General features: G+C 46.8%; 1 long non-coding RNA gene across 1 annotated transcript; it reads right to left on the bottom strand.

Annotated features, from left to right (window-relative positions):
* Positions 1 to 58,331: 58,331 nt before the first annotated feature.
* Positions 58,332 to 136,637, bottom strand: LOC129052160 (uncharacterized). The gene is made up of 7 exons (XR_008517033.1): positions 136,502 to 136,637; positions 135,562 to 135,832; positions 129,022 to 129,152; positions 72,641 to 72,817; positions 69,233 to 70,552; positions 59,302 to 60,903; positions 58,332 to 59,204 (listed from the first exon to the last, which is right to left on the bottom strand). It is a non-coding gene; the product is annotated as an uncharacterized LOC129052160 (long non-coding RNA).
* Between the last annotated feature and the right edge of the window lie 7,542 nt (positions 136,638 to 144,179).

Here is a 144,179-nt window from a genome sequence, read left to right as displayed (position 1 = left end):
GTTGGCTGAGGCCTGCCCCGGGTGAGGAGCCCCCGCAACCAGACCTCACATGTTCTCCTACTCCAAAGATGCACTTGCTGGCGTTTCCTTACTCAGACCTCACAGCAACACTGTGACGAAGGGGCTATGATTATTATGATTCCCATTTTACAGAATGGGAAACTGAGGCTTGGAGGGATAAAGGAACTCCTGTAATGTTCTCCAGCCAAGAAGTGATGGAGCCAATATCACGTGCACGTCTGTCTTCTTCCAAACATTTTATAGAATTCCATAAACCAGAAGGAAGCTCTGGGTTGAACAGAAAACCCCCAGATAGGTGTTTGCCTGGAAAACAGGCAAAAATTCTATGACTTGAAGCAAGGGATGCACGGTGTATTTATCTGTAAACCAAAGATCACAGCAGTCAAGTAAAAGATTGCCGTGCCCACTGCCCAGAGTGGGTCCCCAAGGGCCAGAAGCGGGACACAGCTTGACACTGTGGTGGAAGCTGCTGCAGCTACTCTAAACAAGGACAGATTCCACAACCTCACAGATGTCCCCAGCACGTGAAAAGGACCCAACAAGCAAAGAAGGTGGAACAGGCCTCCTCTCCCAGCTTGGGTCAGCCCAGCAAAAAGCTATAAGTCACGAGATTGCAACACGGGAGCTGTCTGAAATGCAGCCCAGTAATAAACAACCACGCAGTCATTTTTGTTATTATTTTTTTCTTTCTGAAACTAACCAGTTCAGTGTGAGTCACTCTGTAGATGCTGAGACCATTCCCCTGGAAGTCACGGTGCACTGAGCAATTGTATCAATGGGCTCATCTCAAAGATGACCCCCAGGTTCCGGAAGATTTCAAGGAAACTAATTTTGTCCAACCAGCCATGCCTTTGCCAGAGCTCACTGGGAGACTCCAAATTCAGTCACTGTGGTAGGACTGCCAGATAAAGTATAACACGTACTCTGAGACATAGTCACACTAAAAATGTATTTGTTGTTTATTTAAACTCAAATTTAACTGGCCTCTTGTTTTTTTATCTGGCAACCCTACCTATAAACAGTGCTTGTTCTTTGAGCAAAAGTGATGCTTACCCAATGAAACTCTTCAAGACAGAAGGGAAACTTTTCCAAAAGTGAATCTGATCCTCTCATTGCTTTGCTTAAAACACTTTAACCATTTCCTATTGCTCGCAGCAGTGTTTTGCAGACTCTGAGGTGCATCAAATGGATGCACTGGAGGGCTCGTTAAAACAGATTTCTGGGCTCCACCCCCCAGAGTTTCTGATTCAGAAAGTCTGGGGTAGGACCTGAGAATCTGCATTTCCAGCAAGTTCCTAGAGGATGGTGGTGATGCCGGGCCTGGCTCCATATTTTGAGAACTGTGTTTTTAAGATGCAGCCCAAACCCTCTACCATCATCCACCATTTAGCCCCATGTGGCTCTTCATGGTCCTGCTCCTGCCAATCGCTCTAGCCAGTCTCACACTGGTCTCCCTCACTCACCAGAAATGCTTCCCAAGTCCCCACAAGGCCTTTGCACATGCAGTCCCTGCCTCACACTGTGACCCACTCCATCCTTATTACCTTAAGAGGGAGTTACTCTCATTTTACACATTTTACAAATGTAGAAACTGACATTTGGAAGACTTATGTCCTGGGCAAGGCCAAATCAGTAATAAGAGACAAAGTCAGGGATTTAAAATCTCATCTGCATGTCTCCAAGCCCATCTCTTTTCTGCCTTACTGTGCTACCTCTCCAAACTGGAAGTATGAACTTCCATTTCAAGGTTCTCTTGAATGCTGGATTTTGTGAGCTTGCCACTTGATAGATATTTATTTGCCCTCAAACTAAGCCCTTGAGGTTTAATACTTTGGAATTTGGAAAACAAGTTCAGCTTCTCCCCTTGACAACACCCTTCAAGATCGAATAGACAGCTCACATCCTGTCTCAATGTCTCAATGTTTGTCTGAACTTAAGAGTGCTAGTCTCCCCACCCCTAAACACACACACACACACACACACACACACATCCAAAGTCTATAGAGAGAGCTCTGATACTTAAAGTTGCTGTGGCAACCAAAAGCCTGTTCTCTGAATCACTCCTTAATGGTAGGATGACATCAACTTCCTGTCTTCTTCTTGAAACTAATCTCAGCTCTTGGCATCTGCCAGTGAAGGTGGAGGAAGAACTTGGGGACTTGGGCTCAGGTTGGGGAATGGAGCACAGGTTGTTGAGTTTAAAAGTCCAAGAGACTTATTCTGTTTCTTGAGTCATCTTTGGACTTTCTTGGTTCTCAGAAGCTTGGGTTTCATATAGGCTCTTTCCAGTCCATTCATCCATCCATCATCCATCCATCCATCATCCACCTAACCATTCATCCATCCAACCAATCATCCATGCATCCATCTATGCATCCATCCATCACCTATCCAATCATCCATCCATCCATCCATCCATCCAACCATCCATGAGTCTAACCAACCATCCATCCATCCATTCATCCATCCATCATCCATCCATCCATCCAACCAATCATCCATCCATCCATCCATTCATCATCCATGCAACCATCCATCCATCCATCCATCTTCCATCCATCATCCATCCATTATCCATCCACTTATTCACCATGTGCTCACTGAGCATGCCAGGCACAGTCTTGAAGCTGTGGCTCCAATGGTGAAGAGATACAGATGTGGGCTCTGGCCCTCTGGCCCCAGCAACATCACCATTCAGTGAGACATAGGAGAACTGCTTGGCATGTGCTCAGGACCCTCAAGGAGAAGAACAGAATACTGTGGGGGTGCTTGTCAGAGCCACCTCCAGGCTGGTGGGTTCCAGAAGAAGCCAGGTTTGAGCTGAAACCAGCAGACACTTGGCACTTAGCCAGGTGAATGAGGGGCAAGTACATTACAGGTAAGCACCCGGAACAAACCAAACCCCCTCCAGCCCTGGAACTAAACACATTCTGCTTTTATAGCCTGGAACACTCTTCCCCCTAGGTCTTTGCACAGTGGCTCATTCTCACTCTTCAGTTGTGAGATTCAGCTGTGAATCTGCCTCCCCAGGAGGAATTTCTCTAACCACCCTATCCAAAGCAGCCCCTTTTGGCAGCTAATGATGGATTATTTCAGGGAATCGTTCATGCAGTATATTCGTATTGGGCACTTGCTCTGTGCTAGGCACTGGGGAAAGCAGTGAGAAGACACTCACGGCACCTGCTCCTGGACCGGATGCACTGTCATCACATCCCAGATGCTCACCACCCTCTGCACTCATCTTGGGCATTTATTTGTTTGCTTGTCTCCCCTGCTCCACTGTAAGCTCTCAAAAGGCAGGGATCTTCCTGTCTTGTTCCCTGCAGCATCCTGAGAGCTTGGCACACAGTAGGAGCTCAGGAATGAATGAATGAATCAATCAGTCAATGAGGTCCACTCTCCAGAATGGTCGTTCTCAACCCGGCATGATTTTGCCCCCTACCCTGGGACATTTGGAAATGTCTGGAGATATTTTTGCTTGTCACTACTGGGGGCTTCTACTGATGACCAGTGTATAGAGATCAGGGACTCTGCTCAACATTCTGCCATGTCCAGGACAGCCCCCACCACAGATATTGATGCAACCCAACGTCAGTAGTGCCAAGACTGAGAACCCGGCTCCAGAGCCTCCATGCTCCCTTGTGTCCCAGACGGGCTTCCAGCCTGCTACATGGAGGGTTCATAGACAGATAGTTCTCCCCACCTTTTCCCAAGGCTAACGCTGGATGTTTTCAAGCTTCAACAGGGGCAGAGTCCTGACTTGCAGGGAGCTTTGAGTGGGTGCCAAGGAAATAATCTGTCATGGTGGATGCAGCGAGCACCTGGGGAGAGCTCACCTGGCTTTTGTCTAGAGCTGCAGCTATACCTCCACAGCCCTGGGGCTCACTCAAGGATGCAGAAGGCCTTGCTGCCCCAGCTTCCATTTGGGCACAATCCCAACACTGGGGAGCTCTCCTGACACCAAAGACTACAGTGATTCATGCTTTTTATATTTTACTATTATTTTGTATTTCTTGCACATTGTTTAACTCTTGTTCTGTTTCAGCATCAACCTTGGACTTGATCTATGCTCATTGTTAGGGATCCAGAGATCCCCATCTCTGCCCTCATGGTGGTTACTGTCTCATGGGGGAAAGACGCTGATGGATCATGTGTGCAAATGACAATAGAAATATCAAGATGGTGTATCTCAGGTCAGTTAGAATGGGAATCATTAAAAAGCCAGGAAACAACAGATGCTGGAGAGGATGTGGAGAAATAGGAACGCTTTCACACTGTTGGTGGGAATGTAAATTAGTTCAACCATTGTTCAACCATTGTGGAAGACAGTGCGGCGATTCCTCAAGGATCTAGAACTAGAAATACCATTTGACCCAGCGATCCTATTACTGGGTATATACCCAAAGGATTATAAATCATGCTACTATAAAGACACATGCACATGTGTGTTTATTGTGGCACTATTCACAATAGCAAAGACTTGGAATCAACCCAAATGTCCATCAATGATAGACTGGATTAAGAAAGTGTGGCATCATGGAATACTATGCAGCCATAAAAAAGGATGAGTTCATGTCCTTTGCAGGGACGTGGATGAAGCTGGAAACCATTCTGAGCAAACTGTCACAAGGACAGAAAACCAAACACTGCATGTTCTCACTCATAGGTGGGAATTGAACAATAAGTACACGTGGACACAGGGTGGGGAACATCACACACTGGGGCCTGTTGTGGGGGTGGGAGGCTGGGGGAGGGATAGAATTAGGAGAAATACCTAATGTGAATGACTAGTTGATGGGTGCAGCAAACCAACTTGGCACATATATAACTATGTAACAAACTTGCACGTTGTTCACATGTACCCTAGAACTTAAAGTATAATAAAAAAACAAAAGAAAGAAAGAAATATCACAATGGTGTGCGACCGATAGGAGATGCACACTGTCCTAGGAGAGAGGGATTTGACCTAGTCAGGGAGGGCTCCATTAGGGAGTTAAGGTTGAGCTGAGAACTGAAGGAAGAGTCAACCAAGAGAAGGTGGCTGGGGCGAAGGCTGGGTGGGTGCCTTCAGGAGTGCCCTTCAGAAGGGAGCCCAGTGCCTTTGGAGCCCAGCAGGGAGCAGGAGGGTAGCTTCCCATGAGGCTGAAGACATAGGCAGAGGTGGATTGTGCAGGAATTTATGGACCCTTAAAAGGAGTTTGATTTTTCCCAGGAGTCTGGTGTTTATCCTAAAAGCAATGGGAAACATTGCTGGGATTTTTGCAAGGGGGTCGCCTTATCTGATGTTTATGGTGAAAAGATCATTCTGCTGCTCTGGTGGGAGAGGATGGACAGAGGGCAAGGAGGTGACTGTGCAGTCCCAGCTGAATGCTTCCAGCTAAGTAGCAGAGGAAGAGAAGGACCTGGGTGCATGGATTCAAGGTCTGATGAAAAAACAAGAGGACCTGTGATGAACTGGATGTGGGGAGGAGAGGAAGGGACTGAGACCCCTCCTCAGATCCTGGCTGCCTCACCAGGATGGATAAGGATTCTGTCACAGAGCTGGGAAGCTGGACATGTCAGGGAGGACAGAATCATGAGTGTGGTTTTAGAGGACACTGGGTCGAAAGTGCATTTGAGCCACCCAGTGGGCACATCAGGCAGGCTGTTGGGCAGATAGTTTAGAGCCTGGAGGAGAGCCCTAGGCACATGTGTGTGTTTGAGAGTCACAGTACAGAGGTGGAACTTGGAGCCACGGTCGCAGGTAAGACCCTTGAGGCAAGTGAGAGTGAGAGGAATGGAGGCCCCCTGACTGGACCTGGAAGCCAATGTGTAAAGCTTCAGTCCATAGGAGACAGAGAAGGAGCAGCCCGGGGAGGAGACTGTGGGAACGCTGAACCAAAACATCAAGAGAAAACCATTTTCCAAAGAGAAAGGACTTCTGGGTAAAGATGGTGGGTTAATCACCAATGTTCATTGTTTCTCCCACTGCAGGTTCCAACCAAAATGCAAATAAAGGATCAGAAAGGGTATAAACTCCCAAGGAAAGCAATGACTGGAACAACCCTTACTGCCACCTCCACTGCTCCACGTCACCCTTGGTCTCCCCTGGGTGGTCCCCACAGTTCCTATGTACTAAGCACCTCCTCTGTGCTGAGAAATGCCTTAAAGCATTTTACAGGCATGGTATCTCCTGCCCTCAATAACCCTATCAGCAGGTTCCTGAATTTTACGGGTGGGAAAATCAGGGATCAGAGAGGTGAAGAACCTGCTCTATGTTGCACAGCTAGAAGTGGCTTAGCTGGGCTTTAAACCCAGGTGTTCTTTGCTTCCATTGTTTGTGCTTCAGTGGTTTTCTTCGTTATTAATGTGTTTTTTTCTTTCCTGATGCTGTCCTTTGTAGTATTAATTAGAAATTCCCAGGTGGAGAAGAACGATTTTGTTCTGCCCTTTGATCTCCCACACGCAGACCCATAGTAGCTACTTCATCCTCATTGAATTAAACCCTCATTCCTCCACTGTACTTCCCATAGCCTCACCTCAGCCTGTGGACTGAGATCAGAATTTGCTACTCTTTTCTCTTGGCTTATAATTCTTTATCATGTCCTTGAATCTGTTGGGAGAGAAACATAGGAATAACCAGGCCTAATTCCTCTGCCGGATTTTAAGTTTGAGAAGTCAGGGGTGGCGTTTGTCCGTTACTGCACCCTCACTGCCAGGCAATGGGCATGGAATAAACTTCTCATTCATTTATTCCTCAAACATTTGCTGAGCATCTTCTGTGTACAGGCATTGCCCCAGGAACAGGGACACAGTCCTTTCCAGAAAATGTAGCAACTCAGAACAACACACATGTGCTATCTTACAGTCTTTGCGGGTCAGGAAACTGGGCAGAATTTAGTGGTGTCCACTTTGCAGGGTGTTTCACAAGGCTGTCATCAAAGTGTCATGCAGGGATGAGGTCTCATCTGAGGGCTTGACTGGAGAGGAATCCACTTCCATGCTCACTCAATGGTTGTTGGCAAGATTCAGTTCCTCCTGGGTTGTTGGACTGAAGTCATCATGTTCTTTCTGGCCACTGGCTGGAGGCCACCCTCAGTTCCTTGCCACACAGGCCTTTCTGGAAAACCGCTTCCTCAAAGCATGCAAGGCAAGAAGGCCACAGAGAGAGCCTACTAGGAAGATGAAAGTCACAATCTTTTGTAACCTAATAATGGAAGTGATATTTCATTACTTTGCCCTATGCAAGGTGGCTGGAAGCTACTACTGGCTAGAAGCTTCTACTGGCTAGAAGCAAGTCCCTAGGCCAGCCTATACTAAAGGGGAGAAGCTCTTACAGGGCATGAATAGCAGGAGGTCGGGGCATCTTGGAATTGGCCTTCCACATGGAGAGAGCAATGAAAGACACAAGCCAGCAAATGACTGAGCAAGAGAACTTCAGAGTCATAAGTAAGGCAGTGGGTGCCATGTTTTTCGGATGACTAACAAATACCTTCTCCATGAAGACAGGGACTGGTTGCCTGCCCTGTGCCGTCAGTTTCCTGCCTGGATCCTGGAACATCGTGGCCCTGAGTGAATGCTGAATGAATGATGCAGTTATTTGCCTGGGCCCAGATACCGTGAGTAATTGCAGGGAGGGGGCCAGGTCTTTGGCTTCTGGTTCCAGGCCAAGATCGAATCTACCAAAATGCTCCACTTAATGGGTTTATTTCCTGTTTGGGGTTTTCGCCTTTATTTTTTTATTTTCCTAAAAGCCACTTATTGAGTTTTCTTAACTCTGGGTTGGATTTTTAGTGGTTGCTTGGGTTCATGTTTTTTGAGGGAATTAATAAGAAAGTTTCCAGTCTCACCCTGGAATGTGGTTTCAGGGCGTTTTTCCCTCTTTCCCTTAGCAAAGGCAGACACATTCATTTCAGCAGAGACAAGCACCTTTTCATGTAAACAGAAAGATCAAGAGGTTCTTTAATAAGCCATCAACTGCCTGCCCCTCTCCATTTTTTTTAACCTGAAAAACAAGACCCAAGTTTGGCTCTAAAAAACATTTGCCAGTATCTGTTCCCCTGCAGCCCGGAATGGTGTGGAGAGCAGGCCTGCCCCTTGCAGTGGGAGGTTAGATGGGGGCCCTGGAGGATCTGCGTCTGGAGTTCCTGCCGCTGGTGTTTTTCAAAGAAGCAGAAAGCAAGCTGAGTAAACAACGACACCACACAAGCACAACCCAAACACGGACCGCCTCACACGCGGCTCGTGTCCCATTTATTTCAACGAAAAAGTCCCCCTCCTATCCACCCCCTTCTCTCCAGCCCCGCTGCTCTTCCCTAGTTCAGGGTTTTTCTCCTCCAGCACTACTGACATTTGGGACAGGATAATTCTTCGTAGTGACAGCTGTCCTGGCATTGCAGGGTGTTTAACAGCATCCCTGGCCTCCACCCCCTAGAGGTCATTAGCAAAGCCCCACCTCCTCATCCCAATTTTGAGAACCAAAAATGTCTCCAGATATTGTCAAGTGTGCGGGGAGAGGGGGTGGGAAGACAAAGCTGCCCCTGTTTGAGAACCACTAGCCCAGTCTAAGCTCACAGTTCTCACCTTCTCGGCCGGCGCACTTCTCCTCCCCTCTAGCCTCAAAACTTACTCCAGGGCCACCCAGTGCTCTGCCCACACAGGCATTCAACATGTGTTCTTCGATTGCATCACAGCAGGACAGCACCTGTGTCCTCTGGGCCTAGGACAATGCCTGGGATGTAATAGATGCTCAGTAAGTATTTGCTGAAAGGATGCTGGAGGCTCCCGCTGGGGGACTTGGCATCTTTTGCTCTGCACCCCACCACTCAGCTCAGCCAGCCCCTGGGTTTCCTTCGCTCGCAGCCAAACTCATCCTTCCGGGGCAACTAATGATAAGCTTTTTAGGGTAGCCTTTATTTCCCTCGTTTCATTGATGAAGAAAGCAATGTTCAGGATAGTTAAATAAGTTTTCCAGGATCTTACAGTGACATAGCTAGAGTTTTAACACGTATCTGTCTGACCCCAAAGCAAAAACAGATTGAAAGGGATTTCTCTGAAAGAAGCCTCAACCTCATATAAAACAGGAAAGAAATCTATAGGAAACTGATCAAATATTGGGCTCTTTCCTCTGCCAGCCTTTTCTCTTTGGGGAATATATGACAAGTTTTGTCATCTCTCCAGGTCTTGGTTTCTCCCTTTCAAATTGCCAAGCTTGTAGCAATATCTCTAAACATCCCGGTAGCTCTAAAATGCTTGGATTCCAGCTCCTGCCTCTTCTATCCATAGACACCCTTGCACCCAGAGCTGCGGACACCACCCTACCTGGGCTGACATTTGCAGAAACCTGGCGTGGGGCTCTGAACTCTGGGAGGCGCAGCAGGACCTCTCTGGAAAGCACTCTCACTGCACATTTGGTTTCAGTTCTACTAATTTTTTTGCACATTTTTTTGTCACAATGTGATAAAATCAAGCAGATATAAATTAGGAGCCAAGGAAGCCTGGGAACACACACACACACATACACACACATACACACATACACACACACACACATACATAAACACACACATACACACATACACACATATACACACACATACACACACACATACACACACACACAAACACAAACACATACATTTAAAAAGAGAAAAAGGAAGGAAAGAAGAAAAAAGAGGGAGTTGTTGGAACTTCCCTCCCTGAATCAATCCACCAGGATGTGGGATTTACCTGGGGCAAGGGGTGAAGGGAGCCAGGAGGGCTGGCTGGGCTCTGCCTCCCAGTGAGAGAAAGGCCGACTGTGGGGACCGCCCAGAGTGGGGGACAGGAAGGAAGAGGTGGTCCCTGTGGTGATGGGGCTTCTGAGGCTGCAAGTATTTTTAAAGAGATGGAGGAGGAGCTATAAAATCCCATTACAGGTTAAGGCCCTGCAGGGCCTCAGGCTCCAGGGCAGCCGGTGGACAGGCGGGTACTGGGAATGGTGCCAGATCTCCTGGATTCTTCAATCAAAACCAGAAATTTACATTCTTGGGTGAAGTCTTTCCGTTTTTAAATGTCAGGAAACCACTAGGGGCCAAACCACACGCACAGGCTGATCCCATGTGGTCTATGGGATGCGGGGCTGCCACCCCAGCCAGCTGTACTGCTTTGACTTTCTCAGGTTTCTCTCTTGCTCTGGGACATATCCACATTTGTTATTGAACAGCACTTACTGTGGGCCAGACACAGACCTCAGGGGATGGCCAGTCTGTATTCATTCAATCCTCATAACAGTTCTACTAAGGGAGAACTGTGTCATCTCCCTCTTACAGATGGGGAAGCTGAGGCCCAAGGAGGTGCAAACCCTCCTTGCCCTTAAGTAATTTACAAGTCCTGGACAAATAATTCTCTGAGCCTCAGTTTCCCCAGCTGTAAAAGTAACACATGTCTAGGGGTCTTGTGGAGGTGAAGTGAGATGCAGGGTAGTCCTCCTTTATCCATGGTTTTGCTTTCTGAGATGTTAATTACCCATGGTCAACCACAGTCTGAAAATATGCAATGGAAAATTCCAGAAATAAACAATTCATAAGTTTTAAATTGTGTACCCTTGTGAGTATCTTGATGAAATCTTGCGTCCTTCTGCTCCATCCTGCTGGGGACATGAATCATCCCTTTGTCCCGCAGACCCACGCTGTCCGTGCACATTAGTCACTCCGTGGCCATCTGGGTGATCAGATCAACTGTCACGGCATCCCAGTGCTTGTGTTCAAGGAATCCTTACTTATTTTACTTAAAAATGGCCCCAAAGCACAGGAATAGTGACACTGCAATATATTGTTTAATTATTCTATATTACTAATTTCTTACTGTGCCTAATTTATAAATTAACCTCTATCATAGGTACGTCTGCGTAGGAAAAACATAGAATAGATAAAGTTGAGTGCTATCCACGGTTTCAGGCATCCACTGGGGGTCTTGGAATGTATCCCCCGAGAATAAGGGGGGGCTGCCATGCTATACCCCTCACAGCACATACGCTAATGCCCTTTAGCAATTACCATTTGTTATGGGTTGAATTGTATTCCCTGACCTCCCCACAACCCCCACCATATTTATATGCTGAAGTCCTAACCCTCAGTTTCTTAGAATGTGACCTTATGTAGAAATAGGGTTGTTGCTGATTTAATCAGTTAAATTAAGATGAGATCGGATTATTATTTCTGTCCCAAATTAACCTGGGAGTTCCAGCTTGCACCTTTGAGCTGGCGTCAGCATGGCACTGGATTCAAAGGAAATACAAACAAAATCCCCAAATCCTTGAAAAGGCACATTTGTCCCCAGTAGGACTTCTTAAGGATTAAGAAGGTTATTCAACATATCAAGCAGCAAAACTTTGTACAACTTTCCGCCGACAGGTCTGCCAGCCCACGAAGTTCCAGGGGACAGGTGACTGCTCGACCTCTCCTTCTCTTCTCAATTGTGGTCTTTTTGTCTTTCTCTCGCTCCCTCTATCCCCATCCCAGCCTCTCTGTGACAGGCCGTTAGCCTCACATTCCCATCCTTCTCTGCAGTGCCCTTCCACGGGGGAAGGTGCACTCACACACTCTGCATGCAGCAATCTCCTGTGACTTGTTTTGGCCAGTGATATGTGGGTGGGCGTGGCGATGTTAATGAGCAGGATGGGCCTATCTGGAACACCCTGTGATATTTGAAGTTGGCTACAAAAATTGATCAAGGTCCTCCCTGTTTAAAACCTTTCATATCCCCCGTGGCTCTTTGAGCATGGAATGAAATCCCATCCGGAGTCGTCCAGACCCTGCTGGTCCAGCCCTGCCAAACTTCCAACTCCTTATGCACCACATCTCCCCGCTTAGTCTGCTTTCAGCCCTGCCAGCCTCCTGCCCCTTGAACCTGCTCTGTTCCCACCAGCCACAAGGTCTTTGCACACACTGCTCCCTCTCCTGGAAGGCTTTCCTCTCCCTGAGCCTCGTTCACATTTGTATCCTCCCACCGTGAGAGTAAGCATCACTGGCTGGATCCAATCCCCCTGCAGAGATGTCTCCCCAGAGCAGGTAAGGCAAAAGCTGCACAGAAAATTCCTTAGGAGCTTTCTACTTAGAGATCCACATGTCATCTCTTTGGAGGGCCAGCCCAGAAAGTGTGAGGGGCTCCAGGCCCTAGAGTGGTCACTGAGTGTGAGGCTCCCAGCCATGACCTCTCCCATGCTCTACTCCCCTGAAGAGCTGAGCTCCTCATGTGGTAGCTGCTTTTAGGGTCAGTGTTCTACCAAAAACATGCATCAAAGCATTTGAGCTTGCTTAAAGGGCAGAGGGACTGACAGGATTGGAGGGAGGGTCCCCTGTGCCATTCTGCCATGGGGCCTAGCAGGTCTCTCTCTCTCTCTCTCTCCCCCTCTCTCCCTCTCTCTTTCTCTCTCTCTGTGGAATGCACATGGCGGGTCTCTGTGAGGTTAGCACTTGTGGGATGGCCTCTGTCACATCCCCTCTGCAGCTTCTCTTATGGTTGTAATTTGGCATTTATCCCCATGGTTATTTGATCAATGTCATCTCCTTTATTAGTCTGCAAGCTCCATGATTCTATGTCCTCAGCCCCTAGCACTGAGCCTGCATATGGCGGAAGCCTGGTGAACATTGGTTGAATAAATGATGCACAGTCTGACTTCAGCTCTCACTGTGAAGAATCCAGGCATAGAGTAGTCTCTGCTTGGGGAACAAGCAGAGCAAGGGGAAGAGAATATAATCAACCATCCCTCAAAGACCCTCAACCTCGATGAAAATCAATAAAAGTGTAATATAAAGGCAGATAGAAAATTTGAGTGGATGGATGGGCAGACAGATGAATGAATGGGTGGATGGATAAAAGGGAGGTAAATTGATAAACACAGAGAAGCAGAGGCTGAATCTCAAGGTAGGAACGTACAGAGAAGCATACAGAGAGATCTCTTTGTAGGCATGCATAATCCACCGATGCAAAAACATAGCACAGCTTGCATTGGGTGCCATGTAAATTTGTTCCCAGAGAAGTCACCGAAGAGTTTCTTTGCAGAAAATTGCTAATCTCATTGTGATTTCCTGGTTAAAGAAAAGGTTAGATAAACACTCATAGAAATGGGCCCTTTCACTGAGGGGCGGCTCAAAGAGGTGTTCTTTTCTTCTTTCCTTGCTCTGGTGGCTCCTGGGAATTCCACCTTGGTTTAATTTAGAAACAAAGTCTTTAGCTCTTTCTCTGCTCCCCCTTTCCACTCTCTCTGTCCCCTGTAATTGGCAACATCTGTCCATATCCAAAGCAGACCCTACCCTCAGGAAGGGGAATAGTGCGGCCTCCAAGTCTTGGCCTTTCCTGAGCTTGCCACTGGATTGCTATCTTGTAGTGGAATCTACCACTGGATGCCCATCATCTGCTCTTCTCTGCTTCTAGTAAAAAGTGCAATAAATGTCTTTGGGACCTCCCCTCCCCCACTCTAAGCTCATTACATGGAGAGTGCCTCAAGTCTTCCATGATTGGTTCAGGGTCACTCAGTGACCCAGGGATTGAGGCACCCAATTAAAGTCAGTAACACATGCAGAGATGTTTGCTGCGGCTATCAGCTCCCTCTCTTTTATCAGATGTTGGTGAGCATGTGAGATCCGTAGCTTCTGCTGCCATTTTGTAAGCCAAGACGCCAATCTTAGTGACATTGTTCGAATCTGGAATTTAGCTGCATCTGATGCCACTGGGTGAACTCACACTTTGCTTTTAAATCAAGTCAGACTGTATTGAGTTTTCCATCACTTGCCGTCAGTAGTGGACACTGTTGGTTGTTCAGCGAACATTCCCATTCTTCCTTCTTCCTCACTGAGAATGCTCATTAACTTCAGGTATCTCCTCCTCAGGAGAAGCGACCCTACTCCCAGCTCAAGTGTGAATCCTGATCTGTGTAAGTCAGTTGTGGCAATCCCACTCTACTAAGCAGTGGGTGGTCCAGGCATGAGCATTTGAGGCAACTCCAGCCAGTGAGACATGAAGGGAGGCTGCCTAGAGGCTCATGGGAACATCGCCTTGCTCACTTGGCCTCTGGAAGTTGTGGTGTTGGGATGAGATGCAGAAGGGTAAGGTTGCCACCATCATGGACCATGAAGCGGCCCAGCCCAAGGGAAGTTGAGCCGAACCTGTCAGTCCACTGTTCTGTGGTTTCCCCACTGAGTTTCTGTGCCGGGGAAGAGGTCCTCTCTTATTCCCCCTTGCACCTTCACCTTTTGGCCTGCATGGGGCAAACCTGGCTTCAAACAGCCCTTTCTTCTCTTCTGCTGCCTTGAGACATATTGAAACATATGTTCAATTACCTAAGAAATCCATGATCATTATAGATCAGGGCTATTACACAGAATGTTCTGGGATGATTGAAGGGTTCTAGTCAGCACCAACCAGTTCCATAAACCACTTGTCACATGTGGCTGCTGAACAATAGAAATGTAAATAGTGTGATTGAGGAACTAAATTTTTAATGGCATTTAATTTTAATTAATTAGAATTTAAAAGTCACATGTGGCTGGCCACTACTGTATTGGACATCACAGAACTAGAGCAATTAGAATGATAGAAGTAAGCATAAAAGGAAAAATGAATCATTCCTGATACCACCTCTAAGATGAAACTAATATTAAACTCTTGATTGTGTTTTTGCACGCTTTATCCTATGCATATATACACACTACCAAGCCTCTTTCAGTAATACATAAGGCTTAAACTTTATTTTCCCACTAATATATTGTGAACATCTTTCTATCACACTGGATACATTTCTAAAGAACATAGAACAGGCCGGGCGTGGTGGCTCACGTCTTTAATCCCAGCACTTTGGGAGGCCGAGGCGGACAGATCACAAGGTCAGGAGATTGAGACCATCCTGGCTAACATGGTGAAACCCCGTCTCTACTAAAAATACAAAAAATTAGCCAAGCTTGGTGGCGGATGCCTGTAGTCCCAGATACTCAGGAGGCTGAGGCAGGAGAATGGTGTGAACCCGGGAGACGGAGCTTGCAGTGAGCCAAGATTGTGCCACTGCACTCCAGCCTGGGCGATGGAGCGAGACTCTGTCTCAAAAAAACAAAAAACAAAAAAACAAAAAAAAACAGAACAGATATCAGGAGTGCCATTGCTGGAACCAAACAGGCAGGGATTCATGTCTTGGATCTGTCAACTAGCTTGAATGAGTTGTGTGATCTCTCTGCACCTCAGTTTACCCATCTGTAAAAGGGAATGTTCATAGTACCCATATCACAGTGTTGTTGAATGGATTAAATATGATAATACCTATGAAGTATTTAGCACATTGCCTGGTGTTAACCAGGCATCAATGTATGATGGTTATTAATATCAGTTCTCCATAATAATTTTGTTTCTGCAGAGCCTCCCATCACATAGTTGTGTCAAGATTTCTTCGTTCAAACTACTGTTATCAGACATTTGGACATTTGTTTGTTTTTTAAATAAACAGTGCTGCAATTTTTATTTATGAAAGACCCTGTACCAAAAACTAATAAGTAGTGCTGGGGTGGGGATCAGGGGTCTTCCTTTTGGTGGAGGTGCTGCTGCTGAAGAAGGATTCTCAATTCACCCAGGGGATGTCAGGAGAAGCCAGGCCAGATTTCTTTGATGTTTTTGTTTTCTTTTTGTTTTTCCTGAGATCGGTTATTGTCCCCTCAACAGCATTTGGCCAAAAAGTCTTGTTCTTTTCATTCCTTCTAGGTCAACTTCAGCTTAAATTACAAGATAGCATCACAAAGCAAAGCCTGTCTGTGTGTTGATGTTTGGATTTTCTTTTATGATTCTCTGCAGGATGGAGTAGTTGGACCAATACTGTACACTCCTGAGAGGAAGGAAAAGCAAGTAATTCAAGAAGCTTCCTCCTGAGACATTCCTTGGGGTTTCCGAACCTGTGACAGAACTGGATTCTTTAGTATGATTCTTACAAATCATGTAATTTGTTTTAATTTGGTAAAATATATATGGTGTAAAATTTCCCATTTAATTCAGTGTCATTAATAAAATTAATTTGCAGTGTTGTGCAACCATTACCACAATCTACTTCCAGAACTTTTTTTTATCATCCCAAACAGAAACTCTGTGCTCATTAAACCATAACTCCCCAATCTCCCCTCTTCCCAGGCCCTGGTAACCACCAAGCTATTTTCTATCTCTATGAATTTGCCTATTCCAGATACTTCCTATCAATGGAATTATAAAATATTTGTCCTTTTGTATCTGGTTTATTTCACTTAGCATAATGGTTTTAAGGTTCATTCAGGTTGTAGTGTGTATCATTCCTTTTTATGGTTGAGTAGTATTTTATTGTATAGACATACCACATTTCATTTATCCACTCATCTGTTGATGGACACTTGGGTTATTTTTGTTAGACTATTGTGAATAATGCTGCAGTGAACATTTGTGTACAGTTTCTGAGTTTCTGTTTTCAATTTTTTGAAATTGCAGGGTCCTATGGTAATTCTAAGTTTTATTTTTTGAGGAGCTGCCAAACTGTTTTCCGCAGTGCCTACACCATTTTACCTTCCCACCAGCAATGCACCGGAATTTCAATTTCAATTTCTCCATAACTTCACCAACACTTGTTATTTTCTATTTTTTTTTAATTATAGCCATCCTAGCAAGTGTGCATTAGTATCTCATTGTGGTTTTGATTTACATTTCCAAGATGTTGAAATTGAGCATCTTTTTGTGATTATTGGCCCTGTGATAATTGCCCATTTGTATATCCTCTTTGGAGACATATCTATTCAAGTTCTCTGCTTATTTTTTAATTGGATTGTTTGCCTTTTAGTTGTTGAGTTATAAGAGGTCTTTATAGATTCTGAATACGAAGCCCTTATCAGACACACAATTTGAATATGTTTTCTTCCACTTTGTAGATTATCTTTTTCTTTCTTGGTAATGTCCTTTGATGCCCCAAAGTTAATTTTGATGAAGTCTGATGTATTAATTTTTCTTTTGTTGCTCATGCCTTTGTTGTCATACCTAAAAATTCATTGCCAAATCTGCCGGGTGCGGTGGCTCATGCCTGTAATCTCAGCACTTTAGGAGGCTGAGGTGGGCAGATCACGAGGTCAGAAGATCGAGACCATCCTGGCTAACACGGTGAAACCCCGTCTCTACTAAAAATACAAAAAATTAGCCGGGGGTGGTGGCGGGCGCCTGTAGTCCCAGCTACTTGGGAGGCTGAGGCAGAAGAACGGCATGAACCCAGGAGACGGAGCTTGCAGTGAGCCGAGATTTCGCCACTGCACTCCAGCCTGGGCAACTGAGCGAGATTCCGTCTCAAAAAAAAAACAAAAACAAAAACAAAAAAACAAAAACAAAACTCGTTGCCAAATCTAAGGTTGGTGATCATTTAGAATCACTAAATAACTGGGCATGGCGGCTCATGGCTGTAATCTCAGTGCTTTGGGAGGCCGAGGCAGGAGGATTGCTTGAGCCCAGGAGTTCAAGATCAGCTTGGGCAACATAGCTAGACCCAATCTCTACAAAAAGTTTTAAAATTAGCCAGGCGTGGTTGCACACTCCTGTAGCACTAGCTACTCAGGAGGCTAAGGCAGGAAGATCCCTTGAGTCCAGGAGTTTGTGGCTGCACTGAGTTGTGATCATGCCGCTGCACTCCAGCCTGGGCAACAGAGACCCAGTCTCTAAAAAGAATAAAAATTTAAAAATCACTAAATATTGCTGGTCTCCTAAGCTCTGTTACAAATTCCTTATGGATGAGAATGGGTGAGCCCGTCACTGTCCTACTCTACTTGGTGGCCTGAGATGGCCAAGTAGATAGGTAGATTCGATAGGTAGGTAGGTAGGTAGTAGATAGATGAACGGATAATTTTTTCTTTTGCCGTTACAGCCACCTTTTCTAGTCCACTTCTCTGGTCACTGCCCCTTGGTCATAGGGGTGGTGACAAAATTCAGGCTGGCCAATCACAGTAACCTATGTTCCTGGCATCAGTGATTGGTCCAAGGGGTTGCCATGTAACCCAAGCCGAACCAATGAGAACTTCTCTAGGTCTGATAGACATTTGCTGGGGAAAGAAGTCTGTCTGGATTGGAGTGGCGAGCTGAAGGGAGGAGGTGAAGCCCCAGGAAGGCCCACGTGCTGGGGGAAAGAATGAGGCTGCAAACAGGCCCAGAGGCAGTCAGCAGGAGAGATGCAGGGCAAAGTCTCCCCAGCTGCAGTCCTCGGCCCTGCTTCCCTCTGCTCTTCCTCCCTCCTGTCCTGTCTGGCGCTCTCCAGGACCCTCTAGTGATACGAATTCCAGCCCCTTTTTCCTTCAGCCTTGTTAAGCGTGATTTTGATCACTTGCAATGAGAATCACCCCGAAAGGTTCCCCTCTCGCCCTCTTGTTTCTCCTTCTGATGCATCAGTTGGGAACTGAATACATCTCAATTCCCAGTTCTTCCAAACCTGGACTCCTGTGTCCTCTGCCCACAGCCCCTCTCCCACCTCCGACTTCCCTCTCAGTCTAAACATCTCCTCCTTGTGAAACAGGAAAAGTTCCCTCATCCTCCTTGCAAGGCATGCGATTGGGGTGTGGCTCGCTTCTTCAGTGCCCAGCTGCTTAAACCTCTAGGAGGAAGCATGCAGACGGGCAGGCTGTGGGGCTCTGACACCACGGCAGTGTCTAGGGGTATTTAAATGCTTACAGCTCCTGAAGTCCCCGTGGGCGTGTGTTAGAGGGTGCTCTTTTCGTTTAGCCATCGGTAGGCGGCTTGCGTTCGTCAGCTCAGTTAGACCCTCTGCCTTATTGCAAGGACAGAGGGCTTTCTGTATCCCGGGATTCTTGCCTTGATGTACCAGAAGAATCAGATCACTCATGGGCTTGGAGAATGAGTGCAAGGTTTTGTGGAGCGGAAGGAGTTGTCAGCAGATGGGGGAGCCAGAAGGGAGATGGAGTGGGAAGGTGGTTTTTCCCTGAGTCAAGCCACTCAGTGGCGCAGTCTGTCCTCCAACTGCCCCAGCCAAACTCCACGTGGTTTTTCTGAAACTTGCAGAGCTTCAGTGATTTCATTGCAACCCATGAAGGCCACTAGGTCTCTCCACCCTGAGCTCCCCTCTCCCCACACCCCCTTGTAAGAAGTGGTGTTGGAGAAGGTGGATATTGACTGGATACATTCAGTCTGAGATGAGCGAGCTCAGCCTCTGTGGGTCCAGGGCCAGGACAAGGGTGACATGAGTGAGATGCTAAGGACACAGAATTGAAGGAAGCATTAGCAGGACCCTGAGCATGATCATAGCCTGGATTCTATGCCCCTGGCGCCCCTACTCGCTCACCCTGCCCTGCCTCAGTGGCTCCTTTTCTCCTCCTTCCTCCTCTAATTGTCTTTCTTTGTAGTATATTGAGAAATAAAGTGACTAGCAGTGAAATTTCTAATACTCTATTTTGTTACTTTTCTCTCCTCCTTCGTCCATGCTTACTATAAGAGGCCAGAATTTCACAAAGGAAAAGAGACAAAAAGAAGACCACTCTGGCAGGGCACAGTGGCTCACTCCTGTAATCCCAGCACTTTGGGAGGCCGAGGCAGGCGGATCACGAGGTCAGGAGATCGAGACCATCCTGGCTAACATGGTGAAACCCCGTCTCTACTAAAAATACAAAAATTAGCCTGGCATGGTGGCACGTGCCTGTAGTCCCAGCTACTCGGGAGGCTGAGGCAGGAGAATCACTTGAACCCGGGAGGAGGAGGTTGCAGTGAGCCAAGATCGCGCCACTGCACTTCAGAACAGAGTGAGACTCTGTCAAAAAAACAAAACAAAACCAAACAAAAACACTCCATCTCCTCTAAATGGCCACATTTAGCAGGTATGTAATTGTAGCCACCTTCAAATAAAGAAATCACTTAGTTCTAAGAAATCCCAAGAATCTTAATACTTAATCCAGCAGCCATGCTGAGTTAAAAAAAAAAAGTAGGAATTTAAACTTTCACGTGAAGTTTGAGTTTGACTTGAAACATTTAATTTATTTAAAAATAGAAATGTAAATGGAATCTGTATGTTTTCCTCCCTGCTGTCAGGAGCTCTCTTCTGCTCTGACTGACTCATTAACAAATTAACATGTTGTGATTCTGCTGTGAAAAGTTGCAAGATAATTGTTACAGCCACAGTCCTGAGGCTCCAGCGCTGTGATTCCCAAACTCTTTTGTAGAGTACAAATTAGATGCTTTTCATATATGCTATCTAAATTTAATTAAAATTTGCCCTAAAGCTATGCTTAACAGCTTTGAAGTTACTGGAGTTTTGTCATCTTGGGGTGGTGAACATTTGCAGCTGATAATGTCAAAATCTGTACCCATGGAAACCGTTTTCCCACTGCTTCTTCCCAGGACAAGCTCAAATCGGCTGGGGTTTGATTTCAACTTGGTTCAAAAATTATTATCTATGTAGAGAAGGAGTGTGCTTCCATGGACAAAGTTGAGGTTTGGAGATTGTAACTGAGAGACACGGAGAATCCTCTCAAAGCTCTCTGATGAAGGGGAAGGTTACAGCCCCTTTGAATGTTTAATTTTTCTTCATCTATAAAATAAAAATCATCACCATTCTGTGCCCTGCTCAAATGGCTAAGTCACTCAAGATTTTGAAATTTAGAAAGATGAAGAAAACTATTTTTCGAAGACTGAAAAAAAAAATTGTACCAGCTCAGCCCTGTGACCAAGGTGTGCTGCAAAGTTTCATCTGTTTGTTTTAGCAAAGGTGTCTTGAAAGTTAAATGGAAAAATGAGTCAGACCATGAGGTCCTTGAGGAGCCCTGGGGAAAGCACTGGTAAGTTGGAACAAATGTTACAGATTCCCTCCAAGGTTTCATTGAGGGTGTCTTGGAAGCTTTTGGGGTCATACTCCCCACCCCAGGGAGATTATATAATTGGGCAAAAGTCATAATTGCCCACGCTTTACCAGGATCCTGGTAGTTGAAGACACGGACTTAACTATCTCAACATAAGGTAGCCCAGAACCATGCAGAGATCACCCAGGCCAGCTTGGAGGCCCTGCTTCTCCCTTGGTCCAGGCCTGTGGTATAATAATAGCATTTCCTGGGCTTTTCTGGGGAGATTTTATCAACATTGGCAATGACCCCTGAGGGCAACAGATGGGAGGCTCTCTAAAAGCAGCAAGTACTATCGTCCTTGCAGTGTGAATCCACAATGCATAACTCTGAGGCCACAACCACACACTATATGTAAGGGGAAAATTGAGTTCCAGAGAGCTCACTGATGATGTGGCCACTCACCAGGAGAACAGCAGGGGCTCCTCTTGACTCGCAAAGGAGATGGCAGATGCCATCATTAAAGAGCTCACAGAGTCCTGTGAGTTCCCTGTGTCCTGCCAATAAATTCCCTTTTCCTTACAACAGCTGGTCGGTTTCTGTTGCTTGCACCCACTAAACCCTGGTGATTTATCCCACGTGAAGCATTTCACAGCCCAGTTACAAACACTGGGTCCTGTGTGCAGCCACAGTGAAGCCCTGCCCTCTGTCCAAAGCTAGAGGTAATCAGGGCGAATAAAGGCTTGTGTGTTGGAATGGGTGAAGGGGTGTGTCATGGGGTCAGGGGGCTATAAAAAGCATGATCTACTCCTAGCCCTTCCCTTTCTGTGTCAATGATTTCCACCTTGCAATGGATGCGCGCTGTCTGTCCAGCATCCTTCCTTTGGGAAAACACATCTCCTCCATTCCCTGTGGTTGAGGTAGCACTGAGTTGAAGGAAGGATAATTTTAACCCAGACTCCAAGGCCTTGAATTTTCCATCCACATCAGTACGTGCACTTTTAGATCATGATTTGGCTGTCTGAAGTCTCCATTTCAACAACTTGGAGTTTTCTCCTCCAGTAACTGACTGGAGCAAGCCGGGGCTCTGGGCATCAATACCATCTGCGGAAGCATCATAAGACCCACACTTTCCCTCCTCTCACGGTCCAGCCAGAGATCCTGCTTCTGATTGGCCCCCTCTCATTGGGCTGTGACGTCAGAGCAAGGGCCCTCCCTCTCACTGGCTTACTTACCCTTAAGACGGGGGCAAGTTGGGTGACTATTGGCCAAATTGCTTCATATTACTGCGGAAGAGGCATTTAACAAAAGTAGAAATCAACAGAGTTCCACCGCCAGGGAGTTGAAATCCCTACAGCGTTATCTCGGATGCATGGTTCCTATGAGGCCAAAACACACTGAACTGACACATCCACATGAGAAGATCTTTGTTTCTCCTTTTCAGGGGAACTCAACTGAATTACACCGGGCAATTTTCAATACCCACGTGCCATATTGGTTTCCCAGGGTTTCTGTAACAAATAACCACAAACTGGGTGGGTTAAGACAACAGAAATGGATTCTCTCTCCCCCTTTTCTGGGGCCAGAAGTCCAAAAGCAAGGTGTCAGCAGGGCTGTGGTCCTTCTGCAGGCTCCAGGGGAGAATCTGTTCCTGGCCTCCTCCAGCTCCCAGTAGCTCCTGGCATTCCTTGGCTTGTGGCTGCCTCGCACCCATCTGTGCCTCAGCCTCCACATGGCCTTCTTTTCTCTGTCTCACTGTGTGTTCTTTTTGGTCTTATAGAAGATCACCCTCATTGGATTTAGAGACCATCCAAATCCAGTATAATCTCATCTTTATCTTTACCTTATCTACATCTGCAGAGATCCTATTTCCAAATCAGGCCATATTCTGAGGTTCCAGATGGACATGCATTTTGCAGGGAAACTGTTCAACCCACTACACAAGTGGGCACCGGCTTTACCTTATCCCAGCTTCAAAGCCAGGGTCATTGTGAACAGACTTCTAAGAAATGTTCTCTACCCTCCCACAGCACCTAGTAGGAGGCACCCAATGGGAGCCCAGGAAAGGCCTGTCTGGTGATTCAGTGGTTTCCATGCCTCTCAGCTAAGTAGCTGATTATGTACAACAAGGATCTGCAAACTCTAGCCCCTGGGCCAGCAGCCTGTTTTTATAAATAAAGTTTTATTGGAACATAGCCTCAGCCATTCATTTACATATTGTCCATAGTTGCATTCATCCTACAAAGGCAGCATGTGTTGACTGGCTGGAGTGAGACTCTATGGACCACAAGCTTAAAATGCCTGCTGCGTGACCCATTACAGAACAGTTCCCCAACCCCTGATGTGGAAGAGTGAAAAATTCTCTCAACCCAGCAGGTGTGTCAGAATTTTTCTAGGGTAGATAATTGGGAATTAGGAAAATACTCCAATAAATATTCAAGGATGCAGAGGCCAGTACCCAAAGAAAGTGTCAGAAAGACAAGACACTTGAATTGATTAGGCTTAGCTAGACTTAACTGTTTTAGAAACAAAGCTGGCGGGGAAGAGCCAGGAGAGGGAGGCGGGGGACGAAGCTGGGGCTCCAACTGGTAGAAATGGCAAATAAGTTTTTGGCAGAACACTCTTTCTTTTGAAGTCACCTGTGTTGTAGCAGAGTGACCCTCTTTTTTTGCCTAAATTTTCAGCCATCAACTGTGAACAGCAGCAAACACAGAGGCCTTGTGGGAGTCTGAATTGGAAATCAAGGGAAGGGTCTGGGTTCCACAGCCAGATGCCGCCAGTTGAGGGCCAGCAAATAGGACAATGAGAGGCTCTTTAGTTGGACACCAGAGGGAGCCCAGCTAGAGGGGACCAGGAGAGCGAGAGGCACGCCCTTCCCCATAACCCCAGCAAGACCTGGGAGACACACTCTGCGTCTCAAAGGACGGACGGCTCCACCAACAGGTGGACGAGAACGGCATTTACATGCCCTGAAGCTGGAGAGGAGGGAGAGAGATGCGGCAGGTTCTCCAGCCCCTGGAGACTCCCCCATACTCTTGTGTGTGTCTCTGTCTCTGGATGTCCTTTTCCAGGACTCTTTCAAATGTCACCTCCTCCCACCTGCCCTCTATGTCCCTTCAGCCTCGGCCTCGTGGCTGTAATGGGCTCTGGGCCCAACTTCCCGGGCAGGTTGCCCCCTGGAAGAATTCGGCTCACCTGGGCTGGGATTCGGAAAAGGCTGAGCACATCCCTGCACACAGACCTCAGACATCTCACCCTGCGGTGGGCTCTGCTTCAGAGAAGGATGCAGCTGTGGGGAGGGCATGAGACGTGGAGGCAGAAATCCCGAGCTGGAGTCCTGGCTGTGCCACTTGCAGGCTTGGTGACTTTGGGCAAGTCACTTCACCTGGCTGAGTTGTCACTTGCTCCTTGGTAAAGTGAGGCCATTGCCCCTGCTTTACGTGGTTCGTGTGTGGATCCAATGAGACAAGTGCAAACTGTAAAAAGCCAGCCCCATGGGGCTCTCATGAGAGTTGAGAGATGCTTGGGGCAGAGGGACTGGAGAGCTCAGGCAAGGCTGGAAGGCCTGGACCAGGGCAATGGTGACAAAAGCATCTCACGCGCCAGGACCACCCTCCATCCACCTAGTAGGTCTGCTCTGCCCACGCCCCTCGTCCCTCCATCTCACCCACCTAACCCAAGCAAGGAAGAAACAGCTAAGCTGACTTGGGATCTGATAGCTCCAATGTTAAAATCTCAGAAGGGAGTTTTTGTTTAGGGGGTGTTGAAAAAGTATACGCGATATTCTTACAGGGCAGGGAGGAAACACTAATAAAAAGCACCCAGAAAGTCACGTTCTGCCCTGGGCTGACTTTCCCAGCTGGTTCCTTCATTTCCAATGCCATCTCTCCCGACCCTACTCTGTATTTTAGTATGCACGGAAGGGACATAAGTCATAAATGTCAAATGTCACCTTCTCAGAGAAGCTCTGCCAACCCCCCAAGTACAGGCCCCCCGCAGCATCTCTCAATTTCTCTGCCGGATTCCCCACAGCACTGCTCACAGGGGAGCACACGGGTTTACCTGGATGGCGCCTGTCTTCCCAGCCTGACAGGACTCTCCACAGGGGCCGAGGCTTGGTTTGCTTTCTATATTCCCGATGCCTGGCCCAGCGGTCAGCACACAGTAGGGCTCTGTGAATATTTGTTGAATGAATGAATGAATGAATGAATGATGGCGCCATCTGGGATGTGGATGCCACTGGCTCTGGGAATGACCGCATTTCTCAGCTGCTGAGTGCTGAGGACAGACCAGCTGCATTGTGTTTGTTGCCTTTCTGATTGTTTTTGAGGCTTTGCAGAAGGAACATCTAATCCATATGCTTCTGACGCATTTATAGTTTTCTCACTAAACCATGGTACTTGGGGAGCCGTTTCAGGTCTGAAATGCCTATTTTAAAAAATACCTTCTTAAATGTGTTGTTTTCCTCTTCCTCTTCTGAGAGTCAAGAAGTTTGGCTTTACCAAAAGTGGATGTGGATGAGCCCCAAATGTCAGGTGGCTCCAGGAGTGGGAGGGCGAGTGCCCCTGAGGGTCTCCCAGGATACCTCCAGCAGCCAACCCCAGCACCACCTCTCTCCTGCCTGCAGGGGAGCTGGGAGGCCCTTGGGTGGGGAGCACAGAGCCATCCAACATGAAAGCCGGCTGGAGGTGGAGCTGTCAGGGCTGTCAATCAGCTGAGAGAGAAATATTTCATAATGGACACTTAAAAGGAAGGGGGGCGGGGAGGCCGGCTGACCACCTCACCGCTTCCCTCCACTTTCATGATCCCTACCCCATAATTAGCGGTGTCGACATTTGAATGACACCGTCTTTAAAGGGCGCTGCCAGCACGGACATGTGAATGGGTAATTATGCCTCTCTCTCTTTTCATTCTGGACGCTGAGCTGTACGTGGGCAAGTGTGCAGGGAAGAAAGACTGCTGGAGAAATTTCCACTGTTAACTGCCTTCCTTGAGTGCAGAACCTTGGGACAACTCAGGGAAGTTCCTCGTATTAATAGTATTTTGCAGAGAATAATGTGTGAAGACCATAGAACTTGCCAGAAACGGAGCCACAGGATAAGGCAGGGAAAACAACACTTTTCTATAGCCTGCAAAGTTGGAAGATATCAGTAATAATCCTTAACATTTATCCTGGGTTTATATGAATCTGGGTGAATCACAGACTCTAAGCCAAAGGATCTGTAGGATATAAACAAAGCCAGTGCTTTGAATACATTTTCTCACCTATTCTTCCCCAAAACCAAAACCATATGAGGCGGGCACAACTATCATCTTCATTTTACAGTTGAGAAAACTGAGGCAAATCACTAGGAGTTGCTGGGATCAAGAGATCTTTAAGGGGAGAGAATGGAAAATCCAATTTCTTTTTCACAGTTGTCTAGCCCAGCCATTCCTGGACTCTGGAATTTCACTCCAGTAAAACTTTAAATAATAATAGTAATAATGGGTGGATTGACATTTGTCTAAAAAAAGAAAAGGCGGACATCCTTCAGCATCAGCACTTCATAAAAGACGTGTTTGTGCTAACAAATAAGATGGCCTGGAAAAAGACATTTCCTCACAACAATCACTTGTCCCTAGAAAAGATTCGCTCTGATTTTTTTTTTTTTCCTCATCCTGCCAAGGGCTAGCTGAATTGCAGGCTCACGGTGGTCTGAGGACTTGCATTTAGGATATGACTGCCCTAGAGTAGCAGTTCTCAGCTAAGGGAAGTGGAGTAATTTTGTCCCCAAGAGGACATTCGGCAATGCCTGGAGAAATTTTAAAATTTCACAACCTGGGCTGGGCGTGGTGGCTTACACTTGTAATCCCAACACTTTGGGAGGCTGAAGCGGGTGGATCACCTGAGGTCAGGAGTTTGAGATCAGCCTGACCAACATGGTGAAACCCCGTCTCTACTAAAAATACAAAAATTAGCCAGGCGTGGTGGCGCGTGCCTGTAGTCCCAGCTATTCAGGAGGCTGAGACAGGGGAGTGGCTTGAACCCAGGAGGCAGAGGTTGCAGTGAGCCGAGATCGCACCACTGTGCTCCAGCCTGGGCGACAGAGCGAGAGTCTGTCTCTAAATAAATAAATAAATAATTTCACAACGTGGAGGTGGGGGTTGCACCTGGCATGGAGTGAGTAGGAGTCAGGGATGTTGCTTAACGTTCTACAGTGCACAGGACGGCCCCACAGCGGAGGCGGCTCCTGCCTCGGTGCAGCAGCACAGGTTTGGAAACCGTGGTGCACAGAGGTCTGTGGGGATTTGGAAATGGTGCCATACACCAGTTTGTCAGAAGGGCAGAAGATGGGTTGCTTGCCTACACTCCACGTATGTCCTGAGGGGACATGAGGTGTGTTGCCAGAGAAAGGTGAGTGTATGCTCTGCCCCGTGCATGCTCCTCACTGTTAGGGAAGATTTGCCTTCGGGGGATCCCAGCATCTTCACCTCTTGTGAGTCAAATGATTTTCTATCATTTAGGAAAAGTCTCCAACAGTCCAGCAGCATGACCTTGGAACAGGATCTTTCTGAGGTCTCTTTCCTTTCTTCTGGCAAGTTCCACGGTCCCTCCTTGGGCCTCCAGGGCCTCCTGCTCTTGGACTGACAGTGTCGGCCTACACAGCAGCGGTTCCACTGGCAGGGCTGAGTTATTTTAGTTTGCAATATAGGGTGCTGTGTACACACCCCGACAAAGGAGATCAAACAGATCTGTGAACCGTGGTTGTGATGGGAGCTAATTAGCATTTCATAACATTCGGCAGGGGAGAAAAAAGCAATGACACTTTAGAGCAAATAAAATCCATTTGCAAACTCAATATTTTTCTGACAAGTTAATGTCTCTAACCATTACCTCCCCAGTTCTGTAATTTATTCGTTCAACAACTATTTGTCAAGTTCCACTCTAGGGAGGCTTTGCTCGCTGGGAATTCACTGGTTAAAAGTTACCGTTGCATCTGGATTGGGACCTCACCGAGCTCACGTCTGCGACCTGGGATTGGCAAGCTATGGCTGAGGGGTCAAATCCCACCCATCCTCTACTTTTGGACAATCCACAAGCTAAGAAGGAGTTTTAACATTTTAAATGGCTGAGGAAAAAAAAATAGAAAGAAGAACAATATTTTGCAACACATGAAAATTATATGAAATTCAAATTTTAGTGTCCACAAAGTTTTGTTGGAACAGAGCCACACTTATTTTTGTTTTGTCTGTGGCTGCTTTTGCACTACAATGGCAGAATTCAGTAGTCATGACAGAAACTGTAAGACCTGCAAAGCCTAAAATATTTATCATCTGGTTCTTTATTTTTTAAAAAATTGCAGATCTCTGATTTAGGGAGAAACACTCAAGTAAACCAGGCAATTATAATTCTGGGACAGAACTGCTAAGTTAGAAAAAGGATATAGTTCATGGGAGCCCAGAGGAGGAACACCAGCTCCACCGGGGATCAGGAGGGAAGACTTCCTGGAGGAAGTGGTAAGGAAGCTGAGCTGTGAAAGATGAAGAAAGTGACCCTTAGGATTCAGGGCCCCACAATGTCAGTTCTCCTCTCACATCCCCCAGCTCTCTTTTTCCTGCACCCCACACTGCAGGGGACCTTTATTTGGGTAAGGGGAGGGGAGGGGGAAATGCTGTTACTTTAGTGCCTCTTTCCCCAAATCTGTGGTCTCTCCACTTGAGCTCTTCCTTTCCCTCTGAAGGATGTTGGGAAGATGATTCTAGTTTCAACCAGACCTTTCCCCAAACATTCATTTCCACATCCCTGAAAGTAAAAACCCTAAGGTGTGTGTTCATTTTGAATCTGCCATGATTTCTAGGAAGTGGCTTGGATTTGTCTGGTCCTGGTCCAGATGCAAGAACTTCTAAAAATCTCCCCACAATGTCTAACATTTTACTGATTTTCACTAGACAGAGGTTGGACAGTAGAGTGTTCCTCTTTAAGAGAAGCTGATTCTTTAAACCTCTGCGTGCCCAGCTCATTGTCTGGCTCATTTGGATGAGCAGTAAATACCTGAAGAGCTGTATCGCTGGAGTCTGCTCCTGCTTGTGAGGATTTAAGAATCTGGTCTGCCTTAGGACAACCATCTCATATTGCCAGGTACTAAGCTGAACGACTTACTGTTAGGAAATCCCTAATGCATTCATTCATCACTAGGAATTCATTAGAGGAGAGAATATTGGAACAATGGATGTAGATCCCTTTGCACAGTGCTTGGAAAACAGCAAGCTCTCAATAAATGTTGGCTACTATGTTTTAGAGACAGGGTCTCACTGTCACCCAGGCTGGAGTGCAGTGGTGCGATCATAACTCACTGCAGCCTCAAATTCCTGGGCTCAAGCAATTCTCCCACCTCAGCTACTTGTGCAGCTGGGACCACAGGTATGTACCACCATGCCCAGCTAATTTTTAAATATTTTGTAAAGATAGCATCTTGCTATGTTGCCCAGGCTATTCTCAAACTCCTGGCCTCAAGTGATCCTCCTGCCTTGGCATCCCAAAGTGCTAGGATTACAGGCATGAACCACTGAGCCTGATCTTGGCTACTATTTTTATTTCAAGGGGTAAGTGAAGGGCCATGGAAAATACTAGAATTTTCTAGACCTGCACTGTCCAATACAGCAACCACCAGCCACATGCAGTTACTGAACACTGGAAATGTGGCTGGTCTGAATTGAGCTGTGCTATAAGTATAAAACATACTGTATTTCAAAGACTTAGTACAAAAGAAAGAATGTAAAATGCTCACTAAGGATTTTTATATTGATTACCTGTTGAAATAATATTTTGGGTACATTGGGTTAAATAAACTTTATTACTTATTATTTGTTAAATTATATGATATTAAATAATTATTTATAAAATCATTTTATTAAATTTACAGAATTAACCTCACTCATTTCTTTTTATCTTTTTGAATGGGGCTCCTAGAAAGTGGAAAATTAGGCCAGGCAAGGTGGCTCACGCCTGTAATCCCAGCACTTTGGGAGGCCAAGGCAGGTGGATCACCTGAGGTCAGGAGTTGGAGACCAGCCCAGCCAACACGGCGAAACCGTGTCTCTACTGCAAATACAAAAATTAGCTGAGCGTGGTGGCGGGCTCCTGTAATCCCCGCTACTAAGGAGGCTGAGGCAGGAGAATCTCTTGAACCCGGGAGGTGGAGGTTGCAGTGAGTCGAGATCACGCCATTGCACTCTAGCCTGGGCGACAGAGTGAGACTCCATCCAAAAAAAAAAAAAGAAAGAAAGAGAAGAGAGAGAGAGAGAAAGAAAGAGAGAGAGAGAAAGGAAGGAAGGAAGGAAAGAAGAAAGGAAGGAAGAAAGGAAGGAAGGTAGGAAGGAAGGAAGGAAGGAAAATTATAAGAATTAGCAAAGTCATGTTTCTGGAACATTCTATTCTTTCTCCTGTGCAAGTGATTGTCCCACTCTGTGCTTTAGACACCACCCTCCCCAACATCCTCTCCCAAACCTAAATTAGGGGCCTCCTGTTCTCATCCCTCGTAGCATCTTACCCATGTACCTGTGTGTGTAGCATCTATATCTGTTTGTGAGAGCTACTGTAACAAATGACCACAACCCAGGTAGCTTAAAACAGCAGAAATTCATTCTCACATTATTCTGGAGGTGAGAAGTCTGCAACCAGGTATCAGCAAGGTCACACTCCCTCTTGAGGCTCTAGGAGGTAATCCTTTCCAGGCCTCTTCCCATTCCTGGTGACTCCTGGTGTCACTGGACTTGTAGCAGTGTCATTCCAATCTCTGCCTCCGTCTTCACGTGACTTTCTTCCCTGTGTCTTTCTGTGTGCCCTCTCCTTTTCTACGAAGGACACCAGTCATTGGATTTAGAGCTTTCCTAATCCAGTATGATCTCTTCTTAACTAACAACCTCTGTCAAAATCTATTTCCAAATAAGGTTGTTTCTGAGGTTCTGGATGGACATGAATATTGGGGACTCTGTTCAACCCACTACATTAATTTGAAGTTTGTCCCCCACAGAGATCATGGGCTCTATGTGAGCTGAACCATCTCTCTCTTGTTCACTGTTGTATCTCCAGGCCTTGGCACTGTGCCTGGCACATAGTAGCTGCTCAATAAACATAATGAAACCTAACCTAATGTAGCATACTGTAAGAGTGAAATTGAACTCCAGACAAACAAATTAGTTCAGATTTCTCTGGTCAGGCCAACCTGGGTTCAAATCCCATCTCTTCCACTTAGCTGTGTGTTATGTCACTTAGATGTGCCTCTAAATCTCTCTAAATTCTGCTCCATCTGCAAAGCAGAGATAATAATACTATACACCACATTAAGTTATGGTGAGAACTGTGAGAAAGTAAGCACGATAAGCTTAGCCTAGTGCTAGCTCAGAAAGCCCTGGTGTTAGCTGCTAGGATTATCGTACACCAAGCATTACAGAGAGTAGCTGCTCATTGCTGGCAGATGCCCCAAAGAACACCATCCAGTGTCCTAAGGACCTTGAGTAAAGCTTGCTGCCACTTGTGTAAAAAGAAGGAAAAATGACTATATGCACATATTTGCTGACATATCCATAAAGTATCTTTGGAAGGGTACGAGACACTGGTAATATTAATTGCCTAGGCGGGGCATGGTGCCTCACGCCTGTAATCTCAGCACTCTGGGAGACCAAAGTGGGTGGATTGCTTGAGCCCAGGAATTTGAGACCAGCCTGAGTAACATGGCAAAACCTCATCTCTGCAAAAAATAGAAAAACTAGCTGGGCTTGGTGGCATGTGCCCGTGGTCCCAGCTACCTGGGAGGCTGAGCTGAGAGGATCGCTTGAGTCCAGGAGGTCGAGGTTGCAGTGAGTCATGACTGTGCCACTGCACTCCAGCCTGGGCGACAGAGCGAGACCCTGTCTCAAAAAATATAGACAGACAGATAGATAGATAGATAGATAGATAGATTTGCCTCTGGGGAAGGCAACCACATGGCTGGAGTGAACGGCGGAAAGGAGTTTTCTTTTTCTCTAGCACATTTGTACATCGACTAATATAAAAATTATCTATTTAAAAAGTAAATCCGTTTTTACAACACAAGGTGCTCTATCAATGAAAATGATTTGAAGATATTAGGAGTGGGGTCAAACCCAGCATTCGAGTTGAGGGTGAGGGGCGAGCATGAGAATTGCAAACAGGTAGAAGGAAAACGCAGAGGTGAAAGATTTCGGGTGCAGCTTTTGACATGAACTGCCGTTCCTTCAAAGCAGCAATTAATTTCATGAGTAAACGAGCTGGGAGCAGAACTCGTTCGCTCGGTGAACACCGGCCAGGCGGCGGATTCTGCAGCAGCGCTCTCGTGAGGGAGGGGCAGGTGGAGGCGGGGCCTTTCTTGGAGACCTCTGATGGGGGATCCTTCCCTCAGCACCCGAGGGAAAGGTCTTGAGCGCTCTGTAGCCGCGGACTGCGCGGGCCGGTGGCATGCTTGTCGAGGCAGGCACTTTCAGAAAATTGCTTTTGACATGTATTCCCTTGTTTAGGTCTTGGCCATCCCCCGCACTCTGTGTGCTCAGTGACCTTTGACGTGAACTTGCTGACAAAGGTCACACCAAATCAAAATGGCATTCCAGAAGATTCTTTTCAGCAGCAGGTACTCCCTAACCTAGATTAAGTTTTCTCAAATGTCAAAACCCTGAAAAAGATACTGAAATTGACCAGAATCACTTGGGCAAAAAATACGTATTTTTTTTTGTGACCAAAGGAATCAAATCGGGAAATAAAAACAAAGGAAAACATAAGAGAGAGTGCAAAATCAAAGAGAAACATTCACTTTTGTAAAAATGTTTACATTTTTTTTTTGCCCTTACAAAAATAAATAAATATTGTTTATACGTAGCGGGGCTGGATTAAAACTAAGCCATGTGCAATGGAGATTTTGCCATAACTTGGCAGAGAGAGACAGAGAGAGAGTGTCCTCTTATCCCCTACAACACACACACACACACACACACACACACAAACACACACACATGCTCAGACTGGCAGCAGGAGAGAGAGAACTGTTCTCTGGGTGCTCCTGGAGCCCAGGGGGACTGGCCCTGAGGCTTGGCAGGCAGGCAAGCCATGGGAATCCTCGCAAGCATTCTCATTCTCAAGCATGGGAATGACCCCATATTTCCAAATGAGTTTCTGGGAAAGGCATGGAGGGAACATAGGAATGTAGAAGGTCAAGGCTGAGCCAGCATTGCACATGCTGAGTTTGAGGGGCCTAAGGAGCCCATCGCACCCCTGTGACCTTGGGCTCCCCTGGCAGGAACCCACCTGGACCCTCGCTCGCTGCTCTCCCATCCTCCTCTCTCGGCTTTGGGAGGTTACCTCTCAGGGGGACTTTGGGTCCAACCATCCAGTGAGTTGGGTCTCGCAGGTGAAGCCTCCAAGCTCCTAAGATGCTTTTGGAATGAGGGAGGGATGATAGGAAGGCACAAATCGGACACGGGGCACTCATGGAGCTGAGATTGACTAATAACTGGGCGGCCAAGTGAATTATGCTATATCCCAAGATTTAATCCCACGAAGCCAAGACCAATGACTGTGTAGAAGAATATTTAACGGAGAATATCTGCAATGTGGGAAAAGCACCTTGTAAACAGTGTGTAGATTTCACTCCCCTAAAATAGATACGTACAGAAAAACTTGCATTTGAATGCTTGCAGAGGTGTTATTCACAATAACACAATAAAAAGTAGAAGCAAGGCAAGTGTTCATCAACTGGTAAGATGCACAAACCAGTGCGGTCTATCCATAGCCTGGAATATCCTTCAGCCATAAAAAGACATAGAGTGCTCGCCATGCTACAGCGCGGTTGGACCTTGAACACGTGAGACTAAGTGAAAGAAGCCAGGCAAGACTCCATGCGTCAGATGACTCCATTTATGTGAAATGCTCAGAACAGGTAAACCCACAGAGTCAGGGAGTGGATTCGTGGTTGCCTGGGGCTGGGCAGAGAGAAGAAACATGGCGTGACTGCTAATGAAGATGGGGTTTCATTTTGGGGCCAAAAAATCTTCTAAAATTAGACGGTGATGATGGCCGTCCAAGTCTATGAATATACTAAATAGCACTGAATTGTTCACTTCAAATACATTAATTTTCTGTATGCAAATTGCATCTCAGGAAAGCTAAGACAGAGAGGTAAATGTGTATGTCACATATATCTGTTTACATATATGGATAATTCTATTTCGACTTAGGTATAACTATATGCATTGAAAAAGGACTGGAATAATTTTCACCAAAATGTTCATCCTGGTTGTTTCTCATTGGTAAGATTATGGGTGATTTTTTTTAACCTTCTTTTTGCTTTTCTGCATTTTCTGTTTTTTTTTTTTTAAGATATGTTAAGTGAAAACATAATGCAATAAAAGTTGCCTACAGTTATTGAGAGCCTGTTGAGTGCCAAACATTATAATATGTCATTTGCTGCTTCAACAGCCACCCACGAGGTGGGTACCATCATCATCCCATTTTCTACAGGGGGAAGGTGAGACTTTGGGGGAAGAGGTGGCTCGCCCAGAGCCACAGTCGACAGACGGTGAAGCCAGGACACAAAGCTGCAATCTGGCTCCTGCTAGTAGGCTGGGTTTGAACGCCACTTCTCACATGTGTGTGATTTGGGGCTTGTTGCTTTTCAAGTAGAAACGAATGAAGACAACAGAGCCTCAGCTGGAAGCAATAGGATTGTCACTGTGATTGACATCTGGGTGGGAGAAGGCTGGAGGCACAAGGCTGGGGCCTGGGGAGGCAGGCAGGCATGTGGGTCTGCTAATGAGGGTGGGGGCACAGGGAAAAGGCAGCTCCCGTCCTGGGGCATCAGGAGAGTAAGACTCCAGAGCACCACGGCTGAGTCTAGGCCATTGGGCAGGACTGGGCTCCAGGGCCTGGGAGCCACAGTCAGAAGCCTGCACGGACCCAGGGGCAGCGGGGAGCCAGTGAAGGGTTTTGCCTGAGGAACAGACAGGATCCCATTTGTTTTTAGAAAGATCACTCTGGCTCCTGGGTGTGGAGTGGACCAGCCTGCACTTAGTTAGAGATGGGTGCACAGACATGGGTGAGGGCGTCTTCTGCAAAGATCAGCCTCCTGCAAACACTGTTTTAGTGCTGAGAACTTCAGGATACACCTGCTGAGAGGGGCATCAAGGACTTCAGCTCCTAACCACCCAGAGTGGAAGGCCATTTGACTTCATGGAGGCTTTTCAACCACAAAAGCCGGCTCCCACTCCCACAGCTGTTTCTGATTTGAGACTCAGATGGGGGCCATCCCTCCTGGGGACAGATGTCAAGAAAGAGATCTCCTGAGTTCACCTGTGCATCCAAGGGAGATGGCTCCGAGATTTACAGAGGGACCCCTGGCCAGCCCTCATTACTTAGGTAAACCAGCAACCTAATCTCAAAGGGTTGGGGCTTTGAGATTGTTCCCACTTCCTGAGCACATGACATGCTTGCAACTCCAGTTTCTCCTCCATCAGGGATTTTTTTCTTTTTCCCAACCTCTCAACCCATTGGGTGTCTAGAAGCCTAAGCTGGCCCAAACCACACAGAGTGGGGGAGAGAGAATGCAGCCCCAGATCTCCTCTGCGCCAGGCAAATGCTCCCTGCTGTATCTCAAGTACTGGGTGAAAATATGTGGGGGCGAGGACCCATCATCAGAGTCCAACCCTCGTCAACCACCTCCACATCTACCGTGTCTTGAATGAGGGCTCACATCAACCCACCACGTGGGCTCCATGATTAAAATCATTTCAGGAGCCGGGCACGGTAGCTCACGCCTGTGATCCCAGCACTTTGGGAGGCCGAGGTGTGCGGATCAGGAGTTCGAGACCAGCCTGACCAACATGGTGAAACCCCGTCTCTACTGAAAATACAAAAAAATTAGCTGGGTGTGGTGGCATGCGCCTGTAATCCCAGCTACTTGGGAGGCTGAGGCAGGAGAATCGCTTGAACCCAGGAGGCGGAGATTGCAGTGAGCCGAGATTGCGCTACTGCACTCCAGCCTGGGCGACAGAGCGAGACTCCGTTTCAAAAAAAAAAAAGAGAAAAAATAAAATCATTTCAGGAATGAGGAGCTGAGGCACAGAGGGGTTAAGTAGGTCCCCCAAGGTGACAGAAGCAGTCAGCAATGGCCCCAGAATTCAAGGCCAGGCTGCTGGGGTCTTTCAGAGCCCATATGTGTCACCAGACTCAACATCTTCTCTCTTAGGAGTGCAAGTCCATGAATTGTTCACCCCTGGATTCCAGGCAGGCAGGAATTCTTGTTCATCAGCCCGAGCAGATGCCACATCTTGAATTTTCCCTACACGTTAAGTAAGGATTTGGCTCTCGCCTGTTCTCTCCTCCCCCACCCACCTCTGCAGCTGACTTTAATGGCTTTTGACAGTTATTTGTATAATTTGAGTTTTGTGGCATCACAAAGATCTTTCTCCTGGGGAAGATTACATGAAACTGTTTTGACAGCTCTCACCAAAGGGGTAACACTTAATATATAACAGTTCATCAAACAAAACTGGGATCCAAGAATACCTTTTGCTGTTAGTCATGATGATATCACCTTTAGGTCTAAGAAAAAAGAAGGGGAAAAAAAAGACAGAAAACCTTCTTTATGCTGTGACATTTCTGAGAGAAAATCAAATCGTTGAACTGATGTATTTTGTGAAGGTGAAAGACCTGTCTGTTCTGCACATGTGATTAGAAAGTTTTGGAAATGAATGAACACCATTTGTAAGATAAATTTAAGGAGTCTTGAGTTGACTCCAAGCCCTCTGAGCTTTTTCTTTATTCTCTCTTCTCTGGTTGAGGAGTTGTTAAGTCTCTAAATCAATCAGCTATCTCCTTTTGAAATCCTGTTTGAAAACACACATTCTCCCTGAGGCCAGCTACTCTTGTTTTTTTCCTCTCTCACTGCCTGGGTAATTTGTTTTTAACTCTGCAACCCTGTTTTTTCTTGTTGGGGAGCATTTTCACATAGAATTTGTGTTAAAAGAGCTTTTGAGAGATAAAGGTGGACTCAGACATTTCTGGAAGAGGACTGAAGTGGGGGATAGTAGCCAGAGAGCCAGGTACCAGGTGCCTTAATGCTAATAAGCAAATGCTGCTGTTTCTTTTCTTTTCTATTTTTTTTTTTTTTAAGATGGAGTCTCACTGTGTCAGCTCACTGCAACCTCTGCCTCCCGCATTCAAGCGATTCTCCAGCCTCACCCTCCCAGGTAGCTGGGATTATAGGCGTGCACCACCATGCCCATCTAATTTTTTGTATTTTTGGTAGAGATAGGGTTTTGGCATGTTGGCCAGGCTGGTCTTGAACTCCTGACCTCAGGTGATCCACCCGCCTCAGCCTCCCAGATTGCTGGGATTACAGGTATAAGCCACCGCACCCGGCCAAATGCTGCTGTTTTTAAAATCTCCCCTGTACCACCAGCCCCAAACCTCAAGCAAACACACAAAAAAACAAAAACAAAAACAAAAAGAAAGAAAAGATCCTTAAAATAGAAGAGGCTTTATTCTCAAGGGACTGGAAGTTCCTTCTGCAGATTTTTGCAAACTAGTCATAAGGGCAATTAACTAATTACTAGAAGTCAAAAAGGCAAAGAAAAAAAAAGCTTCCTGTTAGAAATCTTGGGATAACTGTCCTCAACCTCCATGTTTAATGCTTGGCTCAGGAGCCCCCTGAGCATTTGCTCTTCTCTGGAGGATCTTCCTGGGCTCAGGCTTTAACGTTCTTTGGAAATCCCAGTTTTCCAAACCTTTCAAGGTACAGACGTTTGAACAAAGCTGAGAAAGGCCTATTAGTCATGGGGATGGGAAGGGGGAGATCCTGTTTAAAAGGCTTATCAGTGTCTTAAATCTAAGCAGGAGGTAAGGTGAGAAACAGGGGAATTCCCTGCATGGTCTTGCAATTGCTGTGAATCGCCATGGGCTTGGATGCAACAGAGATAGGGTTTTATATGGGCAAAAACTCTTAGGAATTTCTGATTTTGTTCTTGCAGCCTCCCTCCCCTCCTCCATCATCAAGAGTCATAAAAACATTGCTCATTAAAGTGATAGATTTGGGGTTTTGTTTGTTTGGAGGTTTTTTAAAGGGAGCAACAGTGCTTGAATAGTTTGATCATGTCATGGGGAAAATACCAAAAACAAGATCTGAAGACTTAATTGAGGTAAATATAAACCATATTTTGTTCCTTTTCTTCAGACAGGGTCTTGTTCTGCCACCCAGGCTGGAGTGCAGCATTGCAATCATGGCTCACCACAGCCTTAACCTCCCAGGCTTAAGTAATTTTCCCACCTCAGCCTCCCGAGTAGCTGGGACTACAGGCGTGCGCCACCACGCTTGGCTCATTTTTATTTTATTTTTATTTTTATTTTTTGTAGAGATGGAGGTCTCACTATACTGCCCCGGCTGCCAGGATCTAAACTCTAAAGACACAACCTTTAGCTGCAAAACACACCCCCACTTTTTCTGAGCTTTCATCTGAGTCAATTAATAAACAAAATGGGCCGGGTGTGGTGGCGCAAGCCTGTAGTCCCAGCTGCTCAGGAGACTGAGGCAGGGGAATCGCTTGAACCCGGGAGACGAAGGTTGCAGTGAGCCAAGATCACGCCACTGCACTCCAGCCTGGCGACAGAGCAAGACTTCATCTCAAATAAATAAATAAATAAACAAATGTTACATAATATCATGTCAGGAAGTGATAGGTGCTCAGTGATAAAAATATAGCAGGAAAAGAGAGGGATGCGGGGCGTGCTGTGCTGCTTTAGCTAAGCCAGATGAGGAAAGACCTGCCTGAGACTGGAAAGAGAGGCTGGAAGGAGGTGAGGGAGGGAGGCCAGCTTCTACCTGAAAGAGTTGCAGGAAGAGGTTTTCTAGATGTGATCAAAGCCCGCAGTCAGCTGACTTTAAATAAAGGAGGGTGGCCTGGATGACCCACGTGGGCCTGGTCCAATCAGTGAAAACACCTTGGAGCTGGCAGAGGCTCCCTGCATAAGGAGAAATTCCTCCTGTGACAGCGACCTGGGCCCATGTCTGTGAGTCACAGCTGTTCCTGACAGCCTGCCCCACAGACTCTATACTTGCCTGGCCAGACCCCACAGTCACCTAAGCCAACTCCTTGCAATAAATCCCTTAATATCTGCCTCCTACTGATTCTACCTCTCCAGCTGAACCCTGACTGATACACCAGCCATTAGATTCTCCCCCATGGGTTAATGGTCGTAACCCACCTCGACGTCACTTTCCTTCCTCCTTAGGATTCCTGGCAGCACTGACCCAAGGCAAAGATCTCAGTTTCCCAGATAGCTTGGGCATCCCAGCCCCAGGATGCACCTGCTCAGGCTGTGTGTGTGGTCTGCCTGAGTCTCCTGCACTCTCCTTCCCTTCCCTGCTGGTACCTCACTGCCCTGGGGGCTCAGCCAAGACGCACCCCACCCTGACCTGGGGCTCTTCGCTTATCACCCAGCTGCCAGGGATGCAGCTCCTCCAGATTCCAGGAGCTTCTCTCTCCACATATGTATCAATCTGGAAGCGCTTTGAGGACGGCATTCTTTTTCGGTCCCAATTAGCATCACCTAACAGCTCATGCTTACCAATACCTTCTCAGTAAGGGACTGTGGACCTGAACTGGCCAGGTCAATGGATGAAGGAGGAGGAGCCTCCTTTTTAAGAAGCCGTCCAGGACCCCTGCTGGTTAATAATGCAGTTCCAGCCCTTTGGCCATCCTGATAAATTCTATTGCCCTGGGGCTGTCGCTTAGGGCTTTGGAGTCAGAGATGTGCTGGTTTGGAACCCAGGCCCCACCACTGCAGTGTCCCCATCTCCAGGACAAGCATAATCAACCCCATCTCATGGGGGTATTGTGAGGACTAAGAAAATAAATGATTTCACTAATGGACAAGTATTCTTAGTGTCACCAGGTGTGAGCCTGCTCTGGGTACTGAGGGTGCCTCAGTGAACGAGCTGGTCCCAGTCCCTGCCCTCGTGAAGCAGAGGTCTTGCAGAGAAGAGGTCTTGCAGAGAAGACCGGTCCCCACCATGCTCTGTGGACAGGGCTCTGGTGGGAAGTGCTGTCATCAGCACCGGGGCTAACCACTCAACGGGAACGGTGACAACAGTGCGCTCCTCTAGGGCCATGCTCGGCCTATCCTAAAGCCTTAAAGAGCTCTTGAACTTCTGCTGACACCAGACACAGCAGGACACCCTCCCTGCCTAACCTCCATCCATGCCTTTGACAAATCCTTACCCAGTGTCCGTTCTGTAGATGTTCTAGAGCTGGGGAGGCAGCTGTGAACTGAACACACAGCAATCCTCCCTCTCTTGAAGCTCTTGAATGTGCACCAAAAGTCAAATAAATAATGACACAGGAGATGTCCAAGGTCAGTGACTCCTGTAGAGGGATGCAAGGGCAATGAGGGGCACAGGACGTGCCAGGGTGGGGTTAGAGTTCTTTTTTTTTTTTTTTTGAGACAGAGTCTTGCTCTTGTCTCCCAGGCTGGAGTGCAATGGCATGATTTTGGCTCACTGCAACCTCCACCTCCCGGGTTCAAGAGATTCTCCTGCCTCAGCCTCCTGAGTAGCTGGGATTATAGGCACCCGCCCCCACACCTGGCTAATTTTTGTATTTTTAGTAGAGACGGGGTTTTGCCATGTTGGCCAGGCTGGTCTTGAACTCCTGACCTCATGATCTGCCCACCTCAGCCTCCCAAAGTGCTGGGATTACAGGCGTGAGCCACCATGCCCGGCCTAGCGTTCCTTTCTTTTAGAGGATGGTCAGAAAAGACTTCTTGAAGGAGATAACATGGTTAAGGAGATGAGAAAGTGAGACATATTTATATTGTGGGGAAAATAATTCCAGGCAGAGGGAACACAGCATGCAAAGACCCTGGGGCGGGAGGACGCCTGGCACGTTGGAGGAACTGCAAGTGGGTCAGTGTGGCCAGAGCTGCAGAGTAAGGGCAGGAGGTCAGAACCGTAACTGGGATGGGGTTGCATAGAGTCCTGGGGGGCGGGGTTGGCCAGGACTGTGGCTTTTTCTTTGAGGGCAATAAGAGCCCTGAAGGGCAGTGAGCACATGGCATTCTCAGGATCTGCTTCTAGCCCATTCCCTTGGCTTCGGGTCACCTGAGCTATGAACCTTCGCCATGGCTTCTTCTCCCCTCCTCCAAACCTCCCATCCCCGTGTCTGGATGCAGGCACAGATCCTACACTGACTGTTAATCCTAAATAACCAGGAAGAAGAAAATCTCCGAAGCATCCCACGAAGCCCTCCTGATGATTTTAACGAGCTTCCAGTTACCGTTTACGTACTAAAGAACAGCTCAAGTCCAAAGCAGTCTTTTGTTCTTGAGCTGGTGCCTAGAGAGAAACTTCCCTCCTGCCTGCCCGCAGCCCACAGCCCAGGTGGCTCTGAAGACGATGTTGTCATTTTCATCTGTTTGTTTTGAAGTGGGCCTGGGTGATAACGTGACACACCTGCACAGCGCGTGGCAGCACTTCCTTCGGCTCCACAAGCGCCTGCAGTCAAGCAGAGGTGTGTGTGGAAGGGAGGTCTCAGGACCCTCTGCCACCCCTAACCGTGTGAAAAGAGCTGGGTGCAGCAGGGGGAGAGAATAGGCTCAGAAGTGCTGAGATGACACATCTTTGCCCCGGAGCTCTGACACAATCCCTGCCAGGGGAGAAGAATGTGGCTTCCCTCCCGATAACAAAAGCAGCCATATACAGAGAGGCCAGGCTGTGAGTTATGGCTGGTGATGGGTTCCATGGCTTTGAGGGGAGATGGCATCTGAGATGACTTTATTTTCCAAGGAGATCTCAGACTGTCAGTGCTGGAAACGCTGAAAGCCATTGCTATGGACTCCAAGAAATCCAGACAACAAAAACAGCCTTCTTACCTTATAGGTAGGGAAACTGAGGCTCAGGCTGGAAAAGGGTCTTATCCAGTGGGGAGGTATAGGCAAGCCAGAGCTTTGACCTGGAACTTCTGGCTTCAGTATCAGGTTCAGACAGGCGACAGGACTGACTGGGTCAAAACCAGCTCCCAGTGCTCCATGCCTTTGCTCTGGACTTTAGCAGCTCACCTAGCTCAGCCCATGGACCCTGGCCCTGCCTCTCCGGATTCCCAGATCCACAGCAGGAGTGGACAGGAGAGGAAGGAAGGAGGGAGGGATGGGGCTCCAGATTCCATCTCACAAATCAGGAATGGTCAGGGGCCCTATGGAAAAGTGGAAGAGCAAGAAACGAGTTTAATTCTATGTCTACATTTACAAAGGCTGCCAGCAGAGGTTCTGGAAGCAGTGACATGAACATATGGGCAGAAGGGAGGAGGTTTGGAGTGGTTACGTACCTGAGCGAAATATCCATCCATCACCAAGTGCGCCTATCGGACCTGCGTAGTCGATACACAGCTATTCGAGTGCATTTTTTAGGGACAGGGTAGAAATCACAGGAAGAGCCAATCCTTGTGAGCCACCCTCCCTGGGTGGGTATAAGGTGGGGAGGGTGGAAACGGGATTTTGCTTTCTGTTAGAAGTCCTCCTGCACCATATCTGATGTTTGTAAACCCCATGAGCATTCATTTCTTGAATGAATTTTTGGAAAACAAATTCATTTATTTATTTTTGAGACAGGGTCTTACTCTGTCACCCAGCCTGGAGTGCAGTGATGAGATCATACCTCACTGCAGCCTCAAACTCCTAGGCTCAAGCGATCGATCCTCCCACCTCAGCCTTCCAAGTAGCTGGGACCACAGGCATGTTCCACCAGGCCTCGCTAATGTTTTTTTTTTTTTTTTTTGGAGAAACAGAGTCTTGCTTTGTTGTTCAGGCTGGTCTCGAACTCCTGGCTTCAAGTGATCCTCCTGTCTTGGCCTCCCAAAGTGCTGGTATTACAGGCATGAGCCCATTTGCCCAGCCTGGAAAACAAATGTAAAGAACCCTTTAATTCATGAAGATGAGGGATTTCAACATGCAAGGAGGCAAGGTGTCATTCTGTTCTCTGCACCAGTAAACCCCAGATGGTGACGTGTGTGACCTGGCCAGGGTGCAGACTCTGCTCAGCAGCTCTGAGGGCACCTGGGCCTCTGCATTTCTAGCAAGCTCCCATGGTGCCGAGGCTGCTGCTCTGGGGCTGCTGTTCACTTGCGAAGTGAGGGTCTCGGGTCAGCTGGGAGCCAGAAGTGTTGTTATTATGGGCATGGACTCAGGAATCAGACACATTTGAATTCCGTTCCTAGCTTCATCACTTATGAGCTGTGTGACCTCAGCCACGTTGCTCAACCTCTCTGTGTCCTCATCTGCAGACAGTGGTGCATTTTCTGTCCTGTTCTAGTGAGGATTCAAGGAGATGATATCTATAAAATGCTTAGGCAGTGACTGGCGCAGACAGAATGTGCAAAAAAGTAGCCATATTATTATGGTCATTTTGTCATGAAAGTGAAATGGCTTTGAGAATTGCACAGAAGGTTTGTGGACAGTGTTTGTGCTCTGGAGTTGGGTGGTCATGATTTGAATCCCAGATAAAACAAAATGCTTTGGAGCATCGGTTAGAGATGCTGACTGCATGATGTACAGTCATGCAGGGAATCGCATGAATGGGAGCCCATGTTTTCCAACGACCTGCTCAGACCTGCTGTCTCTTTGCCACCCATGCACATAGGAGTGTGCGTGCGTGCGTGTGTGTGCATGTGTGCGTGTGTGTGTGCGTGTGTGTGGAGGTTCCCCCTGAGGTTTAGATTGGCAGTTCCGGGCCTTGGTTCAGAGGCGTGTTTGTTTGGTGTTACCGTCTTGGGTCGCTTCCCTTCAAAGGCAACCTCAAAGTGCACAACGGTAAACTTACCCATGTCGTGTCTGTACATGAAATGGGACACTGCCTCCCTTCTCTCCTGGGTATACCAAACATAACTGAACTGGCGCTGGTTTCTGCTTGTGAATGGTCTGGTTTGTTCTCCCGAGCGAGTCACTTTGGTTGTGTTTCGTCTACACTCTTCTCTTGCAGCCAGGGGAAACTAAGCTCCAAGATCTGCGGCAATCAGGTTCCACATGAGGGGCTCCTCTGTCTCCCAGGAGTTCTACATTGGCTCATTCATTCCTTTCATGTCGTCATCCAGCAACACATACGTCCCAGCCCTCTGGGCTTCAGGTCGCACAGAGGCAGCTGACTTGGGTCACTGGTTATTTCTTCCTCTTTTCACTATCATCTCACTGCCCTGGACCGGTGTTTCTCAACTGGGGGCAATATGGTCCCTTCAGGGGACATTTTGCGATGGCTGTAGACATCTTTGGTTGTTAGGACTGGGGATGGGGGTGTTCCTGGCCTCCAGTGAGTAGAGGCCAGGGATGCTGCTTGACACCCTACACTGCGCAGGACAGCCCCACAAAAGAATTATCCAGGCCACAATGCCACAAATGCCAAGGTGAAGAAACCCTGGTCTAGGTAGCATCTTGCTCTTCAGACTGGCAACGTTGATGTTTCCTGGAACTTGTTAAAAATGCAGAATTTTGGGTCTCACCCAGATCTGCTGAATCAGAATCCACATTTTAACAAGACCCACAGGCGACAGATCAAGACAGGTGCAAACGCAGATCTGGAATGTTCAGCCTCTGAATTGTAATAGCCAAGGAGCTCCCATTTATTTCGAACCTACTATGTGTGGACCACTAAATGTCCACCCCCTCACTGATGCTCACCAGACCTCATCTTCTAGGCCCGAGAAGTTGAAGCTCAGAGACTACAAGCTACCTCCCCAAGGGCACCCAGCTGGTGAGCTGCAACGCCAGCATCCCCACCCACTCAGCCTACCCGAGTCTTAACTACCTGACCGCCTATTAGGGTCATCATGCCCTCGCTGATTCATTGAGGATCTCTGTGGGAGGGGATAGAACATGGATGGAATTTTAAATTTCCCGGATGATTCCAGTACGTAGCCACGGTTATGAGCCACCGCTGAAGCAGGGCCTCGCTCTGTCACCACGATGGAGTGCAGTGGTGCAATCACAGGTCACTGAAGCCTCCAACTCCTTCGCTCAAGCGATCCTCCTGACTCAGTCTTTTGAGTTGCTGGGACTATAGGTGCACCCCACCACCCCCTACTAATTTATTTTCTTTGTTTTAGAGATGAGGTATTACTATGTTGTCCAGTCTGATCTTGAACTTCTGGCCTCCAGGGATCCTTCCACCTCAGCCTCTCAAAGTGCTGGGATTACAGGCATGAGCCACCTCTCTTGGCCCACATGATCATTTCTAAAACTTATCTGATCATAAGAATCCCCTGAGGCCCTTGTTAAAAATGCAGATTCCCAAGTTGTTCTCTTGATAGTTCTGAATCAATAGGTCTGGATCAAGGCCAGGGATTTGTATTTTTAGGAGGGTTCCTCTGTTAAGTCTGATGTTAGGCTAGTTGGAGACACTCTAAACACGAAGTCTGTCTCTCCATGCAGTCTCAGCAGGGCAAAATTGCCCCCAGGAGGGCAAATAGTGGTTGGGGAGGATGAGGGAGAGTGGATAAGAAAGTCTTACTCTTTTTATTGATAAAACACAGATAAACAGACAACCTAAAGAGATATGCAATATATCCATGGCATTAAGATCTCATAAGAAAGAACAGTTCAGGAGAAAAGAAAGCCTAAAAATGATTATTAGAGGAAAAATCATGAAAACAAGTTATTATATATTTAACTAGATATGTAGCTGACCCTAGGCCCAAGCCTGACACCTGCCTGTCTCTGCTACCAGGAGAGATGACCAAGAGTCAGAGAGAGATTACCTAGGAGGTAGAAAGTGACCTGAACAGGAGAGAAACAATACATGGTTCACAGTAAAATTCAGTGTGGCTTGAGGTACTGTTACTGAACATCCTGCCTCTGGATAGGCTGGCCCTTTGTCAGATTCCTCCAAACCTCCATCCCATGTCTGAGGAGTTCTCTGCCTTATAAGGCAAAGAGCCATTCCCTATAGGAGCTCAACGTGATGCAAACTTATTTTACTAGACTCCTTTGCAGCTAGGACATGAACACATGACCTAGACTTAGCCAATCAGAAGCACCCATCCCAAACACATAGTGAAAGCTGCCAGTGCAAAGCTGCAGCTCCGGGCAGCACCGATGAAGCTGTGGGGAGGTGGCAGCTGCAATGGCTGCAATGGGTTCCAGAAGCAGAGTCCAGAGAACAGTCTGGGGCAAAGTGCAGCATCTGTGCTCAGCACTGTGCCATCACCTGACCAGTTCCACATCAGAATGAAGGGCATTGTCCCTGGCTGCATGAACCTGGCTCTGCAGCCTCTAGATAATTTCAGGAGCTGCCTGATACCATAAAAATAAATTGCATTTCTGTTCCTTGCAACTAGCAAATCTCACCAGTATGGGATTCCCTCAAAGATCCCAAGGGTTTATCAGCCTTGGCACTATTGCCATCTGGGGCCAGAAGACACTTGGTTGTGGGGATCCTATAAGACATAAGATGTTCACAGAGCACCCTTGATCCACTAGATGCCAGTAGCACCTGCCAAGCACATGCACTGTGACAATGAAAATGTCTCCAGGTATTGCCAAATGCCCCTGGATTGCCTGGTTAAGAACAACTGGTCTGGGCCCCATTGTCACCAGAGTGGGGTGGTGTGCAATTTGGGAAACACCACCCTGGGTGTCACATGAAATGATAGGCTCTCCCAACAGTTGCTAGGTGACAATTTTATATTTGTATCCATGTCGTCTATATGTGTAGCTGAGAATCTGAAACGGTGTGGGTCAGAACTGCTTTATAGTATAGTGATTACTTTTGAAGGTTAGAATTGGAGGGTGAGAGTTTTTTATTTATGTTACATGTTCCTGTCCCATTTATATTTGTTACAGTGAATGTATATTAATTGTAGTGAAAAATATTTAAAAGACAGGCTGGAGAACTAGATGGAGGCAGCTGAATCCATTTTCCACACTGCAAACAGGGTGATTTTTCTTTTTTTAAATTATTATTTTTTTCAATAGTTTTTAGGGTACAGATGGCTTTTGGTTACGTGATAGGTCCCAGAGTGATTTTTCTACTTTTTTTTTTTTTTTTTTTTTTTGAGACAGGGTCTTGCTCTGTTGTCCAGGTTGGAGTACACTGGCACAGTCTCGGCTCACTGTAACGTCCACCTCCTGGGCTCAAGTGGTCCTCCCACCCTCAGCCTCCCAAGTAGCTGAGACTACAGATATATGCTGCCACCCCACTTGGCTAATTTTTGTGTTTTTTGTAGAGAGGGGGTCTCACTATGTTACCCAGGATGGTCTCAAACTCCTGGGCTCGAGTGATCCTCCTGCCTTGGCCTCTCAAATTGCCAGGATCACAGTTGTGAGCCACCGCGCCCGGCCAGAGAGTGATTTTCTAAATGCCAGTCTGATCCTCTTGCTGCTTAATCTCCTTCCAAGACTTCCCGTGGCTTTCAGGATAAAGGCTAAACTCTGTGGCATCACTGACAAAGCCCTTTGGGACCTCACAGAGCCCTCCTCTTTCTTCAGCTTCATGCCCCACTTCTTGGTCTCCCACTTTTGCTCTCCTCCCTGCGGAGGCCCCAAGCGGCTGCCACCCTGAGACTAGCTCAGCTCCTCAGTCTGCGCTCCCTCTGGCCTGCACCCCAAGTTTTCCCAGTTCTCTGAGGTTGTAGCAGCTGCAATATCACCTCCCAGGCAGCCTCCTGATCCATACTCACAGGCTTCTAAAGGGACACAATGGCCACTTCCACCTTCATGTTCATCGTGACCTGAGTAACTCATCTTAAACTGAAGAACTCATCATTTTTGTCCCTTAGATCTCAATCCCCCCCACCATGGGGCTGCCTTTGAATATCTATTTTAACTCCCACAAGCCATTTGGAGTGAACAGACTTGTATTCTAATCTCACCTTTGAACCTTATTGGCTGTGTGACCTTGGGCAAGTCACTTAACCTCTCTGGGCCTCAGTTTCCTCATCAAAATTGGAGGTAATTGTAGCCTACCTTATAGAATAGTGGGGATCAAAATGATGAAAATAATGACTATAAAGCTCTTAGCATAGGGCCTGGCATAAAGAAAGCTTTCATCAAATGTTGTTTATTACTATTGCTATACACTTGCTATGGTGCCTACAACATAAATGCTCAAGAAATAATAGTAATAATAGTAATAACAATAGTAATTCTTTATTTATTGAACAGTTCTTGCCAAACACGGTGTTAAGTGCTTTGGCTACATCCTCCTGCTTACTCCTTGCAACAACACTATAATCAGGATACGTTTATTCTCTTTCATAAATAAAGACGCCCTGGGAGGTGAAGTAACTTGCCCAAGCCACACAGGTAGAGGCGGGATAGCAATCGGTTACAGGCCTCTGGGTCCCGAGTCCCTGACTGTCACACCACGCTGTGCTCTCCTGCAGTAGGAGTTCTTGGTAATGGGGATGTGGAAATTTTCCTTATTCGTGTCCCTAATCTAGTCCAGACCCCTCCTCACTGAATCAAGGCACCCTGGGCTAATGGACCTCTGAGAGGAAGGGACACTTTCCTCAGCTTGGTCTGAGACTCGGGAAACTAGAAATTGTCCCAAGCCAGGGAGCCAGCAACAGGGTTGTTTCGCCCTGAGTCCTAGTCCGGGGCTGTCGTAGTCTTGCTGAGCTGTTACCGGAGCCCCAGGCTTCCCATACGGGGCAACTTGACTCCTAAGGCTTTTCAAAGGCTGGGGTGATTTGGAGCCTGCTCCTCTGGCTTCACCCAGATCCTGGAGGCCAGACAGGCCTCAGGAGCCTTCCTCACACCCAGTCCCAGAGCCACAAGGCAGGGTTAGACTCCTGGGGCGGTGGGTGGCGGGAGGCACGCTGCTGGGCTGCAGTGAGGACAGATCCCGCCACCAGGTGGCACAGGTGAGGTGCTCTGACTTTTTTGTTGTTTTTCTTTTCTACCTTGATGAAAGCGCTGCCATTTGCTGAACCCCAGCGGCAGGGAACATGTGGGCTCAAGGTGAGGATCTCAGGACCTGCGGAGATGGTATTATGTACTATTTGAAGCTTTTTTTTGTGTTTCTAAACTGTACCATTTTCCCCCCTCTGCCGAGCTGGTGGCGACCCCACAGCCCCACACGTCCAGTGCCTGGTTTGCAATAGATGCTCAAAACAATGTCTAATCACTGAATAAATGAACAAACTCGTGAATGCGTCCAAAGGGCTGTCTCTTCCTTTCCGGCACCACTCACTCTTGGGTGCTGCCGCACCTCCAGCAGGCCAAACCCTGGGGGCGGATTAAGGAGCAGATGCTTGCTCCACAGCTGGTCCGTGTCCAGGTGTTGCAGAGGGGCCCAGACTGACAGCGGCGCCTGTGAAGGGTGGAGGAGATGGGAGTGAAAGGGCAGGCCGGGCAGCAGGCGTCTTGACTCTAGCTCTGCCTCTCCCAGGAGGCCACAGCCGTGGGTGCTGAGTTACCCCAGAATGGCTTTCTGAGAATTTAGAGGAGCCCCTCTGTTGTGACTACCTCCCACCCCCTCGAGGAGGCCAGAGCCAGTTCCCGTAGAGTTGATTTATCTTCCTATAGCTTCAGAAAGTAGAATGCTGTCAATGTCCCCAATCAGCCACCCAGCTGTTCTTTGACCTTAGATGCTCCTCTTGTCTGAGATGCTTTCTGGGGTCTCCAGCTAGCTGATCACCTCCTTTCTCTGAGACCTCCCCACTAACCAGAAGGGGGTCCCCCAAGCAACCTGTTTCTGCCTGTGGCTAAGAATCACTGAGCATTTACTACATCGCAGGTGCTGGTATTGTCTGTCTCTTCCCCTAGAATGGGAACTTTGCAAGGCGAGGACGTTTGTTTTTTTCACTGTTGTAGTCCTAGCACCTAACACTGTTCCTGCACATATTAAGGGTTCAGTAAATATTTTTAAAAGACAGAATGTATTCCTCCTTATGCATGATCTGATTAAACCTTCCCAGTGACTCTATGAGGTAGGTGCAAGCATTATCCTCACTTTGCAGATGGGGAAACTGAGGCCCAAGGTCACACCGCTGGAAAAAGGTAAAGCTGGGATTTGAACTCAGGCCTGTTGGACTTCACCTTCTGCATTCTTCCCAGCATGCCTCACTCCCTCTCCCCAGCAGCAACTCCTGCCATTCTAGGAGGCGGTGGATAGAGATTTTGCAATGAGAAGTCCAAGGACTTTTTCTGTCCTTGCAGGGCGGTTTAAAAGACAAGAGACCAGACTAGCCAAATCTGTTCTTTCAGGAATAGCTCCTTCCAGCTTTCAAAGACTTCCCAAGAGACTCCCTCAGGGCCCTGGGTGGAGGGCTCCTGTTGGCCAGGGAACCCTGGGTGGGTGGAAGACAGCTGGGAAGCTTGTGGAGTATTCACACTACACTAGAGCAGCTTAGAAGCGGGTCTTCCTCCCCGAATCTGGGCATCCCTTGCTGCTGATGTTTGCCCAGCATCCATGACGTGGCTGCTCTTCCTTACTTGGACACAGACCAAGAGAGAGGGCACCAGGCTTCTGGCTCCACAGGAGGTGGAGAGGGCAGAAGACCGCCTGTCACTTTAGGGAGGCTGGCTGCCAGGGAGGTCAGACATGGGCAGGGGCACATGTTGGTTCTGGGGTCACAGACCAGGGTGAGGTTCCAAGAACCGCATTGACTGCTATTTTCTAAATAACTTGTTTTGTTCCATGAGTGTTATATGTTGAGAGCAGAACATGGGATGGGGCTCTGGAGTCAGCAGTCCTCAGTTCAAGTCCTGGCTCTGCTACTGACAAGAGAGGTGGCCGAGGGCAAGTTAGCTTCTCTGAGTCCCAATTTCCTACCCTGTCAATAGGCCTGACTATGGTCTGTCTCGTGAGGTTATGAAGAGGAGTGAGACAAGCCACGTGCAGTGCCTGGTGCACAGTGAACCGAAAACGGCTCACCACCAGCACATGGCGGAGGAGGAGTCCTGCGATATCCTCCCTGACAAACCTCTGAAGTGGTAGCTGCTGGGAGACAGTGTTCCATGTGTTTCTAGAATGTCAGTATATCTTGTGAGCAGAGACACTGACCAGCATTTGTTCCAGACTACTTTTCCAAGGATGTTTGTAAGCAAACAGTCTTGGAAAACAGAGATAACAGAGGGAAAGTTTGTTTGCTTACCAGTAATGTCTCCCTCTAGGGCAAAGGGTGGGGAGGATCTAGAAGCTTATAAAAAAACTGGGATTCCCTAAACTCAGGTTTCCTCTGCTGTGATGCAAAACCTTGTGTGGATAGCAACCACCTGGATCACTCTCTGTCACCCCTCATAGGACTTAAGGGTAAAGAGGAAACAGACACAAGCGTAAATCTCATGCTGCCTGCTGTGTAGTAATAAACTCCTCTATCTCTGACCCAGTAGTCTTATGTCATCTTCCTGCATTCACGACACTGTGACAGGCTCACTTATTAGCTGAAAGTATGGAAAAATCTTAGAATCTTCACAGTTCTGTTGTATCCCTACCACCTATGACTGTTCCTGATACGTCATGCATGCTGAGCAAATATTTTAAGAGAAAAAATAGATTTGGGATCTCTATTGGCGAATTTGCACACATTCATGGCTCAACTCACACTTCCTCACTGGGCTGGCAGGTTTTTGAAGCAGGATCTCTGTTTTCTTTCTTTCTTTCTTTTCTTTCTTTCTTCCTTTCTTTCCTTTCTTTCTTTCCCTTCCTTCCTTCCTTCCCTCCCTCCCTCCCTCCCTCCCTCCCTCCCTCCCTCCCTCCCTCCCTCCCTCCCTCCTTCCTTCCTTCCTTCCTTCCTTCCTTCCTTCCTTCCTTCCTTCCTTCCTTCCTTCCTTCCTTCCTTCCTTCCTTCCTTCCTTCCTTCCTTCCTTCCTTCCTTCCTTCCCAGACGGAGTCTTGCTCTGTCGCCCAGGCTGGAGTGCAGTGGTGCGATCTCAGCTCACTGCAAGCTCCACCTCCCAGGTTCACGTCATTCTCCTGCCTCAGCCTCCCGAGTAGCTGGGACCACAGGCGCCCCCCACTTCACCTGGATAATTTTTTTTTTTTTTTTTTTGTATTTTTAGTAGACACGGGGTTTCACTGTGTTAGCCAGGATGGTCTTGATCTCCTGACCTCGTGATCCACCCGCCTTGGCCTCCCAAAGTGCTGGGATTACAGGTGTGAGCCACGCGCCCGGCTTATGGGCATGAATGAGGTTTTGCTGCATTGGGTGGCAGTAAGGATCCCTACCCTTAAAGAATGTGGGCCAGGCGCCGTGGCTCACGCCTGTAATCCCAGCACTTTGAGAGGCCGGGGCAGGTGGATCACCTGAGGTTAGGAGTTCGAGACCATCCTGGCCAACATGGTGAAACCCCGTCTCTACTAAAAATACAAAAATTAGCAAGGCGTGGTGGTACATGCCTGTAATCCCAGCTACTGGGGAGGCTGAGGCAGGAGAATCACTTGAACCCGGGAGGTGGAGGATGCAGTGAGCTGAGATCACGCCATTGTACTCCAGCCTGGGCAACAAGAACAAAACTCCATCTCAAAACAAAACAAAACAAAAGAATGTACAGTCTAGTTGGGCAGAAAAGACATAGGTTAGAAATCGGGTGCAGTGGCTCCCATTTGTAATCCCAGCACTTTGGGAGGCCAAGGCGGGTGGATCACAAGGTCAAGAGGTTGAGACCAGCCTGGCCAACATGGCGAAACCCTGTCTCTACTAAAAATACAAAAATTAGCTGGGCATGGTGGCGGGCACCTATAATCCCAGATACTCGGAAGAGTGAGGCAGGAGAATCGCTTGAACCCAGGAGGCGGAGTTTGCAGCGAGCCGAGGTCGTGCCATTGCACTCCAGCCTAGGCAACAAGAGCAAAACTCCATCTCAAAACAAACAAACAAACAAACAAAAAACAAGGAGATCTTCTCTTCCAGCCTGAACATCCATCTCTGAAACCCAGAGTGGTGGTGTGGTGGGAAGGAAGCAGGAGGAAGCAGGATCTCAGATGTGTGGCTTCTCTAGTTCACCTACCACGAATTTGAATGGGATTCACCTTGCAGCCAGGGCAGCAGTGACCTGTAATTAAATATTATTTACTCTTAACTCCAACTCTGCTGTTTAATTTGTCACCTATGTGATTAGGCCACAGAAGCACCCGGTGATACCGCTCTGTCAGACTCACTCGTAAATATCTGTTTTACAGCCACGCTTATGTCTAGTTACACTGGACAGTAAACGCAGCTGCTCAGGCCCGGTGCCTCTCTTCATGCGTTGATGTGAAGCTGGCCCCTCAATTCTCAAACCAATTTTATGAAATACTTTACTACCCATTTCTCCTCGGCCAGCTTTCCAGCTGGAAGCAACAGCCCCTGGGCTGGTATAACAAGCGATGTTCACAAAAACTAATGTGGTTGCATTTACAATGAGCTGGGCCAACAATAATTCTTCAGCAACTGGGAGTCCCTGGAGAGAGTGCTCCCCTTGATTTGCTTTTCCTAGTTGGACTTTCCCTCTGAAGGGCAGGAACTGTCCCCCTCGTAACAAGGCTGCCTGCACCAGGCCTTGCCCAAGGAGCCCCTCACCTTTTGTAGCTGGAATTCTCTTAGGACAAGTGAGCTACTAAGAGGTCCTTCTTCACCTTCAACCCTGGATGATCCACATACATGAGCTTGGTGTATTATCAACATTAATAAAAATAGACACCAATTATAGAACAACTAACAGAGGAATTCAGCTGAATGAACACGACATCTAAGATCGAGGAGCTCCCCGGGGGCAAAGCAGCACTTGTGATGGGTGCCATTATTACCCTTCAGGTAAGGAGGTTAGGGCACTGAGGTTCTTGAACCAGACTGGCAGCCCCATGGGGACAAGAACTACATTTCTTCCCTATGGCCACGTGTTTTCTCTTTGGCCCCTTTCTGCACATAACAGCTCGTCTGTTATCCAGCGTCTACCATGGAGCCTCTCCTCTGAATTGCAATCTTGCCAAACAATACCTGCTTTTACTGCCCAGCTCACCTCCTCCAGGGAGCCCTCTTTGAGTCTCCAGCCTGTAGCAATCCCTCCCTCTTCTGGGAATCTTGCTGCATTAAGGTCAGCCATCTGAAGGGACTTAGTAGGAGGGATTACAAGTTAATATCACTAGTATTAATACCAGCCCTCCAGGAGCTTCTGATCAAGCTCCGGGGCCCCACCCTGAACTGTTTGTGTAACGGAGGTGGGTGATGGGGGGTGACAGGGAGCCACGGCAAATTGCAGGGCAAATGATGGTGTTGTCAGGGGTTTCCCACTCTCGACAATAGCCAGATCTTCCAATTTTCCACATAAGCCAGAAATTTAGATTTTTTTTTGTTTAAAAAATATGAAAGTTTCAAATTTTTAGGTGTTGGCCATTAATTCAATTTTGTGTAAGTCTTTTGCAAAGATGGCGAACACACTCCTAAGCCAGAGTTGGCTGTGGAGCACTAGATTCTAACCTCCACTCTCGGTGGTGAGGGAAGGCTATGTCTCGTCCATTCCTGTAACTTCTGGAAACCACTCGCACACAGTAGCTTCTTGATGACTGCAGGCAGAGTAGCAGGTTTCTTGGAATTGAGATACCCTGGCCCATCAGGTGGAGAGTCAGTTTCAGAAGCTCAGTGATTACAGGAGTGGTTGCCTCCCAAGTAGCTTCCACAGTCTGTAGAGGGTCCCAAGGAGCATGTCCTAACGTGCACATGGGTGGCAGGAAGAGAACAGAGACACTGAAAAGACTGAACACACTGGTTCTTGACCAGAAGTCATGTTGTACCCCAGTGGACACTTGGCAATGTCTGACATTTTTAGTTGTCACATCTGGGGAACGGGTGCCACTGGCATCTTGTGGGTAGACGCCAGGGATGCTTTTAAACATCTACAATGCATAGAACAGCCCCTACCACACACACACACACACACACACACACACACACACACACAATTACCCCAGCCTCAAATGTCAATAGTGTAGAGATCTAGAAGCCCTGGAACAGGGAGGTTGGAGGCCCAGACAGACCGAGCCTCAGTCATGGCTCTGCTCAGGTTTCCTGTGTGACCTTGAATTTCTTATTAATAAGCCTCACTAACTCTCATTTTTCTGTAGACTGAAGTTAGTGGAAGTAGCATTCTTTCCAGGGTGGGTGTGAGGTTTCAGTGAGATGATGTGAGTCAAATGCTTAGCTCATGCCTGACACATAGTCACATCCTCACCATGTCCCAGCTGCTGATGCTATCCACCTACCTGTCTGTCCGCCTGAGCTATGCAAAAAGAAGGGGTTTTGCAAACTTTTGTTTGCAGGCTTAGAATTCAACATTAGCAGGACCCTGACACAGCAAACTTCCAAGCTATGAAATGAATCAATGTTCAGGTTAACTAACGGAAATCACTTTTCTTTTTATGAGTGTGCCTGTCGATGGCTTGCACTTTATTTAACAATAACCCTGTCAAACCTAACATGTCGTGCCTTCCCAGCCCTCAAAGCGAAGATGAAAAGAGCCATCAAAATGAATAACTAATAAGCAAGTGCACGTCTTTCCCTGCTGTCCTTCTCATCAACCTCGCTTTGATGTGAGTCTTTTTTTTTTTTTTATCTTTGAGACAGAGTCTTGCTCTGTCGCCCAGGCTAGAGTACAGTGGCGCAATCTCAGCTCACTACAACCTCCACCTCCCGGGATCAAGCTGTTCTCCAGCCTCAGCCTCCCAAGTAGGTGTGATTACAGGTGCCCACGACCATGTCAGGGTAATTTTTGTATTTTTAGTTACAGACGAGGTTTCATCATGTTGGCCAGGCTGGTCTCGAACTCCTGACTTCAGGTGATCCGCCCCACATCAGCCTCCCAAAGTGCTGGGACTATAGGTGTGAGCCACTGTGCCCAGCCTAATGTGAGTCTATAATTGATTATTTAATGGGAGAAAAGCCAGGTTAGGTTCTGGGCTCCAGTGAACACAACCAGGACTAGAGAGAGGCCTTGAAACAGGAAAGTGGGGGCCAAAGAGGCAAGAAATATTAACAATGTGGAAACTTACTTGGAGAGTATTTGTCTTTCAAATGATCTGATCCTTTTGTCCGGGGCCATTACAATGTGGAGGAGAGGATTTTTCAATTAGAGAAATTAGTGCCTTCCCTTCGTGACTGGCTTCAGATCCAGACCCCGAAGGAAGAAAGTATTCTTGAATTCCATGAAGTAAAAGAGACAGTTTCCATGATGTAAGCCGAGGAGGGTAGAGACTTGGCAAGACATCAGGTCAGATATCTTTTTGCGGGAAAGGGGTCCCAGCCAAGACTAAATCAGAATCCACTCTCTGTTGGAGTCAATGCCTCGGTTGATCTGCAGAGGGACAGTGTGGGAGGCAGTGCTTTGAGTGTGGGCCCTTGGGCAGAGGGGACAGGAAGGCATCTGTCCCCCTGGGGGACCCCCAGGGTGGAGCTCACTCCATCTAGAAAGAGGGGCTGCAGCTGAAGCCAAGGGAAAGGCTCTCTCCAGGGATCCCGAGGTTCTGGAAAAAGCTTCATCGCTTTGTGGCCGGGCAACTGAGTGTGGCCTGGCCTTTAGGGGAAGGTGGAGGCAGCACAGCCTGGGTGGTACGGTGGTGTCTGGGTGACCTCAGGAAGCTGGGACATAGTGCCCAGGGCAGGGAAGCAATGTCTTCACAGGGCCACGGGACAGGAAATCAGGAGAGCGGGAGAGCTGGAAGGGATCTCACTCCGCAGCCTCATTTTAGAAAAACAGAAACTCAAGCCCACAGGGGAAGCCTCTATAACAACTCACGCTGATGTCGGCAATGGCAGAAGTGGAGATAAGACCAGGCGCGGTCTGAGCACTGCATGAGTCACAGCTCAAATGACTGTCACAGCAATAATAACACTGTTATTCCCTCCACTTCACGGGTGAAGAAACTGAGGCACAGAAAATTGAAACATTGTGCCCAAAGTCAGAATTGGCCCCATGAGCTGTGAGATGGGCGTCCACGGGGTCTCCCAGCCTCAGTGTTACAGAAACAATCCACCGGAGAGAAATTCTGTTCTTCCTTTGGCTGTTAAATCTCAAGAAATGTGATCTTTCCTTTATTCTAGTCTTAAATTTTAATTTGTTTTATTTAGCAACGAATAAAACAAATTTGTTCCTTTTAAAAAATCAGATGCAGAAACCCAATATGAGAAATGGATAAAGATAGAGCAGCTTCTAATTTAAAAAAAAATCAAAACAAAGATAAAATTTTTTTACTTATCAGATCGGCAAATATTGTGAAAGTTGATAATCTCCAGTGCTGGGGAGAGTGTGGGAAAACCAGCACTCTCATGACTTTGGTGTTCACAGGAGTGCGTGTTGCTGCAAGATTTTTGGAGAGCAATTGGGCAATGTCTGTGAAACATCAAGAGCCACATTCCCTCTGACCCAGCAATTCCTCTTCCAGGAATTTACCCTACAGATACTTGCAGTGGAATCTCAAGAGGTATGTCCAGGGATGCTCATCATAGCATCACCTGCGATGGCAAAAATGCTGGAGACAACCTATTAAGTCCACACACAGGGGAGTGGTTAAAACATGGAACTTTGTGCACTAGAAATCTCTGCTGATATTCAACAGAAGGAATCAGATGTAAATGTGCTGATACAAAAAGATAACCTTTTAGTTAGGAAAGTGTGCTAGTCTTAAGTACGCAGCTTGAGTAATTTTTCCATATGTCTACACCCGTGTAACCACCACCAAGATCCAGGGATGGAACATTCCTATCACTTGAGAGGGCTCCCTGTGCCCTTTAGAATCAGTCACGCCCTCTCCCCACACAAAGGAACCATTCTTCTGACTTTGGGGGCTGTTGAGTAGTTCTGCCTGTTCTTGAACTTCACAGAAAAGGAATCACATGGTGTGCATTCTCTTATACTTGGCTTCTTTCACTTAGCATAATGTCCTTGAAATTCATCCATGTTATGTATACATCAGTGCTTTGTTCCTTTTCATTGCTATGTAACATTCTATTATAGGTTATAATACAATTTGTTATTCATTTACATATGGGACATTTGGGTTGCTTCTACTTTTTGACCAATATAGTAAAGCTGCTCTGAACATTCTTGTATGAGTCTTTTTGTGGACAAGTTGCTGAGGCAGTGGATAGGTGTATATTTAACTTTAATGAAAACTGCCAATCAGTTTTACAAAGTGGTCCAACTAATTTACAATTCTCACACCAGCATTGTATGAGAGTTCTTATTGCTCCTGGTCCTTGTCAACACTTACTAGTGTCAGGTTTTTTCTTTTTTTTGTCATTCTGGTGAGGGGTTCTCATTGAGGTTCAAAAAGATTTGTAAGTTAAAAAATCAATATGCAAGACAATAGCTATATTATGACTTTTTTGAGTAATATTACATAATATAATACATATTATATATGTATTTTACATATATAACAACATATTTTAACAATATATGCACTTATCTATAAAGAGGTTTTCAAAGAAAAATTTTCTGAAATAATAAATATTTTACAAAGAAAAATTGGAATTGGGATAGGGAGGGAAGTTTTACTTTTTGTTTATTTCTGTAATGTTTAATTATTTAATCATACCAGTCAAGTTTCAAAGCAAGAAATAGAAAACATTCTAGGGTTTAATGTAAGAAACACGGTGCTTGCAAGACCACTGGGAGCTTTGGGGACTGGAATCCAATGTGTTCTTCCAAGAAAGACTCCCATAGCATGCAGAACTGGCCTTGCATAGGGCTAAAAACTCTGAGGTTGCCAATAGAACCACAGAGTTCGACAGCACATGACTGCACCTGCTTCTCAACATTGAGCAAGCTGGAAAATACACAGGGGGTTGCAGCTGCAGTAAACCCCATCTCTCACATCCAAAAGGGGCAGGACAATGGCACCTGCCTCACCTTCCAAATTCCACTCAGGTACATCCATTTAGCAGAATCTAATTCACATCCAGAAATCTAGCTGCAAAAGAGTCCAGAAAATATGATTTTCATCTTTATAGCCTCTGCCTTACAGGCAGGGATGCTAGAGGGAGGATGGAATGGAGGTGGAGCATATTCATCAGAACACCTACCATGCTAACCTTGTGCAATTATATTAATGAAAGTAGGAGTTGTCTTGGGCTTAATCCGTACCAATTTTATTTTCTTCTTTACATTTTCATGTACAAAGACTACACATATGTGTGTATAATTTTTTGAACAAAAAGCAGAGTTGTTTCAAGTTGAATTGAAGGAGAAAGCAACCCTCACCTTTACTCCTCCCCAAGAAAGACCGAGAGACATCTCTTTGGAAGTCCCAGGGCTCATAGTAGTGGAGTTTGAAAACCTCAACTCTGTGTTAGTTTGTTGATAAAAATCCACGCTTCTGTAGCACCTTAGAATTCAGGTGCCAAAGTCAGTCAGCATCCCACTTGCCACTTTATTTGTGACTGAGTCATGGATGAATCACTGGTTTGGCTTATCTGTGTATCAACAATAATGCAAGGAAGAAAATTAGTCAAGAAAGCTCCACCATAGGTGCCGTTTTTTAAAAAAAGCAATTGTAAATCAGGTTCCTACCTGCTTGGCAAGTTTTCCTTCTCTAATGAATCCTTTTTGATTTCTCTGCGTGCTTCAGGTAGTTACTAGGTACACTGGTTGTCTATTATTGATAAATTTTGAAGTCTAGCCAGGAACATTATGCAAGTTCCTTGGTCAGGACTCAGTCCTGTTACTGCTGAAAATGATTCTTTACAGCTCTTGGCTCTGTCTTCTGGGTTCTTGCTTCTACTCCCTGAATTATCTTTTCTTTTTCATAAAAGTAAATCTGTTTGTGCAGTTGAGTAGTTTATTTGCCAATAGAAGTCTTCAGTTCATCTTGTGGTGTTTCTTTTTTATTCAGTCAAAGCTGGCAATGTTTTTGCTAGTAAAATTCTCTTAAAATTTTTGCAAGTGTCCTATGAATCTTATTGAGATTCACTCCATTAGACAAAAGCTACACCCACAAATCTCTTTTCTACTTTAGGATGCTATGAAGTGGCTGAAAGACTACACCTTGCATAGTTCTGAGGTCTAAACAAGAAAACCTTGCAGCCACACCTTCAGTTTCATCTTTACCCTCTGTTTTTCTGGCTGTACTTTGGATTTTATCTTTGTCTCAAAATGTTTTTAAAATTTTCACATTGTCTGTTACCTTGAGAGACTGGGCATTTTCAAACCCTGCAGTTTCTGCCTCTTTTGTAATAAATAGATTTTTTTCTTCTTTATCTTTCCTCTGATTTTTACTCAAAGTAGCAACGAAAATAAAGGTGGCACCTATACCACTCTGCCTGGAAACATTTTTAGCTGGATCACCCAGTTCAGTAGGTACATTTTCTATTTTCCATGTTAACAAAATGTGCTAGATGTTCTGCTGTTCCATGGTAAGAATCCCCTTTCTTCCAGCTTCTAGTAACATGTTCCTCAATTTTCTTCAAGATCTTACCAATAGCCTCCTTGAAGGCCATCATATTTCTGAAAACAGTCTCTTTAAGACCATTTAGGCTTTCACTCACACTCTCCTCATGGTTTCTACAACTTTTTCCCACTGTTGGTCCCATAACCACTCTTATATTTTTAGATTTTTGTTACAGCAGCATCTTGCTGCTAGGAACTAAATATTTATTAGTTATGCTTTGCTGCATAACAAGTTACCCCAACACTTAGGAACTTAAAAGAAAAGTAATTGTTATCTCTTCTAGTTTCTCTGGTTCAAGAACCTTGGATGGAAAGTTCTGTTTTGGGAACTCTAAGGGTGCATTCAGTTTTTAGCTGGGCTACATGCATCTGGCTGGAGCTGGGGACCCACTTCCAAGATAGTTCATTCCCTTGGCTGGCCAGTTGGTGTGGCTGTTGCCCAGCCTTCAGTTCCTCTCCATATGGGCCTCTCCACAGAGCTGCTTGAGTGTCCTCACAACATGGCAGCTAGCTTCTCACAGAGCAAGCAATCCAAGAGGCCAGGGCAGAAGCAGCAATGCCTTTTATGACCTGGCCTCAGAAGTCACATAATTTCCACTGTAGTCAGACGTGCCAGTCCTGATTCAACATTTGAGGGACAATATTGAGGAACAACACAAGCGCATGAAGACCAGGTACTGCCGATCATCGAGGGCCATCTGCAAGGTTGGCTACTCCACCAGGAAGCTGGGAAACAAAAGTTATTTTAGAAATTAAAGTGAGAGTGCTACCTTCAGAGAGAGGACAGTGTTCCCTGTTGGAAGGAAATACTAGAAATGGAGTTTTGACTCCCTCTTTGAGCTTTTCTCTTCTTCTAGAATCGGTGTGAATTATGTGTGTGCAGGGGAGTTTGATTGGCAGCTCCACTTAGCAGATTTGGGGCCTTTGGCAAGTGGCTATGTCTCTGGACCTCAGTCACTTCATCCATAAAACAAAGCTAATAATAGAACTTACACCATAGAGTCGCTTAAAGATTAAATGAGAACATGTATGTAAAATATTTACAAAGGATCTGGATACAAAGTGCTTAGTAACTGTTAGCTGGCAACACCACAGCATGCAAATACAAATACTGTTCACAAAACACACCACAGCAATATTGGGGTTCTGACTCCATTGAGCTGTGGTTAGAATTTCATACAGGAACAGCAACTAAATGAAATATTAATTTGTTCATTCTCCCTTCAGATAATATTTGTAGTTCAATAGTTCCTAGGTGTTTTTAAAAGCCAATCCATCTATCAACATTCTCAGGTTATAGTTGTTCTTTGCTACCTTAAAGAATGTGACATTCTTGTGATAGCAATCATACTATTTCTTTGCATTTATTCTATTAAACAAATAAAAGCAGTAGACCTCAGTGTCATTGAGGAACAAGTACAGACTCTGAGCTGGAGGTGGGTTTTTTGGCGGGAGACAGGGGTCTCACTCTGTTGCCCAGGCTGACGTGCACTGGTGCCATCACGGCTCACTGCAGATTCGACCTCCTGGGCTCCAGCAATCCACCCCCTCAGCCCCCCAAGTAGCTGGGACTACAGGTGCACACCACCACTCCCAGCTAATTTTTGTATTTTTTGTAGAGACATGGTTTTGCCAAGTTGCCCAGGCTGGTCTCAAACTCCTAGGCTCAAGTGATCCTCCTGCCTTGGCCTCCCAAAGTGTTGGGATTACAGGCGTGAGCCCCAGTGTGCAGCCAACCTGGGGGTTTTAAGGCCTCTATGAATTGGCTTCCCATGCCCCATCAGTAAGAACCTGGCTGCACCCACACAGGTCAGAGCTCTGCAGTAGGCGTTCAGAGAAGAACACAGTGGAGGAAAAGGCCTCACGCCTTCTCCGTGGGGTTCCCAGTGGAGCTGGCCACACTGGACAACTACAAAGGCACTGAACACTGGGGAATCCTGAAAGGCCAATGTCAAGGTCACCAACTTGAAATGCAGCAGCCCAATTGGGGGTGAGCCTGTCACACCACACAGTGATGAAAGGCTAAACAACAGGAACCATGTGGTATAGTGGTGAACAGATTCAGCTCTGGGTTCAAATTGCCTGGGTGCAAAGCTTGGCTCAAGCAATGACCTGTGGATGGCCTTGGGCAAATTTCATGACACCTAGGCCTCAATTTTCCTCTGTAAGTCTGTAAAATGGGGATGATGGTAATGATAGCCACCTCACAGGGTTGGAAATAAGACTATGCATGTTATTAAAGCATATTTTTTAAACACAAAATCATGACTCTTCTATAAATCTAAAACAAAGATTTTTACTTAACTCTTAAAATTAACCAGGCACTCAGTAAGATGTCACAAATAGTTCAAAGGATAATTCAAACACACACACAGATAGGCAATCAGAAATGCTGAAATGAATTTACCAATAGATGCAGAACTAGTTAACGGTCACAGAGCAAAAATAGTGTTTCCAGGGACAAAACATTTGCATTTCTATAGATGACATCATCTGGCCAGCGTGGTGGCTAGGGCCTGGAATCCCAGCACTTTGGGAGGCTGAGGCGGGTCAATCACCTGAGGTCAGGAGTTCGACACCAGCCTGGCCGTCATGGTGAAACCCTGTCTTTACTAAGAATACGAGAATTAGCCAGGCATGATGGTGCACACCTGTAATCCCAGCTACTTGGGAGGCTGAGGCAGGAGAATTGTTTGAACCTGGGAGGTGGAGGTTGCAGTGAGCTGAGATTGCAACACTACACTCCAGCCTGGGCAATAGAGTGAGACTATCTCAAAAAAAAAAAAAAAGAAAGAAAAGAAAAAAAAGAAAGCATCTGTACTACTATCAATAAAGACAATGAAAAGCAACGGCTCTTATAGAATCAGATAACTAAAGAGAATGTTAGAGATTTAGTAATCTTTTTCTGTCTATTTCATAATTCTTTTCTGACAGTGTAAACCACTTAGCACATGTCAAGTCTTCATAAACATCGTGATTGTGTTTGTTATTTCTTGCAAAGCAAGATTCTTTCCTACCCATCCTGTATTTCAGGGAAGGGAAGGAATCAGAGAGGGTGGGAGGAAACAACAAACCAAGCTCATAATATTTTTTTGGCTGAGTTTGACACGGTTTGAGGTTAGGCTAATTTAGAGTTTTGGTCGGGGGTCCTCTTCAACTCCTGGGTTTGTGTATCATTAGCTTGGTCATTAGCTTCAAAGACTCTGAGCCTAGATTGTGGCTCAGTCCTATGGTCTGTCACTTCACACACAAACTCTTCCCTAAGCCTGGCCTGTGGACACTGAGCCGCAGGCTGGGATTCTTCAGTCTACACAGGTCGGCCAGGTCTTTGTCTTCATTGGCCCAAATGTTTGGAGGCCAGAGGGGAGCGGATTGGGTCACAGGTAGGTTCAATGCATCTACTGAATGCACAAATGGAAACAGCTTAATCCTGCTGGGTGAAATGTTGTTTTTCATGGTGTGTTTAGTTTAACAATGTGTCTCCATACACTTCTCAAGTTTACATCTTATAGCCACAGGCTTGGAGATTACATCTCTCACTGCTGGCTCCCTCAACACCCAAAGCACAGTCCTGCCTCCAGCCTTTCGTACATGCTCTTTTCTGCTAAGAAGGCTCCCCCGCCCGATTGTCTGCATTCAGGTCCTAGCTCAGTGTCACCTCCTCAAACTTTCTCTGCCCCTCCTATTTAAAGAAGACTCCCATCACGTCCCATTCCTTTCCTATTTTTCTTCTTCCTAGCATTCATCTCTCCCTGCCACTATGTTACCTGTTCATGGTTTATCATCTGCCTCTGTCACGACAGCACAAGCTTCACTCAGATAGGAAGTGTTTCATTCTCTGCGGTTTCCTCACTGTGGAGCACAGTGCCTGGCGCATACACACAGGCTGATTATCAATCACCGGAGATGTTTGCCATCAGAAGGGTTTTGGAGTTTGGGTGTTTTTCAGATTTTGGATATTTATAATATACTTACCAGTTGAGCATGCATAATCGCCAAATCTAAGATCCCGGCCAGGTGCAGTGGCTCATGCCTGTAATCTCAGCGCTTTGAGAGGCTGAGGTGGAAGAGTCACTCGAGGCCAGAAGTTTGAGACAGCCTGGGCAACACAGTAGGACCCTGTGTCTAGTTTAAAAAATGAAATTAAACACACACACACACACACACACAACCTGAAATCCCAAATGCTCCAATGAGTGTTTCCTTTGAGCAAGGTGTCAACACTCAAAAAGTTTTGAGTTTTGGAGCATTTCAGATTTTCATAAGCATTTCAGATTAAGAATGCTTCACCTGTAGCAGGTACTTAATGTGTCTGTTGAATGGGTGAATGCAGGAGTGAGTGAATTATAACTTGCAGTCATGTCCTCAGTAATAATTGATATCCCTTTTGTGGGCCTCCTGCTTGCTACAGGCAGCTGCACTTCTTCATTCTTTGCTTATTGTCTACAGTTGCTTCTGCACTCTGAGGGCAGAGTTGAGCCATTTCCACCCTATGCTCCCTCAAGCCTGAAAGATTTACTATCTGGCCCTTTACAGAAAATTTTTGCAGACATGTCTTAAAATGTGCATAGAGACGGCCGGGCGCAGTGGCTCACGCCTGTAATTCCAGCATTTTGGGAGGCCAAGGCGGGCGGATCACGAGGTCAGGAGATCGAGACCATCCTGGCTCCCACGGTGAAACCCCGTCTCTACTAAAAATACTAAAAATTAGCCAGGCATGGTGGCATGCACCTGTAATCCCAGCTACTCGGGAGGCTGAGGCAGGAGAATTGCTTGAACCCGGGAAGTGGATGTTGCAGTGAGCCGAGATCGTGCCACTGCACTCCAGCCTGCGCAACAGAGCTGGACTGCGTCTCAAAACAAACAAACAAACAAACAAACAAACAAAAATGTGCATAGAGTCAAATCTAGCTCCTGCTTAAAATGATTTGATAGATTCCCATTGCTCCTAGGATCAAGAATAAAATCTTTAGCATGGTCCCAATGCTCTGGACAGCCCAACTGTCCAGCCACACTGCCTTCAGTCCTTCCGTCACACCAAATTTCCTCCTGCCCCAGGGTCCTTGCACAACTGTGTGCACTGCCTCAACCACTCAGCCCTCCCTCCCACCTGTGTCTTGCTACCTCCTGCTGATGCATCTGATCTGACCTCCACAGTCACCCTTCGACAGACACCCTCCCTGGCTCCCCTGAGAGATCAAAGAGACCACACCACCCGGCAGCTCTCCTTCAAAGATTGAGTTTTAGGCCCATTTTTTAGATTATTTAACATCCTTCTCCCCACACTCCCCACAAGGGAGGGCCATGCTGCTTATATCCCAAGGCCCAGCACAGAACCTGGCACAGAAGAGACCTCCTCAGTGTTCATTTGTGGAAGTGATCATGCTCACACATGAGTAGAGGACTGCCACCTTACACAGGGTCTTGTTCTGTCCCCCAGGCTGGAGTGGCCTCACAGCTCACTGCAGCCTCCAACTCCTGAGCTGAAGGGATCCTGGGATCCTCCCACTTCAGCCTTCCAAGTGGCTGGAACTATAGGCATACACCACATGCCTGGCTAAAGTATATCTTTTTGTGTTTTGTAGAGATGGAGCCCCACTATGTTACCCAGGCTGATCTCTTACTCCTCAGCTGAAGTGCTCCTCACACCTTGGCCTCCCAAAGTGCTGGGATTACAGGCTCAAGCCACTGCGCCCAGCCTTGGACTCTGTTCTACACCCAGTCATGAGGGGGAGATAACAGCTTGGCAAAGTCCCCGGTGGAAATCTCTGGATACCTATGGTGTGGAATAGTATCAAACACACAGCAGGTGCTCATGGCAGGTGGCATCTTGTGCCCGTGCACTGACCCTGGTATGGTGATGTGGTCCCTGCCTGGGAGAGCTCACGACCTGGTGAGAGGGACACATGGGTTACCCAAGCAACGCAGCATTCGCGTTTCGTTGTTCTATCATGTGTTTTGCTGTTTTGTATTGTTTTTGTGTAATCTCATAGGTCAGAAGTCAGAACTCCATGGCCACTCAAGGTTTAGGGTACCTAAAGGATCCAGATGGAGCTGGATCACAGCTTTCCCACTGTCTAAAGATGGGTGTTCAAGGTGGTGGACATTTGGGATTCAAGATGGCCTGAGCGAACTTCCCACGGCTTCCCAGCAAGGCTGGAATTCTGGGCACAGGGAAGACACAGCAGATCCATGGGTCTCTTGGTGGCTGAGAAGCCATAGCCTTGACCTCCTTTTGCCTCAGTTTCCACATTGGGAGAGAATGGGGGGTGCTGTTGAGATGCACAATTATGACTCGTTTGCAGTGAGCCTGGGGCTGCTAGGATGAAAGTCTTCATGTGTGTCGTATATTTTATTGTTATAATCACAGCAGACTCTGGAGAAAATTCAAAGAGATCTTTTATAACCCAAATTATAGAAGTTTCTTCATTCAGGAGGGAATATCCCAGAGTAATTAGTGAGGAAACTGGGAATAGCCCTGCCAAGAGCCTCTCAGTCATTTTCCCCAGAGGGAGTAGAACTCCCTGAGGAAAGCTGTTTTCCCCATTGGAAACAAGAGCTGGACTCCACACAGGACAAATCGGTGACCTCACCAGGATGTGTGGCTGGTCTGTAGAGCAGAGGGAGGGAGGAGCTGCAAAGCTAGAGGGGGTGCACTTGGACCCTGTGAGGGATCTGGATAACATGACCTTGGTTGTTCCTGGGATGTGGGAGGTCATCCAGGAGACTGAGCTGGGCATTTCCTAGGGGGTGACATTTCCTCCAAGGATTAGACCAACTCCAGTGGCAGTAAGGGGTTTTCAGAAAGGGACAGAGGGCCTCCCATTAGTGGCAGGGTGGTGATGGGAATGGGGACCTTCTCACTTGAGTTGAACCCACCCTGTGATGGAGCAGTGTCCCCTGACCTCATCCCAGGCCTGGTTAGTAAAGAAGGCTGCCGGCCTCTCTGCCCCACTTCAGATAGGAATGCCTTCAGCTGCAAGTAAAAGAAAAATCCCTGCTTCTCACATGATGGGAACCTGGACCTAGGTGGCTGCAGGGAATTCAGCAGTTCAATAGTGCTAGTGCCACAGGTTCCCTTGGTCTTTCATTCGTGGCTGGGAGATGGCTGATGCCACCTCAGGCATCACCCTTGAGCTCATGGTAGGAGGAAAAAGGAACAGATGGTGCCAGCTGTACCTGTGCTTCCCCAAGAACTGCCTTGGGGCCTTTGCACAAGCTGTTCCCGCACCTGAGCATGCTCTTCCCTTTTTGTGATGCTGTCATCTCCCACCAATCTTGACCTTTCCATTCCCAAAGCATCCCCTGTCATTCTCCTTCAGGAGCACTTTCAACAGCTGGGATCAATTATTTGTACAACTATTCCTTTAATCCCTGTCTCCCCCACCGGACGGTAAGGCAGGCCCACAGGCACAGGGGCTTGGCTCACTCTTGTGAGCCCTGGGCCCAGCACTGTGCCCAGCACAAAAAAGGGGCACAATGGGTGATTTCCATGACAAAGGCTTGGGTATACCAGAATCTCTGGACTGTAGGCCTCAGTTTCCCTGCTTACCCCTGGTGGGGACCTGGTCATTGGATAATCACTCCTGTGAAGACACAGGAGTCCCACAGTGTCCACACACCTGTCATGGGGGACGGAATGAGCTGGGTTCTGGGGCTCCACATGGCGCTCAGAAAGTGCTGGGTTCCTGCCCTCTGGGGGCTGGCATTTGCCTCCCACTTCAGGGAGGACAACGATGGAGGCTGATCATGCAGGGCAATGCCCCAGAGCAGGACTTTACGGCACCCCAGAGAATGCACAGTCCAGCCAGCCGATGGCCGAGAAAACCGTGGCCGTTTCCCTCCTTTTACAAGATAGTGATCAAGGCCCGGTTAGGGGAAGGGGCTGAACATGCCAGGCCCTTCCTCTCCTGGATGCTGGCCACTTTCCCACACTCGTGCAACAAAGACATGCTGGGCTCTGCTGTGTGCCAGGCCCTGGCTTGGTGCTGGGGATACACTCATGTGGGAGGCGGGTCTCAGTCACACAGTGCTCACAGGCTGGTAGGACAAAAACAGGCTACAAAGAACAAGGAGAGCAGAGACACACACTAGGCCAACTCACCCGGGGGGATGCCAGCCTCTGGAGCCCAAGCTAGGCCAGAAGAGCAGACATGTCTGCCCCTCCACGCTCCTCCCTTATCTGACCCCCATGCTCCTCCCACATCTGACCTCCTCCTGTTCCTCCCCTATCTGATTCCCAAGTTCCTCCTCCATCTGACCTCCTCTGTTCTTACCCCATCTGACCCTCCATGCTCCTCCCCGATCTGACCCTCCATACTCCTCCTCCATCTGACCTCCTCCTGTTCCTCTCCCATCTGACCCTCCATGCTCCTCCCTCATCTGAGCCTCCATGCTCTCCCCCATCTGACCTCCTCCTGTTCCTTCCCCATCTGATGCCCATGTTCCTCCCTCATCTGACCTGTGTTCCTCCCCGTCTGACCCTCTATGCTCCTTCTCCATCTGACTTCCTCCCGTTCCTCCTCTATCTGATCTCCTGTTCCTCCCTCATCTGACGCCCATGTTCCTCCCCATCTGACTCTCCATATTCCTCCCCCATCCGAATCTTCATGTTCCTCTTCCATTTAACCTCCTCCTGTTCCTTCCCCATCTGACCCCTCATTTTTCATCTCCAACTGGTCCCCATGTTCCCCCCATCTGACCCTCATGCTCCTTCCCTGTGGGATCTTTAACAAGCTCACCCAGCTGGGCGCGGTGGCTCACGCCTGTAATCCCAGCACTTTGGGAGATCAAGGCAGGCAGATCATGAGGTCAAGAGATCAAGACAATCCTGGCCAATATGGTGAAACCCTGTCTCTACTAAAAATACAAAAATTAGCTGAGCGTGGTGGCAGGTGCCTATAGTCCCAGCTACTTGGGAGGCTGAGGCAGGAGAATTGCTTGAACCTGGGAGGTGGAGGTTGCAGTGAGCCAAGATCACGCCACTGCACTCCAGCCTGGTGACAGAGTGAGACTCCATCTCAAAAATAAATAAATAAATAAATAACATGCTCACCCAGGCATCATCTGGTACCGCGGAGGTGGGACCTAGAGGAGCATTTCTTGCAAACACTTTCTGACTTTAGTTCAAGACTTGAGAAGAAAATTCATGTCTTAAGTCATAGGGAAGAGTCTTCAGATATTTTCTATCCTTCACTCCCCAAAACCCACTCTTCAGACGAAGCGTGGGAGGAAACTCGGAGTGCAGAGGAGTCTCAGCCTTTGGAAACGGGGAGTGGGGAAGAAAAGCACTTTGGAATCTTCTAGAAGTCAGCATCCACACACATTTTCTCACCGACAGAGACCTGGCATGGGACAGCTTCTAGGTTGTTGTGAAACCTCCACAGGCGCCTGTTTTTCCTGTTGGGCTCATTTGCATGGAGAAAGACACAGGTGCGGGAGGTTTTGAAACTGGGCGAAGGAGCGCAGAACCCACACAAAGCCATGCCCAGCTTCCACTGGCAGCCAAGGATCCCTGCTGGCAGTGTGGGGCTTCCTGCCACTGTCCTGACTTTCACGGCTTGAGAGTCACCTCTGGAGACTGCATGTTAACTATTGGAGTATTGTCCCTTCTGAAATCAAAGATGCTTTTATAACCTCTTCCACAGAGGACAGTCTGTCAGCAACATCTTGGGTTGTGCAACTGGTGGCGATGCTATTGTTGCCCCAAGGGACTGTATGAATCTCATTAAGTGAAGAGGGTATCGCAAAATCTTCATCTCCACCCAGCGGCATTGTCTTGCCCTGCCCCGTTTACCCCGATTTATCCTTTGGTCTTCAGTGCGCCTATTATTCACATTGAATGACGTTCACAGTAGTCTGAATCCTTGCCCTGGACGTGCCTGTCCATTGAAGCCAGAAGGGGGCAGCGTTTCCCTGCCAAGTGGAAGGCTTTAAAAGCTAGAGAATTGGGGTGGAGGTGGCGGTGGGGAGCTGTTCCGGGGCAGCAACGTCTGTGTTGGTTGCCCACACCACAGTAGTGTGATGAAATGGCTTTGCTAACCCTGCATGACAGGTCTCCAAGAAGTCGGAGGGCCCAGAAGGAGTAACTGCAAAATCTACTCTCTCCATTCCTTCAACACACATCTGCAAATCAGAGTAGGAAAGCCAGGTGCCCCTCCTGTTCAAAAAGAAAAAAATCCTTCAAAGCAAATGATAATGAATGTGAGATGGGGCGCGTTGAGATGGCTGAGAAATTCATCTGTGATTTTACTTTCTAATGCACAGAGAGGCTCAGCAGCGTGGTGGAGATGGTAGCAGAGACCTGGCTTCGAAAGCAAATTCTGCAAAGGTGTGTGCTGGGCGAGGCCATCTCTCAGAGCCTCCGTTTCTGCATCTGCAAGTGGGGATAACAAGAAAAGCAGCAATTCCAGAGTTGGATGGGAAATGAAAGCTCTGGCTCATGGGAGGCGCTAAGTGACTATCGTGCATGCACTCGAGAGGTTAGATTTGTGGGTTTCAATTTTCATTTCTCAGCATAGAACACTTTTTTTCAGGGTGCAATCATACCCAGAACCACACAACACTGGCAATATGGATGGGAGACTTGGAGATTTTATATAATCTACTTAGCTTATCCTACAAATAAAAACACTGAGCTTATTTTGCAAATAAATGCAGCTTTAAGACGGATGCCCAGGCCTCCCCCTAAGTATGTCTACAACGTGTCACCTAGTTAGGGATGCTGGCGCTGTCCCTGCTGAAATCTCAAGGACATGGAAGCTGAGGCCCCAAGAGGTGGAAGGAGGCTTCCCCATCCCGGGGGCAGTCCTGAGAAATCTCCAAGGACACCTGGGATCTGGTCAGGTTTGAAAGTCACTGGGTTTTGGTCCTTGGAGAGAAAAGGAGGGAAAACACTGAGCTTCAGCGCCAAGGCCATTCTGCCCAGCAAGCTTTGGGACTTCAGATTCCAGAGCCCCATCACTCACCCAGAGGCCTCGGGAGCTCCAAGTCATGCTGAGTTCTCAGGATCCAGCCCTGTGGACTTGGCAGAAATGAGATCAAGTCTCTCATCCCCATCTGACTCAAGGGGATAGAGTCTGATTTCCAAGTACAGCTTCTCCTTTGGATGCGCCTGAGAGTTTGCCCGCATCCCATTAGTCACTAACAAACCAAGAAAAGCCCAAAATGCAGGGGGGAAGCAAACTGAAGGCACCACGTTGGCACCTGTGCCCCCACCCCCATGCCAATCTCCCGTTTTCTGTTTAGCGGAGCATTTGCCTGGAGCCAGTTTCCATGGGACCCTCCTCATCAGCCAGTAAGGAAGACAGTGCTGAGACTGCAGAGGAAGCCATGTAACTTGCCCAGGGTCACACCCAGGATGGGGTGCAGGTGGCAGGTAGGGTGTCATCTGGCACTGTTCTCTCCCTCAGCCTATGGGTGGGGGGTCCTGGGTGACACCTCGCCTGGCACTGAAAGTCCCACTTGGAAGTCTGTTTGAGGGTGCCTGCTAGGCCTGCCTTCTGCGGAGGCTGGAAAAAGCAGTCCCAGATCTGAAGTGGGGATAGGAGCAACTGGAAGATTCCAAAATGAGCCGCTGCCATTTGCTTGGAGGGCGGGACAATTGTTTTCTGCATTTGAAAGGCCAGCTCCCTGGATTCTGCCTTCACTGCAGAGGGAGCAGACTCAGACTCACCCCGGGCCCCTCTGCCTTCCAGGGCCCCACATGGCAAGTGGGACCCTGTGCTGCCAGCCTGGGGCAGAGGGAAAGTGCCTGGAAGGCACTCCGCTCCCCGGATGGAGTCTAAAGTGCTCCAGTGGCCAGCTGAAGGTGGGAGACACCAGGTTTTGCTTTAAAAACAGATCCAGGACAGGCACAGTGGCTCATGCCTGTAATCCCAGTATGTTGGGAGGCCAAGGCAGGCAGATCTCCTGAGGTCAGGAGTTCGAGACCAGCCTGGCCAACATGGTGAAACCCCATCTCTAAAAAAATTAGCCGGGTGTGGTGGCACGTGCCTATAATCCCAGCTACTCGGGAGGCTGAGGTGGGAGAATAGCTTGAACCTGGGAGGTGAAGGTTGCAGTGAGCCAAGATCATACTACTGCACTTCAGCCTGGGTGACAGAGACTCCATTTCAAAAAACAAACAAATAAACAAACAAACAAAACAGACCCAGGACAGTGGAGCAGATGGATCTGTATTTGTATTCTGCCTTCACTACTTAACTGTGCACCTCTGGGCAAATCAGGGGGCCTGGGCATGTGTCACCTACTCCACAGTGGGGCTGTCTCCGGGCTGACACCTGACCATGCCTATAATTCACCTAGCACAGATCCCGAATAAGCATCAGCATGAATATTCCCACTCCTGCCACTCCTGGTTGGTAAAGTCACAACCATAAATCATTATCGAGGGTTCTCTGAGGATTGGGGCTGCTCAGTGATGCTGGCATTCCCACAAACTTTTAAAATCAGAAGGGTTTACCTTGGAAGTGAGAGTTTGGACCTCTTGTTACTGTGCACTGTCTTGAGAGCAACCCGAAATGCAGTTACTCCCTCAGCCTTCTTCAACAGGTGGACGCAGAGCCCTCAGCAAACTCAAACCTATTTTCTAAATCTTTGGGAGAATTGGCCAGAAAGCCCAGCTGAACCTGTGGGAGAGCTTTGAAAAGAAAGCAAATGCTTCATTTCTTTACCATTATTAGTATTATTATTCCCATTTTGTCCCCAGTAGAGAAGAGAAGGGCCCCGGACTGGCTCCAGGAGGACAGTGTCTGAGTGGCCCAAAGAAGTGGGGTGTGGGTGACAGACTTGAGGCCCAGCAATCTTGTCATCATTTTATTTCTCACCAGCGGCAAGACGGCTTCATTGCTGTTAGAACAAGAGCCTCCCCTCTCTACACTTTTAAGCCCAGGGAAACACTTGCCAATATAGAGACAGAGTAAACAGGGATTAGGACTCCTCCATCTAAAATCCCCAGGAAAGTCTTGGGTCTGAAACAGCTCCTGTCCTCCTGCCCCATGACAGCAGCAAATGGGTGACGAAGGGTTAAATTGCTCTGGATGGTTTTGGTTTTGCCACTTTTCATGACAGGCCCCTATCTATGGGCCTGATCAGACAAAGTGCACCTTTGGACACAGGGCACCTCCAGGAAATGTAATTAGGAGCTTTCTGAACAGAGATGAGAACACACATGTGAGGTACCGGCTGCTTTGATGTAGAAGAGAACTGGGACCCCAGGATGGCGAGGGGCTTTGAGGTTGGGGACATCTGCATTCTAATCCTGGGTGGCCATGGCAGGTGACTGACCATCCCTGAGACTTCCGTCCATCAAAAGAGGATAACACCTCCTTGGAATTGTACCCCTGGAACCTAAAGCCCTGTGAGGGCAGGTGGCTTGTCTGTCTTCCGCCCTCCTTGTTCCATCCCCAGGGACTTAGAACTGAGCCTAGCACACAGTAGGCACGTAATAAGCAATAAATGTCATCTATTGAAGAGGGATTCTATCTGCTTTGCAAGGTGGTTATGATCCGCTGGGATAAAACCTGTCCAGTGTCGGGTACTGAACAGGAAGCTCCTGTGGGCTTTTCCTTTCATTTTAAGTCCCCTTTCATGTAACTTCTTTGATCCAGCAAAGCATTGCCAATTTCAGATGAGATGGTGTCTACCAGAGAGCCTTGGGGTGAGCTGCAAAATGCTCTTGATAAATGTTTATAAACTCTGAAGTGCTTTGTCTAAATACTTCTACCCTCCAAAGAACTGAGCAGAGAATGTTCTGTTTTCATATACGTTATATCATTTCATCTTCACAACCCTATGGGATGGGAAGTGAATAGTGAATTTTAGAGATCCTAAATTATTTTATGTAGGCACTATTTTTCTGGACACTTTAGCATAACCTCCTCTTCTCTGATGTGGCCTCCCATACTTCTTCTGTGAGGGTTTTCCAGTGGCAAGAATAGAATAGCTAGGCTGGGCGCTGTGGCTCACACCTGTAATCCCAGCACTTTGGGAGGCTGAGGTGGGCAGAATCCCTTGAGCCCAGGAGTTCAAGACCAGCCTGAGCAACATGGTGAAACCTCATCTCTACAAAGATACAAAAGTTAGCCGGGCATGGTGGCGCATGCTTTTAGTCCCAGCTACTCAGGATGCTCAGGTGGGAGGATCACTTGAGCCCAGGGAGGTTGAGGCTGCAGTGAGCTGTGATCATGCCACTGCGCTCCAGCCTGGGCCATGGGAGTGAGACCCTGTCTTAAGAAAAAACAAAAAAAGACTAGCATAGCTGGGTGGGATGACCTGAAAACTAATTCAGCTGTTGAGCTGATGCCGTACATCCATTTATCCAATCGTTAAAGCAGAAGGAACTCATAACCACATAACCAGCATCGTGTTTTAAATAGATAATAGATCAAGGGGAAGGGGAAATAAGTTTAAAAAAAGGAAAATGCCAAGGCTGGGAGAAAATGTGTAAAATCTGTGCTGTAAAGAAGAGGAAAGGAAGACCAAATGGCCAGTAAATTCCATACAGAAAAATGAAATAAATTCATGGCATCAGGAATTTAAGAATGCAAAGGAAAACACTGGCAAAGATTTAAAAAACAAAACCAAAATAACCCCTGAGCTGCTGAGGAGGTGAGCGGGGTCCTTCTGACACTGTGGAGGGATGGCAATGGCTGCAGCCGTTCCGGGGCACCTGGGAATGTGCATCTGAAGCTTGAAACAAATACATCCCCAGGCCAGACATGGTGGCTCATGCCTGTAATCTCAGCACTTTAGGAGGCTGAGGCAGGCAGATCTCTTGAGCCCAGGGAATGCAAGACCAGCCTAGGAAGATCCTGTCTCTACAAAAAAAATTGTTTTTAATTAGCTGGGCATGGTGGTACACACCTGTGGCCCTAGCTACTCGAGAGGCTGAGGTGAGAGGATGGCTTGAGCCCAGTAGTTGGAGGCTGCAGTGAGCTATGATTGCACCACTGCACTCCAGCCTGGGTAGCAGAGTGAGACCTTGTCTCAAAAAAAAAAATATATATATATATATATATATAATACACACTTCTTATCCTAAGGAAATGATTGATCAGAAAAGCAGGCAGAAATACAGGTTTAAGAATATTTTCAGGTATTACAATAGCAGAAAAATAGGATACAACATAAATATCCACACAGAGAACCCTAGAGACTAGGAAAACATTAAAAAGTCATGCCGTAGGCTGGGCGAAGTGGCTCACGCCTGTAATCCCAGCACTTTGGGAGGCCAAGGCAGGCGGATCCATCTGAGGCTGGGAGTTCAAGACCAGCCTGACCAACATGGAGAAACCCCGTCTCTGCTGAAAATACAAAATTAGCCGAGTGTGGTGGTGCATGCCTGTAATCCAAGCTACTTGGGAGGCTGAGGCAGGAGAATCGCTTGAACCTGGGAGGCAGAGGTTGAGGTGAGCTGAGATCATGCCATTGCACACCAGCTTGGGCAACAAGAGCAAAACTCTGTCTCAAAAATAAATAAATAAATAAATAAGTCACAGCTTAAATTTAATCCCCTAAAAAATAGATAGAAGCGGATAGACAGTTTGGAAATAGCCGTAACCAAAATATTTATGTGGGTGATTTTTATTTTCACTCAGTATGGTTTTTTTTTTCAAATTTTCCATATAAACAGATTTTACTTTGTAACCATAAAAAAATCATTAGTTGTTTTATTTTTAAAGTAATGCTATAAGGCAGTATGGTTTTAGCATTCACGTTTATTTATTTGGAATTCACCTAGCAAAAGAATGGAACTAACCTTGGCGAAAGGTCTGTTGGCCCTGAGACTTAACCAGATTCTGCAGCTTCATCAGCAATAAAATAAAGCTCCTACACTCCACCTGCATGGACGTGTGTGCGTGTGCAATGAAACGAGTTAATCCACATAAAGGCACTTAGCCACTGCCTGGCAACTACCATAGCCCAGCACCGTTCGCTGCTTTTAGGATCATTATTGTTATTGTTGTTTCCAACGAGGAAAATAGAAACACTATGGGAGCCCATGATTAGGGAAGAATTTGCGAAGTCTTAGGTATCCCACTGAAGATAAGGAATTGGATCGTCCAAAAGGGAAGGTCACAATGGGGTGGATAAATGCCGGGAGGCTTCATAAGGGGCTGGAGGGAGGCTGTGAACCTGGTGCATGGAGAAGAGTGAGAATAAAGTGGAGCAGGTGGGGACAGGCTCTCCCGGAAGCAAAGCCGAGAGATGCCGTGGCCTTGGGCTGCCCACACTGCCCGCCCTCAGGACCTGTCCTGGGGCCAGACCAAGTCTTGCACCTGGGTCTCACAGGCACCCAACCCTACCCCCAGCCCCGCCCATGCTGTCCAACTGCCCATTGCTGATTGGACCAGGGACGTGTGCTGAGAAGTGATGGGATGTGCTTATTGGACCAGGGCAGGGCACTGAGAAGCGATGGGATGTGCTGATTGGACAAGGGCCATGTGCTGAAAAGTGATGGGATGTGCTGATTGGACCAGGGTGGGGCGCTGAGATGCAGTGAGTTGTGCCAGCCAATGCCCCCAGTGTGGGAAGCCCAGAAGGGCCTGAAGGATGGAGGTGGGCGTGGAAGGACGCCCTGGGGACGGTCAGGAGCCCTGGCCCATAGAGGCAGGGTACGACCTGGGGTTCTGAGGACTTACATACTATGAGGGGCCTAAGCAAGTCATAACCCTCAGATTCTATTTGGTAGAAATAATAGTATCTAACATTTATAACCCGAGAAAGTCAGTTTATAGCAAAGGAAAAAAAATTGCAGATTCCCTGTGACAGTAACAGTAATAACATTGCCAGGCTCCTCCAGGAACGCATGCACTCCTATTTAACCCTAACAGTCACCCAGCCCTGAGGTAAGACCAGCATCCCCATCTTCATGGGAGCAGAGGCTCCAGACTCCCAGCAGTTAAATGACCTGTTCAAAAGTCACAGCCAAAAAATGGCAGAGCTGGGATTTGAATCCAGGCAGTCAGACCCCCGGGTATGTGCTTGTAGCTCTTTCCTTGAACCCCAGCAATGTGCAAAATAGCTTTATAACATATCCCTGTTATGTGAGATAGCCATGGTGGCTCTGTTTCTTATAACCAAAAGATGCAGATTTAAGCAGGGTGAACAGCAGGCGTCGCCTTTAGGAAGGAGAAAGGGGTCCATTTTTTTTAAAAGGGTGAAATACCCTTGGTTTACTCCTGCCTGGGGGAGGAAAGGTTGAGTCAGGATTGACTCCTGTGCTCAGTCGTGTGCTGGCATCTGAACGGAGGAGAAAGAGGAGGCTGGGAACTAACCACTGGGCTGAGGAGACTGGACTATTGGGTCCTGAAGGTTTTGTTCAGGGCTGATTCATGGATGTTTAAACACTAAATCCTGAGAGCTCAGATGCTGTATTAGGCTAAATAGTGGTCACCTAAAGATATTGGGTCCTAATCCCTAGAACCTGTGAATGTGACTTTGGAGAAAAAGGATCTTTGCAGATGTAATTAAGTTAAGAATCTTTTTGAGATGAAGGGATAATCTAGGCTTATCGAGGTGGGCCCTAAAGGCCATCACAAGTGTCCTCATAAGAGACAGACAGAAATTTGACACACATAGAGGGGAGGACGAGTAATTACAGAGGCAGATTGGATGGATTCAGCCACAAGCTGAGGAATGCTGGCAGCCACCAGGTGCTGGAAGACGAAGACACAGATCCTCCTGTAGAGCTTGCAGAGGGAGGATGGCTCTACTGATACCCTGTGGTTTGGTTCAGTGTGTTAATCATGGTTTCTGATTCTGGCTTCCAGATCTGTGAAATACATTTATATTGTTTTAAGCCATCAAGTCTGCGGCAATTTGCCACAGCAGCCATGAGAAACTAATGCAGACACTAAGCACAGTGGGGGATGTTGTGGAAAGAGCATAGGATGAGATGCCCAAGGATGAGGACTCAAATCCTGGCTCTGCATTCTAGGGGGTCTGGAGCAATTATTTAGCTTTTTTTGGCCTTAGTCTTTTCATTCATGCAACGGAGGGGCTAATCTTGACTTACGTTCGTCAGAACTATTTTGGTTGCATGTGCCGGAACTCCAACCCAAACTGGCTTAAGTAAAAGATGCCAAGCAGATCCACGAAAGGAAAGAAAAAAAATGGGGCTGGCTTCAGGCACAGCTGGATCTAGCAGTTCAAAGGATATGAACTTCTGCTGCTCTTGCAAGTTGGCCTCATGCTCTCTTCCTGCAGAGGGGTTTCTCCCACATGCCTCCAGACCAGATGAAAACGAGCTCCATTTGTGTATCTTCATAGCATAATCAGCTCACATCAGTATTTAGAGATCCCAGGGAAGGCTCTGATTGGCCAGACTCATGACACATGTCTAGTTCCTGGGTCTAATCACTGTGACCAAAAGAATAGGGCATTAGGTTTGGCCTGGCCTGGGTCACAGGCCTCCCTGTGGCACAGAGTGAAGAGTGCCACGTTGTCGTTGGTACCACCAGAACCACATTGATAGAGCACAGAGGGGTAGACCCTCCAAGTCAGAGGTTGGGGTGCTCTTACCAGAAATGGGAAAGGGATGCAGGACAGGTTAAACAGCAGACGTCCACTATGTTATGTTGTGGAGCTGTGGCAAAGACCTACTGAGTTAGCACGGATGAGCATGCCCCATGAGATGTAATGACTGTAACATGTTCACTGTGATGTCTGTGATTTCAACCAGCCTGACTCCACCCACACTCTCCCCAGCCCGTGGTCTCAGCACCATTCTCCACCTCTTTTTCCTCCCTGACAATCCACAGGCCTGGTCTGTGGCTGCCTTAACTACAACAGAGCAATGGGAAGACTGGACCGGATGAACTGCGATGGATTCAGGCTCCGGAAGAGCTTGGAAGCCCCAGGAGTTCAGCGTTAACCCAACAGAAAATAAGCAGCCATTGAAAGTTATGAGCAGGTGGCTGGGTGCGGTGGTTCACACCTGGAATCCCAGCACTTTGGATGGCTGAGGTGGTCAGATCACTTGAGGTCAGCAGTTCGAGATCAGCCTGGCCAACATGGCGGACCCCATCTCTACTAAAAATACAGAAATTAGCTGGGCATGGTGGCCGGATGCCTGTAATCCCAGCTACTTGGGAGGCTGAGACAAGAGAATTGCTTGAACCTGGGAGGCGGAGATTGCAGTGAGCCAAGATGGTACCACTGCAGTCTCGCCTGGGCGACAGAGCAAGACTCCATCTCAAAAAAAAAAGAGAGAGAGAGAGACAGTTACGAGCAGCGGACATGACATTTAAGTAGCAATGGTTTGGGAAATTTGGAAATCCCTCAGTATAACTCATAGTAGATATTATTTAAATTTAAATCTTATGGGAGAGGCTCTGCCTGAGGGATGCTGGGCTATCATTTGCTTTTCTTTGTGTTTTTCATGCAGACCGTGAGCAAGCAGCTCTCAGAGTTTTCAGAACTGACCTGAAGCAGCAGACTCTCATCACCAGGTGGCTTTCAGCTCAGGGGTTTCCATGTTTGAAAGCTCTCTCCAAAACCCAGAATCTCCTCTTTTCTCTAGTACTCATGTTAAGAGCAGCAAGAAGTGATCCATAGTTGTGTCATATTTCTTATGGGCCCAGGCTTATGCTAGAACTGAGCTAATACAGCAGCTACTAGAACTGAGCTGATACAGCAGCTACTAGCCACACGTGGCTCTTGAGCATTTGAAGTGTGCTAGTCTGAATTGAGATGTGCTGTCAGTGTAAAATATACACACCAGATTTTGAAGACCTAGTACCAAAAAAATGTAAGATATCTGATTTTTATATTGATTACATGTTGAAATGATAATCTTTTGAGCCAAATAAATTATATTAAAATTAGTTCCACCTGTTTCTTTTTATGTTTTGAGTGTGGCTGTTAGGAAAGCTAAAAGCACACATGTGGTTTGCATTCTCTTTCTATTGGATAATGCTGCATAGAGGATTCTACATGTATGGATTCTCTTATTGATCATCAAACCACCTATTGTATAGACGGGAAAATTGAGGCTTGGTGAGGATGAGGTGGCAGTGCCGGTAAGGGGCAGAGCTGGAATAAGCCCTCAGACTTGTCTGGTTCAAAGGTTGATCTTGGCTAAGCATGGTGGCTCACCCCTGTGATCCCAGCACTTTGGGAGGCCGAAGCGAGCAGATCACTTGAGGTCAGGAGTTTGAGACTAACCTGGCCAACAGGATGAAACCCCATCTCTACTAAAAAAAAAAAAGTACAAAAATTAGCCAGGCATGGTGGCATGCACCTGTAATCCCAGCTACTCAGGAGGGTGAGGCAGGATAATCACTTGAGCTCGGGAGATGGAGGTTGCAGTGAGCAGACTGCACCACTGCACTCCAGCCTGGGTGATGGAGTGAGACTCTGTCTCAAATAAATGAAGAAAACAAAGGTTGGTCTTTTTCACTCCACACCAAGTTGCTGCTTTATAGCATCAATCTATGGTGCTGTAATTATGTACATGGTACATGGCTTGATGCTATGCTTTGGGCTGCAAGTCATGGAGTCCCAACTCAATTTGGCTTTTTTATTTTTATTTTTGCTCTGTTTTTGTAAACTTTGGCTTTTTTTAATAGCATTTATTGTCCTATATAATCCCCTGGGTTGGTTAAGCAGCTCCACAGTGTCACCCAGGCTCTGGGAGTTTCTGTATTTCCTCCTGCCCTCCTCCACGTGTTAGTTTGGACCAGGCTGGTTTTATCCTCATGTGGTCAATCTCAGTGGTGCAGCTGCAGCTCCCAGCAGCACATCGTTGCACAATAATGGCAAAAAAAGACAGTTTGTCTTTGTGGGACTCTTTCTGTAGGGAAGGAAAACCTTTCCTGGAACTCCTTAGGGTCTCATAACTCAAGGTGTGGTTCATGGACCAGGAGCATCAGTATCACCCAGAAGCTCGTTAGAGGCGCAGAATCATGAGCCCCACCCCAGACCTGCTGAATCAGAGTCTGCATCTTAGCAAGCTGCCCAGCTGATTGAGGTGTTTTGCAGTTTTGGGCAGCACTGCACTAGGAGGCTTCCCGTCAATGCTCATTGGCCACAGTGACATCAAATGCAAATGTCCAGATCAACCACTGGAGAAAAAAATGGAATTACCATAATTGGTTTAAAACCATCATCATTCACATCCCTGGGCTGGGGAGGCATCACCTGCCCAGGACACAGAGGGTGGAGCCGGCTCCCCAAGTGTGGGCACCTGGGTATGGTGTGTGGTGATGATGACGGGTAGGCAATCAGGAGGCTAACAATTTCTTGAAGGTTTACTGTGAAGATTAAATGAGATAAAGAATATGCAGTGACCAATACATTCACTCATTATTTTATCCAATCTTTTTTTTTTTTCAGTACCTCACTGAGGTTACAGTGAATGAACAAGACACTATTCCTATCCTTCTGGGTGGAGCTTACACTCTAATGAGGAAGGCCGACCAAAAACAGGAAGGGAAACTCATATAATACATAGCACAATTACAATTGTCCAAGTGCCATGAAAAAATGAAACAGAGCTGAAGAGTGTGGGCAAAGACAGGCTTCGTTATAGTGCCCTTGCTGTGAAGAAAGCATGTCAACAGAGATCTGGAGGGTTACAAGGAGCTCACTGCTCTCTGAACCAGAAAGTGGGGATAGGGCGGGAGTGATCTTGGCAAAGAGGAACTTCATGTGCAAAGGCCTGGGGGAAGCAATGTACTGGGCAAGTTCAAGGGGTGAATGGATCTGCATAACCTTGGGCAAGTTCTCTTCCCTCTGGACCTTACTTAGTGCATATGTCCAGCTAGGTCATCAGGATGTCTAGCCTCACATCCCAAGCTTCTCTGATTCCATTTTTGCCACTTACACTAGATCAAGAACCTGGAACACTATGCCTGGTTTTGTGGTTCTGCAGGGCAAGGGTCATAGGGCACACTCAGGAGTCACAGTCTGTATGTCTCTGCTCCTCCACCCTGGGAGGGGGCCGCTCTCCTTACTGCAATCATTCAGCCCTGGCACAGTTGTATTACATCATGTGTTACTGGTCCATCTTTCCATCTTCTTTCCCATTGGACTGGGATCCCCTTGATAATAGGGATATTGATTTGCTCTCTTTCATATCCCTAGCACCTCTCATGGTACCTAAAATATTGTAGGCATTTAGCATAAATTTGCTGAGTGGATAAATGGATGATTTATGCGTGGATGAATTAAAATGTATAAAAGCTGGTGCTCAATGCTTTAAGGGACTTGAAGAGCTTATCTGGGCCCACACTACATCTTTGGTTATCACCCCATTTTTCAGATGACACAGCTGAGGGTAAGGGAGCTTATGAAATGCTCCCACACCCTGCAGTGACAGGGTAGCAGTGAAGGTGAAGAGGAGCATTCAGGATCCTTCTTGACCTCTTGTAATGAGCTACATTGCCTCCATGTTGACCTCATAGAAGATGTAGAATCTGCTCTTCCATGTCATTTGAAGAGGATCTCTGCCTCCTCACAAGGCTGGGAAACATGAAGTAGAGGCAAAGAAGCAGATGGAACAGGCTCATCACAAGTTGATCATCCTGGCCATGTGTATGGTTACTTATTGCTGGGCAATAAATTATCCAGAACTTAGTGTCCTAAAACAGCAATAAACATGTATATTCTTCCAGTTTCTATGGGTTAGAAATATAGGAGCCCTTTAGCTGATCAGTTCTGACTCAAGGTCTCTCATGAGGTTGTAGTCAAGAAGTTGACCAAAGCCACAGTCATCTGAAGGCTTGACGGGGGCTGGGGGATCCACTTCCAAGGTGATGTCCAAGGTGACTGACAAGTTGGTGCTGCTGGTTGGTGAGGAGCTTCACTTCCTCCCCATGTGGGCTCCTCCACAGGCTGCTTAAGTGTCCTTACAACATGGCAGCTGGCTTTTCCCACAGTGGGCAATCCAAGAAGGAGAGAGCCAGCAGAAGCTGTATTGCCTTGCATGAGTTAGTCTTGCAAGTCACAGATGATTATTTCACCATCCAGCCTGTCCCACATTGAAGGGGAGGGAATCCATTTTCACCTTCTGAAGGGAGAATGTTAAAGAAATTAAGAACATATTGAAACATGCTGAACTGCTTCCCAAGACCAGCCACTGGCTTGTCCATCCCTAGCCTGATGATGGTCAGCTGGTTTGCCAGAGCACGCTGGTAGACCAGAAACTCATGCTACTTGATGAAGATCAATCTGTGGCACACACTTTAGCCACATACTGTATCAACAATGTCTTTTACCTAATGCTTGTGAAGTGGGCACCTGAGGTTGAACAGCCTCTGGGGTGACAGTCCTTCCTAGGTTGGGAGCAGAAGAGAGTCCAGAGGGTCTTAGGGCCTAACTTCCCTCTTTCATCTCCAATACATGGAGACACCCCTCCTTTCCTTTTCCCAGCCACAACCTTCCAGGCTAAGAGACTGCTTTGCAGAGGAGACTTCCCTATCCTTAACTGCTTTTTGGAGGAGACAGAGCCAAACTTGGCACATTATCTAGACACTCCACATTTCCCAGACTGCCCCTGGTAGTGCCACTCATCTCAGAGCCATGGAGAACATTCATTGCTCTGTGGACCTTAAAATCAGGCACAGTGTCAAGCTGGACTTGTCAGTCTACTCAGGGTATGAATTGACGCAACGTCTACGGAGGACAATTAGGCAATAGATTTCCTAATGAAAAAGACACACATCCTTTGGCCCAGCAATTCCACCTTGAATAATTTATTATCCCACAAACACACTCCCACTTGTGAGACACAATGTGTGTACAAAGATAGGCATTGCAGCATTGTTTTTGGTAGAAAGAGACTGAAAACAATCTAATTGTCCATCACTGGGGGCTGGCTAAATAGATCGTGACACATCCATTCAACAGAATATTCCGTGGCTGTTAAAAAGAGAATGAGGCTGTTTTTTAAATACTAAAATGGAGCTACCTTCAAGATATATTGTTAAGTGAAATAAGCAAGATGAAAAACAGCGTGTATAATTTGCTGTAATTTATATAAAAAAGAAAACAGAAAGATTCTATCTAAGTGCATATTTATACACACAGAGTATCTGAGAAAATGAGAAACTGGGAGTAACAGACTGAATCATATGAAACTGTCTTTTTTTTTTTTTTTTGGACAGGTTCCTACTCTGTCACCTAGACTGGAGTACAGTGGTACAATTATGGCATACTGCAGCCTTGACTGCCCAGGCTCAAGTGATCCTCCCATCTCAGCCTCCTGAGTAGCTGAGACTAATGGTGTACCACCATATCTGGCTAATTTTTGTGTTTTTGTGGAGATGAGGTCTCCCTGTGCTGCCCAGGCTGGTCTCAAACTCCTGGGCTCAAGCCATCCTGGGACGGACAGGCGTGAGCCACTGCATCCAGTGAAATTGCCCTTTTTGTTGGTGGAAAACAAGTAAATATTGAAATGTCATGTGGGTTACCCCGATAGTAACAGTGGTTGCCTCTGGGTGTATAGGAGCAGGGAGGGAAGCTTACTTCTCTCATTTCTTTGCCTTTGAAATGTTGCACCCATATGCACGATTTAGCTATTTCTATAATTTCCATCTCATTTAGTTTTTTTTAAAAAAATAGATGTTCAGAGTGTTATCCATTTGAATAACCATTGCAAAGATTGGAGGTTCCCATTGTGATCAAATCGACAACATTATCTTGAAATTCCAGAGAGGCATTTTTACTTGCCTATTTGTTTTCGTTGTTTTTGCTTTTGTTTTGTTTTGCTTTTTGAGTCAGAGTCTCTGTTGCCCAGGCTGGAGTGCAGTGGCACGATCTCGGCTCACTGCAACCTCCACCTCCTGGGTTCAAACAATTCTCCAGCCTCCCAAGTAGCTGGGATTACAGGCACGTGCCACCATGCCTGGCTAATTTTTTTTATTTTTAGTAGAGATGGAGTTTTGCCCTGATGGCCAGGCTATTCTCAAACTCCTGACCTCAGGTGATCCACCCGCTTTGGCCTCCCAAAGTACTGGGATTACAGGCGTGAGCCACCGCGCCCGGCCTGCTCTCCTATCTGTATTCAAACAGAAAAAATAATTTCTTGCTTCAAATTTAATTCAGAGGGGAAATGCAAACTGAGCCAGAGATTTGTCATTGGAAGGGGAACCTGAAGGCAGAAGAGCAGCAGGTTATTCCAGTGAGGAGGGTGACCTCAGAGAGTCATCCTCTTTAGGACATCCACTGTCTCTGGGGAGCACAGGTCTCTGGGGGCAGGGCCCCCAACCTGCCTTGCATGGCCTTCAGAGATGATGCACCTGGGCTATCCACATCTCTCTGGGACTCAGAGCTTGGCCTCCATCCTGGGATGGCAGAGGAATCCTGAGGTTGGGCTAGTCTGCCAGGCCCTCTCTCTTTGCAACAGGGTCACTAATCTAGGACCCTCCCACCTGCTTCTAATTTATTCATTAATATTTTGAAGTTCAAATGCGAGTCCTCTATTTATGCATGTTGGAAATTTTGAAATTGCCACTTTGAGTAATTATGTTTATTTCATGAAAAATAAGGTTAAAAGCAAAGTGCAAACAAATGACCTAAGAGCCCCGTTGAGTGAAACGTGGGATCACCTCTTTTCTCCGACACGTTCAACTCATTCTGTTCTTCGGAGGGCTCTTCCTGATAGCTTCGATCCCTGTCAGCAAGGGGGAAGTTAGCAGGCATTCTCAAATGCCCTCAGTGAGGGGACGAATCGGTACAACCCTCTTTTGGAGGGGATGTTAACATTTTATAGCAAACATTTAAATGCCTATAATTTGATCCAGCAATTTTGCTGGAATCTGTCCTGTAGTAATACTCAGATGTGTGTATGCAGATGCAGGTGTGAACAAGCAGTTGTGACATTAATTGTTATGCAGAAAAATTGGAAACAGCCCCAAATATCTATTAATGGGGAGTTCACTAAGTTCTAGCACCTTCATACTCTTGAATCTGGTGTAAAAAGCTAGAGTTAGGGATGTCTGAGCTTAAGCCTCAGGATGCCACTATGTAACAGCTAAGGGAAAGTTCCGCAGAAGAGCCCTGTACAGCTCCATCTACCTAGACCAGTGGTTCTCATCCAGGGATGACTGTAGGCTCCACGGGACATGTGGCCATGTCCGGAGACATTTTTGGTTGTCACAACTAAGGGGTGCATGCTGCGGTATCTGATGAGTAGAGGCCAGGGATGTTGCAGAACACCCCACAGTGCACAGCGCAGCCCTGCAAGACAGAGAATTAATCAGCCCCAAATGCCATTAGTACTGAAGTTGAGAAACATCTACCCCATAGCACAATTCTTTACATGTTCTGAAACCTCAATGAATGTTTGTTGAATGAATTCAATGACATTTACTTACTAAAAATACTGTGTGTGAACGTGATACTGATGAAATGATGAGCAGCTTAAGAGGAGTAAGTCACAGGTGTAGGATACTTTGATGTCTTACCTTCCTCACTTTTGTATCACTGACTTCTTTTTTTAAAACAAAAAGCAGCTTTCATATAAAAAATGTAAGGACTGAACGAAGGAAGGGAGGAAGAGAAAGAGGGAGGGAAGGAAGGAAATTTTTAAATATCCATTTGCATGAGAAGGCATGAATGGTACTCTGATAGAAGCCAACCTTGGGTCAGTTACTTCAATTGTTCTGCCTCTACGTTCTCAGCTTTTAAATGGGCATAATAATAGTGCTCTCCTCTCTGGGTATTGTGAAGATTAAATCAGTTAGTCCATGGATGCAGTAAGAGCTCAGTAGATGACCTCGTCCTCACTGTTGTTGACAGGGGACCCTGACTGTCACTTTTTTTTTTTTTAGACAGAATTTCACTCTGTTGCTCAGGCTGGAGTGCAGTAGTGTGATCTCAGCTCACTGCAACCTCCTCCTAGGTTCAAGCAATTCTGCCTCAGCCTCCCTAGTAGCTGGGATTACAGGTGCACACCCCCACACCTGGCTAATTTTTATATTTTTAGTAGAGACAGCATTTCACCATATTGGCCAGGCTGGTTTCAAACTCCCTACCTCAAGTGATCCACCTGCCTCAGTCTCCCAAAGTACTGGGATTACAGGCGTGAGTCACCGCATCTAGCTCCTGAAATGTCATTTTGATTTCTGTCCAGAATATTCTCCAGGCCCTCGGCTGGCTCAGGTTCAAGGAGGGCCTGTGATGATTTCTGGAGTGGAGTTTGTGCAGGCACATTCTGGGGGCCAGCGGGCAGCTGTAGGGCCCCAGCAGGTGAGTGGTGGCCTTGCATTTGCCCACATCTACGCTGGCACTGGCCCGGGCGAGAGCAGCCTTGGCCTGTCTTTCTCTGCTTTGCCGCCATCTACCCCTTGGGCCTACGTGGGGTTAATGGAGCATAAATGCAGCGGCCAGCGGTCAGAGGGCTGCTGGCTCCTCACGGCAGGGCTCTCAGCTTGAGTCCTGAAGCCCCACATATCAAGAGACCCTCGACCACATTTTTCCCGGCTCAAGGCCCCCGTTTTCACCTCGGTCCGGGAACCCCAGTAGCTGCAAAGGCGTTTTCTAACAGAGCGTTGTCCTGGGAGACCGAAAACTTTCTAATCAATGCAAAACGGAGACAGAGAGCAGAGCTGGACAAGAAGCCTGCTACCCACCCCCCACTCCCCCACCATGTTAGCCCTATTTAGCAGCAAATCCTTAAGCCAGCGCTTGTAAAAAGCAGCTTGTTTGGGCCTGACCCTCCCCATTCATGTAATGTGATATTGCACGCTTGGCCGACCTCAGCAAGCAGCTAAACATATGTCGTCAGCTGGGCGCTGCTGCCCCTCTATTAAGATGGTTCTGGAAGCATATGTGGGAACTGGCCTGCCCTGGAGACTCGAGGGAAAAGGCAGGAACACAGGCAATTAGAAGGAGCCACCCGGCCCCACCGACAGGCCACAGGAGGAAGTTCAGGGATGCATCTCATGGGCATGGAAACAATTAGGGTCAACAAATAGTTGTAGAAAAGGAAACTTTAAAAAATAGAAACCCGGTTAAATGACCCAGTAAACACCCGCCCCTGCCCCTACTCTCCCCTGCACGGGGGCTGCATCTGCGCTTCACATGGACCGTCTTCCCCTCCCCGCCTTGGATAATGACTTCCCTTTGCAATTTCCTGGAGGAAGTTGTTGAAGTGATCTTCCAGTGATAAAATAAGCCAGGGTGATTCTTAATTTTCAGTCTGAAGTCTTTTTTCCCCTCCCAGTCCAATCTCCTCATTTACTAGGGTCAGCAGCGGGAGACAGAAGTTCAGGCTGTGAATGTTTCTCCTCCCCAGAATGGGGTGGGCTGGTCCTGAGTTGCGGCTCGGGTGGGGGACGTGAACCAGCCAGCTTCCTTGACCAGGGTAGTCACTGTTGGGGTCAAGATGAGAAACCCTCCATTTCCTGTCATTCTGCTAGTTATAGTAGAACAATCACAGCTACCACTTGAGAAGCACTTTCTAGAAGTTCCTGACCTGCACTGTCCAACATAGGAGCCACCAGCCACACGTGGCTACTGAACCTGTGATGTGTGGCCTGTGTGATGGAGGAAATGAATTTTTAAAATGTTGTTTAATTTAATTTATTATTATTATTATTATTTTGAGATGGAGTTTTGCTCTTGTTGCCCAGGCTGAAATGCAGTGGCACGATCTTGGCTCACTGCAACCTCTGCCTCCTGGGTTCAAGTGACTCTGCTGTCTCAGCCTCCCGAGTCACTGAGATTACAGGCATGCACCACCACGCCCGGCTAATTTTTGTATTTTTAGTAGAGACAGGGTTTTACCATGTTGGCCAGGCTAGTTTCGAACTCCTGACCTCAAGTGATCAGCCTGCCTCAGCCTCCCAAAGTGCTGGGATTACAGGCATCAGCCACCATGCCCGGCCGAATGTTGTTTAATTTTAAGTAATTTAAACTCAAAAGCTGGCAATTCAGTTACTGGAAAACTTCCAAGAATGCGGAAGGTGTGGTGATCTGCCTTTTCAACTGTAAATTTCATAACATTCAAACAGTGATAAATATTTTCATTGAAAATTTAGTGCCTGCATTGAGCTGTGCTATAAGTAAAAAATGCACACCAGATTTCAAAGAAAATTTAAAGAAATTAAAGAAAAAAGTAAAATACCTTGTTAATGATTGTATATTGATTACACGTTGAAATGGTAATACTTGGTACACATGGAGTTAAATAAACAACATCATTAAAATAAATGTCACCAGGATTGTTGCATGACAATGTGAATATATGTAACACTGCTGAGCCATACACTTAAAAATGATTAAGATGATAAATTTAATGTAATGTGTTTTCACAGCAACAAAAAATCAGCCACATGTTTCTTTTTTGCTTTTTATAATGTAGCTACTAGAAAACATAAAATTACATCTGTGACTGGCATTGCATTTCTTTTGGACCCTACTTAAAAGCACGTGGTCTCCTTGAACCCATCAGTAACCCTTCCAGCTAGGTCTGTGGATGGTGTTCCCTCCTCCAAGGCATCTCAACCTGCTTAGGTAGAGAAAGAAGTACGATAGTGCCTGTTAAGAGGCTTTAAATGGCAAGATCCAAGGAAATATTTTGAACTGCAATCTGGAAGTCTTACCCTGCAAATGCTTTCGCTTTTCTATACCAGAGAAAGACACTTAGAGGGAAAGGTTCGAGGTTTGGGGCTCTGAACATGCAATCTGCCCGGCGACTGTCTGCCAGGTTAAGAAAACTCAACTCCGCTTTAGAAGCCCCGAGTCTGAGGCCGGGCGTGGTGGCTCAAGCCTGTAATCCCAGCAGTGAGCTGAGATTGCGCCAGCCTGGGCGACAAAGCAAGACTCTGCCTCAAAAAAAAAAAAAAAAAAGAAGCCGGGAGTCTGAGGGTCTCTCTAGCCCACTTCCACTCCCACGTCGTCCTCCACTAAGCTTGTGAGAGGCGGCGTTCTAGACTCAGACAAGAACATCCTCTCCTCCTTGGGCGCTTTTGGCAGAGCCCCCTGCAGATACCAGAAGGGAGATTATTTCCCTCTTTCTCGGAATGTTCCAGGGCTCGGAGGATATGGAGCTGCAGGACCCAGAGGAGTCGTTTCAATTCCGGGCTTTGCAGCCTGAGAGAAGTGAGTTCGAAGTCTTCCCCTGCCTCCCTGCCACTTGCACCTGCGTGACCGTGGCCAGCCTCGTGACCTCTCCAAGGGTCAATTCCTTAAGCCATAATATGGGGAAAATAAGAATAGCTACTTCAATGGAGTGTGAATAAAAAAAATAAATAAGCAGTTTGTGCAAAAAGGCTTAGCATGTGTCTGGCCTTGCGGCCCCAGCCCCAAATGACAGCGAGCTTCTGAAGGCTTGGCTGTGGGTTGCTTCCAGCAGGGTCCATATCTGCCAGTGCCTCACCAGCAGCATGGAGAGGAATCACTATCTAATTGCCGCGCTCAGCCGCCTCTCTCCAGCATTTTTGAGGTCTCTGAAACCCCTTTGCACCACTCCCCTCAGTTCATTCCAGCCATCCCAAGTCAGTGGTTGGCTGGGTCGGGGGAAGGCAGGAGAGATGGTGACGGGGAGGTAACCTCAGCCAGCCGCCTGTACCTGCTCTCCTGCAAACTCCCCGCACACAGGGACATGCAGCCTTTGGGGCTGGAGTGAGCCCCAGGCTAAGCAGAAGACGCTTCTCGGGTTGGAGCTGCTGGGACTGCGTGTGTGGCCCAAGGTGAAACCTGGCCCGCGGTGACAGTAACACACTGTGACAGCTGTCACAACTCCTCTTGTGTCATCCTGCCATGAAGGCGCAGAGCAGAGGAGCAATCACTGGGGTTGGGCACAGAAGATGCCCAGGGCACGCGGGCGCGTTTGGTTTACATATCCACTCATTTCACTCCGGGAATGTCCACAGAGCTTATCCTTCACGCCAGGTGCAGGGCCAGCGTAGGGGACTGTCACGAGCAAGCTGGGTGGGATCCCTGCCATCCAGGGTCTTCGTGGAAGACGATGAGCCCGCAGATTTCACCAGGACAACTTCAGATTGTGACAAGTGCTACGGTCGAAATGGGCGGGATGATGCGTAGTAGCCACGGGGCAGGCCAGTTTTCACCAGGACGTGCACCGAGGGCTCTTGGGAGACGGAGCTTTGGAATTTGACCTGAAAGTTGGGGTTAGAAGGCAGCCAGGTGAATGGCAGCCTGGTGGGGGCTGTTTGGGAAGAAGGAATGAGAAGACTCATGGGTTTCCCAGGGAGAAGCCATCCTGACAGTGAGAATGAAAGCGAAGTGGAATCTGGGTCTGGGGTTTCTCAGACTAGAAAACATTTTCAGAAACAATCTAAGGACTACGGTTTTTCTGCCATAGGCAATTTCAAAAAACTACAATCGTCCATAACATAAATAGGAAGTCCAACAAAGTTCTGAAATTTTCCACTACTTGGAGACCTTTTATATATTTTTATTTATATTTATATTTTGAGATGGAGTCTTGCTCTGTCACCAGGCTAGAATGCAGTGGCGTGATCTTAGCTCACTGCAACTTCTGCCTCCCGGGTTCAAGTGATTCTCCTGCCTCAGCCTCCCAAGTAGCTGAAATGACAGGCGTGTGCCACCACGCCCAGCTAATTTTTGTATTTTTAGTAGAGACGAGGTTTCATCATGTTGGCCAGGATGGTCTCGATCTCCTGACCTCAAGTGATCTGCCCGCCTCAGCTTCCCAAAGTGCTGGGATTACAGGTGTGAGCTATGGTGCCGGCCATATATATTTATTTTTAGAAGTAGGGTCACTGTCACCTGTGCTGAAGTGCAATGGTGTGATCCTAGCTCATTGTAACCTCGAACTCCTGGACTCCAGGGATCCTCCCGCCTCAGCCTCCCTAGTAACTGGGACTATAGGTGCACCACCACCAAGCCTGGCTAATTTTTATTTATTTTTTATTTTTTGTAGAGACAGGGTCTTGCTCTCTTGCCCAGGCTGGTCTCCAACTCCTGGGCTCAAGCAATCTTCCCATCTCAGCCTCCCAACGTGCTAAGACTACAGATGTGAGCCATGGTGCCTGGCCGAGACCTTTGATTTTGGAAATATCGCTCATCAATGCATTTCCCTATGGTTTTGCTGTTTCTGGCTGCCCCTGCTTTGCTGATGCCTTCACTGTGTGCACTGCAGCTGAGGAACCTGGGACGGGTGTGGACACTAGGGTGCAGGGAGAAGCGCTCCCTGCATGGGTGAATGGGCCCCGGGCCCCAGGACTGCACACCTGAGAGAGGCTTCGGCCCAGCCACCGGTGGGAGATGTGCTGACACCACGGGGCTCCGATGCCATCTGTGGAGAATGAGACATGCCCAGGCCAATTCCCACCCCAGATACCTCGAATGGCGCTCCCCTCATCGCTAGACAAGCCGTCCCCGTCAGCGGGAGAGGAGCGAGGAGTGGCCATGACTGACAATCGCGAGGCAGGGCAGTGGCCCCTGAGCCAACTCATTCACAACACCTGTCATCACGTGCTGTCAGCAGCATGCTCAGTTATGATTTAATTTATGCCTTGCATGTCATGAGCCAGCACAGACTGTTTTTAAGCCATCATAGGGACTCCTGTTGATGAGCCGAGTTTCTCTGGCAGGTGTTTGGGTTGGATTGACTTGGCGGCTCCCAGAGAGCCTTCCCATCCCTCGTCCTGGGTGGAAGTGGGCAGTGGGGAACCCCAGGCTGGGAAACTAACAGCAGAGCTGGCAGGGGAAAGAGAGGACGGGAAAGGGCCACCTGTGGTTTGGGCAGCTCCACCACGCACTGGCCACTGCAAGGCAGGTGCTCTGACAGTCCACTGAGCTTCCAGAACTGCCTTCGTTCCTCAGCCATCTGAATATGAATTTCTGTACTGTGCTTAGGGCCAGATTCTCACTACGTCTCAGCCTGATGTGGTGGCTGTAAATAATCCTGCGCCTATATGCACGGAGATGTCAGTACATAATTGATCTTTTGAAAAATGCCAGCCGATGGAAGTGTGTGATTTACCTTTGACAGACTGTGCTCACATTTGAAATGTAAAACAGGAGACTCTGTTCTTCTAGCTAGGCGCCATATTTTGCAGATGCTTATGGGAGCAGAGCATTGGAATGCCATGCTTTTACAATTCTAAATGAAACTCAAACGTTCTATGTTTCAATTTGTTTCCTTTTTGCGAGAACCGATTTTCTGTTTTACATAGTTTCTGGTCTTTTTTTCCTACCCAGTGTTGCAATCAAAGAACAATTTTTGCACCAACTGGTTGTCATGGTAAAAGACGGTAAAGAAATATACACACTTCCCTTAGATGATACGAGTTTACAAATGAAAAGAAAAGGGAATCCAGAAAAGTAATTAACTTGCCCAGTACCTCAGTCATGCTGGTCATTTCCCAGAACCACTCTAACACTTCACTAAAAGTTTCATAGACTAAAACAACGTTATTGTATTATCTTCCCATTCTGGAGGCCAGAAGTCTGAAATGTATCTCACTGGGCTATAATCAAGGGATCAGCAGGGCTGTGTTCTTTTCTGGAGGTTCTAGGGAGAAGCCATTTTCAGCTTCTAGAGGAAGTTCTGCCCATCTTGTTGCCTCTCAGGACTTGCCGTAACAACTGGACATCGGCTGGGCATGGTGGCTCATGCCTGGAATCCCAGCACTTTGGGAGGCTGAGGTAGAAAGACTGCTTGAACCTAGGAGTTCAAGACCAGCCTGGGCAACATGGCGAAACCCCATCTACACAAAAATTAGCTGGGCATGGTGGCATGTGCCTGTAGTCTCAGCTACTGTGGGGTGTGAGGGGGTGGTGCTGAGGTGGGAGGATCACTTGAGCCCAGGAGGTGGAGGCTGCAGTGAGCTGTGATCACGTCACTGCACTCCAGCCTGGGCAATAGAGCAAGACCCTGTGAAAACAAAACAAAACAAAACAAAACAAAACTGGACATTCTTGGCGGTTGACAGTGCCATTGGACATCCAATACTCACCAACATGTGGTCTTTTAAATTCAAAAGGAATAAAAGTCTTGAGCCTGTGGGTTGAAAAGCAGACCCAAGCCACCCTTGTTTGTCACAAGTCCTCCAGGAATGTGTGTGTTTGCCTTTCCTTGCTCTTGCCTTGAAGAATGCCACTTGCAGAGTTCCTGTTTCCAATTATCAGTGGCCAGTCCAACCACCGAGGCTGCGTGTATCAGTTTCAGACAGATCATAATTTTTGAATAACACCACTTGCTATGAGTGGCATCAGGAAAAATCAACAAAAAGCTACATTAAACAGACAAGTCAATTCTTCATTTAGGAGAATGCTCTTTAACGCTGCACAGAATGTTTCCGATGTCCAGAGAGTGGTTTTTCCATTGCAAACTGGCCAGCTTTTGCTTTTCTACTTTTTAATTTTTGGTCAATCTGGAGCCACCATTTGCAAGTGAAAACCGCCCTTTGTTTGAGCAGGAGCAGGTTGTAGGGCGTACGGCGTTTCATCTCCACCCCAGAGCACCTCGCACTCAGGCAGTGGTGTGGAGGACTGAAGCTACGGCGTTTCATCTCCACCCCAGAGCACCTCGCACTCAGGCAGTGGTGTGGAGGACTGAAGCCGAGTGTGGAGGAACCACACCAGGAGACCAGATATGGACAGAGGGAGAAAGTCCTGAAGGTGGGATTGCCTGGCTGGAAGGCCAAGTTCGTGATCTAATCACTCCTTTCTTCATTGTGTGAAGATGACACTCTTTTCATCTCTATCACTTTCTTTCTCTTTCTTTTTTCTTTCTCTTTCTTTCTTTCCTTCTTCTTTCTCTCTCCCCTTCCCCCTCTCTCTCCCATCCCCCTCCCCTCCCCCGCCCTTCCCTTCCAGTCCCTTTCCTTCCTTTCCTTTTTTTTCTTTTTCTTTCTTTTCTTTCTTTCTTTCTTTTTTCTTTCTCTTTCTTTCTTTCTTTTTCTTTCTTTCTCTTTCTTTCTTTCTTTCCTTCTTCTTTCTTTCTCCCCTTCCCCCCTCTCTCCCATCCCCCTCTCCTCCCCCTCCCTTCCCTTCCCTTCCAGTCCCTTCCCTTCCCTTCCTTTCTTTTTTTCTTTCTTTCTTTCTCTTTCTCTTTCTTTCTTTCTTTCTTTCCTTTTCTCTTCTTTCTCTCTTTCTTCTCTTTCTCTCTTTCTTCTCTTTCTCTCTTCTCTTTCTTTCTTCTCTTTCTCTCTTTCTTCTGACAGAGCCTTGCTCTGTTGCTCAGGATGGAGTGCAACAGCATGATATGATCACGGCTCACTGCAGCCTCCATCTCCTGAGGTCACGTGATCCTCCCGCCTCAGGCTCCTAAGTAGTTGGGCCCACAGACACATACCACACACACCCCCAGCTAGTTTTTTTATGTTTATTAGTTTTGACATTACAAAAGAAAGCATTCACGTTCTTTGTGAGTATCTTTTAAAGAGAATGTGAAGCTATGAAGAAGCAGGTACCTTGAGAGAGATTTTAGAGGCTGCGTGTAGTCCAAAACCCAACCCTGCAAGCCACTTCCCCTGTAAATTTCGTTCTTCTTGTCTGTAAAATGGGGGATAATAATGGCCTCTGTCCCTGGGAGTTGCTAGGAAGATTAAATCAGATGCATCTGAAGACTCTGTACATCACAGCTCTCAACAAACGGTAGTTTTAAAAATATTCTCATCATATTATTTCAGTTTGGAACTGTGAGTACCCTTTTAATTACCCTTTTGATTTCTTAACAGGCCAATTTACTTAGTTACTATGTATGCATTTGTTACATTTTTGCCATTTATGAGTACAATTCCACAAACCACATTCAATGATTTAAAAACCGGCAATAATTCAGCAGAGCTCCGTGAATTCCAGCTGAGGGGTTAGGGGCTTGGGGGAGGAGACTTTTTTGTTTGTTTGGTTTCATTCATTGCCCATGTCTTCTAAGTAAGTATAACCAAGAATTGTTTTGACCATTTCTGCTTCAGGATTCGATTTAAATACAGATTAACCTAGAGGGCAATTTCAGCAAATATCAGAATCACACACTGCTTGACCTGGAAGTCCCATATCTGAGGAGGCACTCTGCTGAAACATGTCATTGACATGTGCCTGGCTACACGTTTTCTGCAGCGCTCCAATAACTGGGGACGGCGTGAAGAAGAAAGAATACGCAGTGAAGAGGATGTGTGCTTCCCCTGTGCAGAGAAAAAGAGAAATCTGATCTGGGTACCAGAAGCAGCAGCACACAGGGTGGATAACACCATGGGCTTCAGAATCAGACATTTGCAGACTTCAACCTTAACCGCACTGATTGTTGCTTGATCCAGGTAAAGGCACTGTTCCTCTACCCGGAGTTTGCAAATCATAGGCCGGCAGCCTCAAAGACAGACCAGCCGTCTCCAACCACAATCCCAACAGAGAGGCCTGATTGGCACAGGTTGGGTCAGGTGCCCACCTCTGGACCAATCACATGTGTCCGGAGTCAGGTGCTTGCCTCAGAAACGTGGCTGCAGGTAGACAGTGGCTGGGCTTGCCCCCCAGAGGGTATGCCCCGCACAGCACTAGCACATCACGACCCCCTCCCTGTACGCAGCTGGGCCAGGAGGAGCACCCTAAGCCTAGACTAAAACTGTCTAGATTTCTAATGTCGTATCCTATCAATCCCAGGCACTTGCGAATTTGCTGAAATTCTAGAATTTCACACCCAGATGACAGGCCTGTAATACTACCGCTTGCTACTTTAAGCACCAGTGGTCCATTTCTGCTGCTATAACAAAATACTACAGACTGGGTCATTTATAAATAATAGAAATGTAGGCCGGGTGCGGTGGCTCACGCCTGTAATCCCAGCACTTTGGGAGGCCGAGGCAGGTGGATCACCTGAGATTTAGAGTTCGAGACCAGCCTGGCCAACATGGAGAAACCCCGTCTCTACTAAAACTACAAAAAAATAAAAAATAAAAAAAAATAATCGGGCGTGGTGTGGGGCGCCTGTAATCCCAGCTACTCGGGAAGCTGAGGCAGGGATAAGTGCTTGAACCCGGAAGGTGGAGGTTGCAGTGAGCCGAGATCACACCAATGCACTCCAGCCTGGGCGACAGAGCGAAACTCCGCTTCAAAAAAAAAAAAAAAAAAAAAAAAGAGAGAGAGAGAGAAAGAAAGAAAAGAAAAGAAAAAAAGAAAAAAGAAAAATGTATTGCTTACGGTTCTGAGGCTGGGGAGCCCACGATCCAGGCGCCAGCAGGTTCGATGAGGGTTTGCTTTCTGCTTCCAAGAGGATGCCTTCTTGTTGCTTCTTCACGAGGTAGAAGAACAGAAGAATAGAACAGCCTCATCCTATTCACGAGGGTGGAGCCCTCATGACTTAGTCACTCTCCAAGGGCCTCCTCTCTTAATACTATCACACTGGGGGTTAGGTTCCAGCATATGAATTTTGGAGGGACACACACATTTCACCCACAGCGAGTGCCTTTCCCGTGCAGCCCTGGGAAGCAGATACCTGCCCTAAACACATTTTACAGAAAGTCAAACTGAGACTTGGTGAGGTGAAAAGACCCATCCAGTGTCACAGTCGATTTCAGAAATGCCCAAAGGGTCCAGCCACCAGCAGATGAATCCACCAGACACGACCTTCCAGATACGACCTTCCAGACACAACCTTCCAGACCCCACCTTCCATCAGGGCAGGGGCATGTTTGCTTTGTCTCTTGCTGTATAGCCAGTGTTTGCCACAGAGTAGCTGCTCAACAAATCTCTGGTGAATGAACTAAATGTATTTTACTACTTTAAGGGCAATCTGTGAAAAAATGAACTACAATTTTGAGAATTAACATTTTTGTGCATCTTGTCGTGCCTTTTTTCTCTGATTCCTCCTCTAGTCAGTGGGGCAGCCTGGCCCACCCACTGTTTCATGCAAGAAAAATTTAAATTACCTCTGAATCCTTTCTTCCTTTTTTTTTTTTTTTTTTTTTTTTGAGACTGAGTCTCACTCTGTCGCCCAGGCTGGAGTGCAGTGGTGCGATATCGGCTCACTGCAAGCTCCGCCTCCTGGGTCCATGCCATTCTTCTGCCTCAGCCTCCCGAGTAGCTGGGACTACAGGCACCCACCACCACGCCCAGCTAATTTTTTGTATTTTTTAGTATAGACGGGGTTTCACCATGTTAGCCAGGATGGTCTCGATCTCCCGACCTCGTGATCTGCCCGCCTCGGCCTCCTGAATCCTTTCTTTCCCTCACCAGTCACAGCCAATGCATCAGGAAGCCCTCCAAATGTTCTGGATTTGAGACATTTCTCAAATCCAGCCCCTTCCTCCTACTTCCTCTGCTACTCTGCCTAGTTGGAGCCAACACCCCCTATTGCATGGAAGGACACATCCACTTCCTAACTGGTCCTTTTGTTTCGATTCTTGCCCCCCTCAATCAGATATAGTCAGGTTTGGCTGAAGCAGTTGAAACCCCCAAATAACAATGACATGAGTGGTATACAGTGGATTTATCTCTTTCTAGAGGAAAGCAAGCCAGGGCTGATAGGGTAGCTCTGGGGTCCTCAGGTCTCTGCTTTCTAGCTGCTCAGCCATCCTCTGCTCATGACTCACACCTCTTATCTCCAAATGATTGCTCAAACCCCAAGCGTGTGTCTGCATTCGAGCCAGCAGGAATAGAGGAGGGAGTCAAAGGGCATATTCCCTCTCCTCAAGGACATTTTTTGGAAATCATATGTAATATTCCCATTTCCATCCCATTATCCAGAACTTAGTATTAATGCTTGGGAAATGTGGTTCTTATTCCTGGTGGCCAGGTGTGCCCAGTCAAAATTCGGTGCTTATTTTTCTGAGAGAAACAGGATAACAGATATCAAAGGAACCTCTGCCACACAATATGGCAAACTTCACCAGCTGCTCAAATCAGATCACACGACACTCCCCTGTGGAAACCCACCAAGGGCTTCCCAAAACACTGAAAGCAAACTCCAAACTCCTTTTTGTGGCCAAAGAGGCCATTAATGATCTAGTTCTTTATCCTCCAAATCCATCTCTCCCCTTAATCCTCTCAGGTCTTCCTTTGGTGACCCCAAGGGTGCTGGTCACAGCAGCCTCCAGTTCTCTGAACTCGCCATTCTCTCACCCTTCAGCATTCTTCCTTTGGAGCATCCCACAAAGGATGGACTTCTTGTCTTTTCATTAGATCTTGGCTCAGATCCTGGCTCAGACCTCGTCTGCTGTCCCTAGGGCAGCCGCAGCCCACCCTCCCTGCAGTCTCCATCTCCATCACCCTCTGAAACAACCTTGAACATTTATTCATGTGCATGTTGACAGTCTCCCCCACCCCTCCCCTGTGAAAGTCCTCGAGGACAGGGACCGTGTCTGTTGTGCTCACCCCGGTGTCCCTCTGCTCAGGAGGCTTCATGGCACACAGCAGGTACACAGGCAACATTAACTGAGTCGATATTGCAGGACTGTCCTGGGGACAACACCCTCTACCACTTCCCTGAGAGAATGACGCTCTCTCTCCCTGCCCATGTGATTAAAGGGGGGCCACTGATCGGCATGGCCTGACACCAAGCTCCAGGACCCATCCTGACCAGTGCAGCCCTCCATGACTCAGGACATGGGACTCAGACCAAGGCAGATCTAACATGAAAGTTAGCAAATCAGAGTGGTTTCCTCAGATCCTTCTGTTTGGAGCTGGGGGAAAAGGAGAAAGAGCCTTTGCTTTGGCATTATGATGTTGGAAGGAAGTAAAACTAGGACCCCTTGGTGACATGTTCCCTATGTAGGAAGCAAGTCTATCTGCAGTGGAGGAGGAGGGGCCAATGTCCAGGGGGAAAGAGAAGTCAGAGATAGAGAATGAGGGAGAAGGAGAGTGAACTCACCTGATGACATCATTGACATCTGCTGGATATAGCCGAGCCTGAAGCTGTCCCTGGGCTTCCCATTTCCCTGAGTCACTTAGTCCCCTTTTCTTTCTTTCTTTTTTTTTTTGATGGAGTCTCGCCCTGTTGCCAGGCTAGAGTGCAGTGGCGTGATCTCAGCTCACTGCAACCTCCACCTCCCAGGTTCAAGTGATTCTCCTGCCTCAGCCTCCTGAGTAGCTGGGACTACAGGCACCTGCTACCACGCCCAGCTAATTTTTTTTTTTTTTTTTGAGACAGAGTTTTGCTCTTGTCACCCAGGCTGGTGTGTAATGGCATGATTTTGGCTCACTGCAACCTCCGCCTCCCAGATTCAAGGGATTCTCCTACCTCAGCCTCCCGAGTAGCTGGGACTATAGGTGCCTGCCACCAAGGCCAGTTAATTTTTGTATTTTTGGTAGAGACAGGGTTTCACCATGATGGCCAGGCTGATCTTGAACTCCTGACCTCAGGTGAACCACCCACCTCAGCCTCCCAAAGTGCTGGGATTACAGACATGAGCCACCGCGCCCGGCTTTCTAACTTTTGTAATTTTAGTAGAGAAGGAGTTTCGCCATTTTGGCCAGGATGGTCTCAATCTCTTGAGCTCGTGATCCACCCACCTTGGCTTCCCAAAATGCTGGGATTACAGGCATAAGCCACCACGCCCGGCCCCCCTTTTCTTTTATTAAGCCAGTTTGCAACCAACATAGTACTGAGTGAGCATCATTTTCCCTCATTTTCTACAGAGGACACAGAATTTGAGAAGTTAAATCGCTTTCTTTACGGCCACAGTAAAACTGGCAAAACTGGGATTCAAACCCCAATCCATGTAACCCTGAAGCCAAAGAGCTCCCCACGACATGAGGCTCCTCGACATCTGCGCATTATCTTAAGAGGCTAAAGAACATAACCAGACACCAGACCAGCAGGCACAAGCACCGCTGGAGAGAAGCAAAGAATTAGAAGAGGCGTGGAGCTCTTTCAGCTCAGGGTAGCAGACTCGACCACAGTGGCTACTTGGGAGGTGAGGAAATTGCATCTAGAGCTTTTTTTTTTGTCACGTGGCTGATGGTTTCTTTCAGAGGAAAGCAGCATTTCTAGCAAAAATGCGGAGTTTTCTCATTCAGAGGTTCTTTTCTTTAATATAATATATGCCTGGACTTAGATTTCTAGGCTGGTCATTAATAATGTACATTTAAAACCGACACAAGCCTTCCAAAGCCACACAGAGCGGTAACATTCTGTATTTCGATCCTGTTCGCTTAATTGCGGCATTGATGCCATTAGTCCCAGTGGGCCGGTAGGGGAAACCGGGTTATGACTTTGAAATCCTCCAAAATGGCTAGATCCACCCGAAATCTGATTTCACTCTTTCTTTAAAAAAAAAAAAAAAAAAAAAAAAAATTCCAAACATTAGTTGAGATTTTAAAAAATGTGCATAAATATTTGCAATCAGCATCGCTTGGACTCTAAAGATAAACAGTCATAAAACAATATTGTGACCGCATTTTCCCCTCCTGCTAAACAACGTCCTCATAGAGGGAAAGGTTAGATTAATCAGAAGTAAATTAACTACAGCTGCAGCCAACTGTTTTCTTTTTTTTTCTTTTTTTTTGCCATCAGTCCTCAGTGCCTGGCTACAGTGGCAGTAACTGGCCATGTCCAACCCACATGAGTCAAGGCCCTGGAGAGAGAGCCTTGCTAGGTGCTGCTGCTCTTTCTAGGACACTCTGGAAAGGTCAGCAGTGGCTCTCACTGCAGCAGGGGCGCTCATGGGGCATGCAGCCAGGGTCCCTGTCTTCTGTTGACAGTCTCATGAGCTGGATGTTAATTCAAGGGTATGCATGTTTAGAAATGTTATTTTTAAAAAAACAGCTTATTGTTTTAATTTACACAGCTAGAAGCTGCCAAGCCTTTCAGTCTGCCACCAAAAGAAATTTAGCTTCCAGATTTATTAAGTCGTCATCTAGTTCATTGCAAGTGCTTGGTGGATACTATACGGGAAGCAATATGACAGTTGCGGCTTGTTGTCTCTCAAACCCAGGCTTTCCCGGATCCCAGTTGACTTTGTCCTCACCAACAATCACCAGCCGCAGGCTACAAGACTCCCCAGCCCCATCCTTGTGGCCCAGCTAGTGGCTAAATGTTTTCAGGGTTAAGGTTAAAGTAAAGCGATGAATCTATTCATTCATTTAACACTTATCCAGTGTCCACAGGGCACCAGTACACTCTCCTTGTGTACTAGAGACACAAAACAGCAAAGGCCTGCTCTAGGAAGCTTGCATTCTAGTGGAGGAAGACAGAGAGTGAACAATATACAAATTGTGTGTGTGTTGCAGGGTGAGGGCTATGCAGAAAAATGAAGGAGGGTCGAGAGTTTGGAGCGTGCGGAGGAGTTGTGCCATTTCATTTTTTATTTGCTTGTTACTTTACACTAGGTTATAATAGTCCCTTTTCTTGCAAATTTCTTTGTTCAATAGGCCTCATTTTTCAGGGCCAAGAGGTTCCGATTAGTCCAGCGTTTCAGAGCTCAGGTTCTGGAGCCAGGCAGGGACTTGAATCCAGGCTGCCACTCATGAACTTGAGATCTTGGGTGACCTCCTTTACCCCGTAGTGCCCTCGTTTTCCTCACCTATAAAATTAGGTGACAAATCTATTGTAGGTTACAGTAGACACAAATAGCATGCATAGAGAGAGCTTCGTTGCTGTGTTCAGTGGAGGGCAAGCATTTAATCAATATCACTTATTATTAATACTTACAGCTCTAAGTATTCCTTTTGATAGCTGCCTGACATGCTGGATTGCAGACATGCAAAGATGCATGTCACCTATTGCTGGGGTGCAGGATATTTCCAGGCATTGCACGTCCTCTTCTGTTCATGCTCATTCACTCCTACTCTTATTACTCTTTTATATCCCCCCCAGAGAGGGAGTCTTGCTCTGTCGCCCAGAGCTGGAGTGCAATGGCGTGATGTCAGCTCACTGCACCTTCCGTCTCCTGGGTTCAAGCAATTCTCCTGCCTCAGCCTCCCGAGTAGCTGGGATTATGCCCGGCTAATTTTTGTATTTTGAGTAGAGATGGGGTTTCACCATATTGGCCAGGCTGGTCTCAAACTCCTGACCTCATGATCCGCCCACCTCAGCCTCCCAAAGTGCTGGGCTTACAGGCATGAGCCACCACTCCCAGCCCCTACTTTTATTACCCTTATTGCTAAGGGCCAGCTCTCTAAAAGTGAGAATAAGTTCATGTTCTAGTATAATCAATATCACTGTCTTACTTTTTCCAGTAGTTGTACTCAGAATGTATGAGGGTGCCTGTTTCCTTGTACTTTCCCTAGCACCGAGTATTACCAGGCTTTTAAATGTTGGCAACTCTGAGGGGAAAGGCTGACACCCTACAATCTTTGATGAGCATTTTGCAGACCTCCAGTGAGACTGAACATTTTTTATTTTATTTTATTTTATTTTATTTTATTTTATTTTATTATTTTGAGACACGGTCTCACTCTGTCACCCCGGATGAAGTGCAGTGGCACTATCACGGCTCACTGCAGCCTCAACCTCCTGGGCCCAGGTGATTCTCCTGCCTCAGCCTCCCGAGTAGCTGGGACCACAGGCATGAGCCACCACACGTGGCTAATTTTTTTTTTTTGTATTTTTTTTTTCTTTTTGTAGAGACAGGATTTTGCCATGTTGTCCAGGCTGGTCTCAAACTCCTGGACCCAAGTGATCTTCCTGCCTCGGACTCCCAAAGTGCTGGGATTACAGGTGCGAGTCATCATGCCTGGCCAACATCTTCTTAATGGAGTGTTTTGACTGTGAATTTTCACCCTGGTGAATTGTCTGTTCATAGCCTTTAACCCCTCTCTGCTATTACACACACTCCCCTTTTATTTTTTATTTATTTATTTATTATTATTATTATTATACTTTAAGTTTTAGGGTACATGTGCACAATGTGCAGGTTAGTTACATATGTATACATGTGCCATGCTGGTGTGCTGCACCCATTAACTTGTCATTTAGCATTAGGTATATCTCCTAATGCTATCCCTCCCCGCTCCCCCTACCCCACAAAAGTCCCCAGAGGGTGATGTTCCCCTTCCTGTGTCCATGTGCTCTCATTGTTCAATTCCCATCTATGAGTGAGAACATGCGGTGTTTGATTTTCTGTCCTTGCGATAGTTTACTGAGAATGATGATTTCCAATTTCATCCATGTCCCTACAAAGGACATGAACTCATCATTTTTTATGGCTGCATAGTATTCCATGGTGTATATGTGCCACATTTTCTTAATCCAGTCTATCATTGTTGGACATTTGGGTTGGTTCCAAGTCTTTGCTATTGTGAATAGTGCCGCCATAAACATACAGCACACCCCACTTTTAAACTAAGCATCTGTTTTCATGAGGAAAAAGTTCAATGTTCATGCATGGAGCCAATTTGTCATGTAAAGGAAGAAGTATCAGACAATAGCTAATGTTTTTAAAACACAGTCTATGTGCCAAGTGTCAGGCTAAGATGGTCTGCGAATTCTCTCCCTTTGTCACCACAGCATTCCTATTATAAGATGGGCATCAATTATTTCTCTAAATTAAAAAAAAAAAATGAAAGCACAGAGAGGCTTAACCACGTGTGCAAGGTCACACAGCTAGGAAGCCGCAGAACTAGGACTTGAATACTGGCCAGTCTGGCCCCATCTTAATGACTCTACCAGACTGTCTCCACAAAGCCACCCCAGCAGCCTCTCAGCCTTTCACTTCGGGCTCTCTCTTATGAGCTGGGCCAATAATGTGGGAAGATCAAAGGAAGGAGAATGAGTATTTCTTCCTCCACCGTTACATTTTCTCCCCTCCTTCTGCCTAAATAAATACATCCTTCAGCGATTTAAACACAGCAACAACACCCTCCCTGTGACCGTGTCTTCTTGCCTGCATGGGCTTCCTTTTTGAGTGGCATTAGCAAAATCCCTCAGGAAAAAACAACTCCCCCCCACCCCCCACCCAGATCCTTTTGGTTAGGGATTTAGCTTTGTTTTTTTCTTGTTTTTAAACCACAGCCCATAGTGTGTTTGGCCCAGTTGAGAAGCTCCGATGTTTCCTTGCAGGGAAAGGGAAGCTAGATGTTAAGGCAAATATTGGTTTATCAGTTGTAACTGCTGACGTTGGAATGCGGGAGTCATATTTTTCTTTTAAAAAGTGTGTGAGTTGTAAAAGCACCTTCAGGAGCATTTTGGGGAGTTTGCCGTGTATCATGCCAGGCATTTTTATTGCATTCTTTTATTGATTCTTCAAATAAATAAATAAATAAATAAATAAATAAATAAATAAAGCAAGGTATGGCTGTTATTGCTCTCTTTTTATGGAGCAGTGAAGCTCAGAGAAACTCCAGTTCTCTAGCCAGTGAGGGATGGGGCTGGTTCGTACTCAGTGCTCTGGATTCTAAAGCTAAGAACCAAATCTGGCCTCTGCCCTAGAAGAAGACATCTAAGATACCAGAGGTACTGCTGGGAATAGTTTAAAGTATTTCAGGCTGGGCGCGGTGGCTTACGCCTGTAGTCCCAGCACTTTGGGAGGTCGAGGCAGGTGGGTCACCTGAAGCCAGGAGTTCAAGACCAGCCTGGCAAACATGGAGAAACCCCATCTTGGTGTAGGTAGGTCTTTGTGTTCCCATCAGATCCTGATGTGAGGATTGGGGCGGTGCGGCCTGTCTCCTGCAGAGGGTTGGGGGCTCCTGGCTAACCTGTGGTGGGCACTCACCCTCGGGTCATGGTCTCAGCCCTTCACACTGACCCAGTGCCACGACACTGTGAAGGCAGGCCATTGTGCCTCGTTTCATATTTGCAAGTTAGGTGAATTCATTTGCACAAATTCAGTGAGGAGTTAGTGGTGGGGTCAGGAGTCACACAAAATCTGACTCTATTTCTCAAATCCCAAATCAACTCACTTAACAGAAACATTAAGGCAAGACATTTACGACATGAATAAAACTGGGAAAACCCAAGCCAGTCATCACTGTTGCTTTTTCAAGGTGAATATTTTGCTGACTGTCTGATCTGCCTCCATGGAGGGATGACAAGTGTGAGCAACAGGGCACTGCCTGGCTGGGCTCCCACTTGGGTCCAAGCAGGCACTTGGAGAATAGCATGTGTGTACCACATGGCAGGGCCATCTGACCTAGAAAGAAAATACAGGCAAGGAGGGCTGAAATGAGGTGACTGCACCTTAGTCTATAGAGCAAATAAATGGTCTAAGTCTGTGGTTCTCAACTACAGGCAATTTTGCCCGCCAGGAAACATTTGGGAATGTCTGGAGATGTTTTCGGTCATCACAATGAGGTGGGAAGAGTGAGGATGTAACTGGCAACTAATGGGTAGAGACCAGGGATGCTGCCAAATGTCCTACAATGCCCAGGACAGGCTCCACCATGGAGAATTCTCCAGGACCAAATGTCAGTGGTGCCATAGTTGTGAACGCTTTTCGTAGAAGCTCCCCTTTAATGTAGTGTGCCAAGAAACCACACCGTTGCTAGGGCCTCATGGGGGACAGAGTGACCTTCCCTGTCTTTGGCTTTGGGCTGGCCACGTGATTTGCCCAATGGACAACTTTAAGCTTTTATATTTGACAACCCCGGAGTAAGATACCTCGCTTCCAGGCCACTCAATAGAGAAAAGGCTGGGCAACAGAGAGCAGCCCCCACAGGGCTCCTGAGTGCTAGCGCCTAGACTTTCACCGCAGGGAATTACCTCGCCATAATGGGGAATCCTAAGAACACTACCTGGTAGGCTGCCCCAGAGGCCATAGGACAGAAAGGCTCCCAGACCAATTTACAACTCCCTCATTTCATAATTCATTGAATTAATCTAAAACATACCATAAGAAGCAAGGGAGGTGATTTGGGGTGGGTTAACACTTAAGATGGGAACAAGCTGATAGAAGAGCTACACGAATCCAGTTCTTCTTTCCTTCCTTCCTTTCCTTCTTTTTTTCCTTCCTTCCTTCCTTCTCTCCCTCCTTCCTTCCTTTCTTTCTTCCTTCTCTTTCTTTCTTTCTTTCTTTTTTTTTTAGACAGAGTCTTACTGTGTCACCCAGGCTTGAGTGCAGTGGCATGATCTTGGCTCACTGCAACCTCTGCTGCCCAGGATCAAGTGATTCTCCTGCCTCAGCCTCCTGAGTAGCTGGGATTACAGGTGCATGCCACCACGCCTGGCTAATTTTTGTATTTGTAGTAGAGACGGGGTTTCACCATATTGGTCAGGCTGGTCTTGAACTCCTGACCTCATGATCCACCCACCTCGGCCTCCCAAAGTGCTGGGATTACAGGCGTGAGCCACCATGCCTGGCCCCTTTCTTTCTTTCTCTCTCTTTCTTTCTTTCTCCCTCCCTTCCTTCCTTCTTCTCATTCCTTCCTTCCTTCCCTCCTCCCTCCCTCCTTCCCTCCCTTTCTCTCTCTGTCTCTCTTTTCCTGCATCATCACTTTCCTCGCTGACAGCGTGGTTACAAGGACCAGAGCTGAAGGTGGGCAATGGACTCAGCACCCAGGAGGTGCCTGGAGCCAACGCACACCTGGCTCTGCATAGACTCGGAGGAGAACATCTGCACGCAGCTGTAACTCACAGAGAACCTGCCGAGCAGCCACAGATTTCATCTGTCAATCTCGGGCCGATGACATCTCGGGCCAGAATTTATAAAAGGCACAACTGTCAATTTCAAGGAGATGGGATCAGTGTCTTCTGAATCTTTCAGGTTTGCTGGGGCCTCCCATTTCTTCTTATCTACAAATAACACTCACTCTCCCACCCTATTATCTATGCCTAGTGCACTTGTCCCTCTATTCTGCCTGCATCCAGCATGCTCATGGCTCCCTAACTCACTCACTATCTATAATTAACACATCTTATTAATTTCTTTCATTCCATTCATTTTTATTGCTCTTGATATCAGCATTGAATATTTCTAAATAATACAGGAAGCACATCTTGCAAGAATCAGCAACATCAAGCAGTGCAGGTGGCAGGTGACTTTTTAGCAGAAGGACCAAAAAAAGTAAAAACCAAAAAAGTAAAAACAATGATGGTCATCTCTGTCCAGCAATAGACATCCTTCTCTATAGCTCTGCAGAATACTACTCAATGGCCTCATCATTCATTAACCAGTCCTTTAGTGATGGGCATTGCTTTTCTATAGTTTCCTTAGAATAATTCCCAGAAAACAGGTCAACCGACTCTTTCTAGAAAGAACCAGGGTGTAAATATTTCAGGCTTTGCAGGTCAGAAGGTCTCTGCTTCCAAGGCTCAACTCTGCAGAAAATACATAAACAAATAAGGCATGGCTGTGCATGTGCCAATCAAACCTCATTTATGGACACTAAAATGGGAGTTTCTATCTTCTTCATTGTGATTTCAGCAAATTCTCTCATTCCTACTCTGGTTCGTGTTAGCATTTTGCGTATAAAATATTCTTCATTTTTTTTAAATCATGTAAAAATGTAAAGACCATTTTTAGCTGTTGGGCTGTACAGAAGCTGGCTGTGGGACCTGTACTTTTTTTTTTTTTTTTTTTTTTTTTTTTGAAACAGAGTTTTGCTCTTGTTGCCCAGGCTGGAGTGCAATGGTGCAATCTCAGACATCGCAACCTCCGCCTCCCAGGTTTAAGCCATTCTCCTGCCTCAGCCTCCCGAGTAGCTGTGATTACAGGGATGAGCCATCACGCCTGGATAATTTTTTGTATTTTTAGTAAAGATGGGGTTTCTCCATGTTGGTCAGGCTGGTCTTGAACTCCCAACCTCAGTTGATCAGCAGCCTCGGCCTCCCAAAGTGCTGGGATTACAGGAGTGAGCCACCGCGCCTGGCCTGAGCCCTGTGCTTTTACCATTTCTGCAGTTCACAGACCCTTGCTCTAAACAGAATTTCTGAGTCAAAGACTATGTGTGCTTTTACATTTTGATGAACATTGTGGAGCCTCTTTTGTTTAAGGCAATACCAATTTTTATTTCCATAGTCTATGAGCAGCCACTTTCTTTAGATTCTTACCAGCTCCAGGTATCTCCCACAAATGTGCCAAGTTATGAAATTTATATTCCAGTCTCTTTCTGTGAGACCGTAGATACTACGTGACTCAGAATTCAGGTTTTAAATTTGTCCAACCATATTGAGTAGGAATGATTGCTTAAGAAATCTTTCTTTTTTTTTTTTGAGACAGTCTCACTTTGTTGCCCAGGCTGAAGTGCAGTAGCACTATCTCGGCTCACTGCAAGCTCCACCTCCCTGGTTCACGCCATTCTGCTGCCTCAGCCTCCCGAGTAGCTGGGATTACAGGCGCCCGCCACCTCGCCCGGCTAATTTTTTTTGTGTTTTTAGTAGAGACAGGGTTTCACGTGTTAGCCAGGATCATCTTGATCTCCTGACCTTGTGATCCGCCTGCCTTGGTCTCCCAAAGTGCTGGGATTACAGGCATGAGCCACTGCACCTGGCCAAGAAATTTTTCAAATTTGCTAACGGCCCGTGATCAGGGAGCAACCAAACTTGATCTGATGCCCCAGTGGCCGCCTCCCACCTATGTTCCAGCCAGCCTCACAGGAGTGAAGACATCTACTTCTTGCAGCAAATTACTTAGAAACTTTCTCTCCATTAATTGGGTGGTGTAGGCAGAGCTATAGATGTTGTCAAAGAGATATCCGGCTAGTTTGGGTCTTAGAAAGTGGCCTGGGGCTGTGTGCCTCTGTTGACAGTACAGCTATTGCAAAGAAACTGACAGGGCCACCTTGGCTTAAGTCAGGGTGTCTCCCTTCCATGGTTAAGTCTTTTCTGTTACCAGACAGATAGATTAACTAGGGGAATTGCAGGCTCCTTGGCAACTCTAGATCCCATTGCACTTAAAATAATCTCCTCTGCTTTCCAAAGATTTTCTCAGAAACAGTGAAAATCAGGTTGGGCGTGGTGACTCATGCCTGTAATCCTAGCACTTTGGGAGGCTGAGGTGGGCAGATCACCTGAGGTCAGGAGTTTGAGACCAGTCTGGGCAACATGGCGAAACCCCATCTCTACAAAACATGTAAAAAATCAGCCGGTCATGGTGGTGGCCACCTGTAATCCCAGCCACTCAGGAGGCTGAGGCAGAAGGATTGCTTGAACCCCAGAGGTGGAGGTTGCAGTGAGGAGAGATTGCGCCACTGCACTCCAGCCTGGGTGACAGAGCGAGACTCTGTTTCAAAAATAAATAAATAAATTAATAAATAAATAAATTAATTAATTAAAGAAGCTGTGAAAATCAGCTGATTTTAGGTTGAATTAAGTCAGCTAATTCTTTATTTTGGCCAAAGGCAAATTTTGCAGAGTGAAGAACAGATACAAAACCATCCTTAACAAAAGCATCAAGGTTTCAGAGACAGAACAGAGCAAGAATGAATTCCTGTGTTCACAAACACAGATTTAGAGGGTTTTTTAAAATGAAAAAAATTGCCAGACTAATGTAATCTCATGTTGATTTGATTGACTGATCAAAGTAAGTTTAACTTTTTATTTTGGCAAGATTCTGTGCAAAGAAGGGAGAGATTCCAGATGTTTCCTGTTGTATATTGATTAAGGCATATGTCACTTGACTATCTCTGAACTCTTGAGTGAAAACAAGATGGAATTTTCAGAAAACCCTCCTAAAAGAATTCTATATACCTAGGTTGGACTGGGCCTTTATCCCTGGTATTCTAGAGATGGCAAAACCAGGAGGCAATGGTCTAGTCACTTTTTTTTTGGAGACAGTCTCCCTCGGTTGCCCAGGCTGGAGTGCAATGGCATGATCTCATCTCACTGCAATGTCGGCCTCCCAGGTTCAAGCGATTCTCATGCCTCAGCTGAGATTATAGACCATGCACCACCATGCCCAGCTAATTTTTGTATTTTTAGTGGAGACGGGGTTTCCCCATGTTGCCTAGGCTGGTCTCGAACTCCTGGGCTCAAGTGATCCTCCCGCCTCAGCCTCCCAAAGTGCTGGGATAATAGGTGTGAGCCACTGCGTCTGGCCTGGTCTATTCACTCTTTCATCCTAAGAGTTGGGCAGAGTCCCTGGTGGATGGTAGAAGTTTGGGCAATGTTTGTTAATGAATGAATGAATCAGTGACTACCCACCACTGAAATTCTCCTTCCAGGATGCCGGCCAGCTTTTGACCCCCATGATGGGAAGACAAAAATTTGAATCATCCCCAACTTAGAAAGCTGTCTCAGATTATGGAGAAATGTCAGTTTTATTTTTACTTTGATCCTCTATCTATTTTGGGAAGCATTTTGGGGAACAATCTCCTCCAACATGTCTGGGCTTTTCTTGAGAACTCTTTACAAAAGGGCCAATGGGTAAGCAAAAAATTAGGAGACGAAGGCATTTCAGCGAGTTCTAGCATTCCCGCCCCAGTTCCTGTTAGCATTTTGGGCATTCAGAGCAGGCTCCATTGCTGGAATAAATGGCCTCATTGTCCTGGCTGCAGGGATGTGTCTCTGGGAGTTACAAGGCTGGCATTTCCTTTTTCTTTTTTTATTTATAACTTCTATTAATAGATACTCCAAGGATGAAGGGAATTTTAAGAAAGGGAAAAGCTGGGCTTCAAATAATGCATTGATTCTTCTAGCCCTCACATCGTCATGACAGAGCCAATGACTGGGAGATAACTCAGTGTACTGGGAGCTCTCAGAAAACTGCTCACCCTTTACTTACTTATATTTGGAAAGTAAGGCGAGCTATCCACCGTATTTAAGAGGTGCTATTGCCTCACCATCTTAGCATTAGACGGTGGATGTGGGATACATTCATTTTCCTACCTATGTGAGAAGAGCCAAACTTACCTATTGCTGACACAGGAGGAAGACACAGACCCTGTTCAAAGGCTCCAGGCCATCCTTTTCTGTGAGAAATCTCAACAAGAAGAAGGTTGATCAGCTATGTCAGTGGTCAGCAAATTACAGCCCAAGGGCCAAATCTGGCCCACCACCTAATTTTGTACAACCTACAAGTTAAGAATGTTTTCTCTATTTTTAAATGACTAAAAAAAAAAAAAAAATCAGAAGAATATTTTGTGACACGTAAGAATCATACAAACTTCACATTTCAGTGTCCATGTAGGATATCCTCATTATTTGCGGATTCTCAGTTTGCAAATTTGGCTACTGGCTGAACTGTATTTTTAACCCCAATACCAATTCTGGAGGTGCTTCTGTGATCATTCTTAGACATGCACAAAGCAGGGAAAAGTTTGAGTTGCCCAATGCACGTGTTCCTCACTGAGGCCAAACAGGGCGATGCCCTGCCTCTTTATTTCACACTGAACTAATGTCTTTTCTGTGGTCTATTGAGTGCCATGTTTTTCACATTTTGTTGCTTTTTATCGGTGATTTCAATATTTAAAATGGCCCCCAAGGCCAGGCATGGTGGCTCATGCCTGTAATGCCAGCACTTTGGGAGGCCAAGACAGGAAGATCACTTGAGCCCAGGGGTTCAAGACCAGCCTGGACAACATAGTGAGACCTTGCCTGTACAAAAATTTCCTTAAAAGAATTAGCCAGGCATGGTGGTGGGCACCTGTATTCCCAGCTTTGAGAGGCTGAAGTAGAATGATGACTTGAGCCTGAGAAGTCGAGGCTGCAGTGAGCCGTGATGGTACCACCGTACTCCAGCCTGGGCAATGGAGCAAGACACTGTCTCAAAAAATAATAATTAAAACAAAATAAAACAAAATGGCCCCCAAGCGTAGTGTAGAAATGCTGGCTAGTGTTCCAAAGTACAGGAAGGCCACTATGTGCCTTAAGGAGAAGCTACGTTTACACATCTAGCTTTAGCTCATCTGACACCTGAGCACTGTTCAGGGACAAGTTATAGGACTGTTGGCCTTGAGTTCAATGTTAATGAATCAATGATGCATATTAAATAAGGTATGTTTAAAGAGAAACACACATAAAATGAAGTTATGTATTGATCAGTTGACAAGATATTGCAACCAAGGGCAACCTTGCCTGCCCCAAGAGTATTTGCCAATTCAGGCTTCATGGCAACTTCATAGAACATAACTGCTATGAGTAATGAGAATTGACTGCATAAGTTTTATTGGAACACAGCCATGCCCAATTGTTCCTCTATCATCTCTGGCTACTTTTGAACTATAACGGCAGAGCTGAGTTGTTGGAATAGTGACTATATGGCCTGATAAACTGAAAATATTTACTCTCTGGCCCTTTGCAGAAAAAGTTTTCTGACCCCTGTTCTAACACACAAGGAAATTCAGCTGAGAATGGAGAGAAGATGAACAAACATTTCAGTTCAATTCAATCGTGACCTGAAACATCATTTTCATTTTGCCACAGGCTGGTTCTTTGATTGCTAGACAATTGAGAGTGGCAAATAGTCACAGGCCAAAAGGCTGTTGTTGGTTTTAGTCACTTCCTTATAACCATGTCTGGTGACCGGAACTAATGATTTTGGAGTGATTTGACTGGTCAACTGATCTCAACTTTTTCAACAAAATCCTTTCTTTTTCAGATAGCTTCACACATGTTGTGTGCAGCTCAAAGACAGGGTACTCTTGTCTGTGAGGGAAAAGGGTAAAAACAAAGGGTAAAGGGAAAAGTGTGAATGAAGCAACAATAGGACACTGTGGGTTCGAATCCCAGCTCCATCACTTCCTAGCTGTGCAACCTTAAGACAGTGACTTGTTCCTGTTTCCTCACCTGTGCAATGGGGATGTCAATTATGCTTTTATTGTTTGCTAATTACCAACTGGACCTACTTGGCAAAAACTCAAAGAATGGGTGTTGTTTATTATGTAATTGTTATAAAGCACCTGATCTGATGCTTGGCCTATACAAAATGCTTTTTTTTGAGACAGTGTATTGCTCTGTTTCCCAGGTTGGAGTGCAGTGGCACAATCCTGGCTCACTGCAGCCTCAACTTCCCAGGCTCAAGTGATCCTCCCACCTCAGCCTCCCAAGTATTTGGGACTAGAAATGTGCGCCACCACACCCAGATATTTTTTTCTATTTTTTGTAGAGATGGGGGTCTCACTGTGTTGCCTAGGGCTGGTCTTGAACTCCTGGGCTCAAGTGGTCCTGCCTTGGCCACCCAAAATGCTGGGTTTATAGGTGTGAGCCACATGCCCAGCCCAGTTCTATCTTTTTAAAATATAACCTGGCTATGATCGGGCCACTGCACTCCAGCCTGGGTGACAGAGCAAGACCCTGTCTCTAAAAATAAAAATAAAATAAAATAAACTATAAAATAATCTTATTGGGTGGTTTGTTAGGGTCTTACAGCAGGGATACAGTAGGTGCTCAATACTGTTACCTGATAAATGTCATCAAATAAGTGGAGAGAAAGTACCGTAGCTTATTTGAATTTTCTGCACCTGGCCTCAACCTCAGGCCCAAGAAGGCTTTGTGCCAGGTCAGAATTGCTCCCAAAGCACAGACAATGACTTCAGAGGGTATGGGGTGCCATTTTTTAGGCCCACATGAGCTTCTGCAAAACTTGTGAAAACTCGCATGATCCTGAAAGCAAGGGCCTCCAGAAATCCTGCACGCTGGGTACCCCTCTTGCCTCCCCCAGTCCCAATGCTGTTGGAGGTCTGAGGAGTTGAGAGGAGGCCAGCATGGCCAAAGTGACAGTTCCCATGGTGGGTGGTGGGGACATCACATAGGGTCTCCTAGGGAATGTGAAAGACCTGGCTTTTATTCCAAGTGTGGTATGGAGCCATTTGAGATCTTTGAACAGGGGAATGACGAGATCTCATTTCCATTTTAAAGGGCTGATTGCAATTTAAATTTTAAAAGGATCATCAGCAGAAAAAAAAAAAAAAAAAAAGAATACTCTGAGAGTGAGGTCATTGGCCCAAGGACAGGAAGCTACCAAAATTCTGTTGTCTCTCCACAGGACACCCACTGCTTCTTGAGGGCTCTTTATCCATCCCTGAGCTTCAGGCTTTACTTGTGTTATCTGGGAGAGTACAAGTTCCCGAGACACGTGCAGTTATTTGTGCTTTACAGATGAGGAAACCCAGGGTGTGGGAGTTTAAGCAGCTTTCTCAGGTCCACACCACCAGGAAGTGGCCAGAGGCCATTCCTTGAATCTCCATGTCCAGCCGTTTCCGCCAAGATCCTCAGTCCAAGTGTCAGAAGCGTTTGAACCAGAGCAACTCCTTCTTGAATAGGGACTGGGTAAAATAAGGCTGAAACCTGCTGGGCTGCATTTCCCATTGGTTGGGCACTCTAAGTCACAGGATGAAGGTCGGCACAAGATCCGGGTCATAAAGACCTGGCCAATAAAACAGGTTGTAGTAAAGAAGCCAGCCAAAACCCACCAAAACCAAGATGGCAACAGGAGTGACCTCTTGGTGTCCTCGCTGCTCATTACCTGCTAATTATAATGCATTAACATGCTAGAAGACACTCCCACCAGCACCATGTCAGTTTACAGATGTCATGGCAACGTCTGGAAGCTATCCTATACGGTCTAAAAAGGGGAGGAGCCCTCAGCTCTGAAATTGCCCATGCCTTTCCTGGGAAAACTCATGAATAATCCACCCCTTGTTTAACATATAATTAAAAAAACATAAAAATGGGCAACCAGCAGCCCTCAGGGCTGCTCTGCCTATGGAGTAGCCATTCTTTGATTCCTTTACTTTCTTAATAAACTTGCTTTCATGTTACTCTAAGGATTTACCTCGAATTCTTTCTTGTGTGAGATCCAAGAACCCTTTCTTGGGGTCTGGATCGGGATCCCTTTCCGGTAACACAAGTGTCCACCTCTCTAGACTCATGGGGTCCACCACTGCAATTCCACATGTGTCCATTGTTGCTAATACAAACGTATGCTGTTGGGTATAAAGTATAACTCACTGATACTATTATTTATCCTTTTGACTATCATATGTGCCCCCTATTTAATCGCTCTTTTTCTGGAGTGGAGTGGCACTTAATTTTCCTGTGATCCAAACGCACAGATGATGGTATTATAAGGAGCCAGGGTTTAGATTCCTACCTCTAAAAGGGTTGCCAAATTAATCACAGGAGACCCAGTTAAATGTTAATTTTAGATAAACAATGAATACTCTTTTTCTTTTAGTATGTCTGTCCCAAATATTGCGTGAGAAAGACTTATCCTTAAAAAAATTATTGTTTATCTAAAATTAACATTTAATTGAGTGTCCCGTAGTTTGATTTGCTAAATGTGATGGGCTTAACTCTGGCAACATGGGAACATCTCCATATTTTACTCTTCTCCCCAGAAAGAAATTATAAAAAATAATTAGTAAGAACTTTTTCCCTTTAGACACTAAAGTGGCATTTAACTTGTTTTCTTGATGGTAGATCAGAACCCCTTTGCTCGCCTCACCCTCCTCCCCCTTTGTCCCTTCATCCTTCAACCTGAGAAATTAAGGCTTCGGTGAGTGCGGTGAGAATCCGAGTATAAATGCCTTTCTGAATAATCGGCAATCAAAACAAATAAATCCGCTCCCCATTACCCCATGTAGTTGGTTTTTCTTTCTGTTTACTGTATTTTCTACTTAAATGAAGGCCATAATGATACACTCGCTATTCTTGTCATTTTTGCTCTGTTTGATGCTTAATGATGTGCTCCTTATAAATGGCATTAAAAAACATTCCTTGTCTGTCATGGACGCCTGGAGGCATGAGCAACCTTGCTCAGCACTCAAAAGTAATTAAAGACAATCAACCAAAAATGCAAGGGGTTTGTGGGACCCCAGATTCCAAACTCCACCTACGTACAGCGGGAGCCAAGCGTCCTGCAAGGAGGAGCTATTTACATTTAACTCTTTAATGCATCGCAGCTTCATGCTGCTCAGACTCACCAGAGCTTGCTGAAGGCACAAACACCTGAGAACTTCATCTAAGAACTAATGGATAGGTTCCTTTCAAGAGTTAGGGGAAAAAAAAAAAGACTCCCAGCCTTGAACACCAGAACATTTTTGTCCCCTTTTGGCTGTTTGCAGGTCATTTATTTCTAGTTTCTTAAAAATATTTATAGGCAACAAGGAAGAGGAGATGAAAATTGTAAGGTAAAAATTTTCTTAAACCAATGCAAATGTTATTTTTCTGAAACAACAGTCAATGAAGTTAGATTAAAATTTTGTTGTAGCAGAAATACATTTTCACATCATTAAAGTCTTTACAAATGTTCAAATGCAGAATAATGTTCCAGATTTGTGTCAATATCCAAAATGATGACCAAGAATCATTTTCCTTGGGGTGAAAAAAGCTGCTTATTCTGAGAAGGAAATGAGTGAGAATCGTGTATTCACAGAAAGTGCTGCTGGTTGGGCCAGGCTGACAAAATTGTGTAGAGAGTAACTTGGAAAAGTGAGAAATTAAGTGCTCCAAATTCCTCCTTGGATGTGAATTTAAAAGGAAGCAAATGCAGAGAGGCCCCCCCAAAATACAAAAGATTGAGTAGTCTTTTTAGCAGGTTAGCAGCTGAAATGCCCAATGTCCCTTAGTCTTGCAGGAAATCACAGCTGAAAGAAAATATTTCATACCAGACCCTTTTCGTGGGCTTTACAAGCAGCTGTGTAAAAAGACAAAGAATTGAAGGACTGTTGTGTATGCAAAAGTTTTGCTCAAATATCATTCAAATAGCAGGGCATGGTGGCTCATGCCTGTAATCCCAGGCCTTTGGGAGGCCCAGGCGGATGGATCACCCAAGGTCAGGAGTTCGAGACCAGCCTGGCAAATGTGGCGAAAGCCTGTGTCTACTAAAAATACAAAAAAATTAGCCGGGCATGGTGGCAGGCACCTGTCATCGCAGCTACTCGGGAAGCTGAGGCACAAGAATCACTTGAACCCGGGAGGCAGAGGTTGAAGTGAGCCGAGATCGTGCCACTGCACTCTAGCCTGGGGACAGAGTGGGACTCTGTCTCAAACAACAACAACAACAACAAAATAAACCATTCAAATATGTAATTTCATTCATTTCCAATGCAATCAGCCCTGTTTATTACTTGGGCAGGGTTGAGGTGGGAGGTGGGGAAGGCATGGGAATTTCAGGGAGGCTTTGGGTGACATTTGGGAATGTGGGGATCTTGCTGCCTTCTGTAGTTAAATATGCTTAAGCAGGTGCATCGTTCGGAGTGGACAGGTCCTGTCTGGGGTTTGACCTCTCAAAGCAGCCAGGTGGTGTCCCTGCTGCTGGGACCCCAGGGGGCCCTTGGCCCTTGGGGTAAAGTGACTGTCAGCGGCAGGGTGACGCCAGGCAAAGGAAGGGCCCCCACCCTCCCCCATCCCCGCCACCAGGGCACAGGCCCTCCCTCATTCCTGCAGGGTAAACACAACCCACATGCCCTTCCTTCTCATGGGGAAGACATTCCATGGGGCCGGGCTCCCTTAGAATTTCTAACTCCTGGCTCAGTGGGGGTTTGGAGCCCATCACTCCACTCTCCCTTGGAGCTTAGTTTCCAGCCAGACTCACATGGGCTGTTTAGCAATCAGAAATGTCATAACACCATTTCCCCAGATCTGGTTGAGGAATGAAAAAGTTGACAAAACATTGAAGGGGCAAGTGTGTGGGGAAACAGGCACTCTGAAACTCGATTTGGGGGAGTGCGAATTGGAAGGGTTTCTTTGGAAGGCAGTTTGGCAACAGTGACCAAGACTTTGAATGCACTTTTAGCCCAGTTTCCACGGTAGTGATTTAACAACAGACCTGGTTTACCTGGGGGAGAAAACCATTGTAGTAGCAAAAGACCGAGCCCAACCTTTTTATTAGCAAGGAGTTAAACTGTGGTTCATTCGCACAAAGGAATACTGGTTCAGATATTTTAAGTGAGAAGGGCTAAATGCAGGACAATGTGTCCAGCATGTAACTTACTGGGTAAAGAGAGAGATGCCTGCATATGCACAGCTTGTTGATGTGTGCAAAGAACTTTTATGGGGGGAGATGTAAGAAAATGGTAGAAATGGTTGCCTCTGGGAAGAAGAATCTTGAAGTGGGAGGGGGGATGAGGTAGGGGAGAAAGTTTTCACTGTTTTTGTTTGGGAAAAAAATGTCTACTATATACCTACATTGTCTTATTAAAACTGAGTAGAATTTTTAGATGCTGAAATGCCACTCAATTCCACTTTTGTTTTCTGTCTGATGATGAATTTATCCTGCAGACTCGATACCACTTGCACATCACATGGGCTAGCAGCGCGTTCTGAAGCACGGCTTGCATTTTCTTACGCTTGACAATTTCATTTCATCGACTTTGCGATGTAATTTGCTGTCATTTGCTGTGCCGAGTAGTGTTTCCAAATGTGGCTTTGGGACCTCCAGGTAACCTAGTGCTCAACCTGTGTGCACATGTGTGTGTGGATCCGTGAGAGGGTTATGACTCCAGGGAAGCAAAGATGAAGCTATTTGTAATTGTGAGCTATGAAGAAAAGACTTCACCGAATGAAGAAAAGAGTGGATAAAATAAAATCAGAGACACCCCCCTTCCCTACAGTGACCCCAATTTCTGCAAGAAGAAGGAAGTTTCTTAATTGGAAAGGATGAGTTTAAATCGCAAGAAGGAGAGAATCGGCAGCTAGGTGCATTTTTATGAATATGTATATGTGATCAGGGCTAGATCATTGACTAGGTTGGATTCCAGCCCTAAATATAGGATATGTAAGAGAAATGGCATCCTTTACCCTTGAAATATTAATTATTCATCTTAAGGAGATCATTGGAAGAGTGTACAAAGAGTATATATTTGTAATATATGTACAAACATATTCGTAGCAATATTGTTTTAAAGGGGGAAAAGCTGGAAACAACCTAAATGTCCATCAGTGAGGGATTGTTTAATTAAATAAGGACAAATCCATGCTGTGAAACACTAAGCAGGCATCCGTAGGAGAACATACGTAGATCTTTACTGATACAGAATAATGTCAGTGAGTGTAGGTTAAATCAGCTTTAAAATGTCATTTTCATTTGATCCCTCTCATAAAAGCAATGCCATGTAATGTGATAGGTGACATGTGATGTATAGTATATAATCTTATAAAGGGAACATACACACGTCTTAACTGATGATGAAGAATGATTACTCTCTCCTTACTCTGTTAGTATAATTTAAGTTTTCTAGACTGCAAGGATGAAAGAGTATTACCTTCCTTTTACACTGTTAGTATAATTTTTCTAGAATGCCAACTATTTGCTTCAGAAACAGAGTGATTTTTTTATCCACAAGAGAAAGGAAAAGATATTCCACCAGTGGGGGAAGGGCAAAGAACAGGAGACCTAATTGTCTGTACACACTTCTATATTCATTTTTTTACCGATTAATTCATTCAGCAAATACTTATTGAATTCTAGTACCATGTACAAAGTGCTAAAAAAGACCCAAGCTAACTGTGTGTAAGTCCTAGAAGCTGAAAAAAAATCAGAGTTCTCACGTCTGCAAAATAATTCACCATGAACACATTTGCTGCTGTTCTGATGGAAGTATGACAGCCCAGGGCTGAACCTTGTAAACGTGCCGGCTTCGCAGGCCAGCAGTGGTCGGAGACCGGCAAGCTCCTACGGTGCAGCCTCATCATCGATCATTCTTTCGACATATCAAATATCCAGTTCTTTTTTTCCTTTTCTCCCCTCCTGCAAAATATTGGAGGGTAGGGGCTGCTCTGCGGGTGCCCTTGGCAGGGGCCAAGTCGGCTTCTGGGGAAACGCACAGGTGCCGGGAGGGGAGCCAAGAGCGAGACGGTTTGACTCTTGTCATTAAGACAAGAAGAGGTTTGGAAAAAATGCAAAACCACCGTTCTCTCGGCTGCATCGGGAGACAGGCGGCTGCCCATCGCCTCGCACACGCGGGTGCGCTCGGAGCCCGTCCGCATAGACACGCCTGTGCGCGGGGCGGGGGTCCCCGGCGCGGCCCGGAGCGGGTCCATCTGCCCGGCGAGGGCTTCCGTCCCGCCAGCCGCTGACCTCCAATCTGTCACTCTCTCGGCTGAAAGGCGGCCGCGGCAAAGGACGCCTCCCGCTCCGCCTATTCAAAGCGTGAATGCAAAGTGGTCCAAGTTGACCCGCCGCCAGTCTCTGCGGCTCCGAGTCGGCGAGGCACCCTACAGTTTACACAGCCCGGCCTCAATGCAGCCTCCAGGCGCCCCATTCAGGCGGGCCTGCATGCAAAAGAGCCGGCCATTAGATCATCGTAATTATCCCATTGACATCGCCCAGGGCCCCCGTGGGGCACGGGAGCCCATCAAACGCGTCTCTAATGAGGCGCTCCGGGCCCATTGTGCGCGCTGTCGCCCCCCGCGCCCGCCGCCGCTCCGGCCGCAGACAGGCGGTCCCTTTCAGGCGCATTCACTCCCCCTGACCCCCGACCCCCAGGGTTATGACATCAGCAGCCCTGATTTGTGACCATTTTTATTGGCACACACTCAACGCTTGTTTCCTGTGTTTAACTCTGGGCCCCCCTCCCACTCCGCCCTCCTCCCCTTTTTAGGCGAAACTGATTGGAATCTAATAGGCGTAGGCCCCGCACTACAAAGTGAGCCTGCAGCGTTCTCACAGCGCGCCCGGGCCCTTCTGCCAATAACCGCGACCAGGCTTCATTATCTAGGTGCACGGATCCGCTAATCACCGCCGCGGCGAACAATCCCAACCAGATGTCCACAACTTTATGAGTTTTAATTAAAATGTTCTACTTATTTTTTATCAATGCACTTTTTTTTCCCCCTGAAATGAAAAAGATGTTACTTCCTAGGAGTGTTTTGCAAATTACGCCTTCATAAGGGTGATTAAGAGACGCTTATTTGGAACTAATCGGGTTTCCCCCCCCCTTTCCCTTTTAACATGCTGCTGCTAAATTATTTTTTAAAAAAGAATTAATTAAACTCGAGGTTTAAAAAGATTCTGTTTTCTTATGTCACAACAACTCCGTATAGCAGGGAAACTGTGTACGTTTCTTGCTTCGGATGCGAAAGATGGCAATTTACACGAATTCCTTAATTTCAAACGTGGCTTGACGGAAAAACTCGACCGAGCGTTTTCGGTTTTCTTGCGTCCTCCAATAGCATTTTCAGTTCGCGTTTCTTTGCAAAGTGTTTGACTCCCTGAAGGACGTCATTGTTGCTCCCTGACTGCAAGTTTATGAAAGATCCACTTTAAACAGAGCAGTTGGGCTTTTTAAAGTATAAACGTGATGCTCTCCTTAAAACTTCTTCAGCACATATGGTTTTTAATGTAATTTTGTTTAACCACAACCATAATTTAATTTGCCATAAAACTGAAATGAAAGGACATTACAAACGAGCTTTTGACTTGAGTGTCAGTTAAAATAACCATTTGCCGAGGGGCCAGAACTTAAAGAAAGTGGCATCGTTTCATTGTAAGTAGGGTGCTAGAATTTGAAATTAACAAAAATAATTTCTGTTTTCAAAGGTTATGAGTTATCTATGATTGCAAAACCTTAACCTTCATAGAAAATAATATCATGACTCCAGTGGTATTCCCCAGGTGCCAAAATACTCTTGTCCTTGTGCGAAAATTAATTAGGAAGATGACTCAGTCAGAATGATACATAAAGTGAATTCTAAAAAGAAAAATCTTGCCTAATAATTTTCAATTGGTGAAATTCTCCAGCAGTAACTGCAGGAAGTGAAAAGTAAAAGAATAGGAAACATTTCATTCATTATAATTTCCCCCACCCCCACTCAAAGTTTCAAAAAACCAGATGATGTCTCCATTACCAAGATCCTTGGGTTCTAACATAAAGAATAATCTTTTTTCTTTTGTAGCCACGTAAATTGTTTTACCTTCTATTTAGGACTTGGTTTAAGTCCCACACATTTTTTCAGAAACTTTGCCTTTGTGCAACCTGAAATTCTGCAATCTGGCACTCTGCATATGGCTTAACATCAATTACTTCTCAGTCCATCTTTAAGCATTTCTGATTTTTCCTCAATTTTCTTTCTTATGGCCTGAGTTTCCATTTCCTTTCACTTCATATGGGAATGCAGAATGTCACCACGAGAAGACATCTCTTCTCACCCCGTCCACCCCAAGATGGAGTCTTGCTCTGTCTCCCAGGCTGGAGTGCAGTGGTGCAATCTTGGCTCACGGCAACCTCTGCCTCCCAGGTTCAAGCGATTCTCCTGCCTCAGCCTCCCAAGTAGCTGAGATTACAGGCTCAAGCCACCGCACCCAGCATTTTTTTTTTTTTTTTTTTTTTTTTTTTTTTTTTTTTTTTTTTTGTATTTTTAGTAGAGACGAGGTTTCACCATGTTGGCCAGGCTGGTCTCAAACTCCTGACTTTGGGATCACCCGCTTTGGCCTCCCAAAGTGTTGGGATTACAGGTGTAAGCCACCACACTCAGCCAAGAAAACATCTCTTTTGGGGCTTAGTAAAACAGAAAACAGTGGCCACAGCCCAATTTAATGAAATTAGATAGCTTTAAAACACACACACACACACACACACACACACACACACACACACACACTCTCACAAACACAACAAGTTATACTTTCTTGTTCCCAACACCCAACTTAAATTTTCATTAGCAGCAACTTAAAATCTTTTGCCAAGTCCCCTTGGAGTGGAGCAGTGGTGTTTTAGGTATAGCCTTAGGCTCTTAGAATTCCTAACTTTTTATTCTACAACAGATTAGGAGGGTAATTGAGTTTGGCCATTAAAAACACCACTATTACTTCCAAAAATGCAACCACCTGCGAACATCCCAAATCAGGCCCTGCCCTTTTGCAGATACCTGTGGCCATTTCCCGGCAGACTTGGCCTCGCACTTTGAAGAGATGTCATCACATCTCCTTTCTCGGGGGCCGCAGGATTAAAGGCAGTTGAAATGAAAACCGTGTGCTTTGCAATGATTAGGTTTATACAAACTCTGCAAACATGTTGGAGCTGTTCGAAATGCAACCTCAGAACTGTAAATATTTATCCATCCAAATCCCTCGGCAGGATCTTCAGAGAACAGGTTTTTGCTGTGGTTCCCTGGAGCAGAGCAGAGTCCCTTGAATGGCTTACCTGCTCACTCCCAGGCAAAAGATACTCAAGTTCAAGCTTAGAAGATGCTGAAGAGCAGCACCATCCAATAGAAACATAATATGAACCACAAATGCGAGCCACATGTGAAGTTTTACATGTTCTAATAAGCCACATTTTAAAAAGCAAAAAAAAAAAAAAAAAAAAAAAGCCAGGTGAAATTAATTTGAATAATGTATTTTATTGAAGCCAATTTATCCAAAATATTATCATTTCATCATGTCACCAATGTAAAATCTTATTAATGAGATCTTTTACATTATTTTTTAGGTACTAAGTGCTTGAAATCTGGTGTGTGTTTTACACTTGCAACATGTCTGAATTAGGACCAGCCACATCACAAATGCTTAAGAGCCACACGGGGCTAATGGCTGCCGTATGGGACAGCATCCTGATGTGTAGCAAGTAAGAGATGGTAAGAGGGCTGAGGAGTCAGCAAGGCAGTGAAGGAGCTTTTTCAATAATCCAGGAGAGAGATGATGATGGTTTGGGCAAGGGTAGTATCCATGGAGGGCATACATTGAAGGTAGAGCCAAGAAAATATGCTGAAAGATTCAATGTGGCATAGAAACAAGAGAGGTGCCAAGGGTGTGGCAAAGACTACAGCCAGAACCACTGGGTCACAGTTACTGGTTAGTTGAAATGGAAAAGTTTGTCATGAATTCACCATGTACCAGGGACTCTGCTCAATGTTTTTCTACCTGGGTTATACATCTTGCAGCAATTGTCTGAGACAGGGACTCTGCTTGTTCCCATTTTGCAGGTGAAATAACTGAGGCTTAGAGAGATGAGACCACCCACCCAACAGCTGGACTCACTGAGTTCAAATACTGCTCCTGCTATATCCAGAGACCAAGGGTTTCACCTCCACACTCTACCAGCTCTCTTGTCTTCCCCAGCATCTTAGCAGAGGTACGGGATGGAAACATATCCCTCTGCTTGTCTCTCTTAAGTACCCCTGGGCTGATGGAGAAGGGGGCTGCTGGGGCAAGAATCATCCTTTACCCTGGAGTCTTAAAACCTCTAAGCCTGACTGGGGCCAGGCTTGCCTGAGTGCTCTTTGCTTGGTCCGGGTGACAAATTCTCTGCCTCCTACAGGAGAAGAGTGAGCCCCATGGCTGTAGTTACCCTTTCCCAGGCCACCACGAAATCTATACAGTAAGGACTCAGCCTGTGGGAGACACATCTTTGAGGGCTGCTGATTAATGACCTCAAAGACATCCAGGTCCAAATCTCTGGAACCTATGAATGTTATTTTGCACAGCAGAAAGGACTTTTGCAGATGCAATTAAATTAAGGATTTTTTTTTTTTTGAGATGGAGTCGCGGTCTCTCACCCAGGCTGGAGTGCAGTGGTGTGATCTCGGCTCACTGAAACCTCCGCTTCCTGGGTTCAAGCGATTCTCCTGTCTCAGCCTCCGAGTAGCTGGGATTACAGGCATGTGCCACCACGCCCGGCTAACTTTTGTATTTTCAGTAGAGACAAAGTTTCACCATGTTGGCCAGGCCCTCAGGTGATACACCAACCTCAGCCTCCCAAAGTGCTGGGATTATAGGCATGAGCCGCAGCACCCGGCCAAGTTAAGGATCTTAATATGGGCACATTATCCTGGATTAGCCCCATGAGCTCTAAATGCTATCACAAGTCTCCTTATTAGACAGAGGTAAAGGGAAGACTACACAGAAGAAGCCCATGTGACATGAACAAGATGCTACACTGCTAGCTTCGAGGATGGAGGACAGGGCCATAAGCCAGGAAATGCAGCCTCCAGAAGTTAAAAAAGACAAGGAAATGGGTTCTCTCTAGAACCTCTAGGGAGTACAGCCCTGCTGACATCATGACTTCAGTCCAGTGGGATTCATCTTGGACTTCTGACCTCTAGAAATGTGAGAGAATAAATGCCTGTTGTTTTAAATTTCCGAGGTTGTGGTAATTTGTGACAGCAGCCCTAGGAAACTCGTCCCCCTCCCTCACCCCTTCTCCAGATGATTCAGTGCTTGACTGTGCAGAATCTGGGATCAGACTGCCTGGACTCGGACCTAACCCCACCACTGGCAGCTCTGTGACCTTGGGCAAGTGGATATGTTTCTTTGAGCCAAGATTTCCTCAGTTTAACAAAGGGGAAGTTGACTTAAGGAACTTCCGAGAATCTAACAAATGCCAAGCCCTCTCCCCTAGACGTGCATACCCATGGCACTTTTTTCTACCATTCCAGAAGTTGCAGTAGACTGTTTGGAGGTTGAGATGAGCAAGATCTCATTCATTTTTCTGGAACTTCCAGCATATTAAGAAATATGCTTTAAAAAAAATGTGGGCTGGGCGTGGTGGCTCCTGCCTGTAATCCCAGCACTTTGGGAGGCCGAGGCAGGCAGATCACCTGAGGTCAGGAATTCGAAACCAGCCTGACCAACATGGAGAAACCTTGTCTCTACTAAAGATACAAAATTAGCCAGGCATGATGGCACATGCCTGTAATCCCAGCTACTCAAGAAGCTGAGGCAAGAGGATCACTTGAGCCTGGGAGGCGGAGGTTGCAGTGAGCCAAGATCGCACCATTGCACTCCAGCCTGGGCAACAAGAGGGCGGTGGCTCATGCTGGTGAAACCCTGTCTCTACTAAAAATACAGAAAAATTAGCTGGGCGTGGTGGCGCATGCCTGTAATCCCAGCTACTCAGGAGGCTGAGGCAGGAGAATCGCTTGAACCTGGGAGGCAGAGGTTGCAGTGAGCTGAGATCGCACCATTGCACTCACTCCAGCCTGGGTGAAAGAGCGAGACTCCATCTCAAAACAAAACAAAACAAAACAAAGCTGTGCCTCTTTTTTTTTTTTTTTTTTTTTAATTTAGATGGAGTCTCATTCTGTCGCCCAGGCTGGAGTGCAGTGGCTTGATCTCGGCTCACTGCAACCTTCACCTCCTGGGTTCAAGCAATTCTCCTGCCTCAGCCTCCCAAGTAGCTGGGACTACAGGTGCCTGCCACCACGCCTGGCTATTTTTGTATTTTTAGTAGAGATGGGGTTTCACTATATTGGCCAGGCTGGTCTGACCTCGGTGATCCGCCTTCCAAAGTGCTGGGATTACAGGCCTGAGCCACCGCACCAGTCTGGCATATTTTTAATGTTTGCATTTGAAGAGGATCAGAACACGCCATCCCAAAATATGTACCTTTGGCATATTGATTATTTTGAGTTCAAGGTGATTGAGAAAAGGCAGATGCAGAAAGGGCTCTTTGACCTCCTTCTTTCTATCTAAAAGTGGGGCATACATTTTCATGAGAAAGCTGCCCTCCCTGTATCAGGAAGAGGAGAACATTCTTATCACTGGAGAAGGGGCATCAATACTGAGAATCTGTACCAAAAAGTCTGCTAAAATAATCTTTATCTTCCATTAGTTCCCCCAAATATTTTCTTTTTTTTTTTTCTTTCTTTTTTTTTTGTGTGTGTGACAGAGTCTTGCTGTGTCGCCCAGGCTGCAGTGCAGTGGCGCGATCTTGGCCCACTGCAACCTCTGCCTCCCAGATTCAAGCAATTCTCTTCCCTCAGCCTCCCTAGTAGCTGGGAATACAGGTGCTCACTACCACACCTGGCTAATTTTGTATTTTTAGTAGAGAAGGGGTTTCACCATGTTGGTCTGGCTGGTCTCGAACTCCTGACCTCAGGTGATCCACCCACCTCAGCCTCCCTAAGTGCTGGGATTACAGGCATAAGCCACCACACCCTACTTCCCCCAAGTATTTTCTAGTCACTTACCCACAATTCACTGCCCCTAGCCCAAACATCTTTTCTCTTTGTCTTGATATATCTCCACTATTAATTGCTCTCTTTTAAAGTTATATATAAACACTCAGGCCCACCTGCTTCTCTGGGTCTTCATTTCTTATATATGAAAGCGTCCATGTACACATAGTAATGCTAACACCAAATATAATGTGTATGCTTTCTTCCTGTTACTTTGTCTTTTGTCAGTTAATTATCAGGCCTGGCCACAGAACCCAAGAGGGTAGAAGAAAAGCCATTCCTCCCCTATACATTTAACAAAGCAATTCTTTTAATACACACAATCATAATGCTATATAATTGTGTTATTCCTGGGATAGCTGTGGGTTCTATTAAAAAATAATGTTTTATGGTACCCTATGGGCAGAGTGGTCTGGGACATGAGGTAAGAGATGGGATGGTTGGAAAGTTTGTCTCCTTGCCATTCCCATTAGGTAGGTTCTCAGGCTCTGCGCACAACATCACAGGAAGTAATAGTCAATGTTCATATCCAAGGCCTTCCAAGAAGGTCCAGCCCTGTGCTGAAGGCCTCTACTGTACTGGCTCAGCCCCCTGAAGCTCATACAAGGCCCACCAGTACAATCCAGAATCCAAAGTTACAGCAAACAGTTGTGCACAGGTGTGTGACTGCAGTGATTGGCCAGTACTTAGGGAGTCATAGTAAAAACTGGATCCGTCTTTAGCCCAGAGAGGTTCAAGCTATTATTGGAAGGATGTGGTGAGGGAAGGTATGTTGAGGAGGGGTGGCACTATGAGAACAAAGTCCTCATCTTTCATTAAAGGAAGTGAGAAGATAATGTTTAAATCCGAGAGAGCATAAAATAGCAGTATAGGTCATGTTAGAAAGTGACCATCCACAGAAAACGGCGAATGGAATCCACCTTAGTTGGTTCTAGGGAATGGGAATTGGGATTGGGGAGGGCAGAAGCAGGAAAATGTTCTGTTGGTCCTGTTGTTATAAATTTTGAGTATCTTTGACTTTTAAAATTGTGTGCCTGTGTTTTTTTGTTTAAAAGATACATGAATTAAATTAAAAGGTAACCAAAAAAATTAAGTGAAATAAAATAAACCAATATGAAAGAGTTGAAAATGAAGTAGCATCTCTGCCGCTTTGCAGGCTACAGGTGGCCGGTGCTGGAGTGGGAGAAGGAAGACAGATCCCAAGAAGAGGCAGATTGTGGGAAGAGGAGGGTCCCGGGAATACGAGGGTGGAGGAGAGAGGATTTTCTCAGATAAAACAGAATCTATGGGAACAAGTATTTTCAAAACTGTCTTACCTTTAGTGCCATCTCTAGGTCTTTGAAGCCAGATCCTCCAGAGCAGGCAGAGTTGAGAGAGGGCTGCCCCTCCTACTCAGCCTGAGGGGTGCTCTTCTGCCGGAAACCCCCTTTCAGAAGCAGGAGGGAGCCTTCAACAGAAAGAGAGAGGGAGGGCTGGAGCCTGGGAAACTGGCTTTATTCAGTTTTGCGCCAATGGCATTCAAGGATGGGGAGAACAAGGAATAATAAAAATAAGAATAAGAATGGCTGTGAGGGAGCAGGAAGCTGGACTACAGGGCCTTGGTTTCGGGACCTTACTTGGTCCAGTTCTCACAACGATCAGGGTAGGTAAGGAGTGAAAGACATAATCCCATTTGCTGATAACATGCAAAATCAGAATGTAAAAGGACTACCTTTTAAGTTCCCATTACAGACCAGGCACTGAGCCAGACGCTCCACATGAATCATCTTACTGAAATACGGCTGCCAGGTGGAGCAAATGAAAAGTTGAGACTTATGAATTTAAAAAAAAAATCATCGCTTATCTGAAATTCAGATTTAATTGGTGTCCTGTATTTTATTTGGCAACTTTGTACTGAGCCGTTACAACAAGTGATAGCTAAAATGATCACCCCATTTCCAGAAATAGACTCAGCCTCAGAGAAGTTAAGTTACTTACCCAAAGCCACACAGCAAGTCAGAGGCTAGTGCGGCCTTTTCACCACGGTCAACTCCCTTAAGGAGCCCCAGTTGCCTGATGTCAGGAGAACACAAGAGTACATTCCCAACCACTGTGTCACCGGGCACCTTCCCTGGGTCACACACGTTTGCTAGGCACTTTACAAACAGTCTTCTGCAAACTCATTTTGGGTATCATTGCTGCCATGTTATAGATGAAGAAACTAAGGCACGGGGCGTTTGGTCAACTTGACCAAGCTCACACAGCAAGTGTGTCTCCAAGTCAGTTCTTGGAACCGTTACCCACTATGTGGCAGAACCCGCACTGGATCCCGGCTCTCTTTTTGTCCCACCTCGCTGGCTTTCCAGGGAAAGGTGGCCAAAGCATGGTGGGGGTGGAGGATGCCTTGACCCCGTGGCTTTGCACAGTGAGTGGTTATTAGATGTCCAGGAGCCATTTGGACAGGTGAGTGTGCAAAAATCTCATGACGGGAAAAGTGTGCAGAAATCTCATCATGGGAAAAAGAGCACGTGACACTCTTTTTTTTTTTTTTTTGAGATGGAGTCTCACTCTGTCACCCAGGCTGGAGTGCAGTTGCATGATCTCTGCTCACTGCAACCTCTGCCTCCTGGGTTCAAGCAATTCTCCTGCCTCAGCCTCCCTAGAAGCCAGGATTACAGTTTGCGCCACCACACCCAGCTAATTTTTGTATTTTTAGTAGAGACAGGGTTTCACCATGTTGGCCAGGCTGGTCTTGAACTTCTGACCTCAAGTGATCTACCCACCTCAGCCTCCCAAAGTGCTGGGATTACAGGCATGAGCCACTGCACTCGGCCCCCTGTGGCATTTTTTAAGTGCTATGTGCTTCCATCGGTGTAATAAGAGACTGCAGGGCGGGGGACTGCAGCTGCTTCTATATGCCTAGAATCTTCTGAATGATGCTCAAGGAGTGGTCCCAGTGGTTGACCCAAAGGAAAGAAGAGAATTATATTTTTGCTCCACATCAGGGGTTGGCAAAATTATCCAGATAATTGAGAACTCTTGAGTAATCTTGAGTAATCAAGTGTGCTTCCGAAATACATTGTGTAAAGCAGGGGTCGGCAAATTGAAGTCCTGGGCCGCATCCTGCCACCTGTCTGCTTTTGCAAATAAAGTTTTATTGGCACACAGCTAGCCAATTCATGATGCACCAACCACGGCTGCTGTCACATGTGGTCTATCGGGCCCTCTACAGAAAAAGCTTGTAGATTAGTCTCCCTCGGTCTTTCTCTTTCACTGACACTTCTGTCTCTCTTGTATAGAGACCCTTATAAGCCAAGTGTGGTGGCTCACACCTGTAATCCCAGCACTTTGGGAGGCCAAGGTGGGGGGAATCAGTTGACGTCAGGAGTTCAAGACCAGCTTGGCCAACATGGCAAAACCTGTCTCTACCATAAATACAAAAAACTAGCCAGGTGTGGGGGTGCGTGCCTCTAATTCCAGCTACTTGGGAAGCTGAGGCCTGAGAATTGCTTGAACCTGGGAGGCAGAGGTTGCAGTGAGCCGAGATTGTGCCACTGCACTCCAGCCTGGGCAACAGAGTGAGACTCTGTCTAAAGAAAAAAAAAAAGGAGGCCCTTGTAATTACATAGAGTCCATGCAGATAATCCAGGATAATCTCCTCATCTGAAGACCTAATTTAATTACATCTGCAAAGTCCTTTTGCTACGTAAGGTGACATATTCACAGGTTCCAAGGATTAGGACGTGGAATCTTCTGGGGGCCACTATTCTGCCTCCCGCAGCGTGTTTATGTAGCCTTCTTCCCGGCTTTATTTTCTATTTTTATCATATCCTTACTATTGTTTCTCTATTTTCTTTTTCTCCCAACTTCTAATTTAGGTTTCCTTCTTGTATTTTATGTATTCGGCAAGTGTCTTTAAAGTCTCTTAAAAGGAAAGGTAAAAACAATTTTTTTTTTTAACCCAGCTTGGTTCTGGGACAGCACAGGTCAGTTTGATGAATCAGATTTTATTCCTGCTCCCAGGAGGTGAGGCGCTACCTGGGTACACCTGTCCACGAGCAGGTGGCCTTAGGAACTCTACAGGTGGGTCAAGTAGGGGGGAGCTGTGTACCCAGCTTTGAGGAGGAGTGGGGGAGGGCTGGAGTGATTGGGGGCCTCCCTAGAAGGAGAAGGTTTTTAAGGCAGAGGATGAAGATGAAAAGGAGGCAGTCAGATGAAGAGCCGGGCTCCCCTCCCAGAGTGATATGAAATCAGTTAATCAATTCATTCATGGCTGATGATGGGGATGCTCTTATACCCTCAGCAGAAACAGGTTGAATGTTGTATGCAAGACACTTGAGGCAGTAGTGGCTCTGAGAGCTACTGACCTGGCTCAAATTCCCATCCCACCATATCCTTGTTATGTAATCCAGTGACCCAGGATCATCCAGTCTTCATGGACCTCGGTTTCTTTGTTTGTAGAATGGGGGTAATCATGGTACCCCTTCACGTTTCGTTGGGAGGACTACACACAATGGTGCCTGCAGAGCACTTGGGATTGGTCAGGCATGGATTAGTCAGGCATACAACACCCACAGGCTGACCACGGAATCTGCAGGGCCCAGGGCAAAGTGAAAATCTGAACCCTTGTTCAAAAACTATTAAGAATGTTTTCTAAAACTGTCAAGAATTTCAAGACATTAAGAGCGGAGCATTAAACCAAGCGTGACTACCTGGCTTACACCCCCATGAAGCCAGAGATAAAGAATAATCCATAAAGAGGGGGAGATAGAAATACTCATTCCCAGCTCTGGGTCTTCCAAGGAGGCAGGGAGGCTGTGGCCATCTGGGCGCCTTATAGAGGATGGAACCAAAGCGTGAGAATCCAGGAGGTATCTTTTCAAACAATCAACTCATTCGCACAATGCCTCAGGTAAAGCTGTGTGGGCGTCTCATGTGGCATGCAGACAGCGTGCCTCTGTGACTGGGGACCCATGCCCAGAGAGGGCAATGGACTTGCCCCAGTCATGATGCTGGTGACGGAGCAGAGCTCATGGCTCATCACCCATGGAGCCCACCTGCAAACATGTTCAGCTTTCTGAGCGCTTGTGCCCTCCCCTGTGAGATGGGGGCAATAGTGGTCATCATGTTCATTCGTACCACAGATTCAGGTGGAAAATCTCCCAATGCCTGGCACTGTTCTCATCTGGCAGGGAAGGCAGAGCAGGGCAGACGAGGCTCCTGGTCTCAGGGTGTTCACATTCTGGTGGCAGACAGACAATAGAGGAGAGACAAATAGGCAACCAGGAGCACTTTGGGTAGGGTGCAATGCTGCAGGGAAAACAGAACAACGTCATGGATGGCGAGTGATGAAGGAGATGCAAGGCGGAGATGTGGATGGGGTCCTCTGGAAGCAGAGCCTGAGCTGCTGGGTTTTTCAAGGCAGGGCTCCCAGGAAAAGGGGTGTGAGGGCAGCAGGGGCAAAAGGCAGGAGGGTAGCAAGGACGTGGTCTCAGCTGAGGCTCCCATGAGAAGCTCTGGAGCGGGAGTCCCACCCTGTTGCCCAGTGCCAGACCCTGCGGAACTGGAGCTGTGTTCGTTGGGGAGGCGGTGCAGACGTCTTTGGTTGAGAGCAACTCCCCAGAGAAAGAAGTGGCTGTGAGTCCTGAGCAGCCAACATTCAGCAAGCGCCGGGTGCGGGAGCCCTGCAGTCAGCGGCGGCCTCTGCGGAAGCAACTGGGAGCGCAGAGTGGATGCTGTAAAGGAATGTCCCAGGGAAGAGCCAAGGCCCTGAGGAGCAAGTGAGCTTGGCGCCTGAAGCAGGAGCCAGCAAACTACCTCTACCTCTAGCAGCCAAATCTGGCTGACCGCTTGGTTTTTATAAATAAAGTTTTATTGGCCGGGCGCGGCGGCTCACGCCTGTAATCCCAGCACGTTGGAAGGCCGAGGCTGGGGGATTACAAGGTCAGGAGATCGAGACTATCCTGGCTAACCTGGTGAAACCCCATCTCTACTAAAAATACAAAAAATTAGCCGGGCGTGGTGGCGGTGCCTGTAGTCCCAGCTACTCGGGAGGCTGAGGCAGGAGAATCACTTGAACCTGGGAGGTGGAGCTTGCAGTGAGCCAAGATTGTGCCACTGCACTCCAACCTGGGTGACAAAGCGAGACTCCGTCTCAAAAAATAAATAAATAAAATAAAGTTTTATTGGCACACAGCCATGCCCACTTATTTACATATTTTCTATGGCTGCTATAGTGCTACAACGACAGAGTTGAGTAGTCGCTATAGAAAGCAGCTGGCTGGCCAGGCGCGGTGGCTCACGCCTGTAATCCCAGCACTTTGGGAGGCCGAGGTGGGCGGATCACAAGGTCAGGAGATGGAAACCATCCTGGCTAACATGGTGAAACCCTGTCTCTACTTAAAATACAAAAAATTAGCCGGGCGTGGTGGCGGGTGCCCGTAGTCCCAGCTACTTGGGAGGCTGAGGCTGGAGAATGGCGTGAACCCAGGAGGCGGAGCTTGCAGTGAGCCGAGATTGCACCACTGCACTCCAGCCTGGGTGACAGAGCGAGAATCCGTCTCAAAAAAAAAAAAAAAAAAAAAAAAAAAAAGAAAGAAAGCAAGCAGCTGGCAGCAAAGTAGGGTCACCAACTGTCCTGGTTTGCCTAGCACAGATGGGGTTTCTGGGGACACAGAACCCTCATGCTAAAACCAGGTGGCTTCCTAGCAAACCACAAAGCCTAAAACATTTGCTACCTGTCCTTTTGAAGAAAAAACTTGCCACTTCCTGCCAGGGAACCACTAAAGGCAGGCCAGGATGGTGGCAGCAGAGAAGTCAAGGTAAAGGGTGGCAGGAGTGAGGTGTGAAGACAGGCAGGCTCTAGCCGGAATGGGCTCTGGAACAGAGGATGGGAGAAGATGCCACCTGCCTCTCAGGGTGCAGGCAGGGTGAAACGAGGTGGTGTCCACCAAGGGTCTGCCCTGTGCAAGCTCGGAGGAAGCCCCAGATAAAGGGAGCTCCCGTCTGTATCATTATTTCTGTTGTAGGCATTGCCTCCTGTGTGCCCTGGCTCTGGAATAGCCTACAGATCCTGGAGCCCTTTGTCAACTCTCATTCCCAGCCAGGAGACGTGGGACGCCCACCAGAAATGGACTGTGGAGATCAGAATCCTTGAATCTGCAAAATTTCACTAAATCTCTAAACAAGAGGCAGAGCCTGTCAAAAACACCCAACTGTGAGGAGACAGGGGTAGTGGAGCCAGTGTGCAAATGAGAACCATTGCACATGGTCCCTACCAGGAGTCTTTCCTACCAGACATGGTGAAGGCAGGCTGGGGGAAGTCTGAAATGTCAGCAGTGCAAAAAATAAATATTGATGTTAATTCTAAGGAACAAGTTTTTTTTTAAATTTACTTTTATCCAGAGCAGAACATTTTCAGCATAAACTCGTCATCCTGACCACCATAAAGCAGATGGCATTTTCCCACACATGGCCAAGAGGGGGAGGGGACATGCTCGTGGGTGGCTCCTCTGTCTGTTTCTGGAAAGGCTGGTTTCCGATGTAGGTGCTGGCATAGGCTGGCAGTCATGTGGGATCGGGTTTGTGAGTTCAGATGATTTTTTGAACTCTTAAATTCTTACAGAAGCAGGGAGTGTGGGGAAGGGGAGAGAAATAGGCTTGGGTGATCTTCGAGATCTGGGGTTTGCATATCAAATACAAACGAGGCGGCAGAGAGGGAGGGACCCAGAGCGTTAGTATAATTAACTGCCAACTTCTTTGTTTGCTCACTTGATAAATACTGGAACAAGTTACCACCAAGTGGAAGGTCCCAGAAAGCAGGCCCTTTGGGAAATGTAAGAATAAATCCACCGTAAATCCCAAAGACCATTTCTCACCTTGGTGATTGTGAGAGACTGCTGACTTAAAGGTTGCAAGCTGAGGCCCAGGTGTGCTTTTGTCTGTCACACATGGTTTTGGCTGCCACTTCTCAAAAACAACCCAAAAAACATTATTTGCCAACAGTAAATATGAAAAGATTGAAGAATGGGAAGACTCAGGAGCAGTGGGTCTCCATTCCCATGGGGCAGCATTAGCTGGTGCTAAGTGGTGGCTCCCTGTAGACCAGTCTTTCTTAGCCAGGGGAAGATTTCACCCTCCAGGAGACACCTGCCAACGTCTGGAGACATGTTCAGTGGTCATAACTGGCATCTAGCGAATAGAGGCCAGGGATGTTGCTAGATGGTGTACATTGCATAGTCAGCCCCAGGAAACAGAGAATTTCCAGCCCTGCATGTCAATAGTGCTAAGATTGGGAAGCCCTTCTGTAGACAGGTGAGCCTACACCAGTTCGCCACAGTCCCCACTACTCCCTACTGTTTCCCAGACAGTGCAGCCAAGTGTGAGTTGACTTTTGTCATCTTACATGGGTCCCTTCATTGATTTTCATTATTATGTGCCCCCACAGGACCCTACCCTAAAAGGAGCCCCAGCCAGCCCCCATGCATGCCCACCCATTCCTCACACTGCAGGCGGGAGTTCTTTTTATAACTCAAATTTGATCCTGTTACTCTTTGGCTAAAAACCTTCATCCCCCAGGATAGAGATCAAGATTCTTAGACCAGTAGACAGGGATCTTCCCCATTTGCTCATTGTCCACCTGTCCCAGTCTCTCCTCTGCCCCAAAGATGTGCATTTAGCCAAACTGAAACAATAGCATGGGCCTCTGCGCTTCCAGGCATGCTCTTCCCTCTCGCAAAAATTACCCTTCACTTCCCAGCCTGGCAAATGCACTCAGGAAGCCTTCCTGGCTCCTCCCTGGGTTTTCCTGGGGCTCACCTTTCTCATGGTACCTATGACATTGCACACTTGTTGTTGACAGTGCGCTCTCCTTTCAGAGGTTATTGAACTCCAAGATCCAGGCAGGGAACACAGATTACTGAGTGGGACTCATTTGGAGGGGGTAGCAATCTGCTGCTCCAACCCATTGTTGCTTCATCTAATTCATTACTCACAAGTAACTTCTGACCTGATGCCAGGCACTGTGTGAGGCAGCAGAATAGAGCAGTGAGCAAAGCAATATCCCAGCATCTTGTGGAGCCCACATTTTAGGGAATGGCAACAGCTAAAATGCAAATACACATACATGTTTATATATCGCATATATAAATTATGCAATACATAATATTAAACAAGCATTCTAATTATGGAAATATGGGCCCAGTATTGCTAGATCTGCTCATTTTTCCAGTGAAGCCAGAAATCTGTTTCTGGAAGGGTGATTCCCAAATTTCAAATGTTGGCAGCTACTAAATTTGTAAACACTGTGTGACATGGTCCAGGCAAAGCAGTCTGCCTGTCTGTCCTGGTGTGCAGGCCACGCCACCTCTTTTCAACCTCTGCTGGGATTGTATCTTCCCCCTCTGGGTCTCCAGGCCTGGCTAACAGTTGGGGCTCCACAAATGGACGATTGATGGAGTTTATAGTCACCAGGGGAGAGAAACCTAGAAACAGAAAGGCTTAACTCAAGGTGGAGGCCGGGCACAGTGGCTCATGCCTGTAACCCCAGCACTTTGGGAGGCCGAGGTAGGTGGATCACCTGAGGTCAGGAGTTCAAGACCAGCCTGACCAACACGGTGAAACCCCGTCTCTACTAAAAATACAAAAATTAGCTAGGTGTGGTGGTACATGCCTGTAATCCCAGCTACTCGGGAGGCTGAGGCAGGAGAATCTCTTGAACCCGGGAGGTGGAGGTTGCAGTGAGCCAAGACTGTGCCATTGCACACACCTGTAATCTCAACGCTTTGGGAGGCCAAGGTGGGTGAATCACGAGGTCAGGAGTTCGAGACCAGCCTGACCAACATGGTGAAACACCGTCTCTACTAAAAATACAAAAATTAGCCGGGTGTGGTGGCGCATGCCTGTAACCCCAGCTACTCAGGAGGCTGAGGCAGGAGAATTGCTTGAATCCGGGAGGCGGCGGTTGCAGTGAACCGAGATCACACCACTACTCTCCAGCCTGAATGACAGAGCAAGACTCTGTCTCGAAAAACAAAAAACAAAACAAAACAAAAAACTCAAGGTGGAAAGTAATACAGACTTTAGGAGGGAGCCAACTGTACTTCCTGGGGAGTTCAGAGGAAAAGGAGGTGGGAATTCATTTTGACTGGTGGATCAGGGAAAGTTCTGAATAGATGTGGACAGTCAGTGGAGCAGCCTGGGGCTTGCCCAAGATTACAGGTCAAGTGTGACCAAGAGTTCTGCTTTCTTTCCCTTCGATCCACCCTCTCCTCTTCTATCCTAGTCAATGGTACAGCTGAGAGCATGCCTCTCTGGTGAGACTGCACTTCCCAGAGTCCCTTGCAGCTCAGCGTGGCCCAGTGACTAGGTCCTACCTCATCGGATATGACCACAGTACCGAGGGTAAGAGATTGTGAAACTGTATCCAGTTCTTCCCTCTTTTCTGTATCCTTGCTTTTTTGCCCCATACAAGGCAGCTCCTTCCCTCTCCAAGCTATCCTGGGCTAGCCAAACCCTAGATTCTGAGCTCAGTCAGGTGACTCGCTTTGGCCCTGGGACATTAGCAGATAAGATGAATGCAGAGGCCAGAAATGGGCTTGTGTGCTGGGTTTGTGCTGTTGTGCCTCTGCCATTGTGGCAGTGAGAATACACCCGGGCTAGCCTGTTGGAGGGTGAGAGTCCTGGGGGGCCCAGTCAACTCGGTCTAGTTGGCCCAGTTGAGGACAGCCTGGGTGCACTGACAGCCAGCTGATTCCCAGAGCGTGAGTGAGCCCAGCCCAGGTCGGGAGAGCTGCCCAGACAACTACCCAAGATACTTGAACAAAAATCCAATACAAACCTATTGTGTTTACTCCTAAGGGTCTGTGGATTTTTATTAAGTAGGAATAAATCCCTAACACACCTTCAGAAATAAAGGAGCATGTCCTCCCCTTGTCTTTTCCCTTCATTCCTCTGGCTGGAATGCAGACACAGTGGCAGGAGCTGAAGCAGCCATTTTAGACTACAAGACAGATTCCTCCTATTGAAGACAGAACAGAAAAAAGAGAAGGGGCCTGAGTTTCTGATGCCATCAGCCTACTTACACTGAGATACAAAAGGGAAAAAGGACCGGGCATGGTGGCTCACGCCTGTAATCCCAGCACTTGGGGAGGCCGAGGTGGGTGGATCACTTGAGGTCAGGAGTTCGAGACCAGCCTGACCAACATGGAGAAATGCCATCTCTACTAAAAATACAAAATTAGCCAGGCATGGTGGCATATGCCTGTAATCCCAGCTACTTGGGAGGCTGAGGCAGGAGAATTGCTTGAACCCAGGAGGTGGAGGTTGAGGTGAGCCAAGATCATGCCATTGCACTCCAGCCTGGGCAACAAGAGCAAAACTCCATCTCAAAAATAAATAAATAAATAAATAAATAAATAATTTTTAAAAAGGGAAAAAGACTTCCATCTGGTCTTAGCCACTGTTATCTTGATCTTTGTTCCAGCAGCCATAACAGTACCCTAACAAGGTGAGTTAGTGCCAGAGGCTCTCTCTAAGAATCTGGGTCCTTATCGAAATGTGACCTCATGCAAGTTCTTTGATTGACCTCTCTGATTTCAGTTTCCTCTGCTACAAAAATGGAGCTTTTTTGTAATTTCATGGGTCCTTTCCACCTCCAGTTTTTATCTTCAGTCCCATCCCCACTTTCCTGGAGAGAGACACTAAGCAGCGTCTCTTAAGTTAATGGGACCTTTTCAAGAAGCACCTGGTGGCCCTAAACACCACTGGGAAGCACTGGGCTGGAAACCTCCTCCTCCTAACACTCTGAATCTATCATCTTCCAAGGAAAGCTGGGCAGAAATGGCTGCACTTGAGCCTTCTCCACCTGGCCTGGGGGTGAAGGAAGGAGATCACCTAAGGAAGATAGGAGTCTGAGGAGTCCCTAGCAGGAAATGAAGGAATCGGCGACCACACCTGCATTTATTCCAGGAAGAAAAGCTATGGCTCCAACTCAAAAGATTGCCCCAAACTATGACATTTGCCAGGAAAATCTTGACATGCCTAAGTCTGGGGTGGTGCTTCACAAGCTACCAGTGGGGAAGAATCAAGGGTTTTTAAAATTAATTAATTTATTTATTTTTATTGTCAATACATCACAGACCAATAAATGGTCCTACTGTGCATGGCAAGTACATAGCATGTACCTTACTGACTCACCACATGAGACCCACCACACAAGCCTGACCACACCTAAACTGTCTGTACTCTAAGAGCATATATTCTCATCAGCAAGAGATTGTGCTCTTGGACGTAGTACAAATGTCCAATTGCTGTAAAAGCTTTACAGCACTCATTCTCCATTTCCTTAAAGACAAACAGCCAGCAGTATATAGGCAGTCACTGGAACCGCAAACCACACTTCAGGTCCCCCTGGTGAAGGGCATTTTCTCGCCCATAAGTGAAACTGGTTGGAATTGAAAGATACAGATTTATGGAAATTGGGCCAAGCTAAAGGCTGTGATGAAGTGAACCATCCATAGCTTTGCCTCTTCATCCTGAAGGATGTTGTATTGGACGGAACACCTTTTTTCTCAAGGAGCCTACAGCAAACTGAGCTAGCTTAAGCAACTGATCCCAACGAGGGGGCGATACCTGGGAGAAATGAGTGGCTGGGGTGTAGCCAGTGCTGGGGGAAGGGACTGGAACAGCGATATAGAATCCCAACGAGAGGGCGATACCTGGGAGAAATGAGTGGCTGGGGTGTAGCCAGTGCTGGGGGAAGGGACTGGAACAGCGATATAGAATCCCAACTCTTTCCCGCTCTGTCTCCACCTCCTGTTTGTTTTTCTCCCCATGACTGTGTGAAGGCTGTGATCCTGTTTCTCTGCTGCTCTTGCAGACAACTGCCCAGCCCCTCTTGTAGCTACTTGTTGCCTGGTGAGATTATGTCCTTAACATAGACAGCCCCCACCCTGCACAATAAATTAGGGACCAAGACCTTCATTTTGCTGACGGTCAGCCACACCACGCTGAGCTCCCAGAAGCCACTCTCAGGCCTTTTTCATGAGCCTGCCCCAACCCACCCCCCCACCAGCCACCAATCCTCAAGGCCAGCAACTAAAGAGCTCTCTTGTTTTGAGTCCTTCTCATACTTTGAATATCTGAATTTTCCTGCTACCAACTGGAGAAAGCGCTCTAGTTTTTGTTTGTTTGTTTTTGAGGTGGAGTCTCACTCTGTCACCCAGGCTGGAGTGCAGTGGTGCAATCTCGTCTCACTGCAACCTCCGCCTCCTGGGTTCATGCCATTCTCCTGCCTCAGCCTCCCAAGTCACTGGGACTACAGGCGCCCACCACCACGCCCAGCTAATTTTTTGTATTTTTAGTAGAGATGGGGTTTCACTGCGTTAGCCAGGATGGTCTCGATCTCCTGACCTCGTGATCCGCCCACCTCGGCCTCCCAAAGTGCTGGGATTACAGGCATGAGCCTCCATGCCCAGCCAAAGCGCTCTGTTTTTAAGGGGCTCATTGATTAGCATGGGCCCAATGAGTAGCCTTAATTGCATCATGAAATCCCTCTTGCCATGTAATGAAAACCATCATGAGTATGACAGCTCAGCATATCCACAGCCCTGATGATTAGGACAGGAAATCTCAGAGGAGACATTTGGCATTCTGCCTAGCACGGAAGGATATAGCCACGCCATTGGAGATGTGTCTCTTTTTCCCAGGGAGGAAACCTTTCCAAGGATATCCCAGCAGATTTCCCTGGGTCCCCTGGACAGAATTGGGTCACGTGGCCATACCCAACTGCCAAGGAAGATGGGAAAGAGAGTGCCTGTACCTTCAGCCTCTGTCACAACCTCTATAGGTTTGACAAGGTAGGAAGAAGGAGGAGGTAGAAGGTAGCCATTGGAAGGTCACAGCAGTGCCTGCTGCCCTTGCTCAGAGCAAGTGTCTTCCCTCCCTCTTTGTCCAACTCAGTTCCTTCCATTTGTAACGAGGCATTGATGCATTTACCTGTTTATTGTCTGTCTTTTTCATGACTGGTCTTTATCCATGGCAGACCTTCTAGGACACAGTACCTGTCACTTACAAATAAGGTCCTTAATATCTACCTCCCTCAAATACAGGAAGAAAGGGCTCTGAAATTTTGGTGGTGTCAGTTAGCCTTTGCTGCCTAACACATTATCCCTAACTCAAAGGCATGAAATAGCAAACGTGTTTTTAAATTTCTCATAATTTGATTGGTTGCTTGAATAATCTTCTTGCGTAGACTGGCTTGGCAGGGGCTGGCTGGTCTAGGATCGCCTCACTCACCTGTCTGGGGCCATCTCTGGGATAGCCAGGCCTGTCTCCGTGTGCTTGCTCTCATGGTGGTAGAAGGGTTTCCAGCAGCAGCAGGAGAAGGCAAACTTTAATGCAGAAGGATTTTTCAATCCTTTGCTTGTATTAGGTTTGCTGAAGTCCCATTGGCCACCCAAAGCAAGTCACATGGCCAAGCCAAGATCCAAAGGGTCGACAAACTCTAACTCTGGATGGGAGAAGCTGTTAGCATTGTGGCCATTTTTACCTCCAATGAGTTATTTTCTTCGGGGCAGAACATTGGTTCCTGGGGACCAAGTGAAATTTACAAGGTGCCCACTCTCCTTTCTCTTGAATGGAATAAAAGACAATTAAAAAGAAGTGTGCCCCAACCACTCCTTCATCCAGCCCTGATAAACATGGCTGCTAGGGACATGTGACCTACTTTACTAATTGCCTGATAAGAACCAAGAACACCCCAATGCATTTTCCCAGGATACGTTCAATCCCACATCCAATCACCTCGACTCTACAGAAGTTTTTCCATTTGGGGGAAAATCCATTTTATGCCAAAAGTTTTCACATCTCAGCATTCCAAAGTCACTATTGTTGACAACTAAACTAAACTTCTCACGAAATGCAACCTTATTTATCTGTCAGAGAAAAGGCATCCCTTTCAGACACCTTGACCACCTTTTCATCACAGTCTGCAGGCACCTGTCAAAATGTACTGTGCCTTATAAATATGTATAACGCCAGTTCTCATATTTTGTGCTAGGAGAGGATATCAATGCTACAATTAATTAGTCTAATTTGCATTCAAGACTATACATAATTAATTTCTTCATTAAAAGCTTTCAACATTTCTTTGCTGAAAGTGCAAAAGATCATTGATGAGGTTTGAAAAAGCAATTAACAATAAAATATGTCAATGCTGGAATGGGGAAATGGTAACAGGACAGCCCTGTGCCATTCAAAGCCAGGATGATCCTGTGACTTAGAGATATTTGTTTTTCACCATTTCTCTTCTAGTTTGTCATTTGCAGTAAAGAAAATTCTTCTCTTTTTATATTCTTCCTCCCTAGCTGCTCTTCTCCCTGATGTGGTGTCTATAAGCTGGCTCATCAGAAATACCTGACAAATGGATCATTCTCGCCTACATTTATGGTGTTCTGATGGGAAGACTACTGGGAAAAAATCAAGACTATTCCTCCTATAACCACTGCAATAATATTGATGGTAATAATAATATCATCATCATCGTCATGCACATTGATCAGGTGCGTGCTATTTCTCAGGCTGTAACAGCTCCTTATACATTATTTCTTTCTTTTTTTTTTTCTTTTTTTTGAGACAGAGTCTTACTCTGTCACCTGGGCTGGAGTGCAATGGCATGATCTCAGTTCACTGCAACCTCCGCCTCCCAGGTTCAATCAATTCTTGTGCCTTAGTCTCTCCAGTAGCTGGGATTACAGACCACTGCCACCATGCCTGACTAATTTTTGTATTTTTAGTAGAGTTGAGGTTTCACCATGTTGGCCAGGCTGGTCTTGAACTCCTGGTCTCAAGTGATCTGCCCGCCTTGGCCTCCCAAACTGCTGGGATTGCAGGCATGAATCAGCGAGCTTGGCCCCTGTATGCATTATTTCATTTAATGCTCACAAACAGCATTCTGCAGTTACTACTATTTCTAATTCTTACTTAACATGTTAGGACAAGGGTGGACAAATATGGCCTGTGGGCCAAATCCAGCCACACTCATCCATTACCCACAATGGCAGAGTTGCAAGTTGTGGAAAACACTGCATGACTCACAAAGCTGAAAATATTTACTATCTGACTCTAGTACTTTCCTGTTGCTGCTAATAACAAATTACCACACATCTGGTGGCTTAAAGCAACAAACTTATTATCGTACAGTCCTAGAAGACAGAGGATGGACATGGGTCTTCCCAGGTTAAATTCCCAGTGTGAGCAGGGCTGTGCTCCTTTCTGGAGGCCCTGAGGAAGAATCCACGTATTTGCCTTTCCCAGCTTCTAGACATTGCCTGCAGTCCTTGGCTTGTGGCCTCTTCCTTCATCTTTGAAGCCAGCAGTGGTTGATAGAGTCTTTCTCATATTGCACCACTCTAACACTGCTCCTCCTGCCTCCCTCTTTCTTTTAAAAGGATCCTTGAGATGACATCGGGCCCACCTGGATAATCCGAGTTAATCT

This window comes from Pongo abelii, chromosome 21 (assembly GCF_028885655.2).
Source record: "Pongo abelii isolate AG06213 chromosome 21, NHGRI_mPonAbe1-v2.0_pri, whole genome shotgun sequence".
Taxonomy (NCBI): Eukaryota; Metazoa; Chordata; class Mammalia; order Primates; family Hominidae; genus Pongo; species Pongo abelii.
The sequence above is the reverse complement of the archived record's forward strand: the minus strand, read 5'-3'. Positions and strand labels throughout refer to the sequence as shown.